General features: G+C 42.3%; 1 protein-coding gene and 2 pseudogenes across 1 annotated transcript; 1 reads left to right on the plus strand and 2 right to left on the minus strand.

Annotated features, from left to right (window-relative positions):
- Window positions 1–8,322: 8,322 nt before the first annotated feature.
- LOC129403300 (GTPase IMAP family member 5-like) lies at window positions 8,323–107,398 on the minus strand. Its single transcript, XM_055130010.1, has 5 exons — window positions 107,376–107,398; window positions 14,779–14,942; window positions 13,350–13,390; window positions 10,268–10,313; window positions 8,323–9,215 (listed from the first exon to the last, which is right to left on the minus strand). Exons 1-5 carry the CDS (start codon window positions 107,396–107,398, stop codon window positions 8,323–8,325), a joined length of 1,167 nt encoding a protein of 388 aa, XP_054985985.1.
- LOC129403302 (GTPase IMAP family member 6-like) lies at window positions 107,397–108,330 on the plus strand (annotated as a pseudogene).
- A 9,091-nt stretch (window positions 108,331–117,421) lies between these two features.
- Window positions 117,422–119,030, minus strand: LOC129403303 (GTPase IMAP family member 1-like; annotated as a pseudogene).
- Window positions 119,031–144,179: the final 25,149 nt, after the last annotated feature.

The following is a 144,179-nucleotide window of genomic DNA, read 5'->3' on the forward strand; positions in this document are numbered from 1 at the left end:
CCTAAGGAAAAGGAACCTTACCCTATTGATGGGGACCACACCTATGTATATGCCCCAACCCCCTCATGCTGTGGAGATTTAACTAGGCTGTAAGAGTGGGTTGGGGGGCCAGATCCACGGGGCAGATCCACGGGGGAGATCGAGGAGAGCAGGAGAGAAGCGGAGAGAGAGAATGAAATAAGTGGATCGAGCAACCAGTTTGGCCTTCTTCCTTCTTCCTTCCGTCGCCTGCCCTTGACCGACAGCACACCCAGCGGTTCCGGGGCACCGAACGCGGGCAGTGAGACAGAGCCGCCCAGAAAGCCCGCGAGTGTACTCGCCCCTCTGCGAGCTTTAGTTTTTTACAAGACTTATTGTTTTGGCTGAAACCTCCACAACAATGTTTAATAGTAATGGCAGTGCACATCCTTTAGCTGTGCCTGATCATAGAGGTAAAGCTTTGAAGTTTCCAACATTGAACATGATGGCAGGATTGGTTTTGATGAACATGTAATTCAGAATTTTGACATATGATCTTTCTATCCCCACTTTAAGTAGTGTATGCTAAATTTTGTCAAAAGCTTTATTGGCACCTATTGAAATTATTATGCATGTTTTCCCTCTCCATATGCTGGTATCAGGCATAACATTAATTAATCTACTGTACATGTTGAATTGTCCTTTCATGTCTATAATTAATCATACTTGATAATGACATATGATCCATGTATTAAGTATGGATCTTTGTCTCCATGTTTATCAAGTACCTATTTTTAGTTTTCTCTTTGTTGTGATCCCTATCCAGTTTGGTATAAGGGTAATTTTTGTTTCATAAAATACATTTGTGGGAGAATTCTTTTTTTCTTGAAGGAACTTTGAAGTAATAAGAAATCTTTGAAGATTTTGAGAAACTCAGTAGTGAACCCATCTGGTTCTGAGACACAGTACAGCATGTAGGATGTTTACCTTGCACATGGCTGATTGAAATTCAATTTATGTCACCCCATGTAGTTCCCTGAATACCACCTGAAGTGGTTCTTGACTAAAGAGTCAAGAGTAAGCCCTGAGCATTGCTAGATGTGCCCCAACCTCTACCCCTGGCCACCCAGGTTAAAATAGCTAAAGTAACCATTCTCCTCTCCTGCAATATGATTAGAACTAACTCTTAATTTTAACCTCTAGCTAGTGAGACACAAGGAATAACTGATTATAGGGAAATGATTTTTGTGATAAAAGGGGCCCTTTATTTATGCACTATAGTGTGATTGAGAATCTGGAAAAGAACCATCCACATATCAGGAAGATTACACTCTCCTGCACTGCTCTAATCTCTAACACCTCTGGGGCCGTATTTTGAACATTGTTGAGAAACAATAGAATCACTGCTGTTATCAAACTATACTCGTTCTCAAGATGACTTTCAGGCTGGCCTTCCCAGCTCCAACATCTTCAACTTCCTCTGCCAATTTTGTCTCCCCTCCAAAGATACATGGCAGAGAAACAACCCACATGTTTCAGGTGGAACAAGACAGAGACATGGTTATCTCTGTGACATGAAGCTATGACTGCATTATGTGATTGTGTCTCCCTGTTGTCTTCTATCACATTCTCCCCTCTCCATTTGACCTCTGTTACTGCTGCTCAGGCCCTGGCTGCAGAGATGGAGTTTTCTCTTCATGCGATCCCATTACTCAGCTTCCAATTACATTTCTCAGGGCCATATTTTAGCTGTGTATTTTTCCTACAATGCAATAAAGTCATTAAAATCAGCCAGAGATGTCCTTTGCCCTAAAATATAGCTCCTGAGCTGCGAGGTTCAAGCAGAGGACACAAATAAGTCCACAATCTATGGACTGATTTTTCTTTTCTTTTTGGATCACACCTGGCACTGCACAGCGGTTACTCCTGGCCCTGCACTCAGGAATCATCCCTGGCAGTACTCAGGGGACCATATGGGATGCTTGGAATCGAACCCAGGTTGGCTACGTGCAAGGCAAACGCCCCACCCGCTGTGCTATTGCTCCAGCCCCACTATGGACTGATTTTTATTCCTTTCCTTGAAATTGATTTTTGTATCAAATGACTTTCACAGAGGGACCAGACCATCTTCAGACAATAGCACCTGCACAGGGAGGCTCTGCTGAGCCCACACGGTCTCTTTCCTACACACACCATTTTTATAAGCATACTTCTATCTCCTTTGGAGGTGTTAATCTTAGAGTAGTTAATTGTTATTCTTGATATGAGCATAGACCTTCACTTCCATTGTGCATATGTGCCTGTTATAAATGTCATTGTGGCAGAATAAATGATAGAAAGAATGAACAGGTAGGTTAGTTTGGGAAATCTGAGAATGCTGCATAGAGGAGGTGGTTCTCAATCTAAGAAAACAGATTTCTTAGAGTTAAAGAATTTGAGGTGCTTAGACATAAAACTGCTAAGTTACTTGGATCCAAGTATATGAAACAGCACTGCAGAAGAACTTAACACCTCTGCCATGAATTGAGGTTTCAAGACTTATGCTGGGGTCATCATAAGTAGCATGAAATAGGTTACCTATCTGACTCTTGACAAACAGGAGTGACAGTGAATTTCCCTTACAGGGAACAGAGGAGCAGAAAATGGATAGGTTGTTTCCAAAAAAAAAAAAAAGAGTGAAGTGAAATGACTACATCTGGGACTTGTATATTCGAAACCCCATTCCAGGAGTGCATGACTTTTGCTTGAATTCACCCTGAAATGGGGAACACTGTCATTTTCTGTAGCTTCTACAGATGCCACACAGGACTTTTCTGAGTTTGCTGTTAGATACGTTGTCTTACAGTGTAGTGCAATACACAAAAGAAATATTACTCTGAGACAGGGAAGAGTACACAACATCCCTAGATAAAAAAATAATCAAAAGAAGGATAAGACTAGAAAATAGTTAAATCCACATTTTCTGATTTTTGATGTTTCCAACTTCACACACTACTTATACTTCTCACCCCGTGGGCAAAGTTGAGTAACTGTCACTGAGACCATATCATATAGAGGTCTAAAATATGCAATTCTCAGGCCAGCACAACCCAGCTCTCAGCAACCAAATTCCTTCAGTATGTCTCTGGGATTTCTCTCTTTTTAAAAATTGAATCACCATGACTTGCACTGTTAGAAAAAGACTCATAATTGAATTTCAGGCACACAATATTCCAAAAAATATTTTCATGAGTGTCCACTAGTTTCCCTCCTGCCCTCCACCCTGCCTTTGTGGCCAGCACTTTCCCCTTCCACCATTGTCCTGATGCTCCCTTCCATAAATTATCCCCACACTGCACTTCCTACTGAAGACTAGCTCTCCTGATTTTATTTCTCTAGTTTTGGGGCATTTTATATTCCCTCACGGGAACTCTTTATATCCCACACATGGGGAGATTATTCTGAGTTTGTTCCCCTCCCTCTTACTGTCTCCACTCTACATGATATTCTCCAGATCAATCCACACAACAGTAAATTGTACGACTTTATTTTTCCTTATGACATAGTAGTATTCTATAGTGTGTATGTTACATAGATTCTTTATCCACTTGTCTATTCTTGGACACTCAGGTTAATTTCCAGATTTTGGCTATTGTGAATAGTACCTCAAAGAACATAGGAAACACAGATGTCTTTTCTGTGCTTTAGGGCCTTTAAGGTATATCTCAGGAATTACTGGGTAATCCATAGTTTGTTTAGGAATACACATGTTGCCTTGCACAAAGGCCAGACTATTCAATATTACTAACAGCAGTGAATGAGAGTTCTTTTCCCCCACATCCTTGCCAATGCTGGTTGTTATTTGCTCTATTGGATGAGTTCCAATCTCTCTTGTATGAAGTGAAATCTCATCTCATTGTTTTAATTTGCATTTCCCTGATGATTAGTGATGCAAAACATTTTTTTATTTGCCTTTTGGCCATTTTTAGTTCTTTGTTGTGTGAAGTGATATAGCAGTCGGTCGAAAGTGCTGAGACAAGACACAGAGAGGAATGTAGAAGTATGCAGCACCAAGGCTCGCTCTGGTTCAGTGGTAATGAGCTGCTGCCAGAAGTCTCTTTTTGTTCGATTTTTTATCAACTACATCCTAATGACTTCATCACAAAAAATCATTAACAATGTGCAAAAGTTATAGGATGAGCATTCATCAAAAGAACATTAAGGTATACATTGTCTTGTCAAAGCTATGTTGTAATGATTAAAACATCAGAGGAAGATATGGAGCTGGACACGTAGGCTGTACAGATCATGTCCCCCGACATTCCTGTGGTCGGTTACACATAGGGCAAAGAGAAGGCTCATACTGATACTTGAAGGTGAAACCAGATTAAGGATATGTAAGAGAGATGGAAACTGTTGCTTTCTACTGCCAAGATAAGGTTTGACTAGGTAGTCATATAAGAGCATGCTGTACTTTTCCAGATCAACCGAACTCACAAGCTTCAGCTCCCCCACTTAGTTAAAAGTGGGGTCCCGGTTCTGCTTCTCGTTTGTAGACCAGCGTACAAGGACTCATCCTTAATGGTCTGTCTTAGCACCAACACTTCTTGATGAAATTTCTTTTGAACCTTCTCCATATTTTTTTATAACCGTGGATGATTTTCTTATAGAGTCCTGCCAGTGTGTTATATATCGTGGATATTAACCCTTTATTAAATGAATGGGGGCTAAATAATTTCTCAGACTATGGGCTGTCTTTAGATTGTCAACATTTACTTTGAGGTGCAGGAACATTTTAATTTAATGTAGTCCCTTTGTTTATCTTTGTTTCCATTGGCTTGTTCTGCAGTATTTCATCCTTAAAGATGCCTCTGTCTTCAATGTCATGGATTCAGGTCTGATATCAAAGTCTTTAATCTACTTTACTTGATTTTTCTGCATGACATTAGAGAGACATCTGAGGTGTTTATTTTTTTTTGGGGGGGGTTGTTTTTGTTTGATTTTTTGTAAGTTTTTGTTTCTTTGTTTTGCATAAAGTCAACCAATTTTTTCAATGCTACTTGAGATGAAGCTTTCTTTACTCCCTTTAATAATTTTTGCCTTTTTAGTGAATGTTCACCGACAATTTACCAAAATTTTATCTCTGAATTTTCTGTCCCATTCAAGAGCTCTGAGGGTCTGTTTTTATTATAGTACTGTGATGTTTTAGGTACTACCTTCTTATGGTAGAGATAAAAGTTGGAGAAAGTGATGACTTCTGTCCTCTTTTTCCCAAGCATTGCTTTGGCTATGGAGGGAGGGTGTTTCTTTATTCCATGTGAATATATAGTGTAAAGTAGACTCCACTGAGACTTCTTAAAAGAGGAATTCTTTAACTAATGCTTCCTTATTGAAACTGTTTTCCTGAGTCTCTGAGACTGGATGGCTCCTTGGTTGTTTCTCTTCCTGAGAACCACTGGATATAACCCCAAAACAAGGCAACATGTCACAAATCCTCAAAATAATTAAACAAAACTGAGCACATTCAACATTTAGAGTACTTTTATGGAAAATTAATACCTAGCTTTGAATATCTCTCTATTCTTTTATAAAGACAGATTTAGTCAGTTCTGATCTCCTCCCTTTGCTCCATGGAAAGAGTGAATATGTGTAGGCGACCACAGAAATGCCAGAAAATCAAAATCATGGAAACTAACTTTCAGGCACATCAGTAATTTGCAAGCAGCCCTCAGTTCTGCAACAGACATGAAATTTTATTGTTCCAAATTGCAAATGTTAACCCTGAATGAGGACTTTTTCCTGAGGAAGGAGAGGCCCTCTCATCACTGCAGTGAATGCAAGCAGAACTACCCCCCTCCACTTTGCTTTTGGTTTGGGGCCACACTTGGCAGTGTTAAGAGTTTACTGCTGGCTTTGCACTCAGGTTTTCCTTAGGGGACCATAAAGGGCACCAGATTTCAACCTGGGTTGACTACATGTAAGTCAAATACCCTACCTCCTGTACTATCACTTTGGACCCAAATCAGAATATTTTTCAAGCTAATCACCAGAGAAGGAAGAAAATTCTGGAATGTAGTCCCAAGAAGATTCTTATGGTATCTCTATTATGAAATGCTGAATAACATATGAAATATCAGTGCAGAATTTGAATTATTTTCATTTTTCTGAAAGGTCCATTTTCATATTGCTTGCTGTCTCTGTTATATAAAAGAAGTAAAATTTGTATTTGTACATTTTATAAAATACCTATATAAGCCCATTTCCCATAATTACCAAACCGTATTTGATGGAGTTTAGACTGTAGGCAGCAAATCATAGAGAGTAACATATATATTATATATGTACTGTAGCACTGTCATCCTGTTGTTCATCGATTTGCTCAAGCGGGCACCAATAACATCTCCATTGTGAGACTGGATACTGTTTTTGGAATATCGAATACGCCACGAGTAGCTTGCCAGGCTCTGGTATGCATATATATGCATATATATGTGTATATATATACACACACACACATACCTCTCGGAGAGCCTGGCAAGCTACCAAGAGTATCCTGCCCACAGGAGCAGAGCCTGGCAAGCTAACCCGTGTCATATTCGCTATGCCAAAAACAGTAACAGTATGTCTCATTCCCCTGATCCTGAACGACCCTCCAATTGTTGGGAAAGACAAGTAAGGAGAGGCTGCTAAAAACCTCAGGGCTGGGAGGAATAGAGACGTTACTGCTGTCCACTTGAGTAAATCGATGAGCAATGGGATGACAGTGATAATGATGACAGTTTTCTCATCTCTGTTGTCTTATCCATTTGTGCTGTATCGCTGTCAGTTCTATTGTTTCATAGAGTTTGTTAAAAATCCTATGTATTTTCACTTTAATATCCTTAACTTGAAGTTACATATTGGTTTAGTACTGGTTGAGACTTCATAGCAACTATCACTACTCCCTGTGAGGTTTCAGAGGAGTTTTCCCATTGTGCCTGTTGCAAACCAAATGAGTATGATAATTATGAGTATGATAAATTTTATGAAAAATCTTTAAATACTTAATTCTATAAATGGTTATAAGAAAAATCATATTTTCTGGTTTTTGTGTGTTTTAGTTTCATTTATTTGATGTTTGTGTGGTTGGTTGAGATTTTTTGTTTTCTCTCAGCAATGCTGTGCTCTTTTTTTAATTTTAAATTTTATAAAATTGTTCATGATGATTACTACATTCAAGATTCCAACCCCAATTCCACCATCATTTAATCTTCCCACTTTGTCTTATTTTTTTGGGGGAGGTCATGCCTGTCAGGGCACAAACTTACTCCTGGCTCTACATGCAGGGGTCCCTCAGGGCAATGCTGGAGGGACCATATGGGATGCTGCAGATCAGTTCTAGCTTGTCCGTGTGCAGCAAGGTAAGTGTCCTACACACTATACCATCTCTCTGAGTCCTCTACTCCCCCCAGGCAAATCAGATTTTACAGTGCTGAGTTCATAAATTTTTCCCATTCACATAAGTTTTCAAATTTTATTAGCATAACAGTTTCTGTTATGTTCTCCCCCCCCCATTTTTAAATTAGTGAATTACTGTGAGGTATAGTTACAGACTTACAAACTTCTGTGCTTACATTTCAGTCATAGAATAGTCAAGTATCCATCCCTCCATTAGTGCCCATTTTCCACCCCCAATGGTCCCAGAATCCTTCCCATCTCATCCACTGAGGTGTCAGTTGAGTCCGCTGTCCCCAAGGGTGCATCTAATGGGTACTCAGAGACAGCTATCTTCTCTCTGGGGATTCTGACTGCTGCTACCTCCAGGAGCAGCCCCCCCCCATGCTACTGGGACCCCCAATCTCCTCCTTCCCCTAAAATCTAGGAAACCTATCACTCTTCCTTAATATGTACACATGTAGACACTCCTGCAGAACATCCCCCCCAACCCTATTGAAATGGGAGATTATGAGGTGTTATTATTTATCTTACCCTGGACAAATGAAAGCATGATTCTGAATAGAGAATTCTGCTGCTAGAAATTTCATTACATTTTCCCCATTCTACAATATGTATGACTTTAGAAAATAGAACCTAGAGGTAAGATATTCATAGGAAATATCAAACCACCCATCTTCCGTCCCACAAACGACCGAGTATCTCACTATAGGATCAGTTCATGTCCCATTTGTCCTCACAAAGTAACAAAGTGACAAAGAAAAATTTTCCTCTTTGGGTTTTATTACATTAAAATTATGGAAGTAAAAAGGATGACATGAAATTAACATAAAACTTTTTACAATAATTAATATAAAACTTTTGCAATTATTTTGTTAAAAAGCAAACCCCATTTCCCACAGATGATAGCCAGAGGGATAAAAACAGATTGCAGAGAACATGTAAAGACGTTCAGCGTCCATGAGTGAAAGCAAAGTTAATTAAAATAGCCAGGCAAATTAAAATGCCAATTAGGAGAAAAGCGGAAAGCCAGACATGAGACGCCATCCAGCTCTGGATTCTGCGGAGCCCGTTCCTCACGCAGCTTCCCTGGGCCGTGGCCACCGCCCGCTGCTGCTTCTCCAGCTCGCGCCGCACCAGGCCCAGGAAGCGCGCGCGCTGCTCCGCGCACTCGGCCCCCGCGCTCCGCTGCTGCAGCAGCAGCTGCGCCTCCCGCGACAGCTCTGAGCTCAGGAAGCCGCCCTGCAGCTCCCGCTCCAGACTCTCCACCTGGCCCATGAGCTCGGCCAGCTGCCGGCGCTGCTCTGCGCCCGTGGCCCGGTTGTTGAAGCCGCAGAACCTCCTCCCGCACTCCCGCAGGAGCCCGGGCAGCCCCGAGTCCCTCACGCTGGCCAGGTAGTCAGCCAGGGGCTCGCCCTGCAGGTCCTCCTTGTGGGTGAAGAGGACGATCACGTGTCTCATGGCCCCCGGCCCAAAGACCTCCTTCACCCTCCTGACGGCCTCGGCCTCGTGCGCGGTGAAGCGGCCCAGCCGGATGACCAGCAGCAGCACGTGGGGCCCGGGGGCGGCCAGCAGGTAGCAGTCCCCGATGTTCTTGTACAGGTCTTGGGTGGGGGGCCCGGCGTCGAAGATAGGGGGCGTGTCCACCACCAGGATGCTCCTCCCTTCCCAAGTGCCCCTGGCCTCCTGGCACTGCCTGGTCACACACTGGACCCCCACTTGGGACTCGAACGCTGACCGGCAGAGGATGCTGTTCCCGGTGGCGCTTTTCCCGCTGCCCGATTTGCCCACCAGGACGATCCTCAAGGAGAACGAAGCGTCAAAGCCGGCACCTGCTCTGCTGCCTGAGGACACAAAGTTTTGTACCTATGTCCAAGCTTCTTAATTTTAGTCCCCTTTTCCTCCTAGGAAAGTTACCCACCTCCCTTCCCGCAAGATGCGGATATACATGGTTTAGGATGACCACACTGGATGCCCAGCTTGAACCCAGAGTCAAGAGTTGGAAGGGCTGCCCCTGTGAAGGGGGTGCCTAGCACTTCCTCTTGACAGGAGAGGGCAACCTGGGAGGACAGGGTGCCTGCGTTATCGGGAGGGACTGTGACATCACAGCATGCTCAGTAAGAGGAGAGGGGAAGCCACAAAGGGAGCAGATAGCCGTGCCATCGCCTACACCCACAGACTCCCAGGGCACACTGTGGATGATGCCCCACATGCACCAGGCTCAGGGGGTTCTCAGGTCTTGGGGTTCTGGTTTATGACCAGGCCCAGTAGAGTGTTCCTGGGTTCCGCTCTCTGGGCGGTGGGGGGGGGGGGGTGTTGGGGAATTGAATGCTTGGGTTGGGAGGTGGAGGGAGGTGGTAAAGGCAAAGGTCAGAGTCTTGGGATGAGCTGGACGGACTTGGAGAAGACAAAGACCCCAGAACTGCTGGTGGGAAGGCCACCCAGTTGACTGTCAGAGAAAAGAAATTCTAACAAAAGCATAGCACGGAAAAATTTTAACAAAAGCACAGGCTGACACTGAGTCCAGCACTAAGATCTCAGGCTGTAATGAGTGTGAGAGCACAGACTCTGACAGCTCCTATGAAGCATGGGATTTTTGCTCCTCTTTTCAGCTGAGCAGAAATAGGAAAAGAGAATTAACTTTCATAGCTGGACCAAATCCTCCAACTTTGGACATCAAGGTTTATTTCAACGTTTCCCACTGATTTTCCGAGGGTGATAAAATGATGAAGAAAGAGAACTGTAACAAATGAAGTTCCTCCCTCCCCCTGCCCCTATCACACCAGTTAAAGCAACTGGGTTTTGTACCATGTTTGAGATGAGGGAGAATGTGGAGGCAGCAGTGAGTTCTTTACCCAGGGGCCTCGAGCTCCTGAGGGCTTGGAAGCTTTCTTACCTTCAGCCAAAGCTCCATATTTGCTCCCCTGAGATTCTTCCATTCTCTAGTCGAATAGAAAGAAAGGTTAAGTTATAAAAAGTGAGTTTCCACGTGAGAGTTAGAAGGTCTGAAATCATCTAGAATTATTCTACTGAGATTACCAATCATGAGGTGGGGGTCTTGGTGGAGGGGTTCTAATTGATGCAGTGGGAGTGGAAGGATGGAACAACAGATAACCTAACTAGAGGAGCACTAGATTAATTAATCTCAGGTTAATATAATTCAATGATTTCAGTATCACCCATCCTAAAAGGTATCCAGTTAAGAATAGGAAATTGGGGCTGGAACGATAGCACAACGGGTAGAACATTTGCCTTGCATGCAGCCAACCCAGGTTCAATTCCCAGCATCCCATATGGTCCCCTGAGAACCGCCAGGAGTGATCCTGAGTGCAGAGACAGAACTAACCCCTGAGCATCACCGGGTGTGACCCAAAAAAGCAAAAAAAAAAACAAAATAGGAAATTGGAGGATTGGAGGAAGGGTGAGAAAGAGCAGCAGATAAAAGGAACCTCAGCTCGATTGGTGGGATGGCTCCCTCTCTTCCCACACCACACTTACCTAGGCGCAGACAGGCAGCAGAATCAGGCAACACTCTTACACCCAGATATCAACAAGATCCTATACACTAACTTCCTAACTTTCTAAATTTTATATGCAAATCTTTCATACAATTCTCAAGAACCCACCATCTTATGAAAAATCCTCTTTTGCAGTAACATAATGATGAGGTAGACTATAAAAAACAGTAGGTCCTTGGCAAAATCATGACCACTTTGAGGTGGTGATGTAAGGTAATTTTATACAACAAATCATAAACAGTAACACCATTGTCAATGTGTTTATCAGCTACAAAAACACTTAAAATAGAAAAAAATAAATAATAAAGGAACAATTGTGCTTAGATTAGCCATTTCCAGGGCTAAATTTCTATCTCATTTAATTTTCAAGCAAACACATATAAGTAGCTTAAGCCTTCAAGTAACACTAGACTGCATTAAGATTATACATTTTCTTTTATTTTCCTTTTTTTAGAAAAAAATTTCTCACAAATCAGCCAATTATCTCCTGACAATTTTAAAAAGTGTGAAGAGTGACTGGAAAGATAGTATACCGTTGGTAGGGCACTTTTCTTGCATTCTACTGACCCAGTTTCATTCCCCAGCATCCCACTTGTCCTCAGAGCCCCACCCGCAGTGAGCCCTGAGCACAGAGTCAGAAGTAATTCCTGGCCACCAGTGAGTAAGAAAAAAAAAATAAGCATAAAAGTCGAATTCCTATATGGAATGAGGATCTGCCAAATAGGAAAACTGCTAGAGAAGGGAAAGAATTACCTTGCTCTAAATGAAATTGGCTACGCAACATTCTGAGAATTTCCAAAACCACCAGATAACTATTCTAGTGCAAAAAGGGAAGTTTAATGTTTTCCACTAGGAAGGAAGATTTGGTGGTCAAGGATCTTCCAACAACATGAGTGAGAGGAAGTAGAGAACATGGTGAAGGAGAGGACATGGTGAGCATGGCCACCTCCCCTTCTCCCATGAGCTTCTGGTTCAGATTAGAGGGTGCCTATGAGGGAAGAAGAAGGGTCAGAACTCAGGACAAATTCCACAGAACTCTTTCCTGTTCTGCCCAAACTAACTGCCATACCCCTGATGACTTCCAAATCCTGGTTACCCAATAATTACCATTTTTGCTTCCTAGAAGCTGTAAACCAGAAATAAAAACAACTATGGGGAAATAATTCCCTTTAAATGAGGTTTAATTTTGTGTTACACATCTAAGTGTTAGAGAATATATTCATACGGTGGAGAGATGATGATGCAGACATGCAGGTATAAGGATAAACTCTGTGATATTACTTTATTTTCAATGATTATCCAGTTGCATGTGCTATAGCAATTATAAAGTGGAGGGGCTAGAGAGGTAGTACAGTGGGTAGGGCATTTGCATTGAAAGTAACCAACCCAAGTTCTATCCCTGGTACCCCATTTGGTACTTTGAGCCTACCAGGAGTACTTCCTGAGTGCAGAGCCAGGAGTAACCCTTGATCACCACTGGGTATGGCCCCAACACAAAAACAAACTAAAAAAAATGGTAGTGTATGTGGGGGAATCATCATTTGAAGTAGAGGAAAACAATTTATAAAACATATGCAGAGTATAAAAACAAATATCATTCAATAGCAGCTAATACATGTAAGAATTTTGGCATTTTTATTACAGATAGTCTCTTTATTGAGATGATTAAATTACATAGCTCCATTTAGATATATATATTTTTTAATTCTCAGTCTTATTCACCTTCCCTCTGATTTCAGGGTCAAACAACCATCTGAGTTTATTATGTATCATTCTATCTTGTGAATTTTTTAGATTTAGATATGCCTGTCTTTATATAATAAACTTTTAAGGGGAGGAAGAGTGAGAAAAGCAGCAGATAAGGGGAAACTTAGCACTGTAACACTGTTGTTCCATTGTTCATTGATTTACTCTAGCGGGCACCGGTAACGTCTCCATTGTGAGACTTGTTGTTACTGTTTTTGGCATATTGAATACACAACGGGGAGCTTGCTAGGCTCTGCCATGCAGGTTGGATACTTTCAGTAGCTTGGCGGGCTCTCTGAGAGGGACAGAAGAATCGAACCCTGGTCAGCCACGTGCAAGACAAATGCCCTACCTACTGTGCTATTGCTAGTTTAAGAGGAAACTTAAACTACTTAAAATTTAAACTACTATATAAATACACCCTTTATGTAGCATTTTATTCAACTTTTTGATTGACATTTTAGACCATACCCAGACACATTCAGGGATTACTCCTGTCTCTGAGATCAGGGGTCAGGGACTACTCCTGGTGGGGCTCAGACACCACATGTATGCTGAGCATCAAACCCAGGTTGGCTTAGTGTAAGGCAAGCACCCTACTGACTCTCCCCCACCCCAGGCTTTCTAAAGCACTTCTTGGGGTGACTGCTATTAAAAGTAAATTACACTTCTGTTGGAACAGTGTCCAATGACCCACCTTAAGTCAATAATTACCAAGGACCTAAGAGCAAGACATAACTCCCGTGATCTAAGTACTGTCAAAAAGAGAAAAAAAATTGTGTCAAAGAAATCAAGCTCCTTGAGAATTCCACTTACAATATTGCCGTCCAAATGAAAGTAGCTCAGCAAAGATCATCTGCTCTGGTTCTTAGTGAGACCCTCATGGATGTCACAAAAGCCAGTCACACTCAAGTCACGTAAGTGAAGGGAAGAAGGGGATAACTGAATCTTATTCTGAATGAGCCATGCTGTTGAGGGAGATGCAGGTCCCTCCAAGAAACAAATTTGTAGACAGATATGATCCAAGCATCAGACATAAGTCAGAAAGGAAACAGAGAGATAGAGATAAGTTAGTTAAAATGAGGAAAATGCTTAAAGGACTGAATAAAGACCAAAAAAGACTGTGGAACCATAGTAGAGGGAGGACATGTGACCTCTGTCACTATCAAAAGACATGAATGCAGGAAACTCTGGAAGAAGGAGGATTTCTTTTCAAACAGAAAATTCTACCTGTCTTCTCCCAGGGAGCAGTTACCTCATGGGGATGGACTGGATACCTCACACCAGAGACCTCAATAGCTCCTGATTACTGGGAAAAGCCCAGTGGGTGGAGGCTGAAACTGGTGAATATAACCAACACTGGTGAGCTTGATTTTCTGGTTTCAAAAGTGGAGAAAGCTGATTTGTTGGGATTTTGTTCCTTGAGACCAGGAGAACTGGCTCTAGGTTTTGGATCCTTTCTGCCTGTCCCAGAGTCTCACATTCACTCACCTGTCTGTCCCTAACTTACTGTCATTTGTCTTGGGCTGGTAACATTTATATCAAGGCTCAGCAAAGGGTTGCCCCATGCCCCCCTAGGGGAATGGCCCTCATCAGTAGTGTGGGGGTCACAGGAGATGTTGGGGGCTTGGGGAAAAGTGAGGGGACTTTCGAACCCACATCAGAAGACAGCAAACAGTGAGGAGTCAATTTTGGGACAGGTGACTGACGGGGAGGAGACAACCAGGACTTGGTCTTTTCACTGTGATGCCAAGTCTCCATTCCTCCTCCAGAGGCTTTCGGGCGCAGACTGCATATGGGGGTACAGGGAAGCTAAAGGGAAAGAGGAAGAGAACACCCCCTAACTTCCACCCTCACCTCCTAGCAGATCTGTGATCCCCTGGGAATCTTACAGGCTAAGTGTTTAGTCCTATGGAGAGATGAGGTGCAGGGGCAAAGGGAAAGGATGTCTCTCCAGACACTCGGTCGTGACTGACGTTCAGGCCTTCCCCGAATGAAATCAGAAACCTTTGATATCTGTGGGACATCCTACCTGGCCAACAGCTGGCACCACATGGGCTGAGGGGAAGCGGCAGTGTGGGGGTGGGGTGGGGTGGAGAGGGAGCAGTCTGTGGAGTCCTATGACCAGGGCACATTCCCTTACCAGGCACTGTGCGCTGGGACTCCTGTTCCACAGGTCTGTGAAGCCAAACAGAGTGAGGGTCTCGTACTATGGAGCAGCAGGGACACAACAGGAAGGTGAGCACAGGCAGATTAGGAGGAAGCACAAGCACGGAGCTGATCCGCTGGCAGCCACTGGCCAAGCTGCTGGGAAAGAAGGAAACAGAGAATTCCAGGTCATCTGATCATAGATAAGGATATTCCTGTGGAAGAGGCGGGGGAATTAGTGAACAAGACCTGGATCAGGCTGGCTGTATGTCTGGGGTTTGCCTTTGAACTGAAGCTTCCTGAAGAATCAAGTAGTGCCTTTTACCTCTCACTCTTCCTTGTGATAACAAGTTAAATTATGCAGATTTGGGGGAAGACTGTGTTGATGATCCTGCCTCCAGGTACAGAAATGCCCCTCTCACCCGGTGACATAGGTCCCAGTGACACAGGAAAGACTTTCTAAGGAGCATCCAGGAGCACCTGCTCTGCCTAACTCCCCTGTAGCCTTCTAGAATGTTTCCTTTCACAGAGCACAGAGGCTTAACTAGTCTCCAGCAAGTCTGAGGTCAGGACTTTGTGCTCTGACAAGCTCTACAAACAGATGGGTGTTGGCTTGGTTCATTCTCTGTGGCTGGACGGAACAGTTACTTCTCTGAGGACAAAGTATTCTGAGGTATCTGTGCCCCAGTGCCCAGGTGGGAAACAGGGTTAGAGATGCTGTGCCTCTGATTGTCTACAGATCTCACATATGAGACTGGAGTGAACATATTAAATGCTTCCTTTTTTCCTAATAGAGATTAAAAAACACAATCAGGGCTCAGGCAGGGATTTGGTTGTCACAGATATATCTGGCACCCTTATAATTCATATTTGGCTTAAAGTTGCACAATATTTGTCAAGGATTTACTAGAGTCAGACAATTGTCTTAAAATTTGGGGATTTTTGTTTTTTTATTTTTAAATTTTATTGAATCACCATGAGATAGTCAAAAACTTTATATTTGGGTTACAATCACACAATGATTGTATGATTACAATCATCCCTCCACCAATGCACATTCCTCACCACCGATATCCCGGGTATACCCCCCCCCTTTCCCACTCTCCCCCTGCCTCCATGGCAGACAATATTCCCCATACACTCTCTCTACTTTTGGGCATTATGGCTTGCAACACAGACACTGAGAGGTCATCATGTTTGGTCCATTATCTACTTTTGGCATGCATCTCCCATCCCGACTGATTCCTACAGCTATCATTTTCTTAGTGATCTCTTCTCTATTCCACCTGCCTTCCCCCCTCCACTCATGAAGTGGTCTTATAGCTACGGGGCAATCCTGATGGCCCTTGTATCTATTGTCCTTGGATGTCAGTCTCATGTGATGTTATTCTATACTCCACAAATGAGTGCAGTCCTTCTATGTCTGTCTCTCTCTTTCTGACTCATTTCACTTAGCATGATACTCTCCATGTCTATCAATTTATAAGCAAAATTCATGACTTCATCTGTCCTAACAAATGCATAGTATCCCATTGTGTAAATGTACCAAAGCTTCTTTAACCAGTTATCTGTTTTAGGGCACTCGGATTATTTCCGGATTTTGGCTATTGTGAAGAGTGTTGCAATGAATAAATATGTACGGATTTCATTTCTACTGTGCTTTTTTTGCATCCTAGGGATATAGTGCCAGAAGTGGTATTGTGGGGTCATATGGAAGCTCAATTTCTAGTTTTTGAAGGACTGTCCATATTGTTTTCCTGAAAGGCTGGACCAGTGGACATTCCCAGCAACAGTAAAAGAGCATCACTTTTCCCCAACATCCACGCCAACACTGGTTGCTTTTGTTCTTTTGAATGTGTGCCAGTCTCTGTGGTGTGGAATGATATTTCATTGTTGTTTGGATTTGCATCTCCCTGATGACTGGCGATGCGGAGCATTTTTTCATGTGCCTTTGGACATTTGTATCTCTTTTTTTGAGGAAATTTATGTTCATTTTTTCTCCTCATTATTTGATGAGGTTGGAGGTTTTTTTCTTTTACAATTCTACTAGTGTCTTGTAAATCCTGTATATTAATCTCTTATCGGGTGGGTATTTCGTACCTCAGAAAAACAAGTACCTTGGAATCAGCTTAATCAAAGAGGTAAAGAACCTATACAAGGAAAATTACAAAGCACTACTTCAAGAAATAAAAGAGGACACTAGGAAATGGAGACACATCCCTTGCTCATGGATACGGAGAATTAACATTATCAAAATGGCAATACTGCCCAAGCCACTATACAAATTTAACGCAGTCCCTATCAGGATACCCATGGCATTGTTCAAAGAAATAGACAAGTTACTCCTGAAATTCATGAGGAACAATAAACCCCCACGAATAGCTAAAGCAATCTTTGGAAAAAAGAAGATGGGTAGCATTGCCTTCCCCAACTTCAAACTCTACCACAAAGCCATAGTAATTTAAACGGCATGGTATTGAGATAAAAACAGACCTACAGACCAATGGAAAAGAGTTAAATATCCTGTCATAGACCCCAAAATATAAGGTCACTTAATCTTTGAGAAAGGAGCAAGAAATGTGAAGTGGAACAAGCAAAGCCTCTCCAACAAGTGGTGCTGCGAAAACTGGATAGCTACCTGCAAAAAAATTAATTCTGACCTCTGTCTAATACTAGGCACAAAAGTCAGATCAAAGTGTAATAAAGACCTCAATATCAGACATGAATCTATAAGGTTCATAGAAGAAAATGTAGGCTGAACTCTCCATGACATTGAAGCTAAAAGCATCTTTAAGGATGAAACAGCACTGACCATGCAAGTGGAAGCAAACATAAACAAATGGGACTACATCAAACTAAGAAGCTTCTGCAATTCAGAAGAAACAGTGAAAATGAACACTGGTGGAGAGATGTAAACAAAATGCAAACATGAAAGTTCGTAAGTTTGTAACTGTACCTCACAGTGATTCACTAATAAAAATTATAAAAATAAATAAATAAATAATAAAAAAGAATATTTACCCAATACGTATCTGGTAATGGATTAATTTCCAGGATGAATTGTATAAGAAAAAACCTCCAACACCATCAAATAATTGGGAGAAGAAATCAACAGAAGTTTCCTCAAAAAATAAATACAATGGCCAAAAGCACATGAAAAAAAATGTTCCACATCGCTAGTCATCAGGGAGATGCAAATACAAACAACAATGAGATATCATCTTACACCACAGAGACTAGCACACATTCAAAAGAACAAAAGCAACCAGTGCTGGTGTGGATGTTGGGGAAAAGGGATGCTCTTTCACTGTTGCTGGGTAGTCGACTGGTCCAGCCTTTCAGGAAAACAATATGGACAGTCCTTCAAAAACTAGAAATTGAGCTTCCATCTAACCCCGCAATGCCACTTCTGGGAATATATCCCTAGGATGCAAAAAAGCACAGTATAAATTACATCTGTACCTATGTATTCATTGCAGCACCGTTCACAATAGCCAAAATCTGGAAACAACCCAAGTGTCCTAGAACAGATGACTGTTTAAAGAAACTTTGGTACATCTACAGAATGGAATACTATGCAGCTGATAGGAGAGATGAAGTCATTAAATTTGCTAATAAATGGATAGATATGGAGAGTATCTTGCTAAGTGTAATGAGTCAGAGAGGGGCAGATATAGGACTGCACTCATTTGTGGAGTATAGAATAACATCACATGAGGCTGACACCCAAGGTCAGTAGATACAAGAGCCATCAGGATTGCCCCATAGCTATAAGACCACTTCATGAGCGGAGGGGGGAAGGCAGATGGAATAGAGAAGAGATCACTAAGAAAATGGTGGCTGGAGGAACCAGTCGGGTTGGGATATGCATGCCAAAAGTAGATAAAAAACCAAACATGATGGCCTCTCAGTGTCTGTGTTGCAAGCCATAATGCCTAACAGTAGACAGAGTATGAGGAATATTGTCTGCCGTGGAGGCAGGGGGAGGGTGGGAAAGGGGGCTATACCAGAGACATTGGTGGTGGGGAATGTGCACTGGTGGAGGGATGGGTGTTTGATCACTGTGAGATTGTAACCCAAACATAAAGCTTGTAACAATCTCATGGTGATTCAATAAAATTAAAAAGAAAAAAAAGAAATTACTAGCTCCCCCTTCAGACACCACATCCTCTGGTACACTGGGTGTCCTAGGTGTTGTTTCAACAAAACACCATGAGGTCTTTTCCCTTCAATCAATCTTGTCAATGATTTTCAACTCCTGGGGGATGTTTCCAATCCTTTTTTTGATCTTTATTTCAAAGTAGATACTTCTGTGGCTAGTGGAGATTTCTATAGGGGATGCCCCATTGTAATTCCAGACCCTACCACACTTGATAATATCGATGGCAATGCACATTTGCTGAGCTGCTCCATGTCGGACAACATTGTGACTGTGCAGTGTTCTCCCAGGTGCCACACCCCCTTCCAAGAATGGTGAGAGGGCTGTGGGTGAAAGGGCACCCTGGAATCAATTGCCACAGCATTTAACAGCTGCACAGCCTTGGAAAGTTCTTATTATAAGTGTTAATTCTCTCCTATAAATAAAATAGCGGGAATGGTGTTGTGCTAAAAGGCTGCTAATTTTAATTGATATTATTTCACAATTGATGTTAAATAATATTAGACAGTAATGGTATTGCTATTATAATATGCACGTTATTATTCATTGCTTCACTTAATACAAAAACTGAGATGCAATTCACCTAGGTGTCCAAGAATAGATGAATGAATTATTAAGATGTGATATACATGTACACAATGGAATACTCTTCATCTGCAATGGAAAACGAAATCATGCAATTTGAGGCAACCGGGATGAAATTGGAAGATATGTTGGAAGCTGTTAGTTGAGAAATATATCCTCACTGAAGGAGTTTTCTCCATCTCTTGCCTTCCTCCGTCCTCCCATGCTCACCTGGAAGAGTGCACATGCAGTGTGATTTTTATTCAGTTATCTCTCCATCTGATAAGAAAATCACATATAATGTGTCAGGCCAGGTTCAGAGATGTAGTGATATCCAGTGAAAAAGTTGTGGGCCTGTCATTCTCTGCACACCAGAATTAAGGAAGAACACTGGACAAACCCTACATGTGAGGTTGCGATGGCATTGGGAGATCATTTGATGGGTTGGTTTTGTCCTTCCAGGGACTTCACATTCACAGAGCTGAGGGGACATGAGAACATTCAGTTGATGAAGTGAGAATTGCAATTACCTATTAATTTCCAGAGACCCCACATCAGGAACATGCTCTGAAGATGTTAAGTTTCCCCAGCATATCCATCCTGGGAGACTGGGAAAACTGAGAGCCAGAAACAGCTCAACGACTTCAGCAGCTTAGGGTCTTAGCTTTGGAAACAAGCACAGTGAAAACTGGAATTTTGGTTTTGAAAATTTGAAAACAGACAGATCCCTCAGAAGATCTGGAGGCTTTTGATTTTTCTCTCAACGCCCAACACTTTGCTTTGTCTCAATGCATCAACATAGGATCTGGGTGTCAGGCAGACTAAGGCCCTCCCGTCTTTTCTCGAGGTGTCTCCTCAAAGAGTTGGTTCCCAAATGCACACTGAAGGCAAGGAAGCCCCTATGTCAGGGTTGGAATCCCAGAGCCCCTGTGCTGAGGTATCTTCTCTCCTCACACTACTTCTCCAGCCCTTTTCAGGCAGCTTCTGCCCACAAAGCAGTTTGGGAACTTTTTCAGCCCACCCTATGCTTTCATACCTGTGAGCATTGATACCCTCCCTTGTCTGTCTTAATTCCTGTTTGAGCTTTCAGATTTATCTCTTCATACTGTCCATATGGTCACTGAAAAACAACAGTGCTACCTCCCACTGGCCACCCAACACTCTTCACCCCCTTCAACACACACACATGCACACTGAGGTTACAGTTTGGCCCTGTCCTCAACTGGAGGGATTTCTGCCTCTGTACTCAGTTCCCTACCACCACCCAAATTCATCAGTAATGTGTTTCTCTCAGGTCTGATGTTATTACTTATTTTGAGTTATTAAAATACTTCAAAGTAGAATGCTAGTCACTATTGCTATGAATTCCCAGTATTGGCACCACTACAGAGTGGAGAAAACATCTAGGAGATGGATAGTAAAGCAAAAAAAAATTTTGTTAGAGAAAATAGACAGTGTCAAAGGTGGAAAGGAGAAAGTGGGCTCCAGGAACTACAAACCTTTTGAGGAATTACCTGAATTTTCAAAATACTTTGGGGCTGTCAGGTTGAAATAGTTTTAAATGGTCTATTAAAAGGGATAGAAAGCCTGTGTGCAATCTGAGTGAGGAGTATAGTTGTAAATAGAAAGTTGGGAATTCTATATTCTGAATATTAATAGCTCTGAAGCTCATCTTGTTTGGTACTTACAATTTGCTATATTCTATTATTGATTGAATGTTCTTTAATAAAGGAGCAAGCATTTTTAGAACAACTGTCAGAGAATCTGTTTCATAAATCAGATGTTTTTTAAATACAATCAGAATACAAAGCAGAGACAAAAACATCACTTGTATCATTGTATCACTTGTTGTCCCATTGATCTTCGATTTGCTCGAGCAGGCACCAGTAAAAGCTTCATTTGTCCTTGTTGCATGCTAGTGCAGCCCAATGATATCTGCTTGCTCCAGGAACAGGAAGAGCCATAAATCCTTCATTCAGAGATTTGATGAAGAAATCTAACCATCTCCTTGGTGGGCTGCCAAGAGGTCTTCTGATGTCCCGTGGAATCAAGTTTATAATGGCTCTAGTTCAGTAGTCGTCTCTGAATCACATTACATGTCCGGCCCATCTGCTTTTTGATGCCTTGGTAAACGAGACAACATCCCTGATTTTTGACCGTTGACACAGGTCAGAAATCCGGATTCCTGTTCTCACTTGAGTGCGATGTGATAGTCCTAGCATAGCTCTTTCGATTCCTGTTTGGGATACCCAAATAGCATTGTCATCCTGTTTGCATAGGGCCCAGATGTCTGAGGCATATATTAGTGCAGGAAGAATGGTGGAATAAAAAAGATGTGCCCAGAGTCGGAGGGTCTTCGTTCTCTTAACCACTTCTTCAACGCTCTTGAAGGCATTCCACGCTGCTCTCTTCCTCCTGCTCAGTTTTGGTGCCAAGTCGTTGCTCATGTTGATTTCTTGACCCAGGTACACATAGCTGCTGCATTCAAAGATGTTCATTCCATTGAGAGCAAATGGAGCTTAAGGGACCAGTTCGTTTTTCATGAACATCTTCTTGTTGAGATTCAGCTGCAATCTGACCTTTCCACGCTCGTGGTCAAGTTCGGCCAGCGTTTGTACCGCTTGGCTAATGTTTGGCGTTATGAGAACCATGTCATCAGCGAAGCGGAGGTGGTGTAATTGCTGACTGTCTATCTTCACTCCCATTCTTTCCCATTCAAGTCATCGCATGATGTTCTTAAGGGTGGCACTGAAGAGTTTCGGTGAAATGGTATCAACTTGCCACACCCCTCTCTTTACATCAATGATCACTTCCCTGTAGAATGGTGAGATCCTGGTGGTGAATCCACAATACAGCTTGCAGAGGATTTTGACATACTGAGTTTGAATGCCCTGTTTGGCCAGGGCTTCAGTGATCCCTCAGTCTCAACAGAATCGAAGGCCTTCTTTAAATCGATGAATGTTAGACAGAGCGACATCTTGAACTCTCGCAAAACTTCAGTGAGTTTGGTCATTGTGTGGATATGGTCGGTCGTGCTGAATTCCCTTCAAAACCCGGCTCGCTCGCATGGTTGTCCTTTCTCTAGTGTTCTGCCTATTCTATTCAGGATGACACGAGTGAACAACTTGTAGATGACAGACAGCAGGCAGATTGGGCGATAGTTGCCTATGTGAATGTCTTGCTTCTTGTACAACAGAACGGTTCTGCTGGTTTTCCGCTGAGACGGAACCTTGCATTCACAGGCAGCATGTGAAGAGTCAAGCCAGTGTATTGATGAGTACTGACTGAAGATTCTTCAGGTGTTCGGGTCTGACCTTGTCTGGACCAGGTGCTGTTCTCGTCTTTACCAACAAAATGGCGTGTAGGATTTCAGTAGGGAGGACATTGGGAACAACATCTATTCTTTGGAATTTGGTACGTGGGCAGGTGGACATGGCTGTCAAAGAGATCTAAGTAGAAGTCATGAATAATCCTCTCCATTGTCTTTCTGGAAGATGTGACAGATCCATCAGGACATTGGAGAACAGTCATCTTTGCCTAGTAGTTGGCGAATGATAGGCGAGCTTTGCGAATACTTTTCCCGGCTTCAGCTGCACTGGCTAACACTGCTGCTCTTCTGTCTTTGAGGTCTTCCTTTATGGCATCTCTGCACAGCTTTGTGAGCTTGGACGTTAGCTTGTGGTTGCCTGAGGCTCTCAAGAAACCATGTTCACGAAAGAGTTTGAGAGTTTCCAAAGACAGGCGTCTGTTTGTGGCTTTCTCACTCTCGGCATTCTTCGCACAGTCATGGAGGTGCTGAACCAGTCGATCATATTCTGCATCGATGTTGTCAAGGACGGCATCTTCCCACATTGCTGCAATTGTGCCAAAGAGCTCCCAGTTCGTGGTCATTCTGGGAGTTGCCTTCTTAGATTTCAATTTTGCAGACATTTCTCCAGCTCTGTGAATTAGAATTTTGCACGAAGGAGAAGGTGTTCCGATCCCATTTGGAATTTTCAGACAACAGAGACATCAGTCAGGCAAAACCTTCGATTGAATATGATGTGGTCAATTTCATTGTGGAACTGTCCACCGGGAGACTCCCATGTCCCGCATTTATATTTGGCCTTCTGGAACTTTGACTTACTATGGATGGTCTTGGTCGACATGATGAATTCAGACAGTCTATCACCTTCATGGTTCCATTCTAGGCCATGGGTCCCAATGTGGAGTTCTTCAGGCAACCTTCTCGGTCCTATCTTGGCATTAAAATCACCAACAATGATCTTGTAGAAGGTGTGGTCTTCTTTATAGAACTTCTCCAGTTCCATGTAGAACCTCTCAATTTCTTCATCATAGTTGGAAGTTGGTGCGTACATAATGAAGATAGAAACTGCAGGCAGTGAGCCACATCTATTCAAGCATAATCGTCAGATTCGGGTTGTTAGGCATTCAAATGGATCAATGCTCATGGCCAAGTTCGTATTGACAAGAACACCAATGCCACCGATGCCTCTGTTGTCACATGTTCCGAGGACCAATTCTTCTCCAGTGTCGAAAATGGTGTGTGTGATTGAGGTCCCCTCGTTTTGGTCAGACCAATGATATTGTACTTGATCTTCTGCACTTGCACCATCAGGTTCTCTATGGATGCTTCTGATGCCAGCATACGTATTTTGAAAGTACAGACAATCATTTTAGTATTTCTTCACTTTGGCAGTCTAGTTTGTCCCCGAGATTTTTTCAGCCTCTCCTTGCTCATCTTTCTTAACACTGCCATATTGGGGGCTCTTTCGGTGTCAGGTGAATGAGGCCAATTGTTGTTACTTTTGTTGGCATATCAAATATGCCATGGGTAGCTTGCTAGGCTCTGTCGTGCGGTCGGGATACTCTCGGTAGCTTGCCGGTCTCTTCGAGAGGGACAGAGGCTTTTAGGGCGACCTCCAATTGCCCTTGGATGTGTTACCATGGTTTACACCAAATTTTTACCCTATAAAATATGGTTTAGGAATAATGGGTATTAAGTGTCTTATGGTGTGTCCACTGCCCAGCCACTACCATGCTCCACGCTACTCTCTGGACACTTGGGCTGAACCTCAGGCATGAGTGAAGCCCCCCCAAAACCAGGTTCAATGAGACCTGGAAACAAGATCCTCTGTCTGCCTTCTCCAATATCCGGCATCTGAGGGAGGGGTCAAAACCAGACGCCCCACCCTACTCAAGCCAGATAAATACCTCACTGGCTGACAGCCACTAAAACATCATTTATTTGAATTCTTATTGTGGAGGAGGTAACTGAGTATCTCTGGCATACAGAAAAGCTTGTTTAGGGAGCAGATTTTAAGGTGCAGAACAGGTAAAGAAAGTGCAGGTCACAAGATCAGATGTTCCCCAAAGAGTCCATACAGTGTTCAGAAAGGAGAGAGAGAAGTGCTCATTCTAATGAGATAGCTTGCTCTGAGCTTAGATCCAGATATAGGTATAAAGAAATGGTTTTGCCTTCCTTAATATGAATTCCAGATAGTGTTTAATGCCTATCAAAATATATTATTTTTCTTAAATGTTACATGATACTTTTTTACCCTATTAACATAGTGAGAAAAAATGGCAGATTTTGCTCCTAAACAAGAATTGTGGCCTTCAGGTAAAATTTAACTAATGCTTTCTCTGAACAGGTCCAGGAGAAATATATCACAGTAATAATATCATGCTAGCTGTCCTGCTACATTGGAAATTGGAAATAGCTTTAAAATTATTGAAGCATGGTATTTATCATCTTGAAGCTTACTCACCACGCAGAGCCTTGTGGACTGCAGGTGTTCAGGAAGTTAACACTCTGCAGACGTTTTTCCTTCTGGTTGCTAGCAGCTACTTCTCTCTTCTTTGAGTCTCCTTCCAGGTGGCAGGCTCTATGTCTGCTTAGAGAAGCTCCTGATCCTGCTTGTGCGGGGCAGTGGCTGGTTTCCCCCTGCTAGAGGAAGTCCCACCAAGAGAACACCTGTGTGCTCTCTAACCTCTGGCTCAGGAAGTCAGGGAAGGGCAGGTACAGGTTGAGGACTTAAAGTAACAGAAGCATTTTGCACTGAGTTATGTATTTGCAGGGTTTCTCCTGCAAATCTCCCCTCCTGTGACTCAGGTGGAGTGTGGAGTCGGTTGGTATCAGCATGACCCCTGATACCAAATATATTGTTATACCTGAGAGCAGGAAGGGTGTAACATAGATACCTGACATTTGATTCTAATACTGGATTGGTTATTAATCCAATTTAGATATTTCTTGCTCCCCAGGTGATTTTTGCCCTATAAATGGATCTAGGGGAAATATGCCCCAGTAATAAGGTTAAGTTAGCTGTTCTCAATAGTTGCTCATTTAATAGAAATCCCTGTATCAATGCCACCCTGTGTCCACTATTAGAAGAGTGTGCAAGCAGAGTGCCATCATTTTCTGAGAAAGGAAGCATTCCAAGCTACTGAGAAATTGTGAGCTGGGTAGTATATAGAGAGTGAATATCTTCACCCAGTCCTCAGGTTGGCTCCATTACAAGGTTGGTGCCACCAATTCTAATTTTCCTATCCTCTCTCAAGAAGGTTACAAGAACAAGGCCAGAAAGTGAGACAATGTTAGTGATAAACAGATTACCGAAGGATTGACCATTAACTTGGCCATTGCAATAACCAGCAATGTGACATTACCTAATTCACTAAAATGTCCTGAATGTGAGTGTACCTATAAGAAAGAGAATATGAGTTACACATTGCCTGTTGGCTGGCATGTGATTTTTTATTTCTTTTTTTCTGTTTTTGCTAGCCCATAGTATTTCAAGTAGGAAGTTATCCAACTTTTCTTTTTTTTTTTTCCATCCTTTTATCAGGGGCCATTCTTACATTACTGAAACTTCCACATTTCATTGAGAAAAGAATATGCTTCAAAAAAATGAAGATTCATTTTGATTAATAATCACTTATTTAAAGCAAATTTAATTAGTGATCATTTTAGTTTTTTTAAAAATATTATTAGTGAATCAACGTGAGGTACAGTTACAGATTTATAAACTTTTGGGCTTACATTTCAGTTATACAATGATCATCTCTCCACCAGTGCCCATTTTCTACCACCAATGGTCCCAGCATCCCTCCCACCACCCCCACTCTGTCCCTTCCACCCCACCTCGCTTCTGTGGCAGGACATTCCCTTTTGCTCTCTCTCTCCTTTGGGGTATTGTGCTTTGCTATAGAGGTATTAAGTAGCCATCATGTTCAGTCTATAGTATACTTTCAGCCCACATTTCCCATCCTGAGTGGGCTCTCCTAGAACCCTTTACTTGGTAGTCCCTTCTCTATCTAGACTGCCTTTTCCCCCAGCATGTGATACTGCATTCCAGACTGTGGAGTAAACCTTCTGGTCCTTATCTCTACTATTCTTGGGTGTTAGTCTCCTACTCTGTTATTTTATATTCCACAGATGAGTGCAATCTTTCTATGTCTGCCCCTCTCTTTCTGACTCATTTCACTTAGCATGATACCTTCCATGTTGATCCACTTATATGCAAAGTTCATGACTTTATCTTTTCTAACAGCTGCATAGTATTCCATTGTATAGATGTACCAAAGTTTCTTTAACCAGTCATCTGTTCTAGGGCACTCGGGTTTTTTCCAGATTCTGGCTATTGTAAACATGCTGCAATGAACATATAAGTGCAGATGTCATCTTTACTGTACTTTTTTGCATCTCCGGGATATATTCCCAGAAAAGGTATTGCTGGGTCAAATGGGAGAACAATTTCTAATTTTTTGAGAAATGCCCATACTTTTTTTCCAAAAGGGCTGGATCAGTCGGCATTCTTTTCTTCCCACATCTGCGCCAACATTGATTCCTTTTGTTCTTTTGGATGTGGGCCAGTCTCTGTGGTGTGAGGTGATATCTCATTGTTGTTTTGATCTGCATATCCCTGATGATTAGTGATGAGGAGCACTTTTTCATGTGTTTTTGGCCATTCGGATTTCTTTTTTGAGAAAGTTTCTGTTCATTTCGTCGCTGTAATTTCTGATGGGGTTGGATATTTTCTTCTTGTGGAGTTCAATTAGTGCCTTGTAAATCCTTGATATCAACCCCCTATCAGTTGGGTATTTTGTGAATATCCTTTCCCATTCTGTAGACTCTCATTGTATTCTGGCCACTGTATGTTTTGAGGTGCAGAAGCTTCTCAGTTTATGGTAATCCCATTTGTTTATATTTGTTTCCGCTTGCCTGATCAGTGGTGAATCATTTTTTAAGATACCTGTAGTTTCAGTGTTGTAGAGGGATTTGCTGACCTTGTCTTCAATATATCTTATGGATTCTGGTCTGATATTGAGATCTTTAATTCATTTCTATCTGACTTTTGTTCATGGTGTTCGGTATAGGTCTGAGCCCATTTTTTTACATGTAACTCTCCAGTTATGTCAGCACCACTTGTTAATGTGGTTTTCTTTGCTCCACTTCACATTTCTTGCTCCCTTATCAAAGATTAACTATATCACTGTCATCCCGTTGTTTATCGATTTACTCTAGCAGGAGCCAGTAACGTCTGCATTCGTCCCAACCCTGAGATTTTAGCAACCTCTCCTTACTCATCTTTGCCAGCGATTGGAGGCTTTTTACAGAGTTGAGGGAATGACTATTTTTGGCATATGGAATATGTCACAGGAAGCTTGCCCAGCTCTGCTTTTTTTTGGTTCTTACCAAAAAGCAAAGGAAAAAAAAATAATGTTGCTTCAGAATAATGAGCCACAGGATAATGAGTAGGGCACTTGCCTTGCATACAACCAACCCAGGTTCAATGCCCAGCATGCATATGGTCGCCACTTGCCTATTAGGAACGAACCTAAGGACAGAGCAAATTATTAGCTCTGAGCACAGTTGGTTATAGTCCCAAAACAAAACAAAACAAAAATTTCTCAATAAAGAACACATAAAGGATGGCTTAATAAGGGCCGAAGAGATGGTATAGTGGCACCTGCCTTGAACACAGCTAAGCTGTATTCAATCTCCAGCAACACATATGTACTTCCCATCCCCCACCCATCCACCTACAAGCCCCAGGAAGAGTGATTCCTAAGCACAGAGCCAGGAATAATCCCTGAGCACCACTGGGTGTGTCCCCACCACTAAACAACGTCAATCTACAGATACATCAGCTAACTTCCCTTTTGCTTTACTAATTTTCCATTTATATTAAAAAGTTTGCCTCCTCTGGCATGGGACTCATTCTGTAAGGCTTACTATCAAATATTAGAAGATCATATATTTGAGGGTATGTAGCAATATTCAACCCTGTTCCATTGGTCTACTGCTCTGCCTTTGTTCCAGTACCATGCAGTTTTAATTACTACCGCTTTGTAGTAGAGTTTGAGTTTGGGGAAGTTGATGTCTCCCATCTTCTTTCTCTCCAAAATTGATTTAGATATTCATGGGGCTTTGTCGTTCCATATGAATTTCAGGAGTTTTTGGTCCACTTCCTTGAAGAATGTCATGAGTTTCCTTACAGGGATCACATGGAATCTTTATAATGTTTTGGGAAGTATTACCATTTTGACAATGTTAATTCTCCCAACCCATGAGCATGGATGTGTTTCCATTTCCTCGTGTCCTCTTTTATTTCATAAAGTAACGTTTTGTAATTTTCTCTGTACAGGTTCCTTTATTTCCTTAGTTAAGGTAATTCCAAGCACTTGAATTTCTGAGGCATGATTGTGAACGGGATTGCTTTTTTCATATCACTTTCTTCTCTCTCATTATTTGCGTACAGGAAAGCTGTGGACTTTTGGGTATTGATTTTATAGCCCACAACTTCACAATACGAGTCTGTTGTTTTGAGGAGTTTCTTGGTAGAGGCTTTGGGGTTCTCCAAATACAGTGTTATATCTTCTGCGAATAGTGAGAGCTTGATTTCTTCCTTTCATATCTGGATGCCTTTAGTGTCTTTTTCTTGCTTAATCACTATTACCAATACTTCCAGTACTATATTGAACGGAAGTGGTGAGAGTCAGCATCCTTGTCTTCTCCCTGATATTAGAGGGAGAACTAAGTTTTTCCTTAGTTTTTCCCCATTGAGGATAATGCTTGCTATAGGTTGTGGTAGATGGCTTTGACTATATTGTGGAAGGTCCTTTTGTGGTGAGAGTTTTCATCATGAAGGGGTGTTGGATCTTGTCAAATGCTTTTTCTGCATCTATTGATATGATCATATGGTTTTTATCTTTTCTTTTGTTGATATGGTGGATTATGTTGATTGACTTCCAAACGTTGAACCATCCTTGCATCCCCAGGATGAATCCCAACTGGTCGTGGTGTATGATCTTTTTGATGAGTTGTTGGGTTCTATTTGCTAATATTTTGTTGAGGATATTCACATCTGTATTCGTCAGAGATATCGGCCTGTAATTTTCTTTTTTTTGTGGTGTCTCTGTTTGCTTTTGGTATTAGTGTGATATGTGCCTCATAAAAACTGTTGGGAAGTGTTTCTGTTTCCTCGATTTCCTGGAAAAGCTGAAAAGAACTGGCAATAGGTCCTCTTTAAATGTTTGGAAGAATTTACTAGTAAATCAATCTGGCTCCGGACTTTTGTTTCTGGGGAGACCTTTCATTACTGTTTCAATTTCCTTGATAGTAATGGGTCTATTCAGGTATTCCAAATCATCTTGGTTCAGTCTTGGGAGGTTATAGGAATCCAGTAATTTATCCATTTCTTCTAGATTCTCTTGTTTCATGAAATACAGATTTCGAAGTAGTCTCTGATGATCTTTTGAATTTCTTTGGTTTTGTTTTGATGTCCCCCTTTTCATTTCTGATACAGTTTATTAGATTTTTCTCTCTCTCTTTCTTTGTGAGTCTTGCTAGTGGTTTATTAATCCTATTGATTTTCTCAAAGAACCAGCTCTTAGATTCATTGAATCGTTAGATTCATTTAGAATTGTTTTTTGAGTTTCCATGTCATTAATTTATGCTCTAAATTTTATTATTTCTTTCCATCTGCCTGGTTTTGGCTCCTTTTGTTGGTCCTTTTCTAAGATCTTGAGGTGTTAGGTCAAGTTATTTATGTGGGCCCTTTCTTTCTTTCTGAGATATGCTTGCAGAGCTATAAATTTTCCCCTTAACATGGCTTTAGCTGCATCCCACAGATTCTGGTAGCTCTCGTTTTCATTTTCATTTGTTTCCAGGTACCTTTTGACTTCTTCCTTGATTTTCTCCCTGACCCAATCATTGTTCAAGATTGAGTTGTTTAATTTCCAGGTGTATGATTTGGTTCTCTGTTTCTGTGCATAATTAACTTCTATCTTGCATCATGGTCTGAGAAGATCATCTTATCATCATCTTATCTTATCTCAGTGATATCACTGTATCACTCTCATCCCATTGCTCATCAATTTGCTCGAGTGGTCACCAATAACGTCTCCATTGTGAAACTTGTTTTTACTGTTTTTGGCATATGCCAAAACATATGGGTAGTATGCCAGGCTCTTCCGTGTGGGTGAGATATTCTCCGTAGCTTGCCAGGCTTTTCGAGAGTGGTGGAAGAATTGAACCCAGGTCGGATGCATGTAAGGCAAATGCCCTACATGCTGTGCTATCACTCCAGCCCAGTCTGAGAAGATAGTTGATATAATTTATAACTTCCTGATTCTACTGAGGTATGCTTTGTGGCCCAGCACATGATCTATTTTGGAGAATGTTTCATCTGCACTGGAAAATAATGTGTATTCTTTTTCATGGGGATGCAAAGTCCTGTGTAGATCTATTAGCCCTCTCTCTTCTATTTCTTCCTTCGAGACTAGTGTTTCCTTGCAGAGTTTTGATCTTGTTGATCTATCCAGAGGTGATAAGGCAGTTTTGAAGTCTCCAACTACTATTGTGTTGCTATCAATGTCCTCCTTAAACTCTGTTAGAAGTTGTTTTAAGTATTTAGCTGATCCCTCATTAGGTGCATATACATTTAGGAGTGTGAGTTCTTCCTGCTGTACATTTCCCTTGATTAATAAAAAAATGACCTTCGCTGTCCCTTCTAATCTTTTTCAGTTTGAAATCTATGTTATCTGATACTAGTATGGCCACCCCAGTTTTTTTTTGAAGAAGTTGTTTGCCTGATGGATTGCTTTTCACCCTTTGACTTTTCTTTTAATTTTTTTTTGTTTTTTTTTTGGGGGGGTCACACCTGGCTATGCACAGGGGTTACTCCTGGCTCTTCACTCAGGAATTACCCCTGGCGGTGCTCAGGGGACCATATGGGATGCTGGGATTAGAACCGGGTTGGCCGCGTGCAAGGCAAACGCCCTACCCACTGTGTTATCGCTCCAGCCCCTCACCCTTTGACATTGAGTCTGTGTTTTCTCTGAACATTCAGATGTGTTTTTTGTGGGCAGCAGAATTCTGGGTTCAGTATCCGAATCCATTTTACCACTCTGCGTCCCTTGACTGTTGCATTATACCATTGACATTGGTAGAGATTATTTTTGTGGAGTTTTGTGCCATCTTTCTGTAGGGGGTTGTTGTACTTGTATGGGTGTTTCTTGTCTTACAATAGCCCCTTTAGTCCTTCTTTTAAGTTTGATTTTGAGTCTATGAAGTTCCTGATCTGTTGTTTATCCATGAAATTGTGTATGGTTGCTTCAAGTTTGAGTGAGAGCTTAGCCAGATAGATTATTATTTGTGAGACATTCATTTCATTGATTTTTTTTTTTCACTATATCACACAATTGTCTTTGGTCTTGGAGAGTTTCCTCTGATAAGTCTGCTGTGAATCAAAGGGGTGCTCCTTTGGATGTGATTTCCTTTTTTGACCATGCTTCTTGCAGTATTGTGTCCTTATCCGTGGCATTCATCATTCTGACTATGATATGTCTTGTTGTATTTTTATTAGGGTCTCTTTTAGCTGGCACCCTTTGGGCTCCTTGCATCTGGACGTCTGCATTCTCCAACCCCTCTGAACTTTTCAGCAATGATTTCTTTAACTGTGGCTTTTTCATAGGGTTGCCTCCCTGTCCTGATACACTGATGATTCTAATGTTATTCCTCTTGGAATAATCCCCTGGGTCTCTGATTTGCCCTAGAGCTATTTTGAGGTCTTTTCCCATTATTTGTTGTTGGCTTTGAGCTCGCTGCTGCTCATCCTCAAGCTCACTGATTCTATCTTCAGCAGTAGCCATTCTACTATTAAGGGCACTCACTGTGTTTATTATTCCATCTACTGAGTCTTCTATTAATGACATTTCTGAATGTAGCTTTCTTATTTCTGCTTGTTTCTTCCTGTATTTTCTTCACTGACTGATCCACTTTCTTTAAGTTCCTTGAACATTCTCAGCTTTTCATCTCTGAATTCATTATCAGAGAGAACATATTTGTGGGTAAACCCTGTTGAGGCTTCCGAACTCTTTCTTCATCCTCTCCTCGCAGGGGGGATTTGTGGTGTTTTTTCATATTGTCGTGGGACCTTCCAGTTCACTAGCGCTGTTATCTATTAGTGAGGTTTACGGTGAAGGTTTGAGGCATGTTTATTTACATTGGGCTTATACAACTTCTTGTGCTCATTGGCATTTTGGTGTAATTGGATAAGACTTCTGCTCGCCTTTATTTTGGTGCAATTGGAATAGGCTAGTGGCCTATTGGCCTTCTGTGTTTGCGGTAACCAGGATTTCTCTACAGAGTTAGGTAATGTGGATTGAGATGTAAGTTGAGTTTACTGGAAGAGGGGAAAGTAAATGTGGCAGCCCCTGGAGTCCATGCCCCCTGCAGTGGAGGCCACACGCACTACCGCTTAGGCCATGCCCCTCCTGGCCCTGTGCGGGGGCTGGAGTGCCTGGTAAAGGGCGCTTGCACACCTGGATGAAGAAGCAGGAAACTCGGGGGAGTAATCATTTCATTTAAAGCAAAAAATCTAATGGAAAATAAGTCTCCCAGGTGACTACAGCAACAGAGACCCCCAGGACATGGCTGGAGCTTTCCTAGGTGGCCATCCTGGGGAGATCCCAATTCACTGAGCTCTGCTAATGCCCTTCCCCCAGGTTAGAGTTCCAGTGGAAACGGTCTCCTGTCTCCTCAGCAGCGTACTGGCCCTGTATAACCCATAAGATCCATTTTCAAAGAGGCTCCACATAGTTACACAGGGAAAAAGGAAGGGAATATCCTAGAAGGGAAAATAAGAGATCACCACTCCAAGATTTCAACAGTCACTATGGGAAAACAGGGCAGAACCCCAACATGAGTAGTGTATAAAGATAGAATCCCTGAAGCCTGAATGAAAAATACCCACATGCAAAATCTGTCTGATAAAGAATTCAGGGAGGAAATGGTAAGGATATTTAATTGGCTCAAAGAAACAATGGAACAGATAGACAATACAATACAGAAGGAAATGAGAGTATAAATAAGAATACTACAAACAGTATATCATCATAAAAATACTCTGTAGGTGAAATGAAAAGCTCAATGGGTGCCCTCAACAATGGCATTACAACAGCTGAAGACAGAATCAGTGAGCTTGAAGATGAGGTTCAGAGAACATCCAGGCAACAACAAAAGATGGGGAATATCTTGAAATATATAAAGGACAGAAAATAGAATTATAAGGTGAGTTCAAAAGGAATACCATAAGAATCATGAGAGTCCCAGAGGGACAGAGAGGCTAGCTAAGTGAGGTAGTAACAGTTAAAAGACATTATTGTTGAAAAATCCCCAGAGCTGGAGAAAGAAGGCATCCAGATTCAAGAAGCCCAAAGAGTACCAGGTAAAAGAGACCAAAATAAAAAGACTCCAAGTTATAGCCTAATGCAAATGATTAATACCATAGATATACAGTGCTGCAAGAAAAAAGATCAAAGAAGGAAATTACATACACAAGACTGTCTATTAGATTTAGAGCCCACCTGTGCTATGAAACTCTCTAGGGCTGAGGTCAATGGTGAGATATTCTTAAAAACCTTAATGAAATGAAGGTCTTACCAAGAATCATTTACCTGACTACACTCTCATTCAGATTTGAAGGAATGATACACAACTTTGGGATAAACAACAGCTCAGGGATTTAATTGACTCAAAACCAACTTTCAAAGAAGTATTGAAGGGACGGTTGTAAGGAAAGACATATCCCGCAAGCAAAACAAACTTCTACAGGAATATGGCACAAAACCTCATGACAATAATCTATTTTAATGTCAATAGTTCAAAAGCACCAGTAAAGAGACATAGAGTGGCAAAATGGATTTTAAAACTGAACCCAACATTCTGATGCCTATGAGAACCCGTTTAAATAGTCAGAGCAAACACAGGCTCAAAGGCTTGAAAACAATTCTTCAAGCAAAGGGCTCCTTCAAAAAGGCTGGACTGGCCATGCTAGTATCCGAAAACATAAATTTCAGGCTGAGAGAGGTTAGAAGCTTCATTTCTTAATAATCAAGGAATACATAAATCAGGAATAAATTACAGTCCGAAACATATACGCACCCAAGGAGAGACTGCAAAATACTTGAAACAACTGGTAATAGAGTTCAGTGAAGTCACAACTAGACTTCAACACCACCATGATAGAAATGCAGTATCTGGGATTCCAAGTGATAGGTCAATGAGACTAAACATCAACAAGGCAATACTGGCTTTGAATAAAGAAATGGAAGAGAGAGTAGTAGTAGATATATACAGGGCTTTTCATGCATCAAAAGCAGAAAACATGTTCTTACCCAGTGTGCATGCACATTCTCCAACATAGACCACACTCTGGACCACAAAAACACCTCCACAAATTATCTTCATGCCACAAAACAGGAGTATAAAAATCATATCAACTATCTTTTCAGACCACGATGCATTGAAAATGGAAGTGAATCACACAGAAACTGAGAATAAAGCCAATCACATGAAAATCAAACAGTTCATTACTGAATAACCAGTAATTTAGAGAGGAAATCAAAGAATCAATAGAAGGATTCCTGGAAACAAATGAGAATGAGGACATGAGATACAAGAACTTGTGAGAAACAGCAAAAACAGTGTAAGAGGAAAGTTTCTTACTCTGCAAGCATTCATCAGTCAGTAAGAAAGGGCCCACATAAACAACTTGACTTCACAGCTGAAGATCTTAGGAAATGACCAACAGAAGAGGTTCAAACCATGCAGGGGGATGAAATAATAAAATTTAGAGCAGAAATTAATGAACTGGAATTCCATAAAGCAATCCAAAAGATCCATGATTCTTCAGAAAAAATTAACAAGATATCCCTCTAGCAAGACTCACAAAGAAACAGAGAGAACTCCAATAAAATGAATCATATAAATCAAATGGGGGAACATCACAATAGAAACCACAGAAGTTCTAAAGACCAAAAGGGATTAATTTTAGGATCTTTATTCCATGAAACAAGAAAACCTAGGGGAAATGGATAAATTCCTGTATTCCTGTATTCTTAAAACATCAAGAGGCCGAACCAAGAAGACTTGGAATACCTGAACAAACATATAACATAGAGGAAATTGAAATGGTCATTAAAAGTCTTCCCCAAAACAAAAATCCCAGCCCAGATGGATTCACTAGTGAATTCTTCCCAAAGTCTAATGAGGATCTAGGTCGGCCGCGTGCAAGGCAAATGCCCTACCCATTATGCTATTGCTCCAACATCGATAGATTTTAAAAAGTAGTTAGTGTCGTGTTTGTGTCAGACTAATTAGCATTTAGGCAAAAGTAAGTAACAAAAAATAGGAATCAGGGTGATTTTGGTCTCATAGAAACTGTTTGGGAGTGTTTCTGTTTCTTCGACTTCTTGGGAAAAATCTGAAACACTCGGCACGCGGCCGACCTAGTTTCGGTTCCCAGCATCCCTTTGGTCCCCTGAGCACCGTCAGGGAAAATTCCTGAGTGCAGAGCCAGGAGTTACTCCTGTGCATCGCCGAGTGTGACTCCAGAAAAGAAAAAAAATTAAAAACTATGATTAAACTTTTTAAAACTACTTTTTAAAAGTTGGCATTGTTTAGTGCTTAGTGTAAGGGTTCAAGTTGGTCTTTTGGAATCAGCGGAGGATTGAATTGTGTTTTCCCTCCCTATCCCAGCAGAGATGCGACTGCCAAAAATCTCCAGAACCCAACCACCACCATGCTCATGGCCACTCTCAACAGACTAGAACAAGACTCACCCATGAGGGAACCTGAGGAAACATACAGGTGTATGAGATCCGTGACTGAAATTTCCAAGCTCTCTCAGACTGGGCCTCCTCCCCCCAGCTCCCAAGTTTGCCAGAAGCTTGGCCGTCACACCCACAAACTGCCCTTGGCTCCATCACATATCACCCACAGCCAAGATCCAGACACTCTGAAATAAAGTTCCCAGTAGAGAGTAACATAGGCCTTACCCATGAGTGAATCTGCTCTATAATCATATTCTAAATTCCAGAATTGCTGGAGCACATGAGTGCATGAATGAATGCAGCCATGCAACCTCTCATACACTAACCCACTGATGTACCAAGAGTAGCACACATTTGTTTGCATTTAACATTACATGTTTCTAATCTCCTATATAAGGGCTGGTGGAAGGATGGGTGTTTGATCGTTGTATGACTGAAGCTCAACTACGAAAACTTTGTAATTGTATCTCACAGCGATTCAATAAAAAATAATGTGTAGACAAATGGTGCTCAGAAAATTAGGCAATTACATATTAAAAAAATGAACTCAAACCTCTAACGCCACAGACAAAAGTCAGAAGAAAGTGGATTAAAGACTTCAACATCAGAGCTGAATCCATATGCTACATGAGAAAAACCTAGGAAAAATCCTCCATGATACTGAAGGTAAAACTATTTCAAAGAGGAAACACCATTGATATAGCAAGTTGAAGCAAAGATAAACAAGTGAGAATACATTTAACAAAAACTTCTGCACCTCAAAAGAAATAAAGAAATGGTGAACAAGATACAATATGGGATGAGAAAATTATTTATCATTACACACTTGATAAGGGGCTAATATTAAATATACTTAAGGCACTTGTAGAACTTTGCAAGACATCCAACCCTATCAGCAAATGGGGAGAAGAGATGAACAGAAAAACTTCTCAAAGAAGAAATTCAAATGGCCAAATTGCACATAAAAATTCCCTACATCACTAATAAAAAGGGAGATGCAAATAAAAAGAGCAATGAGATATCATGTCACACAGGACCGGCACACATAAAAAATATCAAGAACAACCAGTGCTTGCATGGATGCTAGTAGAAAGGAACTCTCATTCATTGTTGGTGGGAATGTCCACTGGTCCAGTCTTTTTGTAAAACAATAACTAGAAATTTATCCCCCATTTGACCCAACAATATTATTTCTAGGAATATATATGCTGGAGGTCCCAAAACACATAGCTATAATGACAGCTGCACTTCTATGACCATTGCAGCATTATTCACAATAGCGAGACTCTGGAAAAAGTCCAAGTGTCCAAGAACAGATAACTGGATAAAGAAACTATGATATATCACACAATAAAATACTCTGCAGCCAGAAGGAAAAAAGAAACTGTAAGATTTTCTTATAAATGGATAGACAGGGAGAGTATCATGCAGAGTGAAAAGGGTCAGATGGAGAGGGACAGGCATAGAATGCTCACATTCATTTGTGATATGAAAATATAACACACATTATGAGACTAATACCTAGTGACAGAAGAAGTAGGGGCCAGGAGGAATGGTCTACAGTTGGAAGGTTGCCAAAATTAGGGGTGGATGGGAAGTTAGGTTAGAGAAAAGACCCCTATGACAAAAATATTTGGATATGATCTCTGGTTAAGAGCCGAGTGCTGAAATTAAAAAAAAAAGGAATATATATGATAATCTTTTAGTATCTGTATAACAAAATCTAATGCTCAAAATGAAAGAGAGAGAGCAATAGCAAGTGAGCAAGCAAGCAAGAGAGAAAGAGAGAGAAGATAAGTGCCTGCCATAAAGGTTAGGTTGGGCTTTGGCTAGGGGACAAGAGGGAAACTGGGGACTTTGCTGGTTGGAATTGTACACAGGTGTTGCGATATGTGTTGAAATATTGTGGGGTTGATAGCCAATCATAAACAACTTTGTAAATATGTATCTCATGGTGATTTAACAAAAACACGAGATAAATTATTTCTGCACTTGTATCAGTACTTCTTTAAGTTTGTGATCACTTATTTTCATTATTTCCTCAGTTAAGTGAACCTTAAGAGCAGTTTTGTTCTGAAATCATCCTTGGGCAGTTTAAAACATTCTGTGCAGTTGAAGACCTTCCTGCATTTCTTTCTCCATCCATTGATGTGAGTGAAATTATTCGTATTTTCACTATTCCTCATAATATGCAGGTGATGATGGAGGATCTCGGAGTTCTTGAGCTCCAAGCAGAAATCTGGTGCTCTCGCTTATGATAGCAAGGTGAGACCCTGACTCTACTGATTTCTGACAGCCATATATGCTTTGATAAGGTTTCTTAAGCTTTCACTCTATTGAGCTGGTCCCTGTGGCACAGACTTTTGGGCATCCAAATAACTGCACGGGAAGTTTTTGGTAACCAAAGCCCTATAGTTGCTCTGGTACCAAATTATAGCAAAATATAGCTGCTCTGGGTTCTGGGACAGAGTTCACAGTTACTGGTGTCTGGCAGCTCACGCGGTGCCATAACAACTTCTGTGAACACTTTTCATTGAATATCCTCCAGATTAAATCTTAAATTGGAAACAAATCTTTATTTCTGAGCTGACTATGCTTACAAACTTGTCAAATTATGCCTCAGTTTTGAATCTCTGCAATGATCGCTCAGTTTTTATTAAAAGGTGTGGTCATGTCTTTGGGCGATTTAAAAAGTCCTATAATTCTTTTCAACACAATGAGCTTTAGTACAAAACTCATTTTGAGAAAAAATAATGAAAAGATACCCTTTGTGCTCAGCACCCAGATACAACGCTATTGGGTGAGGTGTGGCCATGTCTGCTTAGGCAATGATCCCTTCATGATGCAGTTGATATTGAAACCCTGTTATTAGGGCTACATTTCAGAATGACTTTCCCTTTTTGTTTTGTTCATTACAGAAGAGACAAGACACGGTGTTGAGTTTAGCAAGGCCTAAATTGCCTAAGTGTTTTCAATTTAATGAGTTCCAGTCTAAAGCTGAAGTTCTGTAAAACTTTTACATTATGCACCTTCCTATATTAGAATGCCATTTTATATCCAGTATTATTTTATATTTTCTTTTCTCTTTTAGTCCCTGTTTCTCCTATCACTTGTATCACTTGTCATCCCATTGATCTTTGATTTGCTAGAGCTGGTGCCAGTAAGTCTCCATTCGTCCCTGTCGCGTGCTAGTGCAGCCCAGTGATAATGGCTCGCTCCAGGAACAAGAAGAGCCTCAAATCATTCATTCAGGGTTTTGATGAAGAAGTCTGACCATCTCACTGGGGCTCCACACGGTCTTTTGAAGTCCCATGGAATCCAGTCAGTAACAGTTCTAGTCGAGCAGTGGTCTCTGAATCACATTCCATGTCCAGCCCATCTGATTTTTGATGCCTTGGCAAATGAGACAGCGTCTCTGATTCTTGATTGTCAACAGAGGTCTGAACTCCGAATTTCTTCTCTTACTTGAGTGAAATATAATATTCCTAGCATAGCTCTTTTGATTCCCCTTGGGAGTAGCCTAATAGCGTTCTCATCCTGTTTGCTGTGTAGGGCCCAGGTCTCTGAGGCGCATGTTAGTGCACGAAGAATGGTGGAGTTGAAAAGATATGCCTGAAGCTCCTCTCTTCCTCCTGCATATTTCTGGTGCCAAGTCATTCCTCATGTTGAGTTCTCAAAACAGGTATATGTGGCTGCTGCATTCAGAAGTGTTCATTCCAATGAGAGCAAATGGAACATCAGGAACTAGTTCGATTTCATGAACTGTGTAAAAACACACAAAAAAAGAGAGACCAGTGGGGCTCTATCTCCCCCGCTGCCCATGTTCGGTAGTCTCACGCCACTTCCCCACCCCGGGGGAGGTTGATGGCGTTGATGAGGCAGGCAAAGGAAGGAAGAAGGCCAAGCTGGTTGCTCAATCAGTTTATTTCATTCTTTCTCTCTGCTTCTCTCCCAGTTCTCGATCTCTCTCTGGATCTTCCTCTAATTCCCTTTCTGCCCCGCTTGCTCTCACTTCTTTCACCTTGTGCTTATGTGTGTGCTACTGTGCTCTCTTCTGTCTGTCTCTGTGTCTGTCTCTCTGTATCTGTCTCTCTGTCTCTGTGTCTGTCTCTATGTCTCTGTCTCTCTGTCTCTGTCTCTCCTGTATTCTTATTCTATCTCCTCCTGTTCTCCTTCTGTCTTCTTTTTCTGTCTCCTTCTGTTCTCCTTCTGTCTTCTTCTGGGTAAAACCATTTCTCGAGATTAACAAAATCTCATCTAAGGAAATCTCATCTAAAAAGATCTGCTCAAGGGTGGGGGTCCAAACAAGGGTGTGTCAGGGTGCGAGCTAGTAATCTGCTTAAATAATTATAGTAAATCTACTTCTAATATTTCTAGCAATGTCTTTCTGTAGGAGCACAGTAAGAGATATAACCTTAAAGTTTGGTTCTTCCTGAGAACATTCACTATATAATTCAGACCACAGTTCCTCAGGCCAGGTAGTCTTCCTAACCCCAGCAGGATCCTAATCTCATCATTACTTTTGGATCATGACAGCATTGTCCATGATTATGCCCTCAACTTATAGTTGAGTATCGTGGTGCTTTGGCCTGGCCCATTTTGATGCCAGGGTAGCACATAACTCACCGCTTGCCCTGGATCCGTCCTGTCCCTCTTTGGGATCCTGCTTTTGGGGTGCTAGGAACTGAGGGCAACTGAGTTAAGAAAGCAGATGCCCAGGAGTAAATATTATTGGAGTCAATCAACTCCCAAGTTACAAGCACAATATTGTCTTCCTGTGTCCATACAGAAAGGACATTGCTTTAAGGTAAACTATGTTCCCTAAGGCAAGGCTAAAAGTACAAACCCCATGTTCTCCTACAGGATTCACCACCAGTATCTCACAATTCTACAAGGACGTGATCATTGATGTTAAGAGAGGGGTTCAGCAGGGTGATACCATTTCACCAAAACTCTTCATTGCCACCCTCAAGAACATCATGCGACAACTGGAATGGGACGGAATGATAGTGAAGATAGACGGTCGGCAATGACACCACTTGTGCTTAGATGATGACATCATTCTCATAACGCAAACATTGGCCAAGTGGCACCAAACCTGGCCGACTTCGACCGAGAGTTTGGCAAGGTCAGACTGTTGTTGAATCTCAACAAAATGATATTCATGAAAAATGAACTAGTCCCTGAAGCTCCATTCGCTTTCAACAGAACGAACATCTCCGAATGCAGCAGCTATGTATAGCTGGGTTGAGAAGTCAACATGAGGAACAACTTGGCGCCAGAACTGCACAGGAGGAAAAGAGCAGCACGGAATGCCTTCAAGACTGTCAAAGAAGTGGTTAAGAGGACGAAAGACCTCCGACTCTGGGCACATCTTTTTGATTCCACCGTTCTTCCTGCACTCACATATGCCGCAGAGACCTGGGCCTATGCAAACAGGATGAGAAGGCTATTCGCGTATCCCAAAGAGGAATCGAAAGAGCTATGCTAGGAGTATCACATCTCACTCAAGTGAGAGAAGGAATCCGGAGTTCTGACCTCCGTCGAAGGTCAAGAATCACCAATGCTGTCCCGTTTGCCAAGGCATCAAAAATCAGATGGGCAGGCCATGTAATGAGATTCAGAGATGACCCCTGGACTAGTGCTTTTACCAACTGGAATCCACAGGACGTCAAAAGACTGTGTGGCCTCCCACCAACGAGATGGTCGGATTTCCTCCAAGCCTGAAGACAATGGTGAGATATAGTGAAAAAACTCAATGAAATGAATGCCTCACCAAGAATACTTTATCCGGCTAAGCTCTCACTTAAACTTGAAGGAACCATACATTAATTCATGGATAATCAAAAGATCAGGAACTTCATAGACTCAAAACCAAACTTAAAAGAAGGACTAAAGGGGCTATTGTAAGTGAAGGAAGAACCCCACAGAAAGATGACACAAAACCCCATGACAATAATCTCTCTCAATGTTAATGGCCTACATGCACCAATTAAGAGACATAGAGTGGCAAAATGGATTCGGAAACTAAACCCAACATTCTGCTGCCTACAAGAAACACACCTGAACAGTCAGAACAAACACAGACTCAAAGTCAAAGGATGGAAAACAATCCTGCAAGCAAAGAAATCCCTCAAAAAAGCTGGGGTGGCCATACTAGTATCCTACAACATAGATTTCAGGTTGAAAAAGATTAGGAAGGAAAACGAAGGTCACTTCCTATTTATAAAGGGATATGTGCAACAGGAAGAAATCACACTCTTAAATGTATACGCACCTAATCAGAAACCGGCTAAATACTTAAAATAATTCCTAACAGACTTTACGGAGGACATAGAACCCAACATTCTTTTTTTTTTACTTTTTTTTAAATTTATTTTTTTTAATTAATGAGTCACTTTGAGGATGCAGTTACAGAGCGTCGTGCCTGTGTTACAGTTATACAATACTCGAGTACCCATTCTCCTCCATCGATGGCCCCATGGTCCCTCCCTCCACCCTCATGCTGTCAGTCCCACTCACCACTCCCGTGACAGGGAATTCCTGAATGTTCTCTCTCTTTTCGGGTATTATGGTTTGACTGGAGATACTGGGTAGCTCTCATGTTCAATCTATAGTATGCTTTCAACCCGCCGCTCTCCTATCCTGGGTGGATCCTCCACGGTGCTGTTTTTGGTGATCCCTTCTCTATCTGAGCTGCACTCTCCCCCAGCATGTGAGGTCAGCTTCCAAGCCGTGGAGCTACTATTCTATTTTATATTCCGCAAATGAGTGCGATTTTTCTGTCTGTCTCTTTCTTACTGACCCATTTCACTTACCATGATACTTTCCCTGTTGATCCACTTATATAAAAAGTTCATTGCTTCATCCTTTCAGAGAGCTGCATAGTATTCAATTGTGTAGATGTACCAACGTTTCTTTAACCAGTCATCTGTTCTCAGGCATTCGGGTTTTTTCCAGATTCTGGATATTGTAAATAGTGCTGCGATGAACATACAGGTGCAGATGTCATTTTGACTATACTTTTTTGCCTCTCCAGGATATATTCCCAAAAGTGGTATTGCTGGGTCAAATGGGAGCCCGATTTCTAATTTTTTGAGAAGCGACCATATTGTTTTCAAAAAGGGCTGAACCAGTTTTCATTCCCACCAGCAGTGTAGGAGGGTCCCTTTCTCCCTACATCCACGCCAACAGTGGTTGCTTTTGTTCTTTCGGATGTAAGCCAGTCTCTGTGGTGTGAGGTGGTATCTCATAGTTGTTTTGATTTGCATCTCACTGATGATTAATGATGAATAGCATTTTTTCATGTGTCTTTAGCCACTCGTATTTCTTCCTTAAGAAAGTTTCTGTTCATTTATTTGCTCCATTTTCTGATGGGGTTGGATGTTTTCATTTTGTAGAGGTCAACCAGTGCCTTGAATACCCTTGATATCAAACCCCTATCATATGGGTATTGGGTAAATATCCTTTCCCATTCTATAGATTGCCTTTGTATTCGGGTCACTATGTCTTTTGCGGTGCAGAAGCTTCTTAGTTTAATATAGTCCCATTTGTTTATCTCTGTTTCCACTTGGTTGCTCAGTTGTATGTCATCTTTGAAGATACCTGTAGCTTCAATATTGTGGAGGGTTTTGTCGACCTTGTCTTTTATGTTTCTTATGGATTGTGGTCTGATGTTGAGGTCTTTAATTCATTTTGATCCGACTTTTTTGCAAGGTATTAGGTCGATGTCTAGGCCCATTTTTTTGCATGTGGTTGACCAGTTATGCCTGCACCATTTGTTGAAGGGCTTTTCTTGATCCACTTCACATTTCTTGCTCCCTTATCAAAGATCAGATGATCATGTATGTGGGGTTGCATGTAGGGATATTCCACCCTGTTCCATTGATCGGCGGCTCTGCCTTTGTTCCAGTACCATGCTGTTTTAATTGTTACCGCTTTGTAGTAAATTTTGAAGTTGGGGAGGGTGATGCCACCCATTGTAATTTTCCCAAGAATTGCTTTAGCTATTCGTGGGCGTTTATTGTCCATATGAATTTCAAGTTTGCTTGGTCCATTTCTTTGAAGAATTTCATTGGTATCTTTATATGGATCTCGTTGAATCTGTATAGTGCTTTAGGGAGTATTGCCATTTTGTCAATGTTAAGTCTTCCTATCCATGAGCACAGAATATGTTTCCATTTCCTCATGTCCTCTTTTATTTCATTGAGTAGCGTTTTGTAGTTTTCCTTGTAGAGATCTTTTAATTCCTTAGTTAGGCTGATTCCTAGGTACTTGATCTTCTGGGGCACAATTGTGACTGGGATTTTTTTTAAATGTCACTTTCCTCTGTCTCACTATTTGTGTATAGGAAGGCCATGGATTTTTGAGTATTGATTTTATAGCCTGCAACTTTATTGTAGAAGTCTATTGTTTCTAGGAGTTTCTTAGTGGAGGTTTTAGGATTCTCTAGGCATAGAATCATGTCATCTGCAAATAGTGAGAGCTTGATTTCTTCCTTACATATCTGAATGTCCTTAATGTCTTTTTCTTGCCTAATTGCTATTGTCAGTACTTCCAGTACTATGTTGAACAGAAGTGGTGAGAGTGGGCATCCTTGTCTTGTTCCTGATCTTAGAGGGAAGGCCTTTAATGTTTCTCTATTGAGGATAAAGCTTGCTGTGTGTTTGTGCTTGGACTATCTTGAAGAAAGTTCCTTCTAAGCCTATTTTGGTGAGAGTTTTCATCATAAATGGGTGTTGGATCTTCTCAAATGCTTTCTCTGGATCTATTGAAATGATCATATGGTTTTTATTTTTACTTTTTTTATATGATCGATTATGTTGATTGATTTCCGATTGTTAAACCATCCTTGCATTCCCAGATAAATCCTACTTGATCAGGATGTATGATTTTTTTATGAGTTGTTGGATTCTATTTGCTAGTATTTTGTTGAGAATCTTCGCATCCGTGTTCATCATGAATATTGGCCTGTAGTTTTCTTTGTTAGTGGTATCTTTGCTTGCTTTTGTTATTAGGGAGATATGAGCTTCATAGAAACTGGTAGAGTCCCTGTTTCTTCAATTTCCTTGAATAACTTGAAGAGAACTGGCAACAGGTCCTCTTTAAATATTTGGAAGAATTTGGTAGTGAATCCATCCATGCCTGGGCTTTTGTTTTTTGGAAGATATTTGATAACAGTTTCAATTTCCTTGATATTAATGGGTCTATTCAGGTATTCCAAGTCATCTTGATTCAGTCTTGGGAGATTGTTGGAATCAAGGAAACTGTCCATTTCTTTTAGTTTCTCTTGTTTCATTGCATAGAGATTTTCAAAGTAGTCTCTGATGATCTTTTGAATTTCATTGGTTTCTGTAGTGATATCCCCTTTTCATTTCTGATTAGCTTTATTGGGCTTCTCTCTCTTTCTTTTTTTGTGAGTCTTACTAGGGGTTTATCAATCTTGTTTATTTTCTCAAAGAACCCTCTCTTAGTTTTATTGATCTTTTGGGTTGTTTTTTGGGTTTCCATGCAGTTAATTTTTGCTCTAAGTTTTATTATTTCTCTCCTTCATTCTGGCTTGGGTTCCTTTTTCTACTGCTTTTCTAAGATCTTGAGCTGTGAAGTAAAGCTCTCTATGTAGGTTCTTTCCGCCCTCCTGAGGAATGCTTGCAGGGCAATAAATTTTCCCCTTAACACATTATTATCTGCATCCTATAGGGTCTGGTAGCTTGTGTCTTCATTCTCATTTGTTTTGAGATATCTTTTGATCTCTTCCTGATTTCCTTTTTGATCCACTCGTTGTTTAATGGGAGTTGTTTAATTTTAAGGTGTTTGAAATGGTGCTCCGTGTCTGTGTGTGCTTAGCTTCTATTTTCAGTGCATCATGGTCAAAGAAGATGGTTGATACAATTTCTATCTTGCTCATTCTGTTGAGGTATGTTTTGCGACCCAGTACGTGGTCTATTTTGGAGAATGTTCCATGTGCACTGGAGAAATTGTATATTCTTTCTTTTGGGGGTGTAAGGCCCGGTATAGGTCTATAAGCCCTCTCTCTTCTATTTCTTCCTTCAGGGCCATTGTTTCCTTGCTGAGTTTTGTTCTTGTTGATCCATCCAGAGGTGATAAGCTGTGTTAAAGTCTCCGACTTCTATTGTGGTGCTAGTGATGTCCTCTTTAAAGTCTGTTAGAAGTTGTTTTAAATATTTAGCTAGTCGCTCATTATGTGCGTATACGTTTAAGAGTGTGATTTTTTCCTGTTGTACATATCCCTTGATGAGTAGAAAATGACCTTTGCTGTCCCTTCTAACCTTTTTCAGTCTGAAATCTATGTTGTCAGATACTAGTATGGCCACCCCAGCTTTCTTGAGGGAGTTGTTTGCTTGCAGGATTGTTTTCCATCCTTTGACTTTGAGCATGTGTTTGCTCTGACTGTTCAGGTGTGTTTCTTGTAGGCAGCAGAAAGTTGGGTTTAGTTTCCGAATCCATTTTGCCACTCTATGTCTCTTAATTGGTGCATGTAGGCCATTAACATTGAGAGAGATTATTGTCATGGGATTTTGTGTCATCTTTCTGTAGGGTTTGTTGTTCTCATAGGGTTTTTATTGTATTACAATAGCCCCTTTAGTCCTTCTTTTAAATTTGGTTTTGAGTCTATGAAGTTTTTGAGCTGTTCTTTATCTGTGAAATAGTGTATGCTACCTTTGAGTTTGAGTGAGAGTTTAGCTGGATAGAGTATTCTTGGTGAGGCATTCATTTTATTGAGTTTTTTCCCTATGTCCCACCATTGTCTTCGGGCTTGGAGGGTTTCCTCTGATAGGTCTCATGTAAATTTAAGGGGTGCTCCTTTGTATGTTATTTCCTTCTTTGACCTTACTTCTTGCAGTATTGTGTTTCTATCCATGGCATACATCATTGTGACTATGATACGCCTTGGAGATTTTTATTGGGGTCTCTTCTAGGTGGCACCCTTCGCGCTCCTTGGATCTGAATGCCTGCATTCTCTAGCTCTGGGAATTTCTTAGTAATGATGTCTTTGACTGTGGTTTTTTCATTGGGATTAGTTCCCTGTGCTTCTGGTACTCCAATGATTCTTATGTTTTTCCTTTTGAGGTCATCCCCTAGGACTCTGAGTCGCCCTAGAGCCATTTTGAGGTCTTTTGCCATTATTTGTTGCTGTCTATAAGCTTTGTGCTACTCATCTTCAAGCTCACTGATTCTGTCTTCTGCTGAAGTAATTCTACTGTTGAGGGCTCGTACTGAGTTTTTTATTTCATTTACTGATTCTTTTAATTGTGTGACTACTGTTTGTAGCTTTAAAATTTCTGCTCTCATTTCTTTCTGTTTTTTCTTAGTGGTCCGTTCCAAGGCTGTGTTAATATCCTACCTTAGATTATTGGTTGTTCATTCCATGGTTGTGTTCATATTCTCCCTTAGTTTATTGGTTGTCCGTTCCACGGTTGCTTTGAGTTCCTTGACCATCTTCACAATTTCTTCTCTGGATTCTTTATCTGAGGGGAGGTTGTATCTGTGCGTGACCTCTATTCAGGCTTCTGGAATCTCTTCACTTTCTCTTTGTGGTGGTTTTTGTTCAATATTTCTTCATGTTATTTTGGAATGATAGAGGCAAAACCTTCTGATTATCTCTATTCCCTCTTGCTATCAGAGGGGATTCAGATTGAGCTAAATCAATGATTGTATTCTTTTCCCTCTTCTAGAATAGTTTCTTACATTACTGCGCTCTTCCTAGTTAATGTAGGGCTTCCAGTCAAGACTTGAGAATATTATCTCCTTATGAGGCCTTTGTGTACCTTCTTGTATTCCTGACACTTTTTCTGGAATTTGGATAGGCTAATGGCTATTGGCATATAGTGATTCAGATGGCCAGGTTGTTCTTTGAATAAATAGGTCATACATATTGTGACCTATGTGCACAGTATAGGAAGTGGGGACAAATAACTCTGGCCATGTTAGTGGCTGCCGCTCCGGGAAAAGGCCACGCCCCTTTTGAGGCCACACCCCTGAGGTAGAGGAAACACCCCCACCAGCAATAAGGCAGGACCTCAGGATTACCTGGGTTAGGGGAGTTACTTGGGGGAGGGGATTGGTTGGCTAGAACAGCACTCGGAGAGGCAGACGGTGGGAGGAGGGAGAACCCCAGCCCTGGCAGCCCCCCAGGCTGGGCGGAGCCTGCATGAGAGTTCTTTCAGAGGGGCGGGAAAGGTAGAGGGCAATCTGGAGTCCAAGTTACCTGGCGGAGGGGAGTGGTTGGTTAGAACGGTGCGCGGAGAGGCAGAACCCAACATTCTGATGACTACAAAACAGTCAGAGCAAACACAGACTCAATGTCAAAGGAAGGAAAACAATCCTACAAGCAAACAACTCCCTCAAAAAAGCTGGGGTGGCCACACTAGTATCCAACAACATAGATTTCAGACAGAAAAAGTTTAGAAGAGACAGCAAACGTCATTTTCTACTCATCAAGGGATATGTAAAACAGAAAGAAATCACAGTCCTAAACGTATATGCACCTAACAAGTGACCAGCTAAATAATTAAAACAACACCTAGCAGAATTTAATGGGGACATCACTAGCACCATGATAGTAGTAGGAGATTTCAACACTGCCTTATCACCTCTGGATAGATCAACAATAAGAAAACTCATCAAGGAAACAAAGGCTCTGAAGGAAAAAATGGAAGAGAGAGGGCTAATAGACCTATACGGGGATTTACACCCCCAAAAGAAAGAATACACTTTTTCTTCCAGTGCATATGGAACATTCTCCAAAATAGAATACGTGCTGGGTCACAAATCATACCTCAATAGAATAAGGAAGATAGCAATTGTATCAACTATCTTTTCAGACCATGATGCGCTGAAGATAGAAGTTAATTACACACAGATGCGGAGACCCAAATCAAACACCTGGAAGTTAAACAACTCATTGTTTAACAATGAGTGGGTCACAAAGGAAATCAAGGAAGAAATCAAAAGATACCTCGAAATAAATGAGAATGAAGACACAAGGTACCAGAACCTATGGGATGCAGCTAAAGCTGCGTTAAAGAAAAAAAATTTATAGCCCTAAAAGCATTTCTCAGGAGGGGAAAAAAGGGCCTACATAGATGGCTTGACTTCGCAGCTCAAGATCTTAGAAAATGACCAGCAGAAGGAACCAAAACTGGAGTGAAGGAAAGAAATAATAAAACTAAGAGCAGAAATTGATGACATGGAAAACCAAACAACAATCCGAAAGATCAATGAAACAAAGAGCTGGTTCTTCAAGAAAATAAGTAAGATAGATAAACCACTAGCAAGACTCACAAATAAAGAGAGGAGAGAGAACCCTAATAAACCTAATCAGAAATGAAAGGGGGACATCATGACAGAAGCTAATGAAATTCAAAAGATCATAAGAGACTACTTTGAAAGTCTGTATACCAAAAAACAATAGAACCTAGAAGAAATGGATAAATTCCTGGATTTCTACAATCTCCCAAGACTGAACCAAGAAGACTTGTGTAACCTGAACAGACCCATTAATATCAAGGAAATTGAAACTGTAATCAAAAGTCTCCCCAAAAGCAAAAGCCCAGGTCCAGATGGCTTCACCAGGGAATTCTTCCAAACATTTAAAGAAGACCAGTTGCTAGTTCTCCTCAAGCTTTTTCAGGAAATTGAAAAAAGTAACTCTCCCAAACAGTTTGTATGAAGCACATATCTCTCTAATACCAAAAGGAAATAAAGACACTGCTAACAAGGAAAACTTCAAGCCAATATCCCTGATGAACACGGATGCGAAGATCCTCAACAAAATACTAGCAAATACAATCCAACAACTCATCAAAAAGATTATACATCATGACCAGACGGATTCATCCCTGGAATGCAAGGGTGGTTTAACATACGGAAATCAATCAACATAATTCATCACATCAACAAAAGTTAAAATAAAAACCATATGATCATTAGACTCAGAGAAAGCATTTGACAAGATCCAACATCCATTTATGATGAAAATTCTCACCAAAATAGGCTTAGAAGGAACTTTCCTAAAGATAGACAAAGCCATCTATCACAAACATGTGGCAAGTATTATCCTCAATGGAGAAAAACTAAGGGCCTTTCTACTAAGATCAGGGACTAGACAAGGACCCCTAATCTCACCACTTCTGTTCAACATAGTACTGGAAGTACTTGCAATAGCAATTAGGCAGGAAAAAGATATTAAAGGCATCCAGATATAAAAAGAAGAAATCAAGATCTCACTATACACAGATGGCATGATTCTACACCCAGAGAATCCTAAAACCTCCGTTAAGAAACTTCTGGAAATAATAAACTTTTACAGTAATGTTGCATGCTAAAAAATCAATACCCAGAAATCTATGGCCTTCCTATACGCAAACAGGGAGATAGAGGAAAATGACATAAAAAAAATGCCATTCACAATTGTGCCCCAGAAAATCTAGTACCTCGGAATCAGCCTAACTAACGAGGTTAAGGATCTCTACAAAGGAAACTACAAAACCCTACTCCATGAAGTAAAAGAAGACACGAGGAAATAGAAAAATACTCCCTGCTCATGGATAGGAAGACTTAACATTGTCACAATGGCAATACTCCCTAAAACACTATACAGATTCAATGCGATCTCCATAATGATACCCATGAAATTCTTGAAAGAAATAGACCAAGCAATCCTGAAATTCATACGGAACAACAAACACCCATGAATAGCTAAAGCAATTCTTGGGAAAATGACAATGGGAGGCATCACCCTCCCCAACCTTAAACTCTACTACAAAGCTGCAACAATTAAAACAGCATGGTACTGGAACAAGTGCAGAGCCACAGACCAATGTAACAGGGTGGAATATTCCTACACACCATTCCAATTGTATGAACACCTAATCTTTGATATGGGAGCAAGAAATGTAAAGTGGAGCAAGGAAAGCCTCTTTAACAAATGGTGAAATGGTGCTGGCATAACTGGTCAAGTACATGGAAAAGAATGGGCTTAGACCTCGACCTGACACCATGCACAAAAGTCAGATCAAAATGGATTAAAGACCTCAACATCAGACCACAATCCATAAGGAAGAATGATGACAAGGTCAGCAAACCCTCCACGATATTGAAGCCAAATGTATCTTCAAAGATGACATGGAACTAAGCAATCAAGTAGAAAAAGAAATAAACAAATGGGATTATATTAAACTAAGAAGATTCTGCACTGCAAAAGACACAGTGACCCGAATACAAAGGCAATCTATAGAATGGGAAAGGATATTTACCCAATACCCATCTGATAAGGGGTTGATATCAAGGGTTTATAAGGCACTGGTTGAACTCTTCAAGAAGAAAACATCCAGCCCCATTAGAAAATGGGGCTAAGAAATGAACAGAAACTTTTTCAAGGAAGAAATAGGAATGGCCAAAAGGCACTTGAAAAAATGCTCATCGCCTTTGCGGCCCCACGCGAGATCGACCCCGGAGGCAACTGAACCACTTTGGACACGAGCGGCGCCCCCAAAATGCCTCCAAACTGTGTGCTGGGAGCTTTTGGCCCAGGCGCTGCCGACAGGGTATGCTCTTTTCTCTCTCAACTCTTTCTGTTTGAACGCAGCGAGGCTATAGCCGGTTTTTAGACTCTACAGGAAGCCCGGGATAGCCGATGTGCCGGCCGACATTTAAGCAGAGAGACATGTGGGGACGCTCCTTTGAGGCCCCGCGCGAGATCGACCCCGGAGGCAACTGAACCACTTTGGACACGAGCGGCGCCCCCAAAATGCCTCCAAACTGTGTGCTGGGAGCTTCTGGCCCAGGCGCTGCCAGCGAGCAATGCAATTACCAAAAGAATTTTCCTTGGACTTCATATAGAAATCCAAAACCGCGCGGCTGCGATAGCAGCCGCGCGACCTAATATCTCTTGATTGTCAGCAACGTGTAAATGTTCCTTTTTGGCAGGGCTTAACGTGGGGGGAAACTCCAAACAATAGTACTAAGTTTTTTGTTAAAGGGTAAAAGATTGTAGCGATAGAATTTTAGGCAGAATTTTCCCTGGACTTTAACGGGTCGGACTTTGGTGGGAAATCCTAACAAGAATAGTAAGTCTTTTGCTGAAATATTGAAGGCCACCAAAGTGGTAGCCATCTCTATAGACTGAACTAAGCCATATCCCCACGCCGGCTGAGAAGAAATATCCTTCTTTCTCGGGAAAAAACGCGGCGTGGCGTTAACCATAGTATGATGTCCATTAAGCTGACACGGACCTGGTGGCGTGGGAACCGGATGCAAGGGAATAAATTATTATGTACTTGGAACAGCGGGACGCTGGTGGAATCTTGAGCCGGGGCCGATACCAGCGTATTACTTTTGGTTCCAGAAACTGCTTGCAGACATTATACCAGACTATCAACTAAGCTAGAGCCCCACGCCGGCTGATGACGAGAAATAACCATCTTTTTTGGTTTGTTTTCCCTTTGTCAGGCAGTGTGGTGATTACTAAACAGGCGTGATCTCAGTGGCGCGGGACGAGGGGGGAAAATATAGAAAAGTTATATAACAAACAGCGGGACTTAATATCTCTACATTCTCAGCAATGGAGAGCCATCAAATGCTTCCTTGACAGTGGGACTGTCTTCTCTTTTTTGGGGGTAAACCCTAGCAACAATAGTGAATTATGTGTTGAAACATGGACTGTAACCAAGATAAAGCGTAAACGAAGTGAAACTTATCACTTACAAGGGCGGGGACTGGGGGGGTGGGAGGGGGCGGGAGGTATAATGGGGTGGTTGGTGATGGAATATGGGCACGGGTGAAGGGAAAGGTGTTTGAGTACTGTATAACTGACATAATCATGAGAACTTTGTAACCCTCCACATGGTGATTCAATAAAATTTAAATTAAAAAAAATGCTCATCATCTCTAATTATCAGGAAGATGCAGATCAAAACAACTATGAGATACCACCTAACACCATAGAGACTGGCACACATCCAAAATAAGAGGAGCAACCACTGTTGGCATAGACGTGGGGAGAAAGGGACCCTCCTACACTTCTGGTGGGAATGCTGACTAGTTCAACCCTTCTGGAAAACAATATGGTAGCTCTTCAAAAAAATTAGAAATTGATCAGAGGTTCTGCCTTTTTTCCAGTACCATGCTGTTTTAATTGTTACTGCTTTGTAGTAAAGTTTGAAGTTGGGGGGGGTGATGCTTCCCATCGTCTTTTTCCCAAGAACTGCTTTGGCTATTCGTGTGTGTTTATTGTTCCATATGAATTTCAGGAGTGTTTGATCAATTTCTTTGAAGAATTTCATGATTATCCTTATAGGGATCGCATTGAATCTGTATAGTGTTTTGGGGAGTATTGCCATTTTGACAATGTTAAGTCTTCTTATCCATGAGCAAGGAATATGTTTCCATTTCCTCGTGTCCTCTTTTATTTCAATGAGTAGTGTTTTGTAGTTTTCCTTGTAGAAATCCTTTACTTCCGTAGTTAGGCTGATTCCTAGATACTTCATCTTCTGTGGCACAATTGTGAATGGGATTTTTTTTAATGTCACTTTCCTTGAACTTGCTATTTGCGTATAGGAAGGCCATGGATTTTTGAGTATTGATTTTATAGCCTGCAACTTTACTGTACAAGTCTATTGTTTGCAGAAGTTTCTTGGTAGAGGTTTTAGGATTCTCTATGTATAGAATCATGTCATCTGCAAATAGTGAGAGCTTGATTTCTTCCTTTCCTATCTGTATAACCTCAATGTCTTTTTCTTGCCTAATTGCTATTGCAAGTACTTCCAGTACTAGGTTGAACAGAAGTGGTGAGAGTGGGCATCCTTGTCTTGTCCGTGACCTTAGAGGGAAGTCCTTTAGTGTTTCTCCATTAAGGATAATGCTTGCCATGTGTTTGTGATAGATGGCTTCAACTATCTTGAGGAAAGTTCCTTCTAAGCCTATTTTGGTGAGAGTTTTCATCATAAATGGGTGTTGGATCTTGTCAAATGCTTTCTCTGGATCTATTGAAATGATTATATGGTTTTTATTTTTACTTTTGTTGATGTGATGGATTACGTTGATTGATTTCCGAATGTTAAACAATCCTTTCATCCCCGGGATGAATCCTACTTGATCGTGATATATGATTTTTTTAATCAGTTGTTGGATTCTATTTGCTAGTATTTTGTTGAGAATCTTCGCATCCGTGTTCATCAGGGATATTGGCCTGTAGTTTTCTTTGTTTGTGGTATCTTTGCTTGCCTTTGGTATTAGGGAAATATGAGCTTCAGAGAAACTGTTTGATAGAGTCCCTGTTTTTTCAATTTCCTTGAATAACTTGAAAAGAACTGGCAACAGGTCCTCTTTAAATATTTGGAAGAATTCGCCAGTGAATCCATCTGGGCCTGGGCTTTTGTTTTTGGGAAGACATCTAATAACAGTTTCAATTTCCTTGATATTAATGGGTCTATTCAGGTATTCCAAGTCATCTTGATTCAATTTTAGGAGATTTTAGGAATCAAGGAATTTGTCCATTTCTTTTAGTTTCTCTTGTTTCATGGCATAGAGATTTTCAAAGTAGTCTCTGATGATCTTTTGAATTTTACTGGTTTCTGTTGTGATATCCCCCTTTTCATTTATGGATTGAAGACCTCAACATCAGACCACAATCCATAAGGTACATCGAAGACAAGGTCGGCAAAACCCTTCACGATATTGAAGCTAAAGGTATATTCAAAGATGACATGGAACTAAGTAAGCAAGTAGAAACAGAGATAAACAAATGGGACTAAATTAAACTAAAAGGCTTCTGCACCGCAAAAGACACAGTGACCAGAATTCAAAGGGAATCTACAGAATGGGAAAGGATATTCACCCAGTACCCATCCGATAAAGGATTGATAACAAGGGTATATAAAGTACTGGTAGACCTCTACAAAAAGAAAACACCCAACCTAATAAAAAAATGGGGCGAAGAAATAAACAGAAACTTTCTCAAGGAAGAAATACGAATGGCTAAAAGGCAGATGAAAAAATGCTCTTCATCACTAATCATCAGGGACATGCAGATCAAAACAACTATGAGATACAATCTCACACCACAGAGACTGGCTCACATCCAAAAGTACAAAAACAACCGCTGTTGACGTGGATGTGGGGAGAAAGGAACCCTCCTACACTGCTGGTGGGAATGTCGACTGTTTCAGCCCTTCTGGAAAACAATATGGTCTATTCTCAAAAAATTAGAAATTGAGCTTCCATTTGACCCAACAATACCACTCCTGGGAATATACCCTGGAGAAGCAAAAAAATATAGTCAAAATGACATCCTCACCTGTATGTTTATCGCAGCACAGTTTACAATAGCCAGAATCTGGAAAAAAACCGAATGCCCGAGAACTGATGACTGGCTAAAAAACTTTGGTACATCTACACAATGAAATGCTATGCAGTGGTTAGAAAGCATTAAGTCATGAAATTTGCATATAAGTGGATCAACATGGAAAGTATCATGTTGAATGAAATGAGTCAGAAAGAAAGAGACAGATACAGAAAGATTGCACTCATATGTGGAATATAAAGTAGCAAAGAGGTACGAGCTAGCAAAGATGCAACCTCTGGCAGAAAGCCCTCTGCACTCAGTCACTAAAATACTAAAATACAGAAATATAGAACCTCACAGCCTCTACTGTGGCCACACGACCTCATATCGCCTCATTCGCAGCAGTGGAAAAAAAATTTTTCAAATGCTTCCTTTCCAGCAGATCTGACTCTGGGGGGGAAACTCCAAACAATAATAGTGAGGTTTTTTGTTTGTTTGTTTTTATGTAATCAAGGTAAAGAGAAAGTAAAGTGTAATTTACCAACTACACAGGTGGGGTGGGGCACTGGGGGGCAGGGCGAGGTGGGGTGGGAGGTTTACTGTGATTCTTGGTGGTGGAATACATGCAATGGTGGAGGGATGGGTGTTTGAGCATTATGTAACTGAGACTTAAGCCTTAAAGCTTTGTAACTTTCAACATGGTGATTCAATAAAAAAATAAAGTAATTAAAAAAAATTAGAAATTGAGCTCCCATTTGACCCAGCAATACCACTTCTGGGAATATATCCTGGAGAAGCAAAAAGATATAATCGAAATGACATCTGCACATGTATGTTCATCGCAGCACTGTTTACGATAGCCAAAATCTGGGAAAAATATCCTGAATGCCGAAGAACAGATGACTGGCTAAAGAAACTTTGGTACATGTACACAGTGGAATACTATGCAGCTGTCAAAAAAGACGAAGTCATGAGCTTTGCGTATAAGTGGATCAACATGGAAAATATCATGCTAAGTGAAATTAGTCAAAAAAGAGAGACAGACATAGAAGAATTCACTCATCTGCAGAATATAAAGCAACAGAATGACGGACTAACACCGAAGAATAACAGAAAGATGTACTATATTTGCTCCATAGCTTGGAGACCTGCCTCACATGCTGGGGGAAAGGGCAGCTCAGAGAAGGGAATACCAAGGAAAAATGTGGCGGGAGGACCCGTTCGAGATGGGAGAGATGTGCTTGGAGCAGACTATAGACCGAACACATTGATCACCCAAGACATTCATTACTAACCACAACGCCCAAAGGGGGAGAGGGAACATAGGGGACTACCCTGCCAAAGAAGCAGGGTCGGGAGGGGGTTGGGGTGGGAGTGGATGGGAGGGATGATGGGGTCATCAGCGGGGGATGGGCACTGGTGGAGGGAAAGATACTCAAGCTGTATATGACTGTAACACAAGCTCGAGAATATATAAACCTGTATCTGTACCCTCACGGTGATTCATTAATAAAAAATTTTAAAAATTTAAAAAATAAACATTAAAATGGAACCATGAAAAAAATAAAACAATGAAAGTGACTGAATCACAAAACAAGCTAGATAAAGTCATGCCTATGATAACAGATTGTTACACACCTCCCAGTCATTGCTGCAATGAACAGTAAAATAAATTTTTTAAATACACTGAAGCAATAATGACATGAAGAAGTGCTCAATATTATTTATTATCAGGAAAATCCAAATTAAAATGACAACGCGGTTTCTTCTCACACCAGCAAGAATGGCATACATCAAAATTCAGGGGAGATTATGTATTGGCAGTAATGTGGTGAAAAGCACTTTCCCACTTCTAATGGGAATGTTGTCTGGTTTAATCCCTATGGATAAAAGCATGAATATTTCTCATAAATGGAAAAATGGAGCTAGCAAATGACTAAGAAATTTTACTTTTTGTACCTCTCCCCGGGACACAAAAACACTCATTCTAAAGAACATATACACACCGTGATCTATTGTTGCACTTACCACCATAGCTAGAATAACAAATCATTCTTTGTATCCAAGTGAATAATAATATATGGTATACACAGACACACACGCATACGCACACACTGGAATATTATGAAGTTTCAAGGAAGGATGAAATGATGCTATTCACTACAATTTGCAATGCAGCTGGAGAATATCATCTTATTGAAGCGAGTGAAAAGAAGGACAAGCACAGATGATCTCCCATCTGCGGGGATATAGAATGATAACAGGATGAGGGAGTGGAAGGTAACATAGGGGTGATACCAAGATTACCATGGAGCTTAGATTATAGAAATAAGAACAAGGGAGGAAGAAGAGGCAGATGGAGGTGACGGGGCCAGGGGCCTCGAGCATATGAGTTCTGTAGAGGTGTGGTGTATGTGAGTACCTAAACCACAGAGTGAACACACTGGGTCATTAGATCCAAACTCAAACAATCAAACTTAAAAATGTGCCTGAGAGAGAGGCAGTGGTATGCTGGGGCTGGACTGAGCTGTCAAGATGAGCCCATGTAGATTATACGGCACAACAGGCAGGAACATAGGGACCCATGAAAATGGGCGAGATTTCTCATGTGTCCTGACTGGTTTGGATGCAGCTGAACATTTTTCTCCTTCAAACTGACTTCAGTAGATAATTTCATAAATTTTGGTTTATTGAAAGGAGTTTTCCTTTTCTCACAGAAGTCTGGCTGGTCTTTGACATGAAGATCTCAGGTGCTAGCCTGGCCTGATCTTTGACAAGTAAATTCCAGGCTAGAACCCAGCCTAGTCTTTGGGATGCAAATTTCAGATGCTTGCCCAGCTTGTCTTTGGGATATAGATCCCAGACTCTAGTTCACACTAGTCTTTGGGATTCAAACCCACGTGCTTGTAGTCCAAGAGATTTCCATTTTGGTTTTGTATCTTCTTTGAGAGCCAAAATTACTGGCCTGAAGACACAAGGAAACAATACAAGTTTTGTTACGTCAATGTTCTTTCTGTAACTTCTTTTGATGATGTCATTGTATTGAGCCCTTTAGAGGTACTATAAAAGCAAGCTCCCAGAATATCTTATAACTTACTTCTCCCTCTGGGAGAAATTGGCAAGTTATTGAAAATTTCCTGCCCACATGGGAGAGCCTCGAAAGCTCCCCATGGTGTTTTCGTATGCCAAAACCAGTAACAAGCTGGGTCTCATTCCCCTGACCCTGAAAGAGCCTTTAATGCAGCATTTCGGGCTTGGGAGGAATGGAGACGTTACTGAGACCACTCAAGAAATTCGTCGATGAATAAAAGGAGAACTTAGAATGCTCTGCCTTTTGTCACAGGATCAGAGCAAGTCCAGTGGCCCTCCATGAAATATAATAATTTATCTCACATTCCTTGTCTCAGAACCTTTGACTGAATGAACATTCATGCAACAGCGGTGGGAAAAAGGAGAGGCCATAGGTGTACTGGATGCAGTGGGGCAGGGAAGTTGACTCTGGTGGAGGTGTTGGAACACTTCAGGTCAGAAATTCTCCTATAAATAACCTTGTAAACCATGGTTCCTTAATCGGATTTTTAGTAAGAACAGGCAAAATTTTAATAACATTAGGAATAAATTTCAGTTCATGAACAAATATGAAGTGTTTTATTTATTTATTTATTTATTTGATTTCTTTTTATATCAAACAGGGGTTACTCCTGGCTCATGCACTCAGGAATTATTCCTGGCGGTGCTCCGAGAACCAGATGGGATGCTGGAAATCGAACCCAAGGTTGGCCACATACAAGGCAAACACCCTACCCACTGTGCTATCATCACAGCCCCTGTTTTATATTTTCGACCTAATTGTCTTCATATATATATACGGAAATGTACTTAAACAAGCATTTTAAACCAATGTTGTTAAATTTTTAAAAGCTAGAAATAATAGACTATATTTCCTGACAATAATGCAGTAAATTGTCAAAAAGTAAAAATTACAAAAAAAAAACTTTGTTTTACAGATGTACTGGGGCAATAGCACAGTAGGTAGGGCATTTGCCTTGCACATGGCTGACCAAGGTTTGATTCTTCCGGCCCTCTTGGAGAGCTCGGCAAGCAACCGAGAGTACCTTGCTCGCACAGCAGAGCCTGGCAAGCTACCCGTGGTGTATTCAATATGCCAAAAACAGTAACAAGTGTCACAGTGGAGACGTTGTTGCTGGTGCCCCCTTGAGCAAATCAATAAACAACTGGATGACAGTGACAGTGACAATTGGATAACATATTCTTAAATATGGGCTGGAGCGATAGCATAGAGGGTAGGGCATTTGGCTTGCATGCGACCGACCCAGGTTTGATTCCTTCATCCCTCTTGGAGAGCCCGAAAAGCTACCAAGAGTACCCTGCCCACATGTCAGAGCCTGGCAAGCTACCCGTGACATATTTGGTATGCCAAAAGCAGTAACAAAACGTCTCACAATGGAGACATAACTGGTGCCTGCTCGAGCAAATTGATGAACAACAGGAGGACAGTGCTACAGTGCTATTGTTAAATAGCTCATGTTTCATATAAGAGGCAGTAGAAATTTAAAAGTTAAAACTCAAACATAAGTGTAGAGAGATAATACAGGGGTGAGGACCATGTCTTACATGAAGTCCACCGGGTTCGATCACTGGCATCACATATTTTCCCTGACCTTGTCACCAGTGAATACTGAGTGCTGAGCCAAAAGTAAATCCTGAGCATAGTTGAGTGTGGCTCCAAAACAAAACAAAACAAAACAAAACAAAACAAAACAAATAAACCTAAAACACATTAAAATATTGCATTCCAAATGTTATGAGGTGTACCTAAATCAGTAATTAAAAACTGTAACTTTACATACTAGAAAAGAATAAAGAATTGAAAAATCATTAACATACATATGTGTATATATATATTAAGCAGTAAGGAAGGGGATAAAACTTAATCAGTAACATGTGAATTGATAATTATAAAGAAATAAAATATTATTTAAAAAGAGAGCAATAAGAAAAGGTAGCAATCAGTGGTGAAGTAGTATCATAAGCAATAAGAAATAGATAAAAAGTAATTTATTTATATCTAAAGCAATGAGGAAATTAAAACAGGGAAATGTTTATAACTCCTATAAAGATAATGAATGTGCATTTGATGAAGACTAACAAAAGAACTTTTGCAATTAATTAGTGAAAAGGTAACTGAGTTTAAAAAAAGACAAAAATAGCAGTGCCACTAAAGAGTGGTAAAGTGAAGTTTTCATTTCTGAAAGATTACTCAACTCTACCACATAATATAAACATGTATTAGTAAGCATTTAATATAAAAAATTACATAACTATAATATAGGATTAGATACATGTACACAAAAGTGAAATTACCTTAGTAACTGAGACAAAGAAAATATATATGAGAAGCAAAAATGCTCTCATGTTTCTATACCCAGGCAATCATGTATGCATTTTTTACATACATATAGGGAAATCGGTGAGTTGTTGAAGAGTTCAGTTTCTGAGACACACTCACATCCAGGGTCTTAAAAATCATGGATACTTAATTATCATTACAATCATTAAATGTCAGTCTCTTGATTCATAAATCACAGTGTAGGATATCATTGGTTTGTTCTTTCTCCCTTGCCACAAAGAATTTAGGTTTATCTGGTACTAATTTCTAAATATTTTAAGACAACATTGGTATGTCCCATTCCCCTTGCCACAGGAAGCTTAGGTTTATCACAGGGCTCCCGAGGCAAGTTCCATTCCGCTGTGTTTATCTGTATCCACCTTTCTCATGAAGAAAGAGTCATGCTTTCTTCCCCAACCGGTATATCACCTTTTCTCCCTAATCAGACTGTTAACTTGTAAGGTCAGATTCCTCACAAATCTGCTTTTATATGTAGTGTGAAATATTGTTTTTTTTCTCTCTTTATGTCTTTTGAATAGTTTTGTTTAAATCAATGTCCTTTTTGTGTGGACAAAGGAAGACAGTCAATATTATGCTTTATAACTTGGGATTTAACTGGCTTTGAATATTATTCATTCCCGGGCATCTGCTTTCTCGACTTAAACCTCAGTTGCCCTTGGTTCCTAGCACTCCAAAAGCAGGGTCCAGATGAGGGACTTAAGGGACTCAGGGCAAGCTGTGAGCTACCCTGACATCGATATGGGCCAGGCCAAAGTGCCACAATTCTTAACTATAAGTTAAGAGCTTGATCATGGAGAAATGTTGTTATGATCCAAAAGCAACGATGAGACTAGGACCCTGCTACGGACAGGAAAGACTAATCTGACCTGAGCACTGTAGTCGACATGGCCCCAGGAGAGATCGACATGGCCCCAGGAGAGCAATTCTATAAACTTATATACTTATAGTATATACTTATAGTATCTCTTACTATGTCCATGCAAAATGATTAATATTATGAATGCTTTTATGTTAGTTGGACAAGGAGAATAGAAACACACCCATGGGATTCCACCCTTGGGTGGGTGTCCTGCTGAACCAGAATCTGTCCTAGAAGAAGCTCCTCTGAGGGAAAGAACTTTAACCCTATTGATTGTGACCACACCTATGTGTAAGCCCCAACCCCTCATGCTTGGGGACTTAACTAGGCTGTAAGAGTGGGCTGGTGGGGGCGGGACAGATCTGGAGAAGATTGAGATCCAGATCCAGAGGAGAAAAAGAATGAAGTAGCATGGGGGAGGAAGAAGCAGGAGGAGAATCAGAGGAGAATGGAGATGGGAACGGAATAAACTGCAACTGAGACCAACCAGCCTGGCTTCCATTCCTTCCTTCATCGCCTCATTGCCATCGGCCTCCCCGGGGTTGGGGAAGCAGCGAGAGACTATCAAATGAGGAGGTGGGAGAGTAGTTCGCCTGCTCTGCCCTTTTTCGTGTTTACATATCACAGAGCATGCAATTTACCTAAAATATTTCTAAATTAGATACTTTTTAACATGCATAAAGAGTTTGAAGACCATTGTCTTAGAAACTATTTTCCACATTTGTTCATAAGTTAAATGAGATTGATGTTTTGAAAGCATACTAGAAATGTCAGAGTCATTTAAATTCAAGTGAACTGTTGCTATGTATGGACTATATACACAGGACTTTGTGAGTGAGCCCTGTCTTTGTTCTGAGCTCACATTGCATTCCTCACTATCCCTTGAACTCATCTGGTACAGATAGTTCAGAAATAGCATAATAATTGTAAAAGAATTTCGATTTAGAACTTCTTTTTTATGTTCTATATTTATTTTTTAATTTTTAAAAATGTAATTATCTTCTGTTGTCTGGAGAGTCTCTAAACTTCATCCTCGAGCTCACTGATATTGTCCTCAGCAGATATAGAAGGATTGCACTCATTTGTGGCATATAAAATAATACGAGACTGACACCCAAGGACAGTAGACACAAGGGTCAGGAAGATTGCTCTATACTCCATAGTTGCAAGCCTGCCTCATGAGTAGGGAGAGTGCAGGGGGGTGGGGGGTACCACTAAGAAAATGAGGGTTTGAGGAATTCGTAGGTGTTGCATCAATATTTGTGCAGTTGGAGGTGCTGAGACAAGGAACTCAGAAGAAATGTATATCATGGAGGGCCAAGGTTCTCTCTGACTATGTGACAAAGGTAGAGAGCCCTGTAATCTCCTTTTATTGATCATGGTACCCCTTAAGGGCACAATACAGTGATGTCACCAAGGCATCAAAAGAAGTTACAGGAAGAAACTTGAGGCAGCAGAACATGCAAGAACCTTGCATCTGCAGGCCAGTAATTTTGGCCTCCAGAAAGAAGATACAAAAGCAGAACAGAAACCTTTCTTGGGCTATAAACACTTGGATTTACATCTCAAAGACAAGGCTGGGCTGCAACCTGAAATCTACATTTCAAATACAAACTGGGCCACACCTGAAATCTACATCCCAAAGACTAGGCTGGGCCAGAGCCAGCAATCTAGTGTCAAAGATCAGGCCTGGCTGGCCCCTGAGATCTGCAGGTCAAAGACCAGTCAGGCTTCTGTGAGAAAAGGAAAACTGCCTCTTTCAATATCCTGAAATTGTTTTCTGAAGGCAGCTTGAAGGGGAAAAAATGTTTCTGTCTGTAGTATGGTACAATAGACATGGGCTTGCCCTGATAGCTAAGTCCATATCCAACAGGTAGGAATGGGAGATATGTGCTGAAAGTAGATAAAGTAGCAAGCATGACAACCTCTCATTATTTGCATTGCAAACCATAATGTCCAAAAGTAGAGAGTATGGGGAATATTGTCTGCCATGGAGATGGGGGAGGGTGGGAAGGGTGTATATACTGGGGATACTGGTGTTGGGGAATGTGCACTGGTGGAGGGATGGGTGTTTGATCATTATGTGACTGCAACTCAAACATGAAAGCTTGTAACTATATCTCACAGTGATTCAGTAAAATAAATTTTAAAAATTTGATTAAAGAAATGTGATTTACAAACCTGTTTATAATTGAGTGTTAGGCAAAAAATATGTTAACATCAATCCCTACACCAGTGTCAACTTTCCTTTACCAGTGCTCCCATATTCCATCCCCACCTTCAAACCCCACCCCATCCCCCACCTGTCAACCTGACAGTCACATTGCAAAGTTCCTGTGGCAACACCTTAAGTGCCCTTAAGTCAGTGTTTCAGATATATGGCTATGCCACTCACCCGTCTCACTGGTATAACTGAAGCACTGATGCTTGTTGTTCACACATTAATTCTCATTCCCTTTTCCCCCCACCTCCTCTTGATTTCTTACTGTCTCTGTTCATTTATTCCCTAAGTACTGGGGTCAAGGGTAATCTAGGTATCCCTCCTTTCAGTATTGTATATGCCACAGATAAAGGAGATCATCCTGTGTTTGACTTCCTTCTAGCTTCAGGCAACATGATATCTTCCAGTTTCAACCACATTTCAACAAGTTGTATGATTTTTGTGATTCCTAACAGCAGTATAGTATCACATTTTGCATATATGTAAATCTTCATCTGTCGTTGGATGCCTAGTTGATTCCATATCTTAGCTGTTGTACTGAGTTCAGTGGTGAAGCATAGTGTGCATGTGTCATGTTGAGAGAGTGTTTTGGTGTCCTGAGGGTATACGCCCCAAGTGGAATTTCTAGGTCCTATGGCAGTTCATAAGTTTACTGAGAACTCTCCATACTTTTTTCCACAGTGGTTGAACCCAATATTTCCACAATCACTGGATGAAATTTCCTTTTTTAACCACATCACTGCAAACACCGATTTTTCATACACAATTTGATATGCGATATGTGTCATTCTCAATGGTGGGAGGTAGTATCTCATTGTCACCTTGATTTTTATTTCTCTGATGATAATTGATGTTGAGCACTTTTTCATATGCTTCCTGGCCTGTCTTCCAGAGAGCATCTCTTTATTTTCATCCCTAAGCATACATTCAGGCTGTCATTCACCTTACCCACCATATTGAGGTTATATTAAGTAGAAAACATTTTTTCAAGAGTCCAAATAGATTCATCTAAGAATGATCAGAAGTTCTCCCTCACATACCAAAGTTATGCCTCAAAATATCATACATGATGTGAAGATCACATTCATTAGAGTGCTCTGTTCTACCTTATCTCTTGTACCCAGCCAAACAGATGTGGAAGACTGATCTCGCACTGATTTTGTCAGTAACCAGGACTCAGTTATGAGTGACTTTGAGTGAATGAGACCCAGATCTGATAAGAAATATTGTTCCCTCTTCAGGGAGTAGGTTCTATTCTTAAGGTTGCATCCCTTGAGTCTCTGGGATTTGTGTTAAAATTGCCCTCCCCAAGAAGGCACTTGATAATCTAAAAATTCTTAGAAATCTGCATGAGAAAGGTGCCTTATCATGAACTTCTGCTGCTGCTGCACTAACTTGAGATCCTTCAGGTGAGGACCTGGACTGTGATCAGGTCTCCGTACTAATTTCCTCTCCTGAGCCTGCCCTTATCTTTCAGTTACTTGCTGGGTTGGCTCTGAATCCTATTTGTTTTGGGAAGAAGATGCAGAAACATGGAAGGGGAATCAGAAGAAGCAGAAACACTGTAACCTAGCACTTGGGAAAGGAGGCATGAGTCATGACTCTTATCCCCATGGGCACGATGAATGGCTCATCAGTTTCTGCTTGGAATTCTGCAGTTAGAGTCCAACTGATGGCATGTCCCCCCTCACACTGGTGAGTACAACTCCAGTTTCTGGAACCTGAACTTCAAGAGGTTTGCACATTTATCTATGCTGAACTACTTCATGGGTTTCTAAGTATTCACCTAGAAGATGGCTTTGTCAAATGATTGATTCATCTGCTCATGACTAAGGTCACTGGCAGGGATGGCGGGGGGACTCAACTGATGAAGCTATTTGGAGGTATTTTCCTTGTTGCAGAAAATTATATGAGTATTTTTAGAAGATAAAATAGATTAGAGTATTTCTAAAAGAGCTAAATAAAATAGATATTAGAAAATTTATAAATTAGATTTTAACAAGAAAATGAATTGCTGCTGCAATTCAGTTCTTAAATTCTAGTCATGGTTTTCCTGCTGTGAATGGGGGTGAGAAGGAGGGAAGGAGAATCCTGGTTAGAGAATAAACCACATCCTACTCCCCAGGTGGCATGAAGACAGAAACAGAATGCAGAAGAGTTACAAAGAGAGGCCACTCCAATAGGGGAGTGACCTTCAGTGTAGGGCAGCAGCCCCTCAGAGATGGTCCTGCAAAGAGAGTACTGGGACAAATGCACATTCTTGTTTTCTGATCCCCAGTGTTCTGTGCAATATTCCCATCGACAGAATCCAAACAGAAATCAGACATCCAACTGATACCGTCTATGTAGTTTGGCATCTTGGCCCAAGTAACCTGGATAAAGGATGAGCATTTAACCAGGGAACAGCACTTGCCACACAAGTGACTTTAATAGTTAGATATGGTACCTAAAAAAGAAAATAAAAAACCATAAAAATGTGAAATTTCTAGATCTCTATATGCCATAAAACAAAATCTGCTAAAAAAAGGTCTATGGTTGACCACCACAGCCACCCACCTCCCTCCAGACTCCCTCCCTAGTGGGCCGCACGCCAACCCCAAGTACCGCAGCCATTTTCTCTTCCAGCCCAAGTGTGTGATGTTCCTTGACCCGCCCCTCCCACGTTCTAGCGGGCTTCTCAGACCCAGACCTCCCCAGCCACCACCCACCTCCGGATCTGGCTATTGTGAGGCAAGGGGCATCGCCTAATCTTCAGGAGCGGGGCCTAGGTAAAGTGGGCGTGACCTCTTTGGGGGCTGGCTACAGTTATTTTCTCAACACCAAGCAATGTGTTGTTACATCTCAGCCTTCATTACCTATGTGCATGATTAACATCCTAGCTATTCAAAAAACAGTAGGATAATAAGCCAGTAGTCTATCGTAATTTCACCCAAAGATCAGTGAATACAAGGACCTGTGCAAAGCCCAATGTAGAAGAGTAAATTCTCCAAAAGCATCATATTAGGCCTGACCTAAGGATTAGAGGAACATTTGAGAAGATGGACATGTTCTAGAAGGGGAAAATAAAAAGGTAACTACCATTGACCGAACCCATCCAGATTCCTTTTTCGAAACAAGAGGCAAGAGGGATAGTGAAATTGAAGGCCCCCTCTTCCATATCACCACGACAACATGAAGAAATAGTGCTAATCCCCACCACAAGGAGAGGACGATGAAAAGAGTCCAGAAGCCTCAATGGGCATTTCCTACAAACTTGAGCTCTCCGATAAAAAATTTAGAGTTGAAATGCTGAAGATGTTCAATGAACTCAATGTAAAGATTGAAAAATGTATTCATTAAATTAAAGGAGGACCCAATAGAAACAATAGAACAGACAGCTGAGAAAATATGGGATAAAATGAGAGCATAAATGAAAAAGCTACAAAAAGAAATGTCACGATGAAGGATTTGGTCGATAAATTAAAGAACTCAATGGGTGCCATCAACAATAAAATGACTACAGCAGAAGACAGAATCAGTGAGCTTGAAGATGAGCTGCAGGAAACCTACAGGAAACAACAAACAATGGGAAGAGGACTCAAAATAGTTGTAGGACAAATGAGAGTCTTAGGGGATGATCTCAAGAGGAACAACATTAGAATCATTGGAGTACTGGAAGGACAGGGAAGCAAGCCCAATGAAAAAGCCACAGTCAAAGAAGTTATTACTGAAAAGTTCCCAAAGCTGGAGAATGTAAGCATCCAGATTCAAGAAGCCTGAAGGGTGCCAGCTAAAAGAAACTATAACAGAAAAACTCCGAGACATATCATAGTTAGAATGATGGACATCATGAATAGAGACACAATACTGCAAGCAGCAAGGTCAAGGAAAGAAATCACTTACAAAGGAGCACCCCTTAGATTCACAGCAGACCTATCAGAGAAAACCCTCCAAGCCGGAAGGCAGTGGTGGGATATAGTGAAAAAACTCAATGAAATCAACGCTTCACCAAGAATACTTTATCCGGCCAAACTCTCATTCAAACTCGAAGGAATCATACACTACTTTGGGGATAAACAACAGCTCAGGAACTTCATAGACTCAAGACCAAACCAAAAAGAAGGACTAAAGGGGCTATTGTACAAGAAAAACCCCTACAAGCACAACAAACCCTTACAGAAAGAGGGCGCAAATTCCCATAACAATAATCTCACTCACGAATTCGTGATCTAAATTCACGAATTAAAGAGACACAGAGTGCAAAAATGGATTCAGAGACTGAAACCAACATTTTGCTGCCTGCAAGAAAGACATCTGAATAGGCAGAACAAACACAGACTCAAAGTCAAAGGATGGAAAACAATCCTGTAAGCAAACAACTTCCCCAAAAAAGCTGGGGTGGCCATATTAGTATCCGACAACATAGATTTCAGACTGAAAAGCGTTAGAAGGGATAGTGAAGGCCATTTTTTACTAATCAAGGGATATGTACAGCAGGAAGAAATCACACTCCTAAACATATATACACCCAATGAGGGACCAGCTAAATACCGACAACAACTGCTAACAGACCTTAAGAAAGACATGGTGAGCAACACAATAGTAGTTGGAGTCTGCAACACCGCCCTATCACCTCTGGATAGATCAAGACGATGAAAACTCACCAACGAAATACTGGCTTTGAAGGAAGAAATAGAAGAGAGAGCTCTAATAGATTTATACAGGGCGTTATATCCCCCCAAAACAAATACACATTCTTTTCCAATTCACATGGAACATTTTCCAGAATAGTCCATGTGCTGGGCCACACAACATACCTCAACAGAATCAACAAGATAGACACTGTACCAGCTATCTTTTCAGACCATGATGCACTGAAGATAGAATTTAATCATGTACAGATGCAGAAAATCAAATCAAACACCTGGAAATTAAACAACTTGATGTTAAACAATGAGTGGATCAGGAAGGAAATCAAGGAAGAAATCAAAACGTACCTCAAAACAAATGATAAGACATGAGCTACCAGAACCTATGGGATGCAGCTAAAGCCATATTAAGAGTAAAACCTATAGCTCTGCAAGCATTTCTCAGGAAGGAAGAAAGGGCCCACATAAGTAACTACATTTCACAGCTTAAGACTTAGAAAGAGACCAAAAACGGAGCCCTTACCAAGAAGAAGGAAAGATATAATAAAACGTAGAGCAGAAATCAATGACAAGGAAACCCAAAAGACAATCTGAAAGATCAATTTAACTAAGATCTGGTTCTTTGATAAAATAAACAAGATTGATAAACCACTACCAAAACTCACAAAGAAAGAGAGAGAAAACTCTTATAAACCGAATCAGAAATGAAAAGGGGGATATTACAACAGAAACCAAAGAAATTCAAAAGATCATCAGAGACTACTTTGAAAATCTGTATGCTACCAAACAAGAGAACCTAGAAGAAATAGATAAATTTCTGGAATCCTATAATATCCTAAGGCTGAATCAAGAAGACCTGGAATACCTGAACAGTCCTATTAATATCAAGGAAATTGAAATGATAATCAAAAGTCTTCCCAAAAACAAAAGCCTGGGTCCAGACAGATTCACTAGCGAATTCTTCCAAACATTTAAAGAGGACATATTGCCTGTTTTTCTCAAGCTTTTTCAGGAAATTGAAGAAACAAAAACCCTCCCAAACAGTTTCTATGAGGCTCATAACTCCCTAATACCAAAAGCAAACAAAGACACCACAAAAAAGAAAACTACATGCCAATATCCCTGATGAACACGGATGCAAAGATTCTCAAAAAATATTAGCAAACAGAATTCAATAACGCATCAAAAAAATCATACACCACAAGCAAGTGAGATTCATCCCGGGGATGCAAGGATGGTTTAACATTTGGAAATCAATCAACATGATCCATCAAATCAACAAAAGAAAATATAAGATTCATATGATCATATCAATAGATGCAAAGAAAGCATTTGACAAGATCCAGCACCCATTTACAATAAAAACCCTCACTAAAATGAGTATAGAAGGCACTTTCCTCAATATATTCAAAGCCATCTACTTCAAGCCTACAGCAAGCATCATCCTTAATGGGGAAAAACTAAGAACCTTCCCTCTAAGATCAAGAACGATACAAGGATGCCCACTCTGTCCACTTCTGTTCAATATAGTACTGGAAGTACTTGCAATAGCATTTAGGCAAGAAAAAGGTATTAAGGACATTCAGATAGGAAAGGAAGAAATCAAGCTCTCACTATTTTCAGATGATATGATACTATATTTTGAGAACCCTGAAACCTTTACCAAGAAACTCTTAGAAACAATGGACTTGTATAGTAAAGTTGCAGGCTTATACAATCAATACCCCAAAGTCCATGGCTTTCCTATACACAAATAACTAGAGAGAAGAAAGTGACATGAAAAAAGCAATCCCATTCACAAAGGTGCCTTATAAAATCAAGTACCTTAGAATCAGCTTAACTAAGGAGGTAAAGGACTTGTACAAAGAAAAATATGAAACACTACTTCAGGAAATAATAGAGGACACGAGGGAATGGAAAGATATACCCTGCTCATGTATTGGGAGAATTAACATTGTCAAAGTGGGAATACTCCCCAAGGCATTGTACACAATCAATATGATCCCTATAAGGATACCCATGACATTCTTCAAAGAAATGGAGTGACCATTCCTGAAATTTATATGGAATAATAAGCCCCCATGAATAGCTAAATAAACTCTTAGGAAAAAGAATAGGGGCTGAATCACCCTCCCCAACCTCAATCTCAACTACAAATCGATAATAATTAAAATAGCTTGTTACTGGAACAAAGGCAGAACCACAGACCAATGGAACAGGGTTTAATATCCTGACACACACCCTCAATTATATGATCATCTAATCTTTGATAAGGGAGAAAGAATGTGAATTGTAGCAAGGAAAGCTTTTTCAACAAATGGTGCTGGAAAAACTGGAGAGCAACATGCAAAAAAATAGGCTTAGATCTCTACTTAATGCCATGTAAAAAAGTTAGGTCAAAGTGGATTAAAGATCTCAACATCAGACCAGAATCCATAAGGCACATGGAAGACAAGTTTGGCAAAACCCTCCATGACATTGAAGCTAAAGATATTTTCAAAGATGACACACCACTGGCCAAGCAAGTGAAAACATATATAAACAAATGGGACTACCTAAACTAAGAAGCTTCTGCACCTCAAAAGAAACAGTGACCAAAAATACAAAGACAGTCTACAGAATGGGAAAGGATATTCACCCAATACACATCTGATAAGGGGTTGATATCAAGGATATAGAAGGCACAGGTTGAACTCTACAAGAAGAAAACTCCCAACCCCATCAAAAAATAGGGAATGGAAATGAACTAATATTTTCTCAAAGAAGAATTCCAAATGGCTAAGAGACACATGATAAAATGCTCTACATCACTAATTATTAGGAATACACAGATTAAAACAACAATGAAATATCATTTAACACCACAGAGACTGGCCCACATCCAAAAGAACAAAAGCAACCTGTGTTGGCGCGGATGTGGGGAGAAAGGGAATCTCCTTCACTGCTGGTGGGAATGCCGACTGGTTCAGCCCTTTAGGAAAACAATATGGTCAATTCTCAAAAAATTAGAAATTGAGCTCCCATCTGACCCAGCAATACCACTCCTGGGAATATATCCTGGAGAGGCAAAAAGATATTGTCGAAATGACATCTGCATTTCTATGTTCATTGCTGCACTGTTTACAATAGCCAAAATCTGTGGAAAAAAACAGAGTGCCCAAAGAAAGATGACTGGTTAAAGAAACTTTGGTATATCCTCACAATGGAGTACTCTGCAGCTGTTAGAAAAGATGAAGTCATGAAATTTGCATATAAGTGGATCAACATGGAAAGTATTATGTTAAGTGAAATGAGTCAGAAAGAGAGGGACAGAAAGATTGCACTCATCTGTGGAATATAAAATAACAATGGGAGACTAACACCCAAGAGTTGTAGAGATAAAGATCAGCAGGTCTGCCCCACAGCTTGGAAACTGGCCTCACATGCTGGGGGAAAAGGCAGCTCAGAGAAGGTTTCACCAAGTAGAGGATGTTGGGAGGACCCATTTGGTTTGGAAGATGCGAATTAAAAGTTTTCAATAGACTGAACATGAAGGTCATTCAATACCTCTATTGTAAGCTACAACACCCAAAAGGAGAGAGAACAAAGGGGAATGCCTTGCCGCAGAGGCAGGGTGGGGTGGTAGGGAATGGGGTGGGGGTGGTTAAAGGGATACTGGGATCATTGGTAGAGGTGAATGGGCACTGGTGGGGGATGGGCAGAGGATCACTCTATGACTGAAATGCAAACACAAAAGTTCATAAGTTTGTAACTGTACATTACAGGGATTCTCTAATAAAAAAAATTAAGGTTATTTTCAGTACAATGTACAGTATGCAAATGTTCATTCATTTGTTAATTTTAGAGGACAGCATTTCAGTACAATAATTGAAAAATAGCTCATATCCTGTTCAGTGAAGAAACAAAACATTGTGTTGGTGTCAAGTAAGTTAATTATGCTTTATAGACTTCAAATGGAGCATATAATTGATTTATGAAATTCTGTTAACATAGTATTTAGATCCTTGTTAGTAACCAAGAATTCTAGTAGTTTCTTATTATAATCAATGTACAAAATCAGCTGGGCCTTCTATATGTTTAAAAACATTTCAATTGGGAACACTTCTAGTATAATAAAATAAAGAATCTAAAACAAAAAAAGTTCTATGGTTCACTAAGTAAGTACATATATTACTTGATTTCACTCCACTTTTTTTATTAAAATAAACTTATTTGTTGAATCACCGTGAGAACAGTTACAAAGCTTTCGGGTTTAAGTCTTGGTCAAACAATGATGAAATATCCATCCTTTAACCAGTGTACTTTTTTCCACCACCAAAAACCCCAGTATACCTCCCATCCCACAACCTCCCCCTATCTGTGTGCCAGATGATTTCCACATTACTTTCTCTCTACTTTGGTTACATTCAATATTTCGACACCAGACACCCCCATTATTTTGTATGTTACCCCAACACTCAGACCTGCCGAAAAGGCAACATTAGACAATTTGTTTTCTATTGCTGATTCACTGTATTACTGTCATCACTATCATCCCGTTGCTCATCGATTTGCTCGAGCGGGCACGAGGAATGTCTCCATTGTGAGCCTTGTTGTCACTATTTTGGGCATATTGAATATGCTATGGGAGCTTGCCAGGCTCTGCCATGCGAGTGGGATGATGTCAGTCGCTTGCTGGGCTCTCTGAGAGGGATGGAGGAATCGAACCCGGGTCAGCCTCATGCAAGGCGAATGCCCTACCTGCTGCACTATCACTCCAGCCCAGAGTTAGGTCAAGCCTTATAATTGAGAGTGATGGGCTGAAATGCCTTTTTTTTTTTGGCTTTTTTTGGGTCATACCCGGCAATGCTCAGGGCTCATTTCTGGCTCTGCACTCAGGAAATCACTCCTGGCGGTGCTTGGGGAACCCTATGAATGGAACCCAGGTTGGCCATGTGCCAGCCAAATGCCCTTCCCGCTGTGCTATTGTATTTCTAAACATGAGGTTATGCCTCAAACTGGAATCTTGAGTCGCACCTGTGGTAGAGACAGCGCCTGCCTCCCTCTTAGTCTCGCCTGCATGCAAGCAGCGCTGACACCCAACTGGCCCTGGAGGGTGAGGATGGAGGTGGGAAGCCTGGGAAACTGCCTTCCTGGGTCAGCTGCCTTGATAATTATGAATAGCACATGATGTCATGTGGCTGCTATTGTGGCCGCGCTATTTTGGAATTCTAAAATTTTAATAATTAAATCTGGAGGAATTTATGCCAAAGTCTGCTGGGTTCCGAGATTCATTTGTAAGTCTCTGGGATGGTGGACATTAAGCACCTTAATAAGTAGCTCTTGGGGCCTTTTATGGGCGGTGACTCAGGGTCTCATTGGAGCAGCAGAGGACAAGGGCTGGCTCCACTTCCATCCTGTGATGAGGCCCCACATGTCTTGTCACTGCTGGCCCATACCTGACTGTCCAATGCCCTCTGGAAAATGGCGGTCACCAAGCTGCCAAGGAGAAAATGCAGTGGGACAGCACCTTTTCCCACCTGGGGTGGCATGGCACCAGTAACAATGTGAAGTCCAGACGCATTTCTTCCATGGGCCGCTAGATTCCAAGATTCGTTTGTGTCTCTGGGATCGTGGCCATTAAGCAGCTTAATCAGTAGCCAGAGAGGCCAACTCCACTTTAATAGGCAAGCTATATATTAGTATATGTTTTTCCAAAGGAAAGTTTTTAAATTTATTTATTGAATCACTGTGAGAACAGTTACAAAGCTTTCAAGTTTAAGTCTGAGTCATACAATGATCAAACACCCATCCCTTTACCAGTGCACAGTTTCTACCAACAAAAACCCCAGTAAACCCCCCATTTCTCTCTCCCCCTGACTTTGTGTCAGATAATTTCCCACTTAACTCTCTCTCTACTTTGATTACATTCGATACTTCGACAAAAGACCCAACATTATTATTTGAAATTTCCCCCCAACAATCAGACCTGCCAAAAAGGCATCATAAGATAATTTGTTTTATATTGCTAATTATGAAGAGCATATGATTTTGAATTTCTGATATTTTATTAATTAAGTCTGGAGGGATTGCTGCCAAAAGCCACTGGGTTCTGAGATTGAAGCTGGAAGAGCCATTCATGGGCAGCAACTCAGGTCTTGTAGGGGCGGGGAAAAGGGGCCGGTTCCACCCCCGCATCCCATGAGGCCCCAGGTGTCTCGTTCCTGCCGGTTTGTACCAATAGGTCTGAAAGGTGATGGCCACTGTGCCGCCAGGGGGAAAAGGCAGAAGGAACAATGCCCTTTCCCATCCCGGGGTGGCGGGGTGCTGTAGCTTAATTCACAGTTCAGACACATTTCTGCCAAAAGCACTGGGTTCTGAGATTGGTTTGTGTGCCTCTGGGATTATGGCTGTTCAGGAGACAGAGGAGCTGCTTGTGAGCAGTAACTCAGTCTCATCGAGATAGGGAACACCAAAGGAAATTTTTAATTCATTTCCAAAGAGCACTTAAAATATTTTAAAAAATTAAATAGTTTCAGTTTCAATGCATTTTAGTTCATAAAATATTTCATCAGAATACTCTACTTCCAGATAGCAGGAAAAGCTATATTCACAGAGACAGCTTTTATCAGTACTGCTATCAATACTTAATATATACAATATTTTTAATTTTTAAACCTTTATAAATGATTTTAGTTCTAGAGGAATATTATTGCATAATGTGAATTTTAAATTTTCATATTTGTTGCAAGTGTGAGGATTAGAGGTAGCAACTGGAGTGGTGGGGAATGAACTGCTTAAAACTGACTACTCAAAGCATCATTCCAACAGTGGCTTACAACAAGAATCTTTTATGTTTCTGATGAATCAGCACCTATGGGTCTAAGATGGAATAATTTAGCTTGGTAGTTTGCTGCTTCATGTGAGATGGTTCAGTTGGCATCTGGAGATTCTTTTTCTCTGTTTCATCCTTGCATGGGTGGCAAGTAAGTTCTGTGTGGCAGGTGGGAGATCACCTGGGGAGTTTCTGTTCTCTTCATGTGGACATCTTACTGACCATCTTGCACTTCTTCACAGCACAGTTGTCAAGGATAGAAGTGAACATTCCAGCTGAGCATAAGAGAATTTTATATGTTTAGAAGTCGAGTGGTGGTTTATCAATCATTCGCTATTTATCAAAGTAATCAGAACACCCATTATACTTTAAAGCATAGGACACTTGACAATTATACAGTGGGTACGGTGTTTGATTTGCATGTGGCCAACCTGGATTCTTTCCTGAGCATCTTATATGATCCCCTGAACACTGCCAGAAAAATTGCTGAAAGAAAGAAAGAAAGAAAGAAAGAAAGAAAGAAAGAAAGAAAGAAAGAAAGAAAGAAGGAAGGAAGGAAGGAAGGAAGGAAGGAAGGAAGGAAGGAAGGAAGGAAGGAAGGAAGGAAGGAAGGAAGGAAGGAAGGAAGGAAGGAAGGAAGGAAGAGAGAAGGAAAGAGAGAGAGGACACGGACACCATTAGTTAAGAAGTCAGAGTAAGTTGAGATTGTAGGAAAACTAAGTGGTAAAGAAAATATTACTATAGCTGTGTCTAAAAAGTACAATCTACCATAACAATAAGTAAGAATATATAAGGAGGACACTTGAGGCTCAATTGCTCCCTCTCTGCCTACACAGTTTATCAATCTACATACTCCCTTCCAATCTCCATTTCCTAACTAACTATGCATTTCTCCTTCCATCTCATTGATATTACCTACTCTCTTGACCTGAGTTTCTCCTTCTACTTGCCTTCCCCCACCATTATCTTCATAGATGAATTATGGAAGTTGTCATCACCAACATTGAATTCTATAAGTTGGATGTGTGTCACTACCTCTGCTTCTGCAAGTTGTAATTTCTGAAAGACTTCTGAGAAATACCAAGACCACCACTCCAGGATGCTTTTCAAGAGTTCTCCTTAGTTTCCCTGAATGGTTTGTGAGTTCAGTGCACCAGATATCACCTACAATGTGGCCTGCAATTTATTCAGCTTCTACCATTGCAATAAAGCAACATGTAAGTAATTATCCAAAGGGAAATCAAAATTCAAGTTTATTTGAGAACATTGAACTAAAATATAAATGAGGAGTAAATAAGTAAATAAATGGAAACAATAGTAAGAAATATAACAATTATATGAACAAAAGTGGAGAGAAAAGTATAAAATATTTACAGATATAAGAATCAAAATCAGAGGGAAATGACAAAAAACATATCTGAAGATATGTTGCTCATAAGAAATTCCAGGTTATTATGACTGCAGCTTTTGATAGCTTGATGGTATCAATGACATGTTATAAATATTAATTGTCCAGCATCTAATTCTGTTTAAGTTTACTGACAAGTAATGGAGGTCAGTTGAAAAAGATCATGAATGGAAAAGGAAAAGAATGGGTCAAAAGGAAAGAAATCTACCCTGTCCCAGAGTTCTATGAGGAAATCATAGCAAAAGAAGCCATGATTCATATTAAATGAGACTCAATATTCTGAAGGAGTCGTATGTGTTAAGGCCAGTGTGACTGGTGTTTTTAGTTCACAAATTCCATGGGGAGTCACATGCAAAACAGTATCAGATCATGTCATTGTTCATACACAGTTCCCCTTAGGAAATTTTTAGAAGATGAATAGTAGGAGACTTTTGCCAGATACTCACATGTTTGAAACTGTTTTGGCATACATGAAAACAGGAGATTAGCAAGAAAATTGTTTATGCTCTTACCCCAACATCACAGCATTTTCCCTCAGACTAAGGCTTTCCCCATATTTATTTATTCTAAATTTTTTAATTTATTTTTTAAGATGTTTTATTGTATTACTTTGAGATACAGTTACAAACTTGCATGATTCATTTCAGTCACACAATGCTCCAGCACCGATCCCTTCACCAGTGCCCATTTTCCACCACCATTGTTCCTAGTGTCCAACATACCACCCCCACCCAACCACATTCCCTGCCTCTGTGCCAGGTACTATCCTTCTTACTCTCCCTCTATTTTTGAGCATCATGATTTGCAATACAGATACTAATAGGGCATCGTGTTTGGTCCTTGGTCTACTTTCAGAAAACATCTCACATGCTGGGTGATCCTTCCAATCATCAGTTACTCAGTAATTACTTCTCCATCACAACTACCTTTTCTCATGTGGGACCAGCTTCTAAACCATGATATGATTTTTCCTCCTGGCCCTTATCTCTACTGTCCTTAGGTGTTAGTCTCATATTATGGTACTTTATATTCCACAAGTGACTGTAGTCATTCTATATCTGTTCCTCTCTTTCTGACTAATTTCACTTAGCATGATATTTTCCATGTCCATACACTTATATGTGAATTTTATGACATCTTCTCTTCTAACAGCTGCATAGTATTCCATTGTGTAGTTCTACAAGAGTTTCTTCAACCAATCATCTGTTCTCAGACACTTCAGTTTTTTTCAGATTCTGCCTATTGTAAACTGTGCTGCAATAAACATACAAGTTCAGATATAATTTCTACTGTATTTTTGCATCTCTGGGATATATTTTCTATATATTCCCAGGAGTGGTATTGTGGGTTCATATGGAAGCCCAATTTCTAGTTTTTGGAGAGACGGGCATATTGTTTGCCAAAAAGGCTGAACTAATCTGCATTCCCACCAACAGTGAATGAGAGTTCCTTCCTCCCAGCATCTGCACAAGAACTGATTGTTATTGTTCTTATTGATGAGTGTCAGTTTCTGTGGTATAAGGTTATACCTCATTGTTGTTTTGATTTGCATCTCCCTGAGGATTACTGATGTAGAGCACCACTTATGTGCCTTTTGGTCATTTGGATTTCTTATTTTGTGGAAGTTTCTGTTCATTTCTTCTCCCCACGTTTCAATGGGGTTAGAGGGCTTATTCTAGCAATGTGTTGTATATCCTGTATATTAAGCCCCTATCTGATGGATATTGGGTAGATATTTTTTCCTAATTCTGTGGGAGCCCACAGTCTTTATTTCAGTCACTGGTTTTTTGGGGGTGCAGTAGCTTCTTAGTTTAATATAGTCCCATTTGTTTATATTTGTTTCCAATTTATTGGACAGTGGTGTTTTGTAAAAAGCAGAAAGGCATGTGCGCAGAAGGGGGTGATGATGTGTGTGTTGTGTTTGCGGGCTCTCAGGGCAGTGCTCTCTCTCTCCCTGCTCGCGTTCATGCTTTCAAGGAGCCGCTGTGTATGGACCGGATTGGGATGGCTCCTCCTTGTGCTCTGCTTCTGTGTGTGCTGCTGCACTCTCTTCTGTTTATCTCTATGTCTTTGTCTCTGTCCCTGTAGTCTCTCTTCTGGTCACTTCCAACCTTTCTCTGTCTCTGTCTCTGCTTCTGTGTCTTCTCTCTTGCTTGTATGCTCTTCTTCTTTGTCTTCTCCTCCATTCCTGTGTCTTCTCTCTCTGTGTCTTCTCTGCTCGCCCTTCTTCTCCTGTGTCTTCTATATCTTCTCCTTTGTCTTCCGTGTTGCATCTTCTTGTTTCTGTCTTGCCTCTCTCCTTTCTCCCTCACTTCCGTGCCTTCTCCCTACTTCTGTTCCAGTCTTAGTTTATATAGCAATTACATAGGGTGGTAACACAAAGGTGGGTTGATCATTCACAAATCAACAAAGAGGGGTAAGAACACTCCTCCAGGAGATTAACAAAATCTCATCTAAGGAGATTACTCCAGATTACTAGGAGATCCACTCAAGGGTGGGATCCAAACAAGGGTGTGTCAGGGTGTGTCCCTTTCTTCCTTCCTCAGCTAGCAATCCACTTAAATAGTTATAGTAAATTTACTTCTAATATTTCTAGCAATGTCGTTCTTCATGAGCACTGTAAGAGATATATCAGACTTAAAGTTTGGTTCTCCCTGAGGATATTCACTATATATTCCAGACCACAGTCCTCAGGCCAGGTTAGTCTTCCTAACTCCAACAGGGTCCTAGTCTAGTCTTTACTTCTGGATCATGACAGCATTTGTCTATGACCATGCTCTCAACTTATAGTTGAGTATTGTGCCGCTTTGGCCTGGCCCATTTCAATGCCAGGGTAGCTCACAGCTTGCCGTTGGTCCATTTTGTCCCTCATTGGGACCCTGTTTTGGGGTGTTAGGAACTAAGGGCAACTGAGTTGAGAAAGTAGATGCCCAGAAGTAAAACTTATTAGAGTTAATCAGCTCCCAAGTTACACAGCATGATATTAACTGTCTTCTTGTGTCCATAAAGAAAGGACATTGCATTAAGGTAAACTAAGTTCCCTGCAGCAAGGCTAAAAGGACAAACTTGATATTATCCTACAGTGTTTTTTATCCTTAAAACTACCTTTAGCTTCAATATCATGGAGGGTTCTGAGACTACCTTTTCCTTCTTATACCTATGGGTTCATGTCTGATATTGATGTCGTTAACCCATATTGATCCGACTTTTTTGCTTGAAATTAGAGAGAGATTTGAGTTCATTCTTTTGCCAGTGGTGGTTTATAGTGACCAAACTCAATGAAATAAGCACCTCATGTAGAATATGTTACCAAGCTAGACTCTCATTCATATAAGAAGGAATAACACACAGCTTCACAGACAAACAACAACTCAGGTACTTCATAGCCTCAAAATCATGGCTAGAAGAGCAACTAAACAGGCTACTTTAAGACAAGCCCCCCTCCCAATACACCAAACATTGGCAGAAAGATAGGACAAAACCCCATAACAGTAATATCTCTCAACACCAATGGGCTAAATGCACCAATTAAAAGTCACAGAGTGGGAGGATGGATTCTAAAACTGAACCCAACATTCTCCTGTCTGCAAGAAACACATCAGAACAGGGAGATCAATCACAGCCTCAAAGTGAAAGGAGGGAAAACAATCCTACAAGCAAACAGCTCCCTCATAAAAGCATGAGTGGTCATACTAATATCAGGCCACATAGAATTAAGACTGAATAAGGTTACTAATGAGAGTAAAGGTCATTTCTTTATTTTATTTTTTTAAAAAAATATTAGTGTGAGGTACAGTTACAAACTTATGAACTTTTGTGTTTGCATTTCAGTCATAGAGTGATTGTTTACCCATCCCTCCACCAGTGCCCATTCACCTCCACCAATGATCCCAGTATCCCTCTCACCACCCCCACCCCATCCCCCACCACCCCACCCTGCCTCTGCAGCAGGGCATTCCCTTTTGTTCTCTCTCCTTTGGGGTGTTGTAGTTTACAATAGAGGTATTGAGTGGCCATCATGTTTGGTCTATAGTCTACTTTGGGCATGGATCTGTCAACCCAAATGGGTTCTCCCAACATCCTCTACTTGGCCAAGCACCTCACCTTCCCTTCTCTATCTCAGCTGTTAAGGACATTTCTTTTTTTTTCCTTTGAATATGTAGTATATTATGCTTAAGGATGGATCCCATGTGTGAGTACAGTACTTGGTGGCTTTTGTAGCTATATAATCCTGAGCTCATTGTAGGCATTAAACAGACTCGTGATGAACGAAGAAAAATAAAACTTTATCCCACTGTTGATAGTTTCTACCAAGAGCAGTTAACATGATGCATATTATCTTTTATCTTTATTCTCACTCTCGCATCATATAAAGGAATCAGCTAGTAAGTTATTGCCTTCTGTCTTGAAAGGTATTTTTTTTTCTTTTCTACATTTACTAATTTTTTTTTAATTTATTTATTTTTAATTAGAGAATCACCGTGAGGGTACAGTTACAGATTTATACACTTTTGTGCTTATACTTCCCTCATACAAAGTTCGGGAACCCATCCCTTCACCAGTGCCCATTCTCCATCACCCGTAAACCCAGCGTCCCTCCCACCCTCCCCAATCCCATCTCCCCCCCACCCCACCCTGCCACTGTGGCAAGGCATTCCCTTCTGTTCTCTCTCTCTAATTAGCTGTTGTGGTTTGCAATAAAGGTGTTGAGTGGCCGCTGTGCTCAGTCTCTAGCCCTCATTCAGCCCGCAACTCCCTCCCCCCACATGGCCTTCGACTACAATGTAGTTGGTGATCGCTTCTCTGAGTTGACCTTTCCCCGGAACGTGAGGCCAGCCTCGAAGCCATGGAGTCAACCTCCTGGTACTTATTTCTACAGTTCTTGGGTATTAGTCTCCCACTCTGTTATTCTATATACCATAGATGAGTGCAATCTTTCTATGTCTGTCTCTCTCTTTCTGACTCATTTCACTCAGCATGAAACTTTTCATGCCCATCCACTTAACTACAAAATTCTTGACTTCCTTTTTTCTAACAGCTGCATAGTATTCCATTGTATAGATGTACCAAAGCTTCCTCAACCAGTCATCCGTTTTGGGGCATTCGGGTTTTTTCCAGATTCTGGCTATTGTAAACAGTGCTGCGATGAACATACATGTGCAGATGTTGTTTCGATTGTACTTTTTTGCCTCTCTGGGATATATTCCCAGCAGTGGTATTGCTGGGTCAAATGGGAATTCAATATGTAATTTTTTGAGAGTCGTCCAAATTGTTTTCCAGAAGGGCTGAACCAGTCGGCATTCCCACCAGCAGTGAAGAAGGGTCCCTTTCTCCCCACATCCTCTCCAACAGCGGTTGCTTTTGTTCTTTTGGATGTGTGCTAGTCTCTGTGGTGTGAGGTGGTATCTCATGGTTGTTTTGATCTGCATCTCTCTGATGATTAGTGATGCAGAGCACTTTTTCATGTGCCTTTTGGCCATTCGTATCTCTTCCTTGGTAAAGTTTCTGTTCATTTCTTCGCCCCATTTTTTGATGGGGTTGGATGTTTTCTTCTTGTAGAGTTCAACCAGTGCTTTATATATCATTGATATCAACCCCTTATCTGATGGGTATTGTGTAAATATCCTTTCCCATTCTGTGGATAGTCTTTGGATTCTGGTCAATGTATCTCTTGCGGTGCAGAAGCTTTTTAGTTTAATGTAGTCCCATTTGTTGATCTCTGTTTTTACTAGGTTGCTTAGTTCCGTGTCACCTTTGAAGATACCTTTATCTTCAATATCGTGGAGGGTTTCACCGACCTTGTCTTCAATGTACCTTAAGGTTTGTGGTCTAATGTTGAGGTCTTTAATCCATTTTGATCTGACTTTTGTGCATGGTGTCAGGTCAAGGTCTAAACCCATTTTTTTGCATGTGGTTGTCCAGTTGTGCCAGCACCATTTGATAAAGAGGCTTTCCTTGCTCCACTTCACATCTCTTGCTCCCTTATCAAAGATTGGATGATCATACATTTGGGGTTGTGTGTAAGGGTATTCCACCCTGTTCCATTGGTCTACAGCTCTGCCTTTGTTCCAGTACCATGCTGTTTTAATTGTTACTGCTTTGTAGTAAAGATTGAGGTTGGGGAGGGTGATACCTCCCATCGTCTATTTCCCAAGAATTGTTTTAGCTATCCTTGGACGTCTGTTGTTCCATATGAATTTTAGGATTGCTTGATCCATTTCTTTGAAGAATGTCATGGGTATACTTATAGGGATCGCGTTGAATCTGTATAATGCTTTGGGGAGTATTGCCATTTTGACAACATTGATTCTCCCTATCCACGAGCAGGGTATATGTTTCCATTTCCTCATGTCCTCTTTGATTTCATGGAGTAGCGTTTTGTAGTTTTCTTTGTAGAGGTCTTTTACTTCCTTGGTTAAGCTGATTCCGAGGTACTTGATTTTCTGGGGCACGATTGTGAATGGGATTGCTTTTTTTATGTCCCTTTTCTCTGCCTCATTGTTTGCATATATGAAGGCCATGGATTTTTGGGTATTGATTTTGTAGCCTGCAACTTTACTGTATAAGTCTATTGTTTCTAAGAGTTTCTTAGTAGAGGTTTTAGGCTTCTCTAGATATAGTATCATATCGTCTGCAAATAGTGAAAGTTTGATTTCTTCCTTTCCTATCTGGATGCCCTTAATCTCTTTTTCTTGTCTAATAGCTATCGCAAGTACTTCCAGTACTATATTGAAGAGGAGTGGTGAGAGTGGGCATCCTTGTCTTGTGCCTGATCTCAGAGGAAAGGCCCTTAGTTTTTCCCCGTTGAGGATAATGCTTGCCGTAGGCTTGTGATAGATGGCTTCGACTATCTTGAGGAAAGTTCCTCCAAACCCCATTTTGGCGAGGGTTTTCATCATGAAAGGATGTTGGATCTTGTCAAATGCTTTCTCTGCATCTATTGATATGATCATATGGTTTTTGTCTTTACTTTTGTTGATATGCTGGATTATGTTGATTGATTTCCGAATGTTAAACCATCCTTGCATCCCCGGGATGAATCCCACTTGGTCGTGATGTATGATCTTTTTGATGAGTTGTTGGATCCTATTTGCCAGTATTTTGTTGAGGATCTTCGCATCGGTGTTCATCAGGGATATTGGTCTGTAATTTTCTTTCTTAGTGGTGTCTTTGTTTGCTTTTGGTATTAGGGAGATGTGTGCTTCATAGAAACTGTTTGGGAGATTTCCTGTTTTTTCAATTTCCTGGAAAAGTTTGAGGAAAACAGGCAGCAGGTCTTCTTTAAATGTTTGGAAGAATTCGCCAGTGAAACCATCTGGGCCTGGGCTTTTGTTTTTGGGGAGGTTTTTGATCACAGCTTCAATTTCCTTAACATTGATGGGTCTATTCAGGTATTCCAAGTCTTCTTTGTTCAGTCTTGGGAGATTGTAAGAATCGAGGAATCCATCCTTTTCTTTTAGGTTCTCCTGCTTTGTGGCATATAGACTTTCGAAGTAGTCTCTAATGATCTTTTGAATCTCACTGGTTTCTGTTATGATGTCCCCCTTTTCATTTCTGATTCGATTTATTAGGGTTCTTTCTCTTTCTTTCTTTGTGAGTCTTGCTAGCGGTTTATCAATCTTGTTTATTTTCTCGAAGAACCAGCTCTTTGTTTCATTGATCTTTAGGATTGTCTTTTTGGTTTCCATGTCATTAATTTCTGCTCTAATTTTTATTATTTCTTTCCTTCGATCTGGTTTGGGTTCCCTTTTCTGGTCCTTTTCTAAGGTCTTGAGTCGTGAAGTCAGACTGTCTATGTGGGCCCTTTCTTCCTTCCTGAGGAATGCTTGGAGAGCTATAAATTTTCCCCTTAGCACGGCTTTAGCTGCGTCCCATAGGTTTTGGCAGCTCATGTCTTCATTCTCATTTGTTTCTAAGTATTTTTTGATTTCTTCCTTGATTTCCTTCCTGACCCATTCATTGTTCAACATTGAGTTGTTTAATTTCCAAGTGTTTGACTTGATTCTCCGTGTCAGTGAGTGGTTAGCTTCTATCTTCACCGCATCGTGGTCTGAAAAGATGGTTGATACAATTTCTATTTTTCTGATTCTATTGAGGTATGTTCTGGGGCCCAGTACATGGTCTATTTTAGAAAATGTTCCGTGTGCACTGGAAAAGAATGTGTATTCTTTCTTTTGGGGGTGTAAGGCCCTGTATAGGTCAATTAGGCCTCTCTCTTCAATTTCTTCTTTCAGAGACAGTGTTTCCTTGTTGAGTTTTGTTCTTGTCGATCTATCTAGAGGCGATAAGGCCATATTGAAGTCTCCGACTACTATTGTGTTGTTAGTGATGTCCTCTTTGAAGTCTGCTAGGAGTTGTTTTAAATATTTAGCTGGTCGCTCATTAGGTGCATATATGTTTAAGAGTGTGATTTCTTCCTGTTGAACATATCCCTTGATAAACAGAAAATGACCTTCGCTGTCCCTTTTAATCTTTTTCAACCTGAAATCTATGTTGTCGGATATTAGGATAGCCACTCCAGCTTTTTTACGGGGGTTGTTTGCTTGCAGGATTGTTTTCCATCCTTTGACTTTGAGTCTATGTTTACTCTGTTTCTTCAGGTGTGTTTCTTGCAGGCAGCAGAATGATGGGTTTAATTTCTGGATCCATTTTGCCACTCTGTGTCTCTTTATGGGTGCATTTAGGCCGTTGACATTGAGAGAGATTATTGTAATAGGATTTTGTGTCATATTTCTGTGGTATTTGTTGTTTTAATTTGGCTCCACCTTGTCTTACAGTAGCCCCTTTAGACCTTCTTTCAAGTTTGGTTTTGAGTCTATGAAGGACCTGAGCTGTTGTTTATCCGAGAAGTAGTGTATGGTTCCTTCGAGTTTGAGTGAGAGTTTAGCCGGATAAAGTATTCTTGGTGAGGCATTCATTTCATTGAGTCTTTTCATTATGTCCCACCATTGTCTTCGGGCTCGGAGGGTTTCCTCTGACAGGTCTGCTGTAAATCTGAGGGGTGCTCCTTTGTATGTAATTACCTTCTTTGACCTTGCTGCTTGCAGAATTGTGTCTCTATCCATAGCCTCCGTCATTCTGACTATGATATGCCTTGGAGTCTTTTTATTCAGGTCTCTTTTTGCTGGTACTCTTCGGACTCCTTGTATCTGGATGCCTGCCTTGTCCAGCTCTGGGAATTTCTGAGCAATGATATCTTTGACTGTGTTTTTTTCATTGGGGTTGCTTCCCTGTGGTTCTGGTACTCCAATGATTCTTATGTTGTTCCTCTTGAAGTCATCCCCCAGGGCTCTGATTCGCTCTATAGCCATTTTGAGGTCTTTGGCCATGATTTGTTGTTGTCTATAAGCTTTCTGCAGCTCATCTTCCAGGTCGCTGATTCTTTCTTCAGCTGTAGTCATTCTACTGTTGAGGGCATCGAGTGATATTTTTATTTCATCTACTGATTGCTTTATTTGTGAAACTTCCGTTCGAAGGTTTGAAATTTCTGCTCTCATTTCTGCTCTCATTTCTTCCTGGATTTTCTTGGTAGACCGTTCCAGCGCTTCATTCATCTCCTCCCTTAGTTTATTGGATGTCTGTTCCATGGTTGCTTGGAGTAGGTCGACTCTCCTACAGATCTCCTCTCTAAATTGTTTATCTGAGAGGTCATAGATGTGAGTAGCCCCCATTGATGTTTCTGGAATTTTTTCTTCTCCCTCTCTTGGTGGAGGGGATTTTCGCTGCTTCTTCATATTGTTACGAAGTATAGAGTTGGAGCTCTGTAGTTATTTGTTCCTTTTTCTTCTTGTGGAAAGAAGGTTTTCTGATCGTGCTAAACTTCCCTTATTAACTGACAGCTTTTATAGTGTCAGACAAAGCTAATGGCTATTTTGCGTGTTAGAGATCTCAAGAGTGAATTTTCAAAAAAATACAAGTACCGAGTGAGCTGAGGTAACAAAGAATAACTGCGGCCGCTCTGAGAGGAGGCCACGCCCACTTTTAGACCACGCCCACTAAGATACGGGACACGCCCCCAGTGTCTTCCTGCGAGGGCAGGCCGCAGTTAGGGGGCCCGGGGAGGAGCCGGGGCGCAGAGGACACGGGCTGGGGCCGCTGGAAGTCTCCGGGAGTCCAGGCGGCCGGTCATTTCTTAATGATCAAAGAATCTGTACACCAGGAAGAACTCACTCTCCTAAATGTATATGCACCTAACAGGGAATCAGCAAAATACTTAAACTACTGCTTATAGACTTGAAAAAGACATTGACAGCAACACAATTACATTTGGAGATTTCTACACTCCTTCGTCACCTCTTGAGAGATCAACTAGACTCAAGCTCAGCAAGGATACACTTTTTCTGAAGGAAGAAATGGAAGACAAGGGTTTAATATATATACATGGGACATTTCACTCCCAAAAAAGCTGAATACACATTCTTCTCAAGTACACAGGGAACATTATCCAAGATAGTCCACATACTAGGCCACAAAACTTGTATCACTTGTATCACTTGTTATCCTGTTGCTCATTGATTTGCTCGAGCAGATGCCAGTAATGACTCAATTCGTCCGTGTAGTGTGCTAGTGTAGCCCAATGGCATCTGGTCACTCCAGGAACACGAAGAGCATCAAACTGTTCATTCAGAGTCTTGACGAAGAAATTCTACTATCTCGTACATTGACGGCCAGGCATTGCACTTCCTGTGGAATAGAGTCGTTAATGGCTCTAGTCCAGTGGTCATTTCCAAATCACACTATGTATCTGGCCCATCTGATTTTCAAAGCCTTGGCAAGGGAAACAGTGTCCCTGATCCTCAATCATCGATGGGCGTTGGAACTCTGGATTCCTTCTCTCACTTGAGTGAAGTGAGATACTCCAAGCATAGCTCTTTCGATTCCTCTTTCTGAGACACAAATAGCGTTGTCATCCTGTTTTTGTAGGGTCCAGGTCTCTAAGGCATATGTTAGTGCAGAAAAACAGTGGAGTCAAAAAAATCTGCCTAGAGCCAGAGGTTCTTCGTCATCTTAACAACTTCTTCTCTTGAAGGCATTCCATGCCGCTCTCTTCCTCCTATGCAGTTCTGCGCCAAGTTGTTCATTGTGTTGAGTTCTCAACCCAGCTAGACATAACTGAAAATGCTGCATTTGGAGATATTCGTTCTGTTGAGAGCAAATGGAATGTCTGGAACAAGTTCATTTATCATGAACATTGTCTTCATGAGATTAAACTACAGTTCAACCACTCCACACTCACAGTTGAAGTCGGCCAGCATTCATATGGCCCATTAAACAGCAACAATAATGGGCCACAAAACTTACCTCAATAAAATTAAGAGGATATAAATGGTACAACAATCTGGGGCTGGAGCAATAGCACAGCGGGTAGGGCGCTTGCCTTGCACTCATCCGACCCAGGTTTGATTTCCAGCATCCCATATGGTCCCCTGAGAACCGCCAGGAGTAATTCCTGAGTACAAAACCAGGAGGAACCCCTATGCATCGCTGGGTGTGACCCAAAAAGCAAAAAAAAAAAGAAGAAAGAAAAGAAATGGTACAACAATCTTTTCAGACCATGATGCATTGAAAATCAAAGCAAATCATACCCAGAAACAGAAATTGAAACCAAACACCTGGAAATTAAGCAATTCACTACTGAATAACAAGTGGCTTAAAAGGAAATCAAAGACAAAATCAAATGATTCTTGGAAACGAACGAGAAGAAGACACAATTTACCAGAACTTCTTGGACACAGCAAAAGTGGTGTTAAGAGGAAACTTTATAGCTCTACAAGGATTCCTCAGGAAGGAATAGCAACCCCACAAAAAATACCTTAACATCACAGCTTAAGATCTTGGATAACAACCAACTAAGGAGCCCAAACCAGACAGGAGGAAAGAAATAATAAAACTTAGAGCAAAAATTAATGACATGGAAAGCCAAAAAAGCATTGAAAGATCAGTGAAACCAAGACCTGATTCTTTTAGAAAATAAATAAGATCAAAAAATCTCTAGCAGAACTCACAAGAAATGTAAAAGAAATATGCCTAATAAACAGAATAAGAAAAAAAAAGAGAGGCATCACAACAGAACCTACAGAGACCCTTATCAGAGATTTCTTTGAAAAACTTTATGCTGCAAAACTAAACAACCTTGAAGACATGGATAAATTCCTGCATTCCTACAATCTCCCAAAGCTAACCCAAGAAGACTTGGGATACCTGAGAAGACTTATCATCATCAAAAAAGTCAAAATAGACTTTTGATTATGTGTCCCCAAAAAAAGCCTGGTCCCAGATGGATTCAATAGTGAAGTCTTCCAAACTGTAGGATAACATGGGGTTTGTCCTTTTAGCCTTGCTGCAAGGAACTTAGTTTACCTTAATGCAATGTCCTTTCTGTATGAACACAAGAACAGTTAATATTATGCTTTGTAACTAGGGAGCTGATTGACTCTAATAAGTTTTACTCTTGGGCATCTGCTTTCTCAACTCAGATGCAAGTTGCCCTTAGTTCCTAACACCCCAAAAACAGGGTCCCAATGAAGGACGAAATGGTCCCAGGGTAAGTTGTGAGCTACCCTGGCATTGAAATGGGCCAGGCCAAAGCGGCACAATACTCAACTATAAGTTGAGAGCATAGTTATAGACAAATGCTGTCATGATCCAAAAGTAACGACTAGATTAGGACCCTGTTGGAGTTAGGAAGATTAACCTGGCCTGAGGACTGTGGTCTGGAATATATAGTGAATGTCCTCAGGGAGAACCAAACTTTAAGTCTGATATATTTCTTACAGTGCTCATGCAGAATGACATTGCTAGAAATATTAGAAATAAATTTACTATAACTATTTAAGTGGATTGCTAGCTGAGGAAGGAAGAAAGGGACACACCCTGACACACCCTTGTTTGGATCCCACCCTTGCATGGATCTCCTAGTAATCTCCTCGGATTTTGTTAGTCTTCGCAAGAAATGGTCTTGCCCTTTTTTGTTGATTTGTTAATGTTCAACCCACCTTTGTGTTACTGCTCTACGTGATTGCTATATAAACTAAGACTGTAACAGACAGCAAGGAGAAGAACGAAGAAGATAAGGAGAAGATACACAAGAGGACACGGAGAAGAACAGAGAAGACACAGAAGCAGGGCAGAAGACACAGGGAGACGACATAGAGAAGACACAGAAAACACACGGGAAGACACAGAAGTGAAGGAGACAAAACAGACAGAAGACACAGAAGCAGAGACAGAGAGAGGTCAGAGGAGACCAGAGGAGAGACTACAGAGACAGAGACAGAGAGACAGAAGAGAGCACAGCGGCACACACTAAAGTAGAGCACAAGGAGGAGCCATCCTGATCTGGTCCTTACACAGCATCTCTCGAGAACACCAAACCCGAGTGGCACATGTGAGAGAGAACTGCCTCCATTGCCGGAGAACAACAGAACAAGAGGACACAACATCATGTCTCCCCCTACCTACAGTGCGTGCATGCCTTTGTAATTTTTTTACACCAAACCTTCAATGAGGACCTACTCCCAATCCTGCTAAAGCTTTTTCAAGAAATTGAAGAAACATAAACACTTTCAAATAGTTTCTGTGATGCAGATATCACCCTCATCCCAAAAGCAGTCAGAGACACTACAAAAAAAAGAGAATTACAGACCAATATCCCTGAAGAATACAAATGCAAAGATCCCAGCAAAATACTAGAAAATATAATTCAACAACTCCTCAAAAAGATCACACACCATGACCAAGGATTCATCTCAGGTATGCAAGGATGGTTTAACATTTGCAACTTAATCAACACAATACACCATATCAATAAAAGGAAAGATAAAAAACCATATGATCATATCACTAGATGCAAAGAAGGCATTTGAAAAGATCCAGCATGCATTTATCATAAAAACTCTCAGCAAATTGGGAGTAAAAAGAAATTTTCTCAATTTAATCAAAGCCATCTACCATAAGTCCTCAGTAAGCATTATTCTCAATGGGGAAATGCTGAAAACCTTCCCTCTAAGTTTGGGTACAAAACAAGGTTACCCACTCTCATTATTTCTATTCAATATAGTACCAGAAGTACTTGCCATAACACTTAGGCAAGAAAAGACTTTCAAAGGCATCCAGATAGGAAAGGAAGAAGTCAAGCGTTCACTATTCGCAGATGACATGATATTATACGTAGAGAGCCCTAAAGGCTCTATCGAATAGTTCCCAGAAATAATAGGTCTGATTAGAAGAGTGGTAGGTACAAAATCAATAACCAAAATTTCATGACCTTCCTATACACAAATAATGAAAAAGAAGAACGAGGTAATTTAAAAACAATCCCATTCACAGTAGTCCCTCAGAAAATTAAGTACATTGGAATCATCTTAACTAAAGAGGTCAAGGATCTCTGCAAAGAAGATGACAAAACACTACTTCAAGAAATAAAAGAAGACACTAGGAAATGGAGACACATTTCCCGCTCATGGATTGGGAGGATTAACATCGTCAAAATTGTAATGCTCCCCAAAGCAATGTACAGATTCAATGCAGTCCCTATAAGGAAACCCATGAAGTTTTTCAAAGAAATAGACAAACACTCCTGAAATTCATATGGAGTCATAATGCCTCCACAAATAGCCGAAGCAATCCTTGGGAAACTGCAGATGAGTGGCATCACCTTCCACAATCTCAAACTGCACTACAAACCAGTAGGAACAAAACAGCATGGTATTGGAACAGAAACAGACCCACAGACCAATGGAACAGAGTTGAATATTCTGAAACAGCCTCTCAAGTATATGATCACTTTATCTTTGATAAAGGAGCAAGAAATAAGAAGTTAAGTAAGGAAAGTCTCTTCAACAAGTGGTGCTGGTAAAACCAAACTGAGCCTTTTGAGATTTCTTGAATATCAAATCTGCCAGGTCTGAAGATGAATCAGACAGAGATCTCAGTGAGGAGGAAAAGTAAGGGATATGAACCAGATTCACCACATGAAGAATTAAAAGGGAAAAAAATCTCTGGGTTTGCAGTAATCTCTTGCACATATCAAATTGATGATATATTTTCTTGTTTCTTTAAGTTGTAGAAAACATTTAGAGGAAATACAATTATTTTTAGAATATTCACTGTTGTGAAATTTAAATTTTATTTTATTTGTGAATTAGAAAAAGAATTAGAATTGACAAGATCCAGCACACATTTATGATAAAAATTATTGTTAAATAATATTTTATCATTAAATTTGAACAATAAAAGGTTATAAGAAAACTATTTTTGTTTTAAAATTCTTTCTTACTGCTATCTTTTACTGCTATAAAATTTTATGATAGTTTTATCTTTTATGGTTTGTATCAACGAAATGATTTTACCTTCACTATCACCAGGTGCCCAGGACTCTCCATCACTGTCTCTGTCCTCCATACATGGTCTGGCCCCTCCCAACCCTCCACACATTGATAATCTCAGTTTTTTTATTCAAAGACCAAGAATTTTTTCTCATTGGGTATTTTCAATTCTCCTATTTCCTTACTATATACACTACAGATTGAAAAGCTCTTCAAGCATGTTTCTTCTCCTTCAGACATGTTTCACTTAATATGAAGTTTTCCAGTATCATCCAGTTTGTTGTAAGCCATATTTCATCTTTTCTAAAAGCTTAGTAGCATTTCATTGTGTCTGTATATATATTTATGTATATCTTTATATATCTCTATAGATAGATCTATAGATGGATAATCTAGATATGGAGATATATATAAATTCAATTGATATATAGATTTCTATATATTTATAGATCCATATAGTTATAGGATCTTCATATCTATTGATCTAAAGATATAATACATATGCCTCCATAAATATATAAATTATGTATGTATTTTACATATAAATTTATGTGCATAAATATATATATGCATATATATAAATTTCTAAGTCAAATCATCTGTTAACAATTTGGGCCTCTTCCAGATCCTGGCTATTTTACTTGTTAATACAGTTACCATAGTTTTGTATTCTTGGGATTAATGCCAATTATTAAAATCAAAGGGTTATAATACATATATTCTTATTTTACATATATTTTTAAATTCATACAAGACAGTTGAGTCAACCTGGATGTGTTAAGGCTTATTCCTATTATTTGTTTTTTGACCATACCTGGTGGTGCTAAGGACTTAATCCTGGCTCTGCACTCAGAATCACCTGTGGAGTTGCTTGGGGGATCATAGGGTGTCAAGGATCTAACCTGGATCAATCACATGCAAGGTAAGTACTACCTGCTGTACTGTTTCTCTAGCCCCAGGGCTTAGCCTGACTATACAGGTATTACTCCTGGGTAATACCGGTGCAGATAAAATAAGAGAGTTGACAACACCTAATGCTCAGAGTACTATTTGTGGTACAAGAATTGAATCGAGGTTGGCCACATGCAAGACAAAAGTCTGACACACTGTATGGTCTCTTCAGCCACCACCTTAACTTTTTAAAAGATGCCTCTGGATTGTTTTTCACGGAGACTAAACCGTATTATATTCTCACCGAGGGAGAAGGAAAATTATTTTTTTCAACACATCCCCACCAATGCTGGCTGCTTCCTATCTTTTCGATGAATGCCATTCTAAGGGCTGTGAGATATTTCATTTCTATTTTATTTTTATTAACTGTTTTTTAAATTTTTCACAATATTTTAATAAGTATTTAAATACTTTTACAATTTAACTGTAGTTTAAGGACTTTTATTCCCCACAGGCTTACTAGCAGACTATATATATCCCCCTCAAAGAGAGGCTTGTGCCACTATTGTTTTCATTTATAAGGGAATATTTGTCTGTTGAGCTTTTTTAAAATTTTTTAAAATTTTATTTAATAGAGAACTTCCTTCCCATTCAAGTTGTCGCATGATGTTCTCGAGCATGGTACTGAAGAGTTTCGGTGAAAAGTTATCACCATGGGGCTGGAGTGATAGCACAGCGGGTAGGGCATTTGCCTTTCACGCGGTCAACCCAGGTTCGAATCCCAGCATCCCATATGGTCCCCTGAGCACCCAGGGGTGATTCCTGAGTGCATGAGGCAGGAGTGACCCCTGTGCATCGCCAGGTGTGACCCAAAAAGCAAAAAAAAAAGTTATCACCCTGATGAATCCCTTTCTTTACATTGATGATTACTTCTTTGTAGAATAATGAGATCCTGGTGGTGAATCTGTAATAAAGCTCAAGGAGGATCCTGATGTATTGAGTTTGAACACCCTCTTTGGCTAGGACTTCGATGACCACTTCTGTCTCAACAGAATCAAAGGCCTTTAAGTCAATGAACGCTAGACAGAGAGGCAACTTGAACTCTCGAGACACTTCAATGAGCTTGGTAACTGTGTGGATGTGGTCGATTGTGCTGAATAGTTTTTGGAATCTGGCTTGATCTCATGTTTGTCCTTCATATAGTGCCGGAGTCCAGCTCCGGCACGAAGACCACCGACTCAGAGATGATGCATTGACCAGCAGCTATCGAGGCTGAAGGCCCCGTTTATTCTCAAGCAAGCAGTTTTATATTATTTACATACCTTGGCCCAGGCACGTAGCCAAGTCAAAAGATGCTCTCATGAGTTAGACATATTTTGTGTTTGTCTCAAGATGCTCTCATTAAGAAATACCAAGTCAGATTATTCCCAAGGTTACTTAGAGCACGAGAAGTATGTACGTGCAGGATGTGTCCTGCTTATCTTGCTGGTAGGTTTTACCTTCAAGGCCCCTCTTTCAAGAGGCCCTCTGCACAGGACTCTCCCAAGCCCCCAGTGCAGGTCATACAAAGTTCATTGTCCCACGCTGGTCTCTAGTCTCTAGTCTATGTGCTCCAAGCAATCCCACTACAATATAGTGATCTGCCTATTCTATTCAGAATGACTCAAGAGAACAACTTGTAGATGACAGACAACAGGCAGATTGGTCAATAGTTGCCGTTGTTGTGGATGTCTCCTATCTTGTGCAACAGAATGGTCCTGCTGATTTTCCATTGAGATGGAACTTTGCATTCGGACTGGTGAAGAGCCAAGCCATTGTATTGACGAGTACTGGAGGCATATTCTTCAGGTGTTTGGGCCTGAACTTGTCTGGACTGGGTATTGTTTGTGTCTATACTGACGAAATGGCATGTCGGATTTTGGAATGGAGAATGTTGGGAATGACATATCCATCCTGCAGAATTTGGTATGTGGCAAGGCGGCCATGGCTATCTAAGAGATCTGTATCAAAGTCGTGAATAATCCTCTCCATTGCTCTTATGGAAGATGTGATAGATCCATCAGGACGTTGGAGAACAATCATCTTGGTTTTATATTTGGTGAACCACAAATGAGCATTGCAAATACTTTTCCTGGCTTCTGCTTAATCAGCTAATATTGATGCTCTTTTCTCCTTGAGGTCTTCTTTATCGCTTCTCTGCACATCTTTGTAAGCTCGGGTGATAGTTTGTAATTGCCTGAGGCTCATGCCAAACCATGTTGGAAAATAAGCTCAAGAGTTTCTGAAGACAGGCGTCTGTTTGTGGCTTTCACACTGTCAGCATTCTTTGCACAGTCATGCAGGGGCTGAACCAGTCAATCATATTTGTCGATAATGATGTCAACGATGGCATCTACCCACTTTGCTGCAATAAGGCCAAAGAGCTCCCAGTTTGTGGTCATTCTGGGAGTTCCCTTCTTAAACTTAAACTTTGTGGATCTTTTTCCCTCCTCTGTGAAGTAGAATTTTGCACGAAGGCGACCGTGGTCTTATCCCATTTGGAATTTTGGGACAACAGCAACATCGGTCAGGAAAAAACCTTCGATTGAATATGATGTGGTCAATTTCATTGTGGAACTGCCCACCGGGAGAATACCATATCCAGCATTTAGAATTGGGCTTCTGGAACTGTGAGTTACCATGGATGTGTTGGTCGACATGATGAATTCAGACAGTCTCTCACCGAGAATGGAATACACCCATTCTAGGCCATGGGTTCCATTGTGGAGTTCTTCGGGCAACCTTCTCATTCCTATCTTAACATTAAAATCACCAACATAGATATTGTAGAAGGTGTGGTCTTCTTTATAGAACTTCTCCAGCTCCATGTAGAACTTCTCGATTTCTTCTTCATCGCAGTTGTATGTTGGTATGTAGATGACGAAGATAGAAACTGCTGGCAGTGAGCTACATCTATTCAAGAACAATCATCTGATTCGGGTTGTAAGGCATTCTAATGAGTCAACGCTCAAGGCCAAGTTCATGTTGACAAGGACACTGATGCCACCGACACCTCTATTTTCACATGTTTCTCCAGTGTCGAAAATGCCTTCTTCTTTCAGTCAGACCAATGATGTCGTTCTTGACCTTCTGTCCTTGCTCCATTAGGTCCTTTCTCAATGGATGCTTCCAATGCCAGCTTATGTGCCTGGAAAATACAGTCATTTATTTTTGTCCTTCTTCGTTTTGGCAGTCTAGTTTGTCCCTGAGATTATATCAGTCTCTCCTTGTTCATACCTTCTTAACACTGCCATATTGGGTGCTCTCTGAGTGTCAGACGAATGAGGCTCATTGTTGGTACTGTTTTGGGCATATCTAATATGTCCTGGGTAGCTAGCCAGGCACTGCCCTGAGGGCTGGTACTGTCTGTAACTTGCAGGGCTCTCCAAGATGGATGGAGGCTTTTAGGGTGGCCTCCAATTGCCCTTACAGTTGTTCCCATGGTTCACATCATATTTGAACCCCATCAAATATGGTGCAGGAATTATGGAAAATGGATATTAAGTGTCTTATGATCTGGAAAGCAGCCTGGAGCATGGTGGTAGTTGGGTAGTGGAGGTTGTGGAGGTCTGCTGATGAGGAATTTATCTGGTAATGGTTGGGTGGATCGTCTAAGTGTGGTCAACAGAGATTCGGGGAGGCAGACAGAGGATCTTTGCTTCTAGGTCTCATTGAGCCTGGAGTCCAAGGTCTCAAAATTCTGCTTCACCTGCTTCTGTGGGACTTCACTCATGCGTGAGGTTGGCCCGAGTGTCCTGAAAGTGGCCTGAAGCATGACGTTGACTGGATAGTGGAGGTAGTGGTCGTCGGCCAATGAGGCATTTATCTGGAGCTGGTAGGGTGGGTCATCTGAGTGTGAGCCCTGGGGCGCCAGAGTTTGATGCGGAGGGAGGCATCACACAGGGAGGCAGACAGAGGATCTCTGTTTCCAGATGATCCTGGAGTCCAAGGTCACAAAGTTCTGCTTTACCTGGTTTTTTGGGGCTTCACTACTGCAGAGTTTCGGCCTGAGTGTCCGGAAAACAGCCTGGAGCATGGATAGTGGTAGCTCCAGCCCATATCAATATCTAAATATGATTCTAGAACTAAACATAAGTAAGGCAACTATACAATTTAATTATACCTTTGGATTAAATGTCAAACTTTAAATTAATTAACACTTCAAGTGAATATTGTTGATTATTATAGCATAGCGGTTAGGGCGCTTTCCCTTCACAGGGCAGACCTAGGTTCGATTCCTCCATCCCTCTTGGAGAGCCCAGCAAGCTACTGAGAGTATCCCTCCTGCACGACAGTACCTGGCTCCCTGTGGCGTATTCAATATGCCACAAACAGTAACAACAAGTCTCACAAAGGAAATGTTACTGGTGCCTGCTGGAGCAAATGGATGAACAATGGGGGGTTAGTGCTACAGTCCTACTTTATTTGTCAGACTCTTGTAAATTATTCAATCCTTCTTCAAATGAGAGGTAAAGTTCCTTGCTGTTCAAGATCTTCCAGTTTCTAAAGGGTGAAGGGGAATTTATTTGTCTATGATGGAATATAAGAAATGTTGACAACATAAAAAAGGGACTATAGAATATTGAAAGGAAGATTAATGTGGAAAACGCAGGTTAAATTCAATTACTGTGGTAATGTCACATGGACTACAAAGTCCTATTCTTTAAGATAGAGGGACATTATTTTGGACTTTGGAGTAGGTCAGATAACATTTCATATTTTTCAAGTTCTTGAGTTAGACCCCTGGAACCACATGGCCTTTGAGTGTATGGGCATGGTCCTGGAGTCCCTCAAGCATAAATACTGTCAGGGTTGGCATGGTGGTCCCATTGTTGGCCCTTTGCATATTTGGTTAAGCATTGAATATGACTTGGAAAATCCCACTTTACAGATGTTTAAAAAAATCTAGTAATAGTTATTTTCAAATAAGCAGGAAATCTTATTGATGTTGTTTGCCATTAAAGAAATTTTCTATGAATTCTATATTTTTGGAACACATGCACCATGCTTCTTAAGCATAATGCAATCAAAAGCAATAATGGCATGCTGAATGCAAGCCAGGAGGAATAACCCTCGTGCATCGCTGGGTCTGACCCAAAAAGCAAAAAAAAAATAAGTACAATACATATATTATAATTTCACATAATCAAAAATGTATGTATGACTAGATTTAAAAATCTGTTTATCCTCTATGTATTATTCTCCTAAATGAATACAATATTGACTTGATTATAGTGTTTTGCATTATACCATGGGTATTTCTTCCTCAAACTCATTTCATACTTTCTTTGCTTTCCTTGTTATTTATTTTTGTGGAAATTAAAATCAGAGGGGCAGAGAGACAATTTGTTTGTGGCAAGCAGGTGTATATATATGGAAGGAGGCGTGTGCTATGTTAGGAGAGAGGGACGTGGGCACAGCTTGGATAAACCTCGTAAAAGACAAAGATGCTGAAATAATCAGTTCAGGGATGATTGCCCAATACTGGGAGAATGCTTCTGAGAGAATAGCCTGAGACCAAGACTCGAAACCAACCACAGTAAATCCAAGAATTCTAGGGAAACAATGTGCCTCCCTTTGCTACAGGCCCTCGCCGTTTTCTGGACAGGTGGTCTAAGACTGGTGCCCCAGTTCCTGGCATATTCTCACAGACTCATAAGTCCTGGGGGCTTGAGCCATGCACTAGCAGGAACTCCTGACATTTCACTAAATAAAAATAACATATGAGAATTCTCACTCAATTAATGTACCCACTAAAAATGAAGGGGTTTGCAGGAAAGGATGAGAAACAGAAAAATTTACCATCCAAATTAAAAAATCAACCTTCCTCCCTTTGGACCCTGTTGTGGAGCGAGCATGATGGAAGAGCCCAAGGAAGCGCCCTTGGACTCCAAGCAGCCCACTGAACTAATTCCGGCATGGGACCAGAGACCCCACGGTGCGCTGAAACAGTGGGAACCAGGCATTTCCCAATTCTTTTAACCTCTCTCTCTCTCAACTCCTTCCTCCTGAGCACAGCGCAGGGTCCGCGGTTTTCCTGAGTGCAAAATGGAGCCGGCGATCCAGCTGAAACGGGACGCTCGTGCGCGCTTGCGGGAGACCCCAGGGGGCGGGGGCGGCGACCCCCGCCCACCGCAGATAGATACTTAAACCCACCTCCCCCACATGTGCTTCCCTTTGGACCCTGCTGTGGAGCGAGCATGATGGAAGAGCCCAAGGAAGCGCCCTTGGACTCCAAGCAGCCCACTGAACTAATTCCGGCATGGGACCAGAGACCCCACGGTGCGCTGAAACAGTGGGAACTGGGCATCCCCCAATTCTTTTAACCTATCTCTCTCCACTCCTCCCTCCTGAGCACAGCGCAGGATTCGCGGTTTTCCTGAGCGCAAAATGGAGACGCCGAGCCTCTCTCTAGGCTTCTCCATCTTATGAGCACCATGAAAGGGTAAAGGTTTGTAGTGATGTTATTTCTGGTTGTACTTTCCCTGGACTTTATACAGAAACCCAAAACCGCGAGGCCGCTGCCGCGGCCTCGCGACCTAATGTCATCTTAGCATCAGCAATATGTAATATGTCCCTTTTTAATGGGTCGGACTTTTGTGGGAGATCCTAACAAGAATAGTAAGTCTGTTGCTGAAATATTGAAGGCAATCAAAGTGGTAGCCATCTCTCTAGACTGAACTAAGCTATATCCCCACGCCAGCTGAGAAAAAATTTTCTTCTTTCTCGGGAAGAAATGCGGCGTGTCGTCAACTACAGTGTGATGTCCATTAAGCAAACAGACCTGGTGGCGTGGGAATGGGATATAAGGGGAAAAATTATGTACATGGAACAGTGGGACGCTGGTGGAATCTCGAGCCGGAGCCGATACCAGCGCAAGACCTTCGGTTCCAGAAACTGCTTGCAGACACTCTACTAGTCTATCAACTAAGCCAGAGCCCCACGCCTGCCGATGATGGGAAATAACCATCCTTTTCGGTTTTTTTCCCCTTGTCAGGCAGCGTGGCGATTACTAAACAAGCCTGAACTCGGTGGCGCGGGGCAAGGGGGAAAAGGAAAAGTTATGTAACAAACATCCGACTTAATATCTCTATATTCTTAGCAGTGGAGAACTATCAAATGCCTCCTTGGCAATAGGACTGCTTTCCTTTTTGGGGGGAAACCCCAACAACGGTAGTGAGTTGTGTGTTGAAATATGGAATGTAATCGAGATAGGGCATAAACGAAGTGAAACTTATCATGTACAAGGGTGGGGACTGGGGGGGTTGGTGATGGAAGATGGGCACTGGTGAAGGGAAGGGTGTTTGAGAATTGTATAACCGACATAATCCCGAGAACTATGTAACCCTCCACATGGTGATTCAATAAAATTAATAAAAAAAAAATCAACCTTCCTAAGGTTAATGTGACTTACAAGTAATTTAAGTACCTGCTAGAATAAACTCAGAATTTATCAGAAAAATTCACTGTTTTTTTTTACTAAACATTTTACTAAAAATTTTTCTTTTCTTGCATAAGATAGAAAGCTACAAAACAAATCCCTCTGCACATATATGTACGTCTAACTTTATTTTGACACATTTGTTTTTATTGTCCTCATGAATAAAAGAGTTTCTTGGTATTTGGAATGTCTTTTTTCATTCAGAATTTGTTATAAATGTCAGATTCAAAGTCAAATGATGGAAAACAATAATGCAAGCAAACAACTCCGTTAAAAAAGCAGGAGTGGCCATCCTAGTATCCGACAACATAGATATCAGGTTGAAAAAGATTAGAAGGGAAAGCGAAGGCCATTTTCTATTCATCAAGAGATATGTACAACAGGAGGAAATCACGCTCTTAAATGTATACACACCTTATGAACGACCGGCTAAATACTTAAAATAACTCCTAACAGTCTTCAAAGAGGACATCACTAACAGCACAATAGTAGTCGGAGACTTCAATACCCCCTTACCACCTCTGGATAGATCAACAGGAACAAAACTCAGCAAGGAAACAATGACTCTGAAAGAAGAAATGGAAGAGAGAGGCCTAATAGAACTATACAGGGGTTTACACCCCCAAAAGAAAGAATACACATTCTTTTCCAGTGCACACGGAACATTTTTCCAAAATAGACCAAGAACAGACCTTCAACCAAGAACAGACCTATTTCCAAATAGGCCCAAGAACATACCTCAACAGAATCGGAAAAATAGAAATTGTATCAACCATCTTTTCAGACCAAGAAGCGCTGAAGATAGAAGCTAACCACACACCGACACGGAGAACCAAATCAAACACCTGGAAACTAAACAACTCAATGTTGAACAATGAGTGGGTCAGGAAGGAAATCAAAGAAGAAATCAAAAAATACTTAGAAACAAATGAAGAAGGACACGAGCTACCAAAATATATGGGACGCAACTAAAGCCATGTTAAGGGGAAAATTTATAGCTCTCCAAGCATTCCTCAGCAAGGAAGAAAAGGACTACATAGAGACGTTGACTTCATAGTTCAAGACTTTAGAAAAGGTCCAGAAAAAGGAACCCAAACCAGACCAAAGGAAAGAAATAAAAATTAGAGCAGAAATTAATGATATGGAAACCAAAAAAACAATCCGAAAGATTAATGAAACAAAGAGCTGGTTCTTCCGGAAAATAAATAAGATTGATAAACCGCTAGCAAGACTCACAAAGAAAGAAAGAGAGAGTACCCTACTACGTAGAATCAGAAATGAAAAGGGGGAGATCATAACAGAAACCAGTGAGATTTAAAAGATCATTAGAGACTACTTTGAAGGTCTATACGCTACAAAACAAGAGAACCTAAAGGAAATGGATGAATTCCTTGAGTCCTAAAATCTCCCAAGACTGAACAAAGAAGACTTGGAATACCTGAATAGACCCATTAATATTAAGGTAATTGAAACTTTAATCAAAAATCTCCCCAAAAACAAAAGCTCAGGCCCAGAAGGATTCACTGGCGAATTCTTCCAAATATTCAAAGAAGACCTGCTGCCAGTTCTCTTCAAGCTTTTCCAGGAAATTGAAAAAACAGCAACTCTCCCAAACAGTTTCTATGAAGCACACATCTCCCTAATACCAAAAGCAAACAAAGACACCACTAACAAAGAAAATTATAGACCAATATCCCTGATGAACACCGATGTGAAGATCCTCAACAAAATACTAGCAAATGGGATCCAAAAACTCATCAAGAAAATCATACACCGTGACCAATTGGGATTCATCCCAGGGATGCAAGGATGGTTTAACATTCGGAAATCAATCAGCATAATTCATCATATCAACAAAAGTAAAGATAAAAACCATATGATCATATCAATAGATGCAGAGAAAGCATTTGACAAGATCCAACATCGGTTCATCATGAAAACACTCACCAAAATGGGTTTTAGGAGAACTTTCCTCAAGATAGTCAAAGCCATCTACCACAAGCCTACAGCAAGCATTATCCACAATGGAGAAAAACTAAGGGCCTTTCCTCTAAGATCAGGCACAAGACAAGGATGCCCACTCTCACCCCTTCTCTTCAATATAGTACTGGAAGTACTTGTGATAGCTGTTAGACAAGAAAAAGAGATTAAGGGCATCCAGATAGGGAAGGAAGAAATCAAACTCTCACTCTTTGCAGATGATATGATACTCTATCTAGAGAAGCCCAAAGCCTCTACTAAGAAACTCTTAGAAACAATAGACTTATACAGTAACGTTGCAGGCTACAAAATCAATAACCAAAAATCCATGGCCTTCCTATATACAAACAATGAGGCAGAGAAAAGGGACATAAAAAAAGCAATCCCATTCACAATGTAGCCCAGAAAATCAAGTACCTCGGAATCAGCTTAACCAAGGAAGTAAAAGACCTCTACAAAGAAAACTATAAAATGCTACTCCATGAGGTAAAAGAGGACATGAGGAAATGGAAACATATACCTTGCTCGTGGATAGGAAGAATCAATATTGTCAAAATGGCAATACTCCCCAAAGCATTATACAGATTCAACGCGATCCCTATAAGGGTACCCATGACATTCTTCAAAGAAACGGATCAAGCAATCCTAAAACTCATATGGAACAACAAACGCCCACAGATAGCTAAAACAATTCTTGAAAAAAATACAATGGGAGGCATCACCCTCCCCAAACTCAAACTTTACTACAAAGCGGTAACAATTAAAACAGCACGGTACTGGAACAAAGGCAGAGCTGTAGACCAACGGAACAGGGTGGAATATCCCTACACACAACCCCAAATGTATGATCATCTAATCTTCGATAAGGGAGCAAGAGATATGAAGTGGAGCAAGGAAAGCCTCTTTAACAAATGGTGCTGGCACAACTGCACAAACACATGCAAAAAATGGGCTGAGACCTCGACCTGACACCATGCACAAAAGTCAGATCAAAATGGATTAAAGACCTCAGCATCAGACCACAAACCATATGGTAAATTGAAGACAAGGTTGGCAAAACCCTTCACGATATTGAAGATAAAGGTATCTTCAAAGATGACACAGAACTAAGCAATCTAGTAGAAACAGAGATCAACAAATGGGACTACATTAAACTAAAAAGCTTCTGCACCACAAAAGATACAATGACCATAATATAAAGACTGTCTACAGAATGGCAAAGGATATTTACAAAATACCCATCAGATAAGGGGTTAACATCAATGGCTTATAAAGCACCGGTTGAACTCTAGAAGAAAACATCCAACCCCGTCAGAAAATAGGGCGAGGAAATGAACAGAAACTTTCCCAAGGAAGAGATACGAATGGCCAAAAGGCACATGAAAAAGTGCTCTGCATCACTAATCATCAGGGAGATGCAGATCAAAGTAACCATGAGATACCACCTCACACCACAGAGACTAGCGCACATCCAAAAGAACAAAAGCAACCGCTGTTGGAGAGGATGTGGGGAGAAAGGGTCCCTTCTACACTGCTCGTGAGAATGCCAACTGGTTCAGCCCTTTTGGAAAACAATATGGACGACTCTCAAAAAATTAGAAATCGAGCTCCCATTTGACCCAGCAATACCACTGCTGGGAATATATACCAGAGAAGCAAAAAAGTATAGTCGATATGAAATCTGCACTTATATGTTCATCACAGCACTGTTTACAATAGCCAGAATCTGGAAAAAAAGCCGAGTGCCCTAGAACAGATGACTGGTTGAAGAAACTTTCGTAAATTTATACAATGAAATACTATGCAGCTGTTAGAAAAAAGGAGGTCATGAATTTTGCATATAAATGCATCGGCATGGAAAGCATTATGCTAAGTGAAAAGAGTAAGAAAGAGAGAGACAGACATAGAAATATTGCACTCGTCTCTGGAATATAGAATAACATATTAGGGGACTACCACCCTAGAATAGTAGAAAAAAGTACCAGGAGGTTGACTCCACGGCTTGGAAGCTGGCCTCACATTCTGGGAAAAAGGCAGCTCAGATAGAGAAGGGAACACCAAGCAAAATGTAGTTGGAGGCCACACTGGGGAAGGGTCAAGCATGCTGAATGTAGACTAGAGACTGAACACAATGGCCACTCAACACCTTTATTGCAAACCAAAACACCTAATTAGAGAGAGAGAACAAAAGGTAATACCCTGCCACAGTGGCAGGTGAGTGTGGGGGGAGATGTTATTGAGGGGGTGGGAGGGATGCTGGGTTTATTTGTGGTGGAGAATGGGCACTGGTGAAGGGATGGGTTCTCGAACTTTGTATGAGGGAAACATGAGCACGAAAATGTATAAATCTGTAACTCTACCCTCACTGTGACTCACTAATAAATAAATTAAAAAAATAATTTATTATAGGCGTCAGTTTAATGTCCAAATAATTCAGAATCCAGGATGATAGCTAGTAGTCTCATGTGACTGCTGAGTATGTCAAACATACATGGATCACCTGAGATATAACACTTCAATTTTTATTTAGTCATAATGAGTTTTAAGATTGAGTAAGAGGGAAGCAATGTGAGATTGTTTACCATCACAACAACTTTGTAGGTTGATAGAAACATGTTTAACTCTTCATGTCGCAGTGCTTACTCATACTATTACACGTGAACATATCACAGGCTCCGTTAGTATCAGTGGATGGATTCTGTTTAAATAATGTTTTGTACACCAATGAAATGCTTTAACTGGAATATAGCAGCAGTTACAGCAAATTCTAACTATATTTTAATCAGTAATTGAATTTACCAATAAATTATTTCCTACAGAGTAAATTAAATTAGAAATTGTTCAATTTTCAAAATAAGTACATACAATTTGTAAAATTTTGAAATAATGACTGGCTCAGCCAGGAGATGTTGCAGGAGTCACGCTGTGTCTCATGGACCTCCCCTGGGCAGTGGGGGTGGATTGAGGTGGCTGCCAGGTCAATGGAGGCCAATGACTGTGACCACCGGGACCATGTCTCCAGGTCCCCAAGCCCAGAACCTACTTAGGAAGCCCTTTGACTTTGACGCGTTTCTGTGTCGTACATGCTCGAGAATGTTCACATGGTCCCCTGTCTACTCCCGCAGAAAATGTCCAGCAAGGACAGCATGGGGATTCCCTCAATGGGGGCGATGCCAGTCCCTGGGCGTGCTCTCATCAGGAGGGCACAGGAGTTCCTGGCTGAGTAACACGGACCTGCTGTGCTCTAAATTGCCACAAGGTACATCAGGATTATACAGGGAAGAGGCGAAGGGCATTTACTGGGCCCTGCCCTCACCTATGGGGATACTGAGGCCAGGCAGAGGACCACTCTGTGTAAAGGCTGTGGGGTGACTGCTGAGGCCTCCTGAGGCTCAGAGAAACTCTGCTCAGTCTGTGACTCTCCTGGGCTGTGGCCTCCTCCTCCAGCTTCCCCAGCCACCAGCCTCAGCGTCTTCCGTTACACCCCAGGCCTTCCCCATGGGCCCAGCCTGGCCTCTCTTTCTGTGCTAAGGCCCTGGAGTCTCCAGCTCTCACTGAGCCCCCAGCACTGCTGCTCAGAGAGTCTTGTCCTGCTCTGAGCCCTGTTCCTCTCCCTCACATGACAGTCTGGGGCCCTTGTCTGCTCAAGGCAGCCCTTTCCTCAGGGCATGATAGACTGCACCTTCTCCATGAAATCTCAGATCCCAGTGTAGACCACAGGGGAGGGAGAAGCAGAGACAAGGGAGAGAGATTAGGCCTCTCAGGGCAGAGAAGTATCAGACCCTCCACCCTTTCCTGTCAGTATCCCCCAAATATAAAGAAACACAGTGAGGGTGGACTGATTTCTTCGGTAAGAGACAATTTGGTGCCTCTTCATAGTTGGTGGAAGCAAGAGGACATAGAATGGTTGTTTTTATTCTTTCTAGAGGGAGGGGACAGATTTGAGTGCATCCTTCCCCAGGCACCAGCAGCAGCACAGTCTTGGGATCCTACCGCAGACCTGCAGGCAGGTAAAACAACTGTCCCAGCAGATGCGACCTTAGGACGGGCACAGACTGGACCTGCAGTTCAGGTGGATTTCGCAGAGGCAGAGGACTCACGGGCCACAAAGACTGACTCCACGGGGCTGCTGTGGAGGGTGTTTGGGGGGCGACGGCTCTGTCCTCATCCCACAAGTGAGAGAATAACCTGGTGAGTTCTCCCCAGGATGAGGGCCTGACCCATGGGAGACAATCACATCCCTTCCCCCGAGGCCGGGAGCCAGCAGACCTGCAGTGGGTTTGGCTCACCAGGACCAGCCCTCAGGGCCATGGTCTGCAGAGCCCTGGGATAAGCAGGTGGTGCTGGCTGCTGTCTCAGATCCGGCTCCTCTCCCGAGGCTTCTCCCCAAGAGACACTGACCTGGGTGTGGGCTCAACCGTCATGGGCCCAACTCTGCCACTCACCTGGGGAGACAGATCCAGGTGCCTGGAGACCCTTTCATTTCCTGCCTGGGAGAATAAATTTGCGAGTTATGGGGTATTTGGACACACGTTAACACACAAGCACTAGCCCTCTGCTCCCCTCGAATCTAGGTGTGCCGGAGAACAAGCAGACCACCCCCAGAGGCTCAAGCGGATGCTGGTGGGCAAAAGTGGAAGGGGGAAGAGCGCCACAGGAAACAGCAACCTGGGCCAGGCCCGGTTTGAGTGGAGACTCAGTACCACGCCTGTGACAGACGGGGAGGAGGGAGTGGACCGGCAAACAGCTGGAAATGATGGACACCCCCGAACTCCTGTGTCCGTTGGACCCTCCTGCAGCATCCGCCCGGCGCATGTGCGAGGCGGTCACCTTGTCCTCCCCAGGGACCCACGCGGTGCTGCTGGTGACCCACCTGGGCCGCTTCACAGAGCAGGATCGCCAGGCGGCCCTGCGCCTCCAGCAGCTCTTCAGGGCGTGCGTGCTGGCACACACCATCCTGGTGTTCACCCGCAGCGAGGACCTTGCTGGGGGCTCCCTGGACGAGTACCTGCGAGGCTCCGACAACCGGGACCTGGCCAGGCTGGACGCGCTGTGCGCGCGGCGCCACTGCGGCTTCAACAACAGGGCGCAGGGGCGCGAGCGGGAGGACCAGCTCCGGGCGCTCATGGAGCAGGTGGAGGTTGTGCTGTGGGAACACGAGGGCCAGTGCTACAGCAACAGCGCGTACCTGTACTGGCGGGAGAGGCCACACGGGGACGAGCCAGCGCGGCCAGCAGTCCCGGGGCAAGGCTCCCAGGAGGAGGCGGAGGAGGAGGCCTGGCTAGAGGAGCTGTGCAGGGTCCAGAGGGAGTCTGAGGAATCCCACAAACGTGTCCTAGGGAGCACGTACCTTTGAGGGAAGGCTGGCCTGTGACTGGACACAGCTGCTTCACGCCAGCCCCCTGCAGCCTGAGTCCAGCTTCTAGACTTGGTCTCTCTACCTCCATGGAGCACTCACCCTCCCTGTCCCAGGCCATGGTGCCTGCTGTGGTTGGAGGCTGCAGCTTCCTTCCTTCTAGCTTGCATCCCAGTGTACATGGGCCCCTCACACACAGCCTGGCATCTCGTCGACATTCTCCTTCTTGAGATGACTCCCTTTCCACTGATAGAATCAAAGTTTTAGAGCAGATTGTGCCTCATTCTTCCATTGTGACCACCCAGAGTGTCACGGCCACTGGAATTTCTCCTCCAATGTTGACTGTACGTGTCAGAGTGAGGAGAAGAATAGGGGACTTCACGTCCCTTGGGTTACACCCTCTCCAGAAATGATGTCAGCAGAATTATTCCTAGAACTTGGGCTGACCTGGGTGTGGTGGGTTGAAATATAGCAAAGGCTCCTGTAAAGTCTGGGAGGGGCAAGTTGTTGGCTGAGGGACTACAGCCATGAAAGGAGACCAAAAGACACTCCCTGTATCTACTCTTGAGGAGAACATCAAGGAACAGCTAATGAGTTCCCCGTGGCAAGGTTCAGGTGATAAGATAAAAAATGCAGTGGTCTAAAAATCCAGGTGTCTAAGATGTGACAATAGCTTTGACTGTAGGTCATTGAAATGCCACGTGAACCAGAAAAGGAGCATTACCCGAAGGCAAACTTAATTAAGGGCTCATGTCCCCCTGCTCTTTATGCATCATCTCTTGTTTTAGGTGTTTGAAAAACAAAGGCAGTTCATTCCTGCCTCAATCCTTCTTTTCTGGAAAAGGAAAAATCCCGTTCCCTCGTCCCTCGATAGTGGGGCTAGAAGGATGCCTGGGGTGAGTGTCTGCAGTGGGAGTTCCCAGACAGGGCTGTGGCACAGAGGCACAGAGAGAACAGGGACCTTGGGTAAGAAGTTGTATGGCAGAAACACGACAGGAAGGAGCCGGTTTGATGGGGATAACAAACAGCCATGGGTGAATTTCTGGAGACCTGGTTTATTAAAAATATTCAAGTAATAGGTAGGAAAAGAGGGGGTCCAGATTTTGGTCTGAGTTTCCCTTGTCACAAGTGTCTAAGTGCACAAGTAGAGAACTTCCTCCTGACGCGTTTCACTTTCTCTGAGATTCATGGTGTTCCTGGGGAGTCTGACTAATTTGGAAAGGACATAAATGTCATGGGAAAATGACTTTGATGGCTCCTCTTTTTCCTCCTTTAAACGGAGAATTTTTAGCTACTCTTTTGTAGACAGGGTGGGGAATGGAATTGGTGGTACAACTTCACAACCCAGGAAATAGCTTAGCAACGATTTTAACACTCTACATAATAAACTATTGATGGAAGTGTCTCTCTGTCAATCTCCAAGGTCCTCAGCTCTCACAGCTGAGTCTCTGGCAGTCATCTTCCTCCGACTCAGCGAACTCCTGTGGAAGTTTAAGCACCCCTACTGTTGAAAGACACAGACAAGAATGTCAAGACTGATCGGAGACTTACTTTGTCCTATGCTTAGAAAAGGTTTTTGGACCAGATCTATTTACTAAATTTATGATCCATTTCTCATTGATATTAAGTACAATATATGATGTATCAAAAATAAAATACTTGGGTCTGGAATGATAGCAGAAGAAGTAGGACATTTTCCTTGCATGCACCTAATCCAGCTTAGATTCCCAGCATCCAATATAGTCCCCTGAGCATTGTCAGGAGTAATTCCTGAGTGCAGAGCCAGTAATAACCCTCTAACCCTCGTGCATTGCTGGGTCTGACCCAAAAAGCAAAAAAACAAAAAGGTACAATACATATATTAAAATTTCACATACTCAATAATGTATGTATGACTGTATTTAAAAATCTGTTTATCCTCTATGTATTATTCTCCTAAATGAATACAATATTGACTTGATTATACTGTTTTGCATTATACCATGGGCAATTCTTCCTCAAACTCATTTCATCCTTTCTTTGTTTTCCTTGGTTATTTATTTTTGTGAAAATTAAAATCAAAGGGGCAGAGAGACAACTTGTTTGTGGCAGGCAGGTGTATATATATGGAAGCAGGCGTGTGCTACGTGTAGGAGGAGAGGGGAGTGGGCACAGCTTGGATAAACCTTGTAAAAGACAAAGATACTGAAATAATAATTTCAGGGATGATTGCCCAATACTGGCAGGATGCTTTTGAGAGGATAGCCTGAGACCAAGACGCAAACCCAACCACAGTAAATCCAAGAAATCTAGGGAAACTATGTGCCCCCTAGCTACACGCCCTCGCCGTTTTCTGGACAGGTGGTCTAAGACTGGTGCCCCAGTTCCTGGAGTGTTCTCACAGGTTCATTATTCCTGGTGGCTTTGGGCATGCACTAGCAGGAACTCCTGACATTTCACTAAATAAAAATAACATATGAGAATTCTCACTCAATTAATGCACCCACTAAAAATGAAGGGGTTTGCAGTAAAGGATGAGAAACAGAAAAATTTGCCGTCCACACCAAAAACCAACCTTCCTAAGGGTAATGTGACTTACAAGTAATTTAAGTGCCTGCTAAAACAAACACAGAATTCATCAAAAAAATCACAGTTTTTTTACTAAGCATTTTACTAGAACATTTTCTTTGCTTGCATAAGATAGAAAGCTACAAAACAGGTCCCTCTGCACATTTATGTACATCTAACTTTATTTTGACACATTTGTTTTCACTGTCCTCATGTTAAAAGAGTTTCTTGGTATTTGGAATGTCTTTTTTCATTCAAGAATTTGTTATAGCTGTCAGTTTAATATCCAAATAATTCAGAATCCAGGATGATAGCTAGTAGTCTCATGTGACTGCTGAGTATGTCAAACATACATGGATCACCTTAGATATAACACTTCAATTTTGATTTAGTTATAATGAGTTTTAAGATTAAGAGGGAAGCAATATGAGATTGTTTACCATCACAACCACTTTGCAGTTTGATAGAAACATGTTTAACTCTTTCTGTCGTAGTGCACAGTCATACTATTACACATGAACATATCACAGGCTCCGTTATTATCACTGGATGGATTCTGTTTGAACAATGTCTTGTACACCAACAGGACTGGGTCGGTAGTGCAGCGGATAAGGCCTGTGCTTTGCAAGTGTATAACGACCGCATGGCAGAGCCTTGAAAGCTCCCCATCACGTATTCAATATGCCAAAAACATTCACAAGAAGTCTCACCATGGACATGTGACTGGTGCCCGCTCAAGCAAATCGATGAGCAATGGAACTACAGTACAGTGCAGTGCTACACCTGTGAAATGCTTTAAGTGGAATATTGTATCAGTTACAGCAAATTCTAAATATATTTTAATCATTAATTGAATTTACCAGTATTTTTTCCACAGATTAAATTAAATTAGAAATAGTTCAATTTTCAAAATAAGTATGTACAATTTGTAATATTTTGACATAATAACCTAATTTTGAAATAATGGTCTAATTTGAAATAATGACCTAATACTGATGAAGAAGTGAATATTTTTCTTTCTGCTTCTTCCTATTCTTTTAGCTTTTTGGGTCACAGCCAGACATGCTCAGGGGTTACTCATGGCAGAGCTCAAGGGATCATACAGGATGCTGGGAACAAACTTGCATCAATCATATGCAGGGCAAACACCCTCCCCACAAACTATAACTCTGCTCCCCAGAAGTGAGTATTTCTGACCAAGCAGATGCTCTGTATGCTAGGAAATGTGAAAACAAAAGTATATGTCAAGAATCATTATACATAGCAATTGCTACTTTCTGTAGACTAATAAAACAGAGAAAAGTTTTAGGTATATACAAAACAACATAGAGAATTTAATAAAATATTTCCTCTCAATAAAAAAAGTCAGAATCACAAAACTATGTGACTTGTGACTTGGACCAGATATAAAACACTGTAGCACTGTCCTCCCATTGTTCATCGATTTGCTCGAGTGGGCACCAGTAACATCTCCATTGTGAGACTTTTTGTTACTGTTTTTGGCATATTCAATACGCCACGGGTAGCTTGCCTGGCTCTGCTGTGTGGGATATAAAACAACACACAGTCTTTTATCGAGAAGAAAAAACACTCTTAGTTAAAAAGATGGCAAAAAACCCTATTCCATTTAATTTTTTTTTATTAAATTACTTTGAGATAGACACTTACAAAGCTGTTTTTCATCAGTTTCACTCATACAGTATTTCAACATCCATCCCTTCACCAGTGTATATTTCCCAGCTACAGTGTCCCCAATTTTATTACTATCACACCCACCATCAGGATGTCCCTCTGGCAGATACTTTTATATTCTCTCTCCTCCCCCCCTCCCATCTCTCTCTCTCTCCCCTTCCTTTTGGGAATTTTCATTTGCAATACAGATACTGGGAGCCTATCATGTATGGTTGGTTGCCCAGTTTTAAGAGCTGACCTTCTTCACTAATTGCGGTGCCTTTCTTCTGTTGGAATCAACTATTGGACCAAGAGCCTTTACTCAGCTGTGATACTGACATCAGCTTGTGATGGCTAAACCAATTCTTTTGCACACCTCTTAACTAAATTTGAACTTTACTCCTTTCATTTTCTCTTTTTATAAAATAACAACTATATTATTTTATACAACTTTGATATGGTATGTATTATTATTGTACTGTTTACTAAGGCATGGTTTCCTATATAATATTGGTTGGCATATGCATAGAGTTGGCATATGCAAATAAAAACATCATTAATTTTAATTCCACATGGTAAAAATGTGTTAAGATATTATTGGCAAAACAATCACTATTTCTGGATATATTTCAAATAAGAAATTAATGTCATCATAAATATACACCCCCAAGCACAGTACAAAATTGCAGCATATACAAAAAGAGGAATGCAAAAGATACAGCGACCAGAATACAAAAACAATCTACAGAATGGGAAAGGATATTCACCCAATACCCTTTTGATAAGGGGTTGATATCGAGGGTATATAAAGCATTGGTTGAACTCTACAAGAAGAAAATGTCCAACCTAATCAGACAACGGGGCGAAGAAACAAACAGTAAATTTTTCCAAGGAAGAGATACGAATGGACAAAAGGCATATGAGAAAATGCTCTGCATCACTAATCATCTGGAGATGCAAATCAAAGCAACCATGAGATACATCCTCACACCACAGAGAATGGCCCACATCCAAAAGAACAAAAACAACCACTGTTGGAGAGGATGTGGGGAGAAAGGGACCCTTCTACACTGCTGGTGGGAATGCCGACTGGTTCAGCCCCTTTGTAAAACAATATGGACGCTTCTCAAAAAATTAGAAATTGAGCTCCCATTTGACCCAGCAATACCACTTCTGGGAATATATCCCAGAGAAGCAAAAAAGTATAGTTGAAATGACATCTGTACTTATATGTTCATCGCACCATTGTTTACAATGGCCAGAATCTGGAAAAACCCGAGTGCCCGAGAACAGATGACTGGTTAAAGAAACTTTCGTACATTTATACATTGGAATACTATGCAGCTGGTAAAAACGATGAAGTCATGAACTTTGAATATAAGTGGATCAACCTGGGAAAGTATCATGCCTAGTAAAATGACTCAGAAAGAGAGGGACAGATATAGGAAGATTGCACTTATCTGCGGAATGTAAAATAACAGAGTAGGAGACTAACACCCAAGAATAGTAGTATATAGTACCAGGAGGTTGACTCCATGGCTTGGAAGCTGGCCTCACATGCTCTGGGAAAGGCAGCCCAGATAGAGAAGAGTAAAGTAAAATATGATTGGAGAGCTCACGCGGTGCATGCTGAAAGTAGACCAGAGACTGAACAGGATGGCCACTCAATACTCCCATTGCAATACTCAACACCCAAAAGGAGAGAGATAACAAAATGGAATGCCCTGCCACAGAGGCAGGATGGGCTGGGGGGTGGATGGGATTGGGGGGTGGGAGAGATACTGAGTTCATTGGTGGTGGAGAATGGACAGTGGCTGAGGGATGGGCTCTCACCAGTATGAGGGAAACACCAGCATGAAATGTGTCAATCTGTAACTGTACCTTCACAGTGACTCACTAATAAAAAAATGTTTAAAAAATAAAAAAAAGAGGAATGCATGCAAACACCATCGTCACAGTGGGCCTTACACCCTGAAGGCCACTGGGCATGTTCCCTTTCTCTGGGGCCTTGTTCTTTTGTGGATTTGTTGATCCTCCCTTTGGCAGGGAACACACTGCAGCAGAAGGTGGGGGTTTCTAGACACAAAACAAACTAAAAGCTGCCAGATTCCAAATCCAAGTGAGAATACCAAGTGTGTGCTTTGTTAACGTTTGCTTACTGATAGACTCTGGGTGGATAAAGTGTGTCTGGAAGCATTGGTGTGGAAAGAGGAAGATTCAGAAATACAGCAAGCTCTACAGTATCAATGGATGATATTCTAACCTATCGTGTTGCAAGTCATACCTGCAAAACATCTCTTTTATAAGGCGCTTTGCACAGGGTCAGGAGACCACATCAAAGGAACTTCCCCCTAAGTCGGGTGCTGAGGACTTGGGTTTTATCTCTCCAAAGGAGCTTCTGGGGCCTCTATTTGGCTCGTCAACCTCCTCCTCACACTCTCCCGTGCCTCTTTTGGGCCTGTTACTATCCTGGTGGAACCTTTCCTCAGAGACAGGAACCATCGTTCCAGGAGGTTCAGGTTGGTCAGAGAAGAGAGACCTTCGGATCACTCCAGGAAGGGCAGTCCTCCAGCTCTCAGATGACAGAGTCTCCTCAGTAGCTGCAGCCCTGCAGCTCATGGTTTCAGACCATAGACAGGAAGAGGTTACTTTTCTTCCTTGGAAAAGACACACAGAACCCAAGTTCTACTAAAGGCAGTTGGCCTCAGGAATCAAAAGAGAAAATGAAAACATTTCAGTCAAGGGTAACTTCCAGTTGAGAAAGAAAGTAGAGACAGTGAGAAAGAGAGAGACAGAGAGAGTTAGAAAGGACCCGGATGAGCAGAAACCTTAAAAAGAGTCTTTCTTTTTTCAGAAAATAAGGAAACCAAGAAGCCAAACCATCACCTTTTAGAGGAGCTAGATTATTAATCCCACCTCCCTCCTCTGACATTACCCAGAATACTTAAAATTAAATAGGTTTTCTTAAAAAAATGGATGAACTTGCAAGAAAAGTTTTCTGGACCCGAAGTGAATTGAAGTTGGGTATGAGAAGTACAACAGGGAAGAAGAAACTGAAGATCACTCAGAGGCAATTTCACTAAATCAGAACAACTAAAGCTTTGTTCTGAACATTTCACTTACATCAACTTTACACTGTTAAACAGGAAAGCCTAGAAGAAACACAGAGATTCTTAGCATCATTGAACCTCCCAAAACTGAATGAGAAGTTGATAGAAAATCTGAACAGGCCAATTAAAACAAGGAAATTGAAAACATAACAAAAAACTTCCGAAGAACTGATGCCCTGGTCCAGATAGGTCCACTGGTGAGTTCTGTTCCACCTTCAAAGAAGTATTACTACTTTTACTCCTCAAACTCTTGCAAAATATTGAAGAAATAGGAACCCTTCTTAACAGCTTCTACAAAGGTAGCATCACACTAATTCTCAAAGTAGATAGAAATAGTATTAAAAAATTGCAGATCAATTTCCTGGATGAACACTGATTCAATAATAAGATCTTAGTGAACCAAATCCAGCATTATCAAGAAAAATACACCACAATCAAGTGGGATTCATCTCAGCAACATAAGGATGGATCAACACATGTACACCAATTTATGTAATAGACTCTATCCATATACTGTATCCAAGGAAGGTTAAAAAATCATATGAATATACCAGTCAATGCAGGTAAAGCTTGACAAAATTCAACATTTGTTCATGATTAAAACTTTCAACAAAATAAGGACAGAAGGAAGCACCCTCAGTATTCTGTAATAGTAATGGCCACTATAACAAACCCCGTCAGTACTATTCTCAGTGCTGACAAACGGAAAGCATTCCCTGTGAGGTGCAAGGCAAGGGTGTCCGCTGTCTCCACTTTTATTCAATAAAGTGTTCAAAATCCCATCAACAGCAATCAGGCTGGTTAAAGAAACCAAAGGGATCCAAATTGGAAAAGAGGTCAAGTTGTCACCATTTGCAGATGACATGATAACATACATAGAAGACCCCAAGGAGCTCACTAAAAAAAGTTCTTCACAAGAATCATGAATCACGAAATCCCGTTGATCGTTGAATTTCAAGCAGTCTCAGTAACCTCTCCATTCGTCCTGTCTCTCCACTCTGGCCGTCCCAACGATGCCGATGCCGCATTGGAGGCTCTTTCAGGATCAGGGGAATGAGATCCAGTTTGTTACTGGCTTTGGCATATGAATACACCATGGGAAGCTTGCAAGGCTCTTCCTTGTGGGCAGGAAACTCTCAGTAGCTTGCTAGTTTTTCCCAGAGGGAGAAGTAGGTTATAAGTTTCTGGGAGCTTGATTTTAAGTCTCTGGCTATTGGCCATTGATGGGATTACACACACCTGGGTTCATCTGCCAGTACCTTCCAGCATGAGGATTGTCTGAACGTGTGGCGAGGGGCCTTGAGCATGGCTGTGGCTAGGTTCCGGAGGTCTTCGGCCACCAGGAGCTCTGCTTGGGGCAGGGAGGAAAGCTGGAGCCCATCACCTCCGAGGGGCCCCGGGGAAGAAAGCCAGGTGTGCGGACAAGACTTTTAGAAACAATAAACCTCTTAGAAAAGAAAAAAAAGCTCTTAGAAACAACAAACCAATACACCAAAGTAGAAGGCTGCAATGCCAATGCAAAAACATTTATAATCTTTATATGCAAATACAAAACTAGTGGAGGTGTAAAGATTACAGCATTCCAAACAGTGTCCTAAATCATTAACAATAAAGGGAACCAACATTTCTTTTCCTATGAATCTACACAATAAAAGATGTGAAAGATCCTTATTATAAAATCATAAGCTGTTTAATATTTCTCCCAGAGAAGAGAGATGCATCAGTATTAAGACATTTCAAGGATGTTTTAGAGTTGGACAGATTTATTGTACAAGTGTGTATCTATGGTCAGAAGGGACGCCTCGGGCTGAAAAGGTCAGGATGTCGCTCTCTGTCGTTCCAGACATGCTCTGATCTGTCTTCTGCTCCGGGTCACGGTTCCTTCCTGGCCAGTTTCCGCGCTGTGCATCTGCTCTAGGGGTCCCTGAGGTGCTCCGAGCGCCCCGGTAGCCCTGCAGCAGGTAGAACAGGAGGACGCCCCCCAGCAGCAGGGCCAGGCCCACCCACGGGCGGTTGGCAGGCGCCCGGCTCCAGGCCCACAGCCCTGCCAGCAGCCCGCGTCGCCGTCGGGGCTGGTGCATGCGCGCGGCCAGGCTCGCGGCCACCCTGCGCAGCTGGTCCTGGGCGCTGCCCAAGCCCGGGGTCTGCGCCAGCTGGAAGGGCCCGCCGGTGTAGGGGCCGCCGCCCTGGGCCCTGAGCAGCTGCTCCACCTGCGCCATCAGCTCGGCCACCTGCGCCTCCCGCTGGCCGCCCGTGGCCCGGTTGTTAAAGGCGCACACGCGGTGCCCGCACTCGGCCACCAGCTCGCGCAGCGCGCGGTTGTCGCCGTCGCGCACGTACTCCCGCAGGGACCCCCCTGCCAGGTCCTCCCCGCGCGTGAAGACCACGATGGTGCGCGCCAGCACGGCGTCCCCGAAAGCGTCCTTCACGGCGCTCGCGGCCAGCTGGTCCCCGGGGGTGAAGCGGCCCAGCTGGGTCACCAGCAGCAGGACGTGGGGCCCCGGCGCCGAGAGCAGGACGCAGCGGCCCCGCTCCCACCACCGCGGGTCCGAGTCGGGGATGTCGGAACTGAACAGGTCCGGCGTGTCCAGGACCTCCAGGTGCCACCGGCCCCACCTGCACGTCCCCACGGCGCAGGTCGTGGTCACGGGCGTGGCGTGAGCAGGGACGGAAGCAGTCCCGGCCCAGGATGCTGTTCCCCGTGGCGCTCTTCCCGGTGCCCGATTTCCCCACCAGGAGGAGCCTCAGTCTGGGCTCCTGCAGGAGCTGCGCGGCCTCGGGATCTAGGGGACAGACAAACTATTAGTTCCCAGCCCCCCTTCCGCGCCAAGCTGCTCCTCGGGAGCCTTTGAACCCCGAGTCCCCGGGCCTGCGCCTTTCCCTTTCACGCAGAACTTCCCTGGGGTCACTTTGGGCTCCTGTGTCATCACCTTCTTCCAACCTTTGCCTTCTTCACAGGCACCTGTAAATGCTGGAGAACCTTTGCCAGTCCAGAACATTCCCCTTCTGACAATACTTGCAGAGCTGCTCTAAACCGGACATCTGTGGCTTCTGCTATTGGTCTCCCAGGAGATCCCCATGCCCTAGGTGGAGGGACCATGGCTCTGGGGTCCCAGACACCCCAATTCCAATCACAGTTGGGGGGCGCACAGGCTAGCCCAGGATCACAGACCCTCACAGCTGGGCAGGTTGGGGTGCAGCTGAAGTGAACCCTAAGGGCTCCTGCTGGTTTCCCTGTGGGTGTGTCTCTGTTGGGTCCTGAGTTGCCCTTCCCGCTGCTCCCAGTGCTCACCCGGGGTAAGTGTATGTGCAGGGACATGTGCTCACCATAGACACTTTCTTCATCCCTTGTCATCCTCCGTCCTCCCATGCCCACCTGCAAGAGTCCAAATCCAGTGTTAGTTCATTCATTCATTCATTCCATTCATTCATGCATGCCTGTATTTCTATGAGAGCATAATCACCTGCACTGTGCCAGGCAAAATCCATAAAATGAGCTATATTGCCTGAAAAAAAAAAGTCCTAGGGCCACACCCTCTAAAGATCTAAATTTAGGGATGAACATTGGACTCTGTCATATACTGTAGTGACAGTTTTACCTCCACGCCAGCGGTTCGTGTTTCTGCACCTGGTCCCCTATCACCTTCCTAAGATCGGACCTAAGGGTTATTTTGCGTTGGTCATTCTGTGATAGTTGCTTTTTGTTCTTAGAAATCCAACCTCCAGTGACTGAGTTGAAGAAACGCACGCCCAGGAGCTTTAGAGCAGAGAAAACTTTAGCTGGTGCCAGTGATTCCTGCCACAGTGGGAGGAGGTTGTGGGCGCCAGGGACCACGGGCCTGAGGGGAGTCACAGGCAATCCCCACGTGCTCTGGGAGAGTGTGTGTGAACTATTTTAAAATACCTTTTAAGAGGGGAAGGATGCTCCACGTGCAATATCTTATTGCTCTTATATGTAGATAGGAAGAAAAGAACCTTATATTCGGAATATTCAGCACTCAAAATTCATGTTACCCAGTGCCTCCAAATATCGCTCTTTTCCAGATTTATTTTTATGTTTATTTATTTTTATTTTTAATTATTATTATTATTATTATTATTGGGCTGGAGCTATAGTGCAGCGGGTAGGGCATTTGCCTTGCTCATGGCTAACCCAGGTTTGATTCTTCCACCCCCCTTGGAGAGCCCAGCAAGCTACCAAGAGTATCCCGCCTGCACAGCAGAGCCTGGCAAGCTACCTGTGGCATATTCGATATGCCAAAAAACTGTAACAAGTCTCACAGTGGAGACGTTACTGGTGCCCACTCGAGCAAATCCATGAGAAGTGGGATGATAGTGATACAGTGATTATTTATTTATTTATAAATTTTTTATTAGTGAATCACTGTGAGGTAGTTACAAACTTATAAACTTTCATGTTTGCATTTCAGTCTTACAATGATCGTTTACCCATCCCTCCACCAGTGCCCATTCTCCTCCACCAATGATCCCAGTATCCTTCCCACCACCCCCACCCCATCCCCCAGCACCCCACCCTGCCTCTGCGGTAGGGCATTCCCCTTTGTTCTCTCTCCTTTTGGGTATTGTAGTTTGCAATAGAGGTATCGAGTGGCCTTCATGTTCGGTCTATAGTCTACTTTCAGCTCCCAACTTTCAACCCAAATGGGTCCTCCCAACACCCTCTACTTGGTGTTCCCTTCTCTATCTCAGCTGCCTTTTCCTCCAGCAGGTGAGGCCAATTTCCAAGCTGTGGGGCTGACTGTTTCTTTTTAAAGTACACATCTTGAGAACCATTGTCAGAGATTCTGATTCATTTCTGATAAAAATCAGTTCACAAAGCAGTAAACTTTAAGCCAAATTTCTGTTTGAACCCTTCCTAGCAGGGGAGGAAATCGAGAGTCCCTGCCAGCGGGGTGAGTGGTGATGCCGGGGTTGGGGAGCAGCCACGTAAGGCGAAGGGGGTGCTGAACAAGCTCTGACCTCAGATGTCCCTTGAGATGGCCCTGCAGTGTCCAGGGAGGGCAGGGAGAAGCTGGGGTGGGGGGTACATTCGTCCTCATCCCAATGGCCACATCTCAGCTAGGACCAGCTATGGGTCCAGAGGAGGGTCTTGCCTTTGCTGGCTCTGCAGCTTGACAGTGTTTCCTGCCTCTCACAGTCTAACCTGTCCCAGGTGTGGTTCAGCACATATTTCTCTTACAGTGCTCAGGAGTGTAAATGAGGCAGGCTTTACTCCTAAGCAAGAGCTGTGTCTCCCAGGCTGGAGAGACGCGCTTTCCATTCCTCTGAGCTAGATCAGCTGGGAGCTGGAGCCGGGTTCAGACTCTGGGAGCCTGGCCTGGGTTGCTGGGCTGTTACTGCGCGGTGCCTGGTGATTGCAGGTGCTCTGGCACAAACACTCCGGGACCTCTTTCCCTCTGGCTGCTAGCAGAGCCCTCTCCCCTCTTTGACTCACCTTCCCGGGACAGGCACTGAGGCTGCTTGGAGAAGTCCCTGACCCGCTACTTTGTCCTGGGCAGTGAGAAGAGCAGGCTGGTGCCTCCCAGCAGAGAGGAAGTCTCTGTGCTCTCAGACCTCAGGTCTCTGGAAGCCCTGGGAGGGTGGGACAGGGGAGGGTGGGGAAGGACTTAAAGAGACACACACTCTACACTGAGTTGTGGGTTTACAGGGTTTCTCCTACAAATCTCCCCTCCTGCTGTGACGTAGGAGATGTGTGGAGCAGCATGGCCCCTGATAGCAAATATCTTGCTGTGGGTCAGGCGCTGCTCTTGCATTTGCCGATTGGGTTTGATCTCCGGCATTCCTTATGATCCTCTGAGCACCACCAGGAGTAATTCCTGAGTGCTGAGCAAGGAGTAAGCCCTGAACATTGCTGGGTGTGGCCCACAAACCAAACAAAATTAAAATATCTTGCTGTACCTGAGGAAGAGAAGGGGATTGTTCATTCCTAAGACCTGACCCTGTTCTAGAATTACTGATGTAATTTTTCCATTATCCTGCTTGATATAGGGATTTTCTCACCCCACCCCCATAAAAAATGGTCCAGAGAAACTTCGGCCCAGTCCTAAGAATATGATTCAGTTGTCAACAGCTGCCCATTGATTGGACATGCCTATGGCAGTGCCACCCTGGTGCAATGCTACCCTGACTCTAGCCTGTCAGAAGATTCTGGAAGCAAAGAGCTATCATTCTCTGAGAAAGAAAGTCTTCTAGCTGGGGGAGGATGTTCTTCTAGCTGGTGGCATGTTGGGTGTGAATACTTTACCCAGTCTCAGGTTGGCCTTAGTACAGACCTAGTTTTGCTGCTGGGATGGAACCATCAATTCTAATTACTCTTTCTTCTCTCAAGAGGATAATGAGAGCAAGGCTAGAAAGTGAGCCAATGTCAAGTGGTGAACGGGTTACCAAAGACTGGGCCATTGACCTGTTCATGCCACTAGCCAGCCACATGGCCTACCTAACTCAGGGAAACTTCTTGAATTGGACTGTCCCTGGAGGAAGTAAATTCTGAGCTTTTTGTATTTTGTCGTCCAGGCTCTAACTTTTTATCTCTTTCTTGCCAGCACATTTTTTCTTTGTTTTTAAGGTAGGAAAAGTTTCAACTTCCTGTTTTCCATCTGTTTCAGGGGACAGAGTCTTTTGAATGACTGACACTCCTGCTGTTTTCATTTCCACTTCAGTGGGAAAGGTGATGAAAATTTATTTGATTATTTATTATTGATTAGTTTAATGTGAAGACATGGCCCCCATAGCATGGCCAGGAAATGTTTTTGAACAAAGTTGGTGTGTCTCCCTCAAAATAAAAATAAAGAAAATTTGTAGCTTGAGCAACAGCACATCGGGTAGGGTGTATGCCTTCATGCGGCCAATGTGGGTTTGAATCCCAGCATCCCATATGGCCCCCTGAGTATACCCCGTCCGGAGTAATTCTTGAGCGCAGAGGCAGGAGTAACCCGTGTGCATCACCGGGTGTGACCCAAAAAGGAAGATAAATAAATAAATAAATAAAATAAAGGAAATTTACCAAGGGAAAATAATAACGACATGTGCTTTTTATTGATGAAGTAATAATCCAAAATGGAAGGGTAGAGAATAAGTGGAATGTATTTGTTTCTTATATTTTACTAGATGCCTTCAAATCTTACTTCAGGTAAGAGTACTAATGATAATGGTATATTGTCACTAATGATAATAATATATTTATGGTACAGCATATGTTTCAGACTCAAGAACAATGGAGAAGGATCAGAACAGTTTTGCATATCCTTTTATTTTGTAATATTAGTTGCACAGGGGAATTTTAACTGATACAGAAGGTGTTTTTTTTAGTTTTTTATTAGTGAATCACTGTGAGGTACAGTTACAAACTTATGAACTTTCACGTTTGCATTTCAGTCATACAGTTATTGTTTTCATCCCTCCACCAGTGCCCATTCTCCTCCACCAATGTTCCCAGTATTCCTCCCACCACCCCACCCCATCCCCCACCACTCCACCCTGCCTCTGAGGCAGGGTATTCTCTTTTGTTCTCTCTTCTTTTGGCTGTTGTAGTTTGCAATAGAGTGAATACAGAAGTTTGAAAATCAACTTTCGCAACAACTCAAGATTGACTTGCTTGATCTCAGAATTGATATTTTCATTTGTCTTTGGGTCAACTCACACTCCTTGATTATTCTTTGTGGATCTAAAACTCCAATTTTAGCCCCATATTTATTTTATGGCCATTGTTTGTTTTCCTAGTGATTAATTCATCATAATGAGTGTTTACTTGATGATTCTTTGTATCTTTGTATCTTTGTAATTCATGGTGATTAAATAAAGAAGACATACTTTAAGCAATTTTATTATTGTTTTTTTTTATAATTTATTTATTTTTAATTAGAGAATCACCGTGAGGGTACAGTTACAGATTTATACACTTTTGTGCTTATACTTCCCTCATACAAAGTTCGGGAACCCATCCCTTCACCAGTGCCCATTCTCCACCACCCGTAAACCCGGCATCCCTCCCACCCTCCCCAATCCCATCTCCCCCCCACCCCACCCTGCCACTGTGGCAAGGCATTCCCTTCTGTTCTCTCTCTCTAATTAGCTGTTGTGGTTTGCAATAAAGGTGTTGAGTGGCCGCTGTGCTCAGTCTCTAGCCCTCATTCAGCCCGCAACTCCCTTCCCCCACATGGCCTTCAACTAAAATGTAGTTGGTGATCGCTTCTCTGAGTTGCCCTTTCCCCGGAACGTGAGGCCAGCCACGAAGCCATGGGGTCAACCTCCTGGTACTTATTTCTACGGTTCTTGGGTATTAGTCTCCCACTAATTTTATTATTGTTTTATAAATTTCGTATAAATTTCTTTTTTTAGATTTATTTATTAGTGAGTCACAGTGAGGGTACAGTTACAGATTCTTACATTTTTGTGCTCATGTTTCCCTCATACAAAGTTCGAGAACCCATCCCTTCACCAGTGCCCATTTTCCACCACAAATAAACCCAGCATCCCTCCCACCCTCCCCAATCCCATCTCCCCCCAGCCCACCCTGTCACTGTGGCAGGGTATTCACTTTTGTTCTCTCTCTCTAATTACGTGTTGTGGTTTGCAATAAAGGTGATGAGTGGCCATCCTGTTCAGTCTCTAGTCTACATTCAGCACGCATCACCCTTCCCCCGCAACACTGTCAAAACAGCAATACTCCCCAAAGCATTATACAGATTCAACGCGATCCCTATAAGGAAACCCATGACATTCTTCAAAGAAATGGATCAAGCAATCCTAAAATTCATATGGAACAAGAAACGCCCACGGATAGCTAAAACAATTCTTGGGAAAATTACGATGGGAGGCATCACCCTCCCCAACCTTAAACTTTAGCACAAAGTGGTAATAATCAAAACAGTATGGTACTGGAACAAAGGCAGAGCTTCAGACCAATGGAACAGGGTGGAATATCCCTACACACAACCCCAAGTGTATGACCATCTAATCTTCGATAAGGGAGCAAGAAATGTGGAGTGGAGCAAGGAAAGCATCTTTAACAAAAGGTGCTGGCACAACTGGACAAACACATGCTAAAGAATGGGCTTAGACCTCGACCTGACACCATGCACAAAAGTCAGATCAAAATGGATTAAAGACCTCAACATCAGACCACAATCCATAAGGTACATTAAAGTCAAGGTCAGCAAAACCCTCCACGATATTGAAGCTAATGGTATCTTCAAAGATGACATGCAACTGACCAACCAAACAGAGATCAACAAATGGGACAACATTAAAATAAAAAGTTTCTGCACCGCAAAAGATCCAGTGACCAGAATACAAACACAATCTACATAATGGGAAAGGATATTCACCCAATACCCTGCCGATAAGGGGTTGATATCAAGACTATATAAAGCACTGGTTGAACTCTACAAGAAGAAAACATCCAACCCCGTCAGAAAATGGGGCGAAAAAAAGGAACAGAAACTTGTGATTTCTGGCAGATATTTCTCTGGACTTAGTAAAATACTGAAATACAGAAATCCAAAACTGTGCGGCTGCTAGTGCGGCCTCCTGACTTCATATCTCTTCATTCTCAGCAATGGAAAACAAATTACCAAATGCTTTCTTTTCAGTAGGTCGACTTTAGGGGGGAGGAACTCCAAATCAATGGTAGTGATTTTTTTGTTGAGATATTGAATGTAATCAAAGTAAAGTGAAAGTAAATTGAAATTTACCAGTTACACATGCGGGGTGGGGAGCTGGGAAGGTGGGGGGAAGGGGAGAGGTATACCGTGATTTTTGGTGGTCAATATGTGCACTGGTGAAGGGATGGGTGTTTGAGCATTGTATAACTGAGACTTAAACCTGAAACTTTTGTAACTTTCCACATGGTGATTCAATAAAAAAAAGAAATGAACAGAAACTTTCCCAAGGAAGAGATACAAATGGCCAAAAGGCACATGAATAAGTGCTCTACATCACTAATCATCAGGGAGAGGCAGATCAAAACAACCATGAGATACCACTTTATACCACAGAGACTGGCACACATCCAAAAGAACAAAAGCAACCGCTGTTGGAGAGGATGTGGGGAGAAAGGGACTCTTCTACACTGCTGGTGGGAATGCCGACTGGTTCAGCCCTTTTGGAAAACAATATGGAGGCTTCTCAAAATATTAGAAATCGAGGTCCTATTTGACCCAGCAATACCACTTCTGGGAATATATCCCGGAGAAGCAAAAAAGTATAGTCAAAATGTCATTTGCACTTATATGTTCATCGCAGCACTGTTTACAATAGCCAGAATCTGGAAAAAACCCGAGTGCCTTAGAACAGATGACTGGTTAAAGAAACTCTGGTACACCTATACAATGGAATATTATCTTGCTGTTAGATAAAATGAAGTCATGAACTTTGCATATAAGTGGATCAACATGGAAAGTATCATGCTAAGTGAAATGAGTCAGAAAGTGAGAGACAGACATCGAAAAAATGCACTCATCTGTGGAATATAAAATAACAAAGTAGGAGACTAGCACCCAAGAATAGTAGAAATAAGTACCAGGAGGTTGGTTTTATGGCTTGGAGGCCGGCCTCACATTTCGGGGAAAATGCAGCTCAGATAGAGAAGGGAACACCAGTAAAATGTGGTTGGAGACCATGCACAGGAATGGTGATGCATGCTGAAAGTAGACAAGAGACTGAACACAATGGCCACTCAACAACCCTATTGCAAACCACAACACCCAATGGATAGAGAGAACAAAAGGGAATACCATGCCACAGAGGCAGGGTGGGGTGGGGGGAGATGGGATTGGGGGTGGTAGGGATACTGGGTTTATTGGTGGTGGAGAATGGGCACTGGTGAAGAGATGGTTTCTCGAACATTGTATGAGGGAAACAGGAGCAAGAAAATGTGTAAATCTGTAACTGTGCTCTCACGGTGATTCACTAATTAAAAAATAAAGAAATTTCTTTAAAAAGAAAAAAAAGTTCAGGATGGTTCCGCATCAGAAAGCATGTGAAGGAAACAGGAGGTACACCTCGCTGGCTAGTGAAGGACGGTCTTCTGGCAGCTCTAAGCACTTGCTACAATTCCACATATTTGTGTGCAACAGTCCAAACCTGACCTTGCCTCGGCCCCCTCAAGGTCAGTCCCTGGACCACCTGAGGTCCCCTTAGCCCTGCAGGAGTGACCCTGCCAGCAGTGACGCCTGAGTACAGCCTGGGGCTTCCCAAATCCCCCAAATCAGACAAACAGTGAAAACCAAGCCACCTGTGTCCTTTCCATTGTGGCCTCATCCTCCTCATCACCCTAATCTTGATCCTTTGAAAACTCAAACTCTCAACCTGGAATGTGGGAAATTTCCCCAAGCTGTCACCTGGCAGTGACATATTTGAGCATCAAGGTGATGTCGTGGTTACAATTTTTCATTTAACAGCCCTTTACATATCTAGTCCCTCTTTTGCTTTCCTTTTCAACGAAACTATTCTCCCTTTTGGAGTTTGGGACAATGAATCTCAGCTACCTCTGAAGGTACATGAGCAGTCGTTAGCAACTGCAATATCTCATGAGCATCTAAGGCATGATCTCTCTTACTTGTATGTGAATAGAAGAATTTTATTTCTTTCTAGGTAGCCCTTTGAAGAGTGATGACCACCAAATCATAAAGGGAATTTGTATAAATGTTTACCATTTCTCCCTCACAGAGAATCAACACTTAACTGAGTGTAATTAATTGTACCTCCAGAAATGATATTCCAGGTGGCTAAGCTTGACCCTAGGGTAGGTCTCTTGAAAAGTTATTCCTGGATATATGTTGTAGAAATTTTATCTCTGAAAACCAACTTTTTATTTTATTTTATTTTTTGTAGTTTTTTAAAATTTATTCTTTTATTGAATCACCATGTGGAAAGTTACAAAGCTTTCAGGTTTAAGTCTCAGTTATACAATGCTCGAACACCCATCCCTTCACCAGTGCACATATTCCACCACCAAGAATCACAGTACACCTCCCCCCTACCCCCCCACCTCCCCAGCCCCCCACCCCACATGTGTAACTGGTAAATTTCAATTTACTTTCACTTTTCTTTGATTACATTCAATATTTCAACAAAAAACTCACTATTATTGATTTGGAGTTTCTCCCCCCCCTCAAGTCGACCTGCTGAAAAGAAAGCATTTGATGATTTGTTTTCCATTGCTGAGAATGAAGAGATATAGGTCGAGAGGCCACACTAGCAGCTGCACGGGTTTGGATTTCTGTATTTTAGTACTTTAGTAACTAAGTCCAGAAAATATCTGCCAGAAATTGTGTCATTGTAAGCTTGTACCTCTCAGCTACTTTATATTCCACATATGAGTGCAATCTTTCCATGTCTGTCTCTTTCTTTCTGACTTATTTCACTCAGTGTGATACTTTCCATGGTGATCCACTTATATGCAAATTTCATGAATTCATGTTTTCTGACAGCTACGTAGTATTCCATTGTGTAGATATACCAGGGTTTCTTTAACCAGTCATCTGTTTTTGGGCACTCTGTTTTTTTTTCCACATTGTGGCTATTGTAAACAGTGCTGCTATGAACATACAAATGCAGATGTCATCTCTACTATAGCTTTTTACCACTCTGGGATATATTCCCAGGAGTGGTATTGCTGGGTCAAATGGAAGCTCAATTTCTAATTTTTTGAGAATCGTCCATATTGTTTTCCAAGAAGGCTGAACAAGTCGGCATTCCCACCAGTAGTGAAGGAGAGTCCCTTTCTCCCCACATCCACTCCAACACCGGTTGCTTTTGTTTTTTGGCATGTGGGCCAATCTCTGTCGTGTGAGGTGATATCTCATTGTTGTTTTGATCTGCATCTTCCTGATGATTAGTGATGTTGAACATTTTCTCATGTGCCTCTCAGCCATTCAGATTTCTTCTTTGGGGAATTTTCTGTTCATTTCATCAGCCCATTTTTTGATCGGGTGGCAGTTTTCTTCTTGTGGAGTTCAACCAGTGCATTGTATACCCTTGTTATCAACCCTTTATCGGATGGGTACTGCATAAATATCCTTTCCCATTCTGTAGATTGTCTTTGTAATTTGGTCACTGTTTCTTTTGAGGTGCAGAAGTTTCTTAGTTTGAGATAGTCCCATTTATTTATCTCTGTTTTCACTTGCTTGGCCAGTGGCATGTCAGCTTTGAAGATACCAGTGTCTTCAATGTCGTGGAGGGTTTTGCTGGCCTTGTCTTCAATGTACCTTAGGGATTCTGGTTTGATGTTGAGGTCTTTAATCCATTTTGACCTGGTGTTTATGCTTTAAGTTAAAAATTTCACACGAGGGGCCGAGAGTTAGTACAGCGGGGAGGGCGTTTACCTTGCACGCTGCCAACCAGGGTTTGGTCCCCAGATTCTCACACTGGCCCCAAGCACGGCCAGGAGTAATTCCTGAGCACAGAGCCAGGAGTATCCCCTGAGCATCACCGATGTGGCCCCCAAATAAAAATGTGTCGTTGTCATCCTTATAAAAAATGGGTACTCCGATAAGATATTTAATTCCATCAGAAAATTGTCAGAAAATACAAATTTGGCTCTGACACAGGGCGCTGCCATCGCCCCGGGAGGGGGGTGGGGAACACACGTTTCCTCCCCCGGGAAACACCAGAGGTTTGGGGAGCAGCAGCACCTCGGAAGGCGCCTCCTGACCAGGACAGCAGCCCTGGGGTCATCCTGGACTGTCCTGCTCGGCCTCCCGCCTGGGCCCCGCGCACATCTGCTCTCTCCGCTGTCCAGGCGCCTGGGCCAGCCTCGTCCTTATTTCTAGCCGCCGTCCCTCCCTGACCCGTGTCTGCGCGGCCGCTCCCTGCACCACATGCGGTGGCCTGGGTTACTCTTCCTCGGGGGGGACCCTGGGCGGGCAGTGACCTGGGGTGCGGCCTCTCCATGCACGTGGCCTTGTGACATCGCCATCCTGCCCGGCCCTGCCAGGGGGCCCGGTGGCGGCTCTGTTGCAATCGCGCCCTGCCTGTAGGTTTCCCAGCGTGTCCGGGGCTGCGGCCCTGCTGGACAGCGCCTGCCGCACTGACCGCCCAGCGCCCCCTGCCGGCGGTGCCCGCTCCTCCCCCCTGCATGCTGGGTCCGGCTTGGTGGACCCTGAAGGCCCAAGACCCGAGCAGGTAGATCTGGATGTGTGGTCCCAGGGCAGGGGCGGCGGGAGAGGGGACTGGCCGCCAGGGGGCAGGAGCGGCCCGTCCTTCCTCCCAGGGCCCGGCCAGGACCAGTCTCACGGAGTCAAACCCTTCGGGATTCGCAGCATTCAGTCCGCACTCGCGCCCAGCCCAGGGGCGTGGCAAGAGCTGAGCCAGGGCGCCTGTCCCCAACCTGCTCGGCCCCCAGTGCGTGACGCCGAGGCCGGGTCAGGAGCTGCCCGAACCGAGTCTGGGAGATGCAGCCAGGAAGCCCCCGCCGCGCCCACTCTCCCTGCCCTCTCTCCCTGCCCGCTGCCCCTGCCCGATGCCCGCTCTCCCTGCCCGCTGCCCCTGCCTGCTGCCCCTGCCTGCTGCCCGTTGCCCCTGCCCGCTGCCCGCTCTCCCTGCCCGCTGCCCCTGCCTGCTTCCCCTGCCTGCTGCCCGCTGCCCCTGCCCGCTGCCGCTGCCCGCTGCCCCTGCCTGCTGCCCGCTGCCCCTGCCCGCTGCCCCGCCCGCCCCTCCAGCTCGCCAACAGAACTCGGGAGCTGCCGCGATGGAGATGCCAGCGGTCCCTGGGGGTCCAGAGGCTGCCACGGGCCTAGGCACAGTGCCCAGGTAAGGGGGTCAGTTCGGACACGGGGGGCGGGCTGGGGGGCTGCAGCCATAGAAGGGCCAGGAGTCTCCTGATGGCTGGATATCAGGGGCTCCCTGGGTCCTCTGGCCCAGCTCAGGGCCCTGTGATTTTGGGGGAGCAGGGTCGCAGGGAGGGAGCAGTGCGGGGCACAGCCCCAGGTCCTGCTGATGGGTCCTGTTCCCTGGGGTCTTAGACCCTGGGACTGAGGTCCTGAGGCCAGTGGAGGGCAGGAAGGGAGTCTGCCCTGCTGGGGACCCAGGCTTACCCAGAAGCTTCTCTGACCCCTGAGCTGGACTTCAGGGACAATCCTGACACCCTGGAAACTTGGGTGGGTGCTGAAGCACCCTCCGGGGAATATCTCAGAAAACCTCTGCCAGAGGTCTGGAGAGAATCAGTTATTTCTGGACATTGCTAAGCCTTGTCAGAGGGGGATTGGCTTGAGGGGGAGATGAAAGGGGGGAGTGAATGGGAGAGTGAAGGGGAGAGGAGTGGAGGGGAAGGGAGCAGAGGGGAGGGGAGGGAAGGGCAGCTGTCTGTTCTGGCCTTCTCTGTGCTTGTGTTGGGCAATTGTGTGTGTGTGTGTGAGAGAGAGAGAGAGAGAGAGATTGAGAGAGAGAACCAGTGTGTTTCTCTGTGTGTGTGCATGTGTGTTTGTGGTGTTAGAAGACAAGGGAACACTAGGAGTGTGTGTCCTTGGAGGGGCTAAAATGACATGGAATCAGCGTGTGTGTGTGTGTGGTGTGTGTGTGTGTGTGTGAGAGAGAGAGAGAGAGAGAGAGAGAGAGAGAGCGCTGCCTCTTTGGAAAATAAGTTCCTTTTTCAGACCTGTTGGATTTTCTCTGCTTCTTTTAGCTTTCTTACCCACTGGAGTCTAAAAAAAGAAAAATCTCTGCCCAAAAGTCCCACTTCACTTCCTCAGGATACTATAACGGGAGCCTTTGTGTGTTCCTGTTCGTTTAGGCCACCTGAGTCCCCCTGTCCACATCTGAGGGCCACAAGAGCTGTCTGCTACCCTCCTGCCACCTGCCGTATCGCTGTTTCCCATCAGCACTCACTGAGCACCACTGTGTGCAGGCCGGGGGTTAGGGCCCAGGACACGGAGCAGGGTGGGGGTGGGGTGGGGTGGGGTGGGGGGAAGGGTGCTTCTCTGGAGCTCCCCACCCAGGGTAAGTGAAGAACGGGCACAGGAGCACAGTGAGCGAGCAGGGAAGGAGAGAGGGGAGCCGGGCAGCTGGGGTGCATGGTCCAGGCAGAAACGCTGCTAGTTAGCAGGAAATGGCCTTTCTGTGGGGTCTAAATATCACACATGTGGGCCCCGTGTCTATTTAAGGGGCTGTATGGGGTAAAAGGTGACGGGTTGGGGTTGCTGAGGTCTTTGCCTAGACCTGGGACTGATTGTGGGTTTTATTTCTTTGAATTCATTGGATTTTAGTCACAATGGTTGTGGTTACTAGGAGGAGAAAGAAGAGATGGGTTTTGCAATTTGCGGGGAAAGTCCTGTGTAGAAAGGAACCAGTTCTTACCAGTCAGAAAATATTAATACCTTTTTTGGGGGGGGATGGTTGGACACACTCAACAGTGCTCAGAGATCACTCCTGGCCAGGCTTAGGCCATACATGGTGCTGAGGATCAAACCTGGGTCAGCCACATACAAGGCAAGCTCCCTACCTGCCCTACCATCCCTCTGGCCTCAGTATTTGTTTTATATTGCTTACTTAACAAGGACCTGTCAGAAAATAAATCATAAAAGCAAATTTGGAAAATTGTTGTAACTCACATGATGTCACTAAGGTCCTTGTCTGAGGATGCACAGAGCTGGTTGGTGCTAGTGGAGGCTTCTGTGTTACTGTTTTTGTTCACTGAGCTCGGTGGGCTTCTGTGCAGCTTTCTCATCCAAGTTGCGGTGATCCCACTGGGCTGCAGTGCTATGAAATTTGGAGGTGTCTCGTGGCCGTGTGCTCTAGGACCTGCAATGACTTGGTGGCTCGGCATGTTGAAGAGGTTCAGTTGTGCAGCTGGGCCATTTCTACGCCAGAAGATGGTGATAATGGGAGCTGCTGGTCCTCCAGCAGGAGGAGAGGGGTATCTCTTACCCCCATTTTGAGAAGGCCCCAGAATCCTCAGCTTGGACCTGTGTACCTGGTAGATTCACTGGCTTGGCATTCTTTGCAGGATTGTACTATAGCACTGCACTGTCCTCCTGTTGTTCATGTATTTGCTCGAGTGGGCACCAGTAATGTCTCTATTGTGAGACTTGTTACAGTTTTTGGCATATGGAATACACCATGGGTAGCTTGCCAGGCTCCGCCGTGCATGTGGGATACTCTTTATTTTATTGAATCACCATGTGGAAAGTTACAAAGTTCTCAGGCTTATGTCTCAGTTGGACAATACTCAAACACCCATCTCTTCACCAGTGCCCATATTCCACCACCAAAAACCCCAGTATACCTCCCGCCCCCGTCCCCCCACCCCAACTGCATAACTGATAAATTTCACTTCATTTTCTCTTTACCTTGATTACATTCCATATTTCAACACAAAACTCACTATTGTTGTTGGAGTTTCCCCCCAAGAAAGACAGCCCTACTACCAAGGAAGCATTTGATAATTAGTTTTCCATTGCTAAGAATGAAGAAATATGTAGCTCCACTGCTCCAATTCCATAACTTTTTTTTTCCTTTTTCCTTTTCCTTTTTTTTTCCTCATTCCCCTTCTCTCGCCTCATAGTATGGTGGACACCACGCCGCGTTTCTACCCAAAAATGGGAAACAACTGGGAAAGAGGGATATTTCCTCTCCTGGCTGGCATGGGGCTATTGCTTATTTCACAGTCTAGAGAAATGGCTGATACTTTGATTACCTTCAATATTTCAACAAAAAACTCACTGTGATTATTTGGAGTTTCCCCCCAAAGTCAGACCTGCTAAAAAGGAACCGTTTCACATTGCTGACAATTAAGAGATGTTAAGATGTTGGATTTCTGTATAAAGTCCAGGGTTAATTCTGCCAGAAATTGCATAGCCTTTCTCACAGTCCCAGTGCATTACTGTAAGAAGCTGCGCTGGATGCCAAAATGTGTTAGAAGGCCTCTGGAATCAAAGTCTTTAGGTGCAGAAGGTACGTTTCACTCTCAGCAGTTCCGGATTTATCTTAGCCAAGGGCGTGCTGGTTACACCCACTTCCCAAGATTCCCTAGGATCCCCAAAGTGTAAAAACCATATACCTCTGGGTTAGGAGTCTTAGAAGGTGGCTCCCGCCACATGGATGTTGCTGCTGCCACCATTTTCCATGCAGAAAGACAGGGTGTAGAGGAAAGATCCATCCCCGGGCAGCGAGGGGTTGTAGCCCAGCTCACAGTCCCAGTGTATTGCTGTAAGAATCTGCGCTGGATGCCAAAATGTGTTAGAAGGTCTCTGGAATCAAAGTCTTTAGGCGCAGAGGGTCCCCATGCGGGATACTTTTGATAGCTTGCCGGGCTCTCTGAGAGAGACAGTGGAATCAAACCTGGGTTAGCCGCATGCAAGGCAAATGCCCTACCCGCTGTGCTATCTCCCTAGCCCTTTGCAGGATTAGTTGCCAAATTTTGAAAATAATTTTTGGGGGGATCACATCTGGTGACACTTGGGGGTCACTCCTGGCTCTGCACTCAGAATTACTCCTGACAGTGCTTGGGGGACCATATGGGATGCCGGGGATGGAAACTGGGTTGCTGAATGCAAGCAAATACCCTACCCATTGTACTATCACTCTAATCCCCATTTTTTTGGCCAAACCTAGCGGTGTTGAGGGGTTGCTCCTGGCTCTTTGCTCACAGAGCACTTCTGACGGGACTCAGGGAGTCATATGGGATGCCAGAGATCAAACCTGGGTGGGCCACATACAAGGCAAACACCCTTCCTGTTGTACTATGTCTGTGGCTGTCTCCAGCCCCAAATTTTGAGAATTATTTTTATGAAGGACTTTAACTAGAGTTGAATTGAGTGCAGATGGCCACACCCGAGGGTACTCAGGATCCCCCAGGGCTGCATCGAGTGATTCCTCACATAGGGTGAGCACCACTCCTATGGCTCCTTCTTTTGTGGTCTTGATCTGTAGGTCTAGGCTGAATACTAGAAATCCATACTTCAAACGTTTGTTCTTTACTGTATCCATAGTTCTAACATTGGTCCTTGCTGTTTGCCAACATTTTTCAGTCAGGGCTTGAGAAATGACCCCCTGGCATCCCTCTGCCTTATGGGTCTCTGGGATATTCACAGAGGGCCACAGATATTAAAGTCACATAAATGTGCCACCACAGCACGAGGCTGGGGGCCGTCCGGCAGGGCAGGGCAGGCCCAGGAAGGAAACACAGTTTGGAGGCGGCCACGGTTGGAGAAAGAGTGAGGAACGCGCATGTAGAAGGGCTGGTGGGTCCTAACGACAAAACAAGCCTTTAGTGAACCCCAGAGGAAGCGCGGAGAGACGGTTTTCCAGCCGTCCCAGGCACCTCAGGGTGCAGGGCCCAAGGACAGTCGGGTTCCCAGAGAGGGTCCCTTGCAGGTCGCTGGGAAGGGAAGGTCCACGTGCTGCTTCTGCATCTTAACAGGAGCAGCGGGAGCACGCGGGAGCCGGGCCTGAGGCTTCTCCTCCTGGGAAAACACGGCGCGGGGAAGAGTGCCACGGGGAACAGCATCCAGGGCCGGGAGGTGTTTGCGTCCAGATTCAGGGAGCAGGCGGTCACCACAGAGTGCCAGAGCGCGCACGGGACTGTGCGGGACACGGAGCTCATGGTCATCGACACCCCCGACCTCTTCTCGAGCGTCAGCGCCGAGGATCAGCGTGGCCACCTTCAGCGCTGCGCGGAGCTCTCAGCTCCCGGCCCCCACGCGCTGCTTCTGGTCATCCCCATCGGCAACTTCACGACAGAGGACGCGGAAACCTTCCATCGCGCCAAGTGCAGATTTGGACGGGAGACCGGGAAGCATAGCATCGTGGTCTTCACCAGGAAGGATGAGTTGGGGCAGGACTCCCTGCATGAGTTCGTGGAGAGCGACAAGGCCCTAAGGGCGCTGGTGCAGGACTGCGGGGGCCGGTACTGCGCTATCGACAACAAGGCCTCGGGGGCGGAGAGGGACGCACAGGTGTCCGAGCTCCTCTGCAAGGTAAAGGGTCTGGTGGACCAGAACGGAGAACAGCCCTATTGCCTGGACCTCGGAAAGGAACACAGTGAATTGCAGGTGAGAACTCATGCCCATGTCTCCAAGCACCACTGTGATGCTAGAGCGAGTGGGACAATAGAGGCGCGAGTAAGTGGGACTTCATGGAAGAGAGGCTTCCTTTAGCGGATGGTTACCATACTCTGGGAAGAGGGGCGCAGAGTAGGGTCCTTTAAATAGTCCCTTAGGGACTTTGTTGGCAAAGTAGGACTTAGTGGTGACTCCTCCACCCTCTGTCCCCTTGGCTTCAATAAAATCACCTACTCTGGTGTCTACCTTCTGTTTCTGGGACACTAGAAATCACATGGGCTCTGACTTTGCATTTTCGATGTAGTCTCACCCTTCCCCAATTCTCTCCCCTTTGGGCCCCGCATTAATACAGCTTTGAGGTGACTCCATCTCCTCCCCTCTTCCCGTGCTGACTCTGACCAAGTTACTGGGTGTCTCCCTTAGAGGACCTCAAGCTTGACACTCAAACCTTTTGGGTTTTCATCTTAACTCTGTAATACTTCGCTTTTCCTCTCAAGTCGGGTGCTCGCCATTTTCATCCAACCTAGACCCAGGTGTCAGCGTCAAACCACTGCCTGCTCACCTGAGATGTCCTCGAAATCAAGTCACCCACTTCTCTCCTTTCCTGCTGCCACCCCTGGTCCTGTCAGGCTGTTTTCTCATCCCTGCTGTCTTGCCAAGAGCCTTCCAATCACTCCATCCTCACTTTTCCTTTCCCCTTACTCCTCAATCTAGTATTTAATTTTAATGGAAAAGGCATTTATAACTAAACACAACTGCAGACTTTTTGAGGAGCTTGCATTCAATTGGAGTGATTTCTGCGTGGAAACAAAGGAATTTCTGCTTTTCTGTAAGAGATTGTTGCTACAGGGAGTTCTATGAATTTAAGTGCTGGAGAAAGTAAAACAAATAAAAACTCATCACAGGGGGCTCTTTAGGTCAAAGTGGGACTTCTTGGAATGGGTGAGTTTCATGCCCCAACAGGAGGAAGGGAGAGGAAAACCAGAGTTTATGAAGCATCTACTAAGTTCCAGACACTTAGTAGAGAGGTATGGTTGCACCGATCTGTCTGTAATTTCTGCCTTTATTTTCCAGGATACCATGAATGAAAGATGTGACAATTCACAAGGTAAGATGATCTTTAACTATTTTGATCTCAAATTTGTATTCATTTGAATGTATTACACATTAAAATGGAAAGTAGATTAGTCAGGACAGAAATGCACCCTGAAGGCCTTCCCCAGATCAGGCCCATAGTCGGTTCCCCAGGGGACTTTTCATGTGTGCACTGGGTGTAGCACCAGCCAAGGGTGTGACAAGAGAACCTTTGACCTCCTCTGAAATCTTATGGAGTTGGGCCTGACTCTGCCTCTTCTTTCTGGATCCTGATTAATCATGATCCATTTTTGATTCCTTCTGAAGAAACAGAAATAGTTACTTCATGGGTAACTGTGGCCCATAGAGCCCAACCTCTAATGTAATGGTCACCAAAAGTGGCATCTTTCTAGTAAATAGGTATACTGGAGTGATAGCACGTGGCCGACTCGGTTTGATTCCTTCATCTCTCTCGAGAGCCCGGCAAGCTACCGAGAGTATCCTGCCTGCACAGCAGAGCCTGGCAAGCTCCTTGTGGCATATTCGATACGCCAGAAACAGCAACAACAAGTCTCACAGTGGAGACACCACTGGTGCCCTCTGTAGTAAATCGATGAAGAACGGGAGGACAGTGACAGTGACAGGTGTACTTTACACATGTCATTTCCAAGCTTCAAAAAAGTGTTTTAAGAGAACAAGACAAACGCTGTGATATTTCTTGTCAGCCTGAGTTAGAAGTCCCAGAAAGTCTTTTCCATTTTACTGGATAAAGAACAGTGTATGGAGTTAACTAAAAAAAAATTATGAGACTAAGTGGATCTATTGGGGAAGGGATGATTCACTTAAACCAAAATTGGAGGCACTATTCCCTGATCATCTCATTTCAAAAATTTTAAGACAAAGATGATAATATTCAAGGATGTAAAACTCTGTAATTCTTATGTTTAACTTACCGTGAAGGTTTCCACTCTTGTTTCTTCTGTGAGATGTTTAAAATAAATTAGTATTTAGTTCAACAGATTTGGATAATGCACATTTTATTGATTTTATGCTCGAGATGTCATCAGACATGCTTTTCCAGTACCTTAATTTTGTGTGAATGCCTGTGGAGATATTGAAGTTTGATGGTTTTGTGTAGGGGTCCTGCATAGATACTGTTGTGAACTCCATGAGAAGCACAATGTGGTTGCTTGCCTCTTTGATGTTCACTGTATCACTGTATCACTGTCATCCCATTGTTCATCTATTTGATTTCAAATGCAGTAGCATTGGAAAGATGAGTAAGGGGAGGCTGCTAAAATCTCAGGGCTGGGATGAATGGAGATATTACTGGCGCCCACTCCTTGATGTTGTAGCACTTTTGCACTGTCCTCCTGTTGTTCATTGATTTGCTCAAGCGGGCACCAGTAACATCTCCATTATGAGACTTTTTGCTGTTTTTGGCGTGTTTGATTATGCCATGGGTAGCTTGCCAGGATCAGCCATGTGGGCAGGGTTCTCTCGGTAGCTTGCCAGGTTCTCTGAGAGGGACAGAGGAATCGAACCCAGGTCAGCTGCATGCAAGGCAAACACTCTAGCCGCTGTGTTATTTCTCTGCTCTCTCTTTGATGTTAGCAATATTAAAATGGCTGGAGAGTAACTCATTTGCTAATTAAAATCTCAAACAATAAAACACTAACTTCATCATTCCTTTCCATTTATTAAATGGAATAATCCCTCTCAATATTTGTATGAGCTATGATAATATTTTTAAAAGTCTATAATTACCTTTATTTTGAATAGTCAGAATGATAAGATATTTCCCATTCAAACTCTACAGGAAATATTTGTCTCCATATAAGAAGATTGTATTTCTATTTTATTTATTTATTTAGTTATTTATTTTTTGGGTCACACCCAGCGATGCTCAGGGGTTACTACTGGCTTTGCACTCAGGAATTACTCCTGGCATGCTTGGGGGACCATATGGGATGCCAGGGATCGAACCCGGGTCGGTCGCGTGCAAGGCAAACACCCTACCCACTGTGCTATCGCTCCGGCCTCAAGAAGATTGTATTTCTAAGAATTACCCTTAGGACTTTCGCTCCAGCCAGGGCTGGAGTGACAGCACAGTGGGTAGGGTGTTGGCCTTGCACGAGGCCAACCCGGATTCAATTCCTTCGCCCCTCTCAGAGAGCTCGGAAAGCTACTGAGAGTATCTCACCTGCATGGCAGAGCCTGGCAAGCTACCTGTTATATATTCGATATGCCAAAAACAGTAACAAGTCTCACAATGGAGATGTTACTGGTGCCTGCTCGAGGAAATAGATTAGCAATGGGATGACAGTGACAGTGACCCTTAGGGCATTTTTTAATTGTAATTATTCTTCATGGTGCGCAAATGTCCTCATCTCTTCCCAAATAGAGGCTTTTCACATCATTTCTTGAATTCTTTTACTTAAGAGCCTTATGGGTTTATTTTTATAGCATCCTTGCTTTGTATTGTGATAAACATGATCTAGGTTAAACTCAAATATTATGTTCTTGACTTATAATCAGTTCTTTCTTTGAAGATCTTTAATTTCCCCAGCACTTTGGAGAAAATTGTGAAATTGACAATCTATGAATTAAGAGTTCTCAGGTATATATGGATTATATTATTTTATGTCTATTTAATGGACTTCAAAATCACATAAAAAAGCACACAGCTAAAAATCATTTGGTAAAAGATATTTAAGAATCCTTGCAGAATTTTGTGTTAGTGCAATTCTTAGCCATAAACAATAAAAGTATTGCATCTTTCAGATACTTGGACCAACTAGCTGTGCTTGTTTAATTTACTTTTTATTTTTATTTGAATTTAATTTACTCTTCTATTATTGTGTATACAGATTTTAAGACGGTATGTTTTAGACAGTCTTCTATAAGTTGTATAAGTTAAGACAGTTTTAAGATCAAGTCTTTGAATCTATGTATTATGAAAGAAATCCAGTATTTTTTTGTTTTTTTTTCTTTTTTGGGTCACACCCGGCCAGGAATTCAGGAATTACTCCTGGCGGTGCTCAAGGGACCATATGGGATGCTGGGAATCAAACCCGGGTCAGCCGCATGCAAGGCAAACACCCTACCGCTGTGCTATCACTCCAGCCACAAGAAATCCAGTTTTAAAATTCAATTACTGACAGTGTTTTTCAATAATGTAAAAAAAGGAACACTATCTTTCTATTTATAAAGATTTTATATAATTTATTACAGTGAAACAATAGTAAAACTATGTGTTCTTTTATTCTCTTTACTTTTTTTCTTTAGTGAAAATTTCCCCTGGAAATCTCTTCATAGCTATATAGAAATACTTCTCATTACTTTTAATGGTTGTTTTGTATTTCAGTTTGTGAAAATCACAACAATATTATTTAACACAACAGCCCCTATTTGTGGACTGTTAATTTTGTGTCTTTTGCTGTTATTAAAACTCAATTAAATAGCCTTGTACAAACTTTTGTATATTTTGTCAATGTAGCTTTGATAAATTCTAAAATGGGTTGATTATCAAAGGGTTAATGCATACGGACTTTAGAGAGAAATTCCTAATTTCTATTACATGGGTGTTTGCTTATTCTTTCGATCAACCTTCCATGTAGAAGAGGGTCTGCTCCCTTAAACCTTTACAAACTACTTGCTATCAGTTTTAGTGGTATGAAAGCTTGAAAGTAAGAAACAGTTGCACATTATAAATAGCACAGCTGTAGGGCGTTTGCCTTTCACGAAGCTGACCAGGGTTCGATTCCTCTGTGCCTCTCAGAGAGTCCAGAAAACTACGGAGAGTATCCTGCACGCAGAGCAGAGCCTGGGAAGCTACCATGGTGTATTCAATATGTCAAAAACAGTAACAAGTCTTACAATAGAGACATTACTGTTTCCCACTTGAGGAAGTCGGTGAACGATGGGAAAACAGTGATAATGTGCTATTTTTTAATTGTACTGTGACTTTTTTTCCTCTTTTGTGAATGGACTCTAACATTCTTTAACATATGTAAGGCATACCACCCCTCCCCCCAATTCTTTGTTCATAGTATCTTATGTTATCTCAAATTTTTGTTCTTTACTCTATTTTTTGTTAAATAATAGAAAAATTAACCTTTAAATTTGAGTTAATCTTTCTATAGCTTGACTTTTGTTCTTTATTTTATTTCTTTCTGGAGGGCTTCAGTTCTGGGGGACACACCGCCACCATCTTCAGGGTTTTCTATTCTCTGTGCCCAGGGATCACTGCTGGAGGGGCTCAGGAGACCATATGTGGTCCTGGGATCAACCCTGGTCAGATGAGTGCAAGGCAAAATCATACAATCTCTCTAGCCCTAACTTATTATTTTTTTGTAGTTATTCAACAGTGTCAAAATTCTGTCTTTATTGGGACCAATGTATACTAGAGACAATCACAGGAAAAAAATTAGGAAAGAAAACAACTAAGAAAAGAGGGCCAAAGAGTAGTTTCCACTCAATAAATCAATCTTTTTTCCTCCTCCCTTCCTTCAGGTCAGGTCCCGCGGACCACGGGCGACCCTCTGTTGAACGACCCTCAATCCTGCGCCGTGAGGATTGTCCTCCTAGGGGTAACCGGAAGTGGTAAAAGCGCCACCGCCAACACCATTCTTGGGGAAGACAAATTTGTTTCAAAACTGTCTTGCCACTCTGTTACCGCGAAATGCCAGAAAGCGTTCCGGGAATGGAAGGGGAGGAACATCCTCGTCGTGGACACCCCGGGGTTCTTTCACACCGAAGAGAAGCCGGACATCACCTGCAGGGAGATCAGCAAGTGCGTCCTCTACTCCTCCCCGGGCACTCACGCCATCATCCTGGTGCTGTGGCTGAGCCGCTACACAGAGGAATATCAGCAAGTCTTTGCCATGGTCAAGGCTCTCTTTGGGGAGTCGGTCACCAGGCACATGATCATCCTGTTCACACGCAAAGAAGACTTGGGGGACACAAGCGTACGTGACTTCATAGCAGAATCCGACGAGGGCCTAAAAAATTTAGTCAGGGAGTGTGGGAGCCGCTGCTGTGCCTTCAGCAACATAGCAGGGAAGGCTGAGAAGGAAGCTCAGGTGCAGGAGCTGATGCAGCTGGTAGAGAAAATGATCCTTAGCCAAGGTCACTTCACTGACAAGATATACTTGGGCATAGAGGAAAGGCTGAAACAAAAGACTGAGGCTTTGAAGAAAATATTCTCTGATCAATTGGAAATGGAAATTGAACAAATAGAAAAAGAATATGCCCACAAACTTCAGAAAGAAAAGGAAATAAAATTGATTAAGCAGAAATATGATAATAAAATTAAAAATCTAAGGGACGAGGAAGAGGACAGTTTATTACATGCATCAGTGAATGGAATTAAGAGCGCATTTTCAAAGATTTTGACTACGTTTGAGAAATAATGTAAATATCATCTATATCCCTCTTGTTTTTGTTCTGGGTTTTAGGGATTCTTCTTTACTTTGCTAATTTACCTTACATTAAATGAATAACTGTAGAAGATTGCTAAGACTAAAGCAACAAAAATTAAGAGGCAATATAAATCAACACAAAATCAATGAACATTCTACCTTGTGTATATATAATTTTAGACATCAGTAAATCTACAAAGAAAAACTGAGTTTAACCAAAGTCTATGAGCTTAAGATATGCGTTTCTGCAGCAAGAGAAATCCTACTTGTAAAGGCACTATATTGATGGTTATTATATAAACACTATATACTGATGGATAAGAAATTAAAATCTCTCCCTCTAGCTTCCAGCCGCCCCAGCCCGTGTCCTCTGCGCCCCGGCTCCTCCCCGGGCCCCCTAACTGCGGCCCGCCCTCGCAGGTACCTTCCCGGACACTGGGGGCGTGTCCTGTATGTTAGTGGGCGTGGTCTAAAGTGGGCGTGGCCTCCTCTCAGAGCGGCCGCAGTTATTCTTTGTTACCTCAGCTCAATCAGTACTTGTATGTTTTTGAAAATTCACTTTTGCGATCTCTAACACACAAAATAGCCATTAGCTTAGTCTGACACTATAAAAGCTCTCAGTTAATAAGGGAAGTTTAGCACGATCAGAAAAACCTCTTTTCACAAGAAGGAAAAAGGAACAAATAACTACAGAGCTCCAACTCTATACTTCCGTAACAATATGAAGAAGCAGCGAAAATCCCCTCCACCAAGAGAGGGAGAAGAAAAAATTCCAGAAACATCAATGGGGGCTACTCACATCTATGAACTCTCAGATAAACAATTTAGAGAGGAGATCTGGAGGAGAGTCGACCTACTCCAAGCAACCATGGAACAGACATCCAATAAACTAAGGGAGGAGATGAATGAAGCGCTGGAACGGTCTACCAAGAAAATTCAGGAAGAAATGAGAGCAGAAATGAGAGCAGAAATTTCAAATCTTCGAACGGAAATCTCACAAATAAAGGAATCGGTAGATGAAATAAAAATCTCACTAGATGCCCTCAACAGTAGAATGACTACAGCTGAAGAAAGAATCAGCGACCTCGAAGATGAGCTGCAGAAAACTTATAGACAACAACAAATCATGGCCAAAGACCTCAAAATGGCTATAGAGCGAATCAGAGCCCTGGGGGATGACTTCAAGAGAAACAACATAAGAATCATTGGAGTACCAGAACCACAGGGAAGTAACCCCAATGAAAAAAACACAGTCAAAGACATCATTGCTAAGAAATTCCCAGAGCTGGAGAAGGCAGGCATCCAGATACAAGGAGTCCGAAGAGTACCAGCAAAAAGAGACCCGAATAAAAAGACTCCAAGGCATATCATAGTCAGAATGACGGATGCTATGGATAGAGACACAATTCTGCAAGCAGCAAGGTCAAAGAAGGAAATTACATACAAAGGAGCACCCCTCAGATTTACAGCAGACCTGTCAGAGGAAACCCTCCGAGCCCGAAGACAATGGTGGGACATAGTGAAAAGACTCAATGAAATGAATGCCTCACCAAGAATACTTTATCCGGCTAAACTCTCACTCAAACTCGAAGGAACCATACACTACTTCTCGGATAAACAACAGCTCAGGTCCTTCATAGACTCAAAACCAAACTTGAAAGAAGGTCTAAAGGGGCTACTGTAAGACAAGGTGGAGCCACATAAAAACAACAAACACCACAGAAATATGACACAAAATCCTATCACAATAATCTCTCTCAACGTCAACGGCCTAAATGCACCCATCAAGAGACACAGAGTGGCAAAATGGATCCAGAAATTAAACCCATCATTCTGCTGCCTGCAAGAAACACACCTGAACAAACAGAGTAAACATAGACTCAAAGTCAAAGGATGGAAAACAATCCTGCAAGCAAACAACCCCCTTAAAAAAGCTGGAGTGGCCATCCTAATATCCGACAACATAGATTTCAGGTTGAAAAAGATTAAAAGGGACAGCGAAGGTC

The sequence above is a fragment of the Sorex araneus genome, chromosome 1, assembly GCF_027595985.1.
Source record: "Sorex araneus isolate mSorAra2 chromosome 1, mSorAra2.pri, whole genome shotgun sequence".
Lineage (NCBI taxonomy): Eukaryota > Metazoa > Chordata > Mammalia > Eulipotyphla > Soricidae > Sorex > Sorex araneus.

Coding starts and splice junctions, on each gene's coding strand:
- LOC129403300 (XM_055130010.1), bottom strand. CDS start 107,398: ATGACGGTTGAGCCCACACCCAG. Junction 10,314..13,349: donor GTCTTGCTCTTAGGTCCTTG/GTAATTATTGAC, acceptor CTATTCGACTAG/AGAATGGAAGAATCTCAGGG. Junction 9,216..10,267: donor ATATGGAGCTTTGGCTGAAG/GTAAGAAAGCTT, acceptor TTGTGTCCTCAG/GCAGCAGAGCAGGTGCCGGC.